General features: G+C 35.7%; 3 protein-coding genes across 3 annotated transcripts; 1 reads left to right on the top strand and 2 right to left on the bottom strand.

The window, feature by feature from the left end:
- Positions 1-59,988: 59,988 nt before the first annotated feature.
- Positions 59,989-136,537, bottom strand: LOC148956820 (uncharacterized). Its single transcript, XM_089096519.1, has 5 exons — positions 136,354-136,537; positions 123,637-124,217; positions 71,547-71,697; positions 62,570-62,828; positions 59,989-60,158 (listed from the first exon to the last, which is right to left on the bottom strand). Exons 1-5 carry the CDS (start codon positions 136,517-136,519, stop codon positions 60,116-60,118), a joined length of 1,200 nt encoding a protein of 399 aa, XP_088952645.1. The 5' UTR covers positions 136,520-136,537; the 3' UTR covers positions 59,989-60,115.
- LOC148956822 (uncharacterized) lies at positions 76,894-78,248 on the bottom strand. Its single transcript, XM_089097794.1, has 2 exons — positions 77,589-78,248; positions 76,894-77,550 (listed from the first exon to the last, which is right to left on the bottom strand). Exons 1-2 carry the CDS (start codon positions 78,246-78,248, stop codon positions 76,894-76,896), a joined length of 1,317 nt encoding a protein of 438 aa, XP_088953920.1.
- LOC148956821 (uncharacterized) lies at positions 85,075-86,430 on the top strand. Its single transcript, XM_089097782.1, has one exon. The coding sequence runs from the start codon at positions 85,075-85,077 to the stop codon at positions 86,428-86,430; it is 1,356 nt and encodes a 451-aa protein (XP_088953908.1).
- Positions 136,538-144,179: the final 7,642 nt, after the last annotated feature.

Genomic DNA, 144,179 nt, shown 5'->3' with positions numbered 1-144,179 from the left:
AATTTGCGCTAATATATTTATGCAAATTAATGAAAGAAGAAAACCACGGTTCTTTATAATAGAAACGTGAGTAGAGATGGGGGTGCCAGTCGTGACATTACCACGTGGTTTATGGTCCTAATATGGGCATTAGAGTCCCTAGGGGAGATGGATTTCTGAGAAATTGATTGCGTAATCGGTCAATGACCTCTTTTTCCAAGGTCGATTTATTTGATGTTTCTATGTGTAATAGCTCCGGGACGAAGGTTGCACCTGCGCATTGAGTTTTAACGGGAGCAATGTTATTGATCTAGGACTCGAGGGGGAAGTGAATTTCCGAGAACTTGATTGCGTAATCGAAGGGGAAGTGAATTTCCGAGAACTTGATTGCGTAATCGAGGGGAAGTGAATTTCCGAGAAATTGATTGCGTAATCGAAGGGGAAGTGGATTTCCGAGAACTTGATTGCGTAATCGAGGGGAAATTGTTGATTCACGAAGGGGAAATTAAGAAACAAACATGGCTTCTTTAATCTGTGATTTACATAATCGCTAGGGGAAATTATTGATTCACGAAGGGGAGAATTATGAAACAAACATGGCTTCATTGTTGTTTGGCTAGCCTGTCCTGAGAAATTGATTTACATAATCGCTAGGGAAATTATTGATTCACGAAGGGGAGAATTAAGAAACATTAAGGCTTCTTTAATCTTTAGGCCTGAGGGATTTATTTATTATTGTTGTTTTTGGACAAGTGCATGCCATAAACCACGTGGTGCTGTCACGAGTCAGAACACCTGTGCTGTCGACCTCAATTCACCTATCGTGAATCAATAATTCCCCTTAGAAACAACAAATTAATTTCCCTTTCTTGACAGATCAATCAATCAATGACATCATCTGTCAGACTTTAAAAATTTTCACCTAGAAACATTTTTCCAGGAATAGATCCAGGTCATTAATGTCTTTGCCTCGGGAACAGTTCTACTGGTCGAACTCCAAAGGATATTAATAACCAAAGGCCATGGAAACAATTAGGCAAGAAACATCTTAGCGATGAATTGTTTTAGCGTGCGAGAAGGTTTCCTATTAATTTGAAATGCGTTAGCACAGAGATGCCAATAACAAAGGAACACGCTGAATTTGCGTTTAGGGATTATTTGGGCGAAACCGTTTTAGACAGGTAATGGAACTATTTCGGCGAAACAGATAGAGACATTTTAAAAGAATATTTTTGAAGAGATTTTAGAAGAGAATTTAATGGTGAAACTCTGTGGTCGTTATAATACACAAGTTTCATTTGAACAGTGTTGTGAGGTCCTCTAACCCAACCCCAAAGGGTTCCAATCCTCATACCCCAACCCCGAAGGAAGCCCCCGGTCCTCAAAGGTCCACCGGGCTCCCAAAGGCCCTCCACCGGTCCCCAAATGTCCCCCAGGCCCCCAACTGCCCCCGGACCTCAAGGTCCCCCAAGCTCCCAAAGGCCACTGGCCCCCAAAGGCCACCCCAGACCCTCAAGGCCATCCCCGGTCCCCAAAGCCCCAGGCCCCAAAGGCCCTCCCTGTGCCCCAAAGGCCCTCCCTGGCCCCAAGGTCCTCCCTGGCCCCACCTCCTCCTCCTCCTCCTCCTCCTCCTCCTCCTCCTCCTCCTCCTCCTCCTCCTCCTCCTCCTCCTCCTCCCACCTCCTTCCTCCTCCTCCTCCCTCCTCCTCCTCCTCCACCTCCTCCTCCTCCTCCTCCTCCTCCTCCCTCCTCCTCCTCCCCCCTCCCCCCCCCATTCCCTCATCATTTTTTATACTTTTTTTGTGCATTGAGACACAGAACGACCCCCTGCCCCTGGCCCCTCCCCCTCCAAAGGTCTGATTTTTTCAAAGTTCATTTTGAATTTCTTTCATTGAAATGCAAGAGTTGGAATATTTCAGTAGTGTTTGGTTGTGGTTTACCTTGTCACAGTTACATTTTCTTGATTTTTCAAAGTTCATTTTGAATTTCTTTCGTTGAAATGCAAGAGTTGGAATATTTCAGTAGTGTGATGTTGTAGTTTACCATGTCACAGTTACATTCCCTTAATTTTTCAAAGTTCATTTTGAATTTCTTTCGTTGAAATGCAAGAGTTGAAATATTTCACTAGTGTGATGTTGTAGTTTACCCTGTCACAGTTACATTCCCTTGATTCTTCAAAGTTCATTTTGAATTTCTTTCGTTGAAATGCAAGAGTTGGAATATTTCAGTAGCGTTTGGTTGCGGTTTACCTTGTCACAGTTACATTTTCTTGATTTTTCAAAGTTCATTTTGAATTTCTTTCGTTGAAATGCAAGAGTTGGAATATTTCAGTAGTGTGATGTTGTAGTTTACCATGTCACAGTTACATTCCCTTAATTTTTCAAAGTTCATTTTGAATTTCTTTCGTTGAAATGCAAGAGTTGGAATATTTCACTAGTGTGAGGTTGAGGTTTACCATGTCACAGTTACATTCCCTTAATTTTTCAAAGTACATTTTGAATTTCTTTCGTTGAAATGCAAGAGTTGGAATATTTCAGTAGTGTTTGGTTGAGGTTTACCTTGTCACAGTTACATTTTCTTTATTTTTCAAAGTTCATTTTGAATTTCTTTCTTTGAAATGCAAGAGTTGGAATATTTCAGTAGTGTTTGGTTGTTGTTTACCTTTTCACAGTTACATTCCCTTAATTTTTCAAAGTTCATTTTGAATTTCTTTCGTTGAAATGCAAGAGTTGGAATATTTCACTTGTGTGATGTTGTAGTTTACCCTGTCACAGTTACATTCCATTAATTTTTGATAGTTCTTTTCGAATTTCTTTCGTTGAAATGCAAGAGTTGGAATATTTCAGTAGTGTTTGGTTGCGGTTTACCTTGTCACAGTTACATTTTCTTGATTTTTCAAAGTTCATTTTGAATTTCTTTCATTGAAATGCAAGAGTTGGAATATTTCAGTAGTGTTTGGTCGTGGTTTACCTTGTCACAGTTACATTTTCTTGATTTTTCAAAGTTCATTTTGAATTTCTTTCGTTGAAATGCAAGAGTTGGAATATTTCAGTAGTGTTTGGTCGAGGTTTACCATGTCACAGTTACATTCACTTAATTTTTCAAAGTTCATTTTGAATTTCTTTCGTTGAAATTCAAGAGTTGGAATATTTCACTAGTGTTTGGTTGTGGTTTACCTTGTCACAGTTACATTCCCTTAATTTTTCAAAGTTCATTTTGAATTTCTTTCGTTGAAATGCAAGAGTTGGAATATTTCACTAGTGTTTGGTTGCGGTTTACCTTGTCACAGTTACATTTTCTTGATTTTTCAAAGTTCATTTTGAATTTCTTTCATTGAAATGCAAGAGTTGGAATATTTCAGTAGTGTTTGGTTGTTGTTTACCTTGTCACAGTTACATTCTCTTAATTTTTCAAAGTTCATTTTGAATTTCTTTCGTTGAAATGCAAGAGTTGGAATATTTCAGTAGTGTTTGGTTGAGGTTTACCTTGTCACAGTTACATTACCTTAATTTTTCAAAGTTAATTTTGAATTTCTTTCTTTGAAATGAAAGAGTTGGAATATTTCACTAGTGTTTGGTTGTGGTTTACCATGTCACAGTTACATTTTCCTGATTTTTCAAAGTTTATTTTGAATTTCTTTCATTGAAATGCAAGAGTTGGAATATTTCACTAGTGTTTGGTTGTGGTTTACCATGTCACAGTTACATTGTCCTGATTTTTCAAAGTTTATTTTGAATTTCTTTCATTGAAATGCAAGAGTTGGAATATTTCAGTAGTGTTTGGTTGTGGTTTACCTTGTCACAGTTACATTTTCTTGATTTTTCAAAGTTCATTTTGAATTTCTTTCATTGAAATGCAAGAGTTGGAATATTTCAGTAGTGTTGTGTTGTGGTTTACATTGTCACAGTTACATTTTCTTGATTTTTCAAATTTAATTTTGAATTTCTTTCGTTGAAATGCAAGAGTTGGAATATTTCAGTAGTGTTTGGTTGTGGTTTACCTTGTCACAGTTACATTTTCTTGATTCTTCAAAGTTCTTTTTGAATTTCATTCGTTGAAATGCAAGAGTTGGAATATTTCAGTAGTGTTTGGTTGTGGTTTAGCTTGTCATAGCTACAGTTTCTTGATTTTTCAATTTTAATATTTAATTTATTACGTTGAAATGCAATAGTTGAAATATTAGAGTAGTGTTTGATTGTGATTTACCTTGTCATAGTTACATTTTCTTGATTATTCAAAGTTCATTTTGAATTTCTTTCGTTGAAATGCAAGAGTTGGTATATTTCAGTAGTGTTTGTTTGTGGTTTACCTTATCATAGTTACATTTTCTTGATTTTTCAAAGTTCATTTTGAATTTCTTCCGTTGAAATGCAAGAGATGGAATATTTCACTAGTGTTTGGTTGTGGTTTAACTTGTCACAGTTACATTTTCCTGATTTTTCAAAGTTTATTTTGAATTTCTTTCGTCGAAATGCAAGAGTTGGAATATTTCAGTAGTGTTTGGTTCTGGTTTACCTTGTCAAAGATACATTTTCTTGATTTTTCAAAGTTCATTTTGAATTTCTTACATTGAAATGCAAGAGTTGGAATATTTCAGTAGTGTTTGGTTGTGGTTTACCTTGTCACAGTTACATTTTCTTGATTTTTCAAAGTTCAATTTGAATTTCTTTCGTTGAAAAGCAAGAGCTGGAATATTTCAGTAGTGTTTGCTTGTGGGTTACCTTGTCACAGTTACATTTTCTTGATTTTTCAAAGTTCATTTTAATTTCTTTCGTTGAAATGCAAGAGTTTGAATATTTCAGTAGTGTTTGGTTGTGGGTTACCTTGTCACAGTTACATTTTCTTGATTTTTCAAATTTCATTTTGAATTTCTTTCATTGAAATACAAGAGTTGGAATATTTCAGAAGTGTTTTGGTGTTGTTTACATTGTCACATTTACATTTTCTTGATTTTTCAAAGTTCATTTTGAATTTCTTTCGTTGAAATACAAGAGTTGGAATATTTCAGTAGTGTGTTATTGTAGCTTACCTTGTCAGAGTTACATTTTCTTGATTTTTCATTGTTCTTTTTGAATTTCTTTCGTTGAAATGCAATAGTTGGTTTATTTCAGTTGTTTTTGGTCGTGGTTGACATTTTCAAAGTTACATTTTCTTGTTTTTTTAAAGTTCATTTTGAATTTTTGTCGTTGAAATGCACGAGTTGGAATCTTTCAGTAGTGTTTGGTCGTGGTTTAACTTGTCACACTTACATTTTCGTGATTTTTCAAAGTTCATTTTGAATTTCTTTCTTTGAAATGCAAGAGTTGGAATATTTCAGTAGTGTTTGGTCGTGGTTTACCTTGTCACAGTTACATTTTCGTGATTTTTTAAAGTTAATTTGAATTTCTTTCGTTGAAATTCAAGAGTTGGAATATTTAAGTAGTGTTTGGTTGTGGTTTACCTTGTCACACTTACATTTTCTTGATTTTTCAAAGTTCATTTTGAATTTATTTCGTTGAAATGCAAGAGTTGGAATATTTCAGTAGTGTTTGATTGTGGTTTACCTTGTCACAGTTACATTTTCTTGATTTTTCAAAGTTCATTTTGAATTTCTTTCATTGAAATGCAAGAGTTGGAATATTTCAGTAGTGTTTGGTTGTGGTTTAACTTGTCAAAGTTACATTTTCTCGATTTTTCAAAGTTCATTTTGAATTTCTTTCGTTGAAATGCAAGAGTTGGAATATTACAATAGTGTATGGTTGTGGTATACCTTGTCACAGTTACATTTTCTAGATTTTTCAATGTTCATTTTGAATTTCTTTAATTGAAATGCAAGAGTTGGAATATTTCAGTAGTGTTTGGTTGTGGTTTACCTTGTCACAGTTACATTTTCTTGATTTTTCAAAGTTTATTTTGAATTTCTTACATTGAAATGCAAGAGTTGGAATATTTCAGTAGTGTGTGGTTTTTGTTTACCATGTCACAGTTACATTTTCTTGATTTTTCAAAGTTCATTTTGAATTTCTTTCATTGAAATGCAAGAGTTGGAATATTTCAGTAATGTTTGGTTGTGGTTTAACTTGTCACAGTTACATTTTAATGATTTTTCAAAGTTCATTTTGAATTTCTTTCGTTGAAATGCAAGAGTTGGACTATTTCAGTAGTGTATGGTTATGGTATACCTTGTCAAAGTTACATTTTCATGATTTTCAAAAGTTCATTTTGAATTTCTTTCATTGAAATGCAGGAGTTGGAATATTTCAGTAGTGTTTGGTCGTGGTTTAACTTGTCACAGTTACATTTTCTTGATTTTTCAAAGTTCATTTTGAATTTCTTTCGTTGAAATGCAAGAGTTGGAATATTTCAGTAGCGTTTGGTTGTGGTTTAAATTGTCACAGTTATATTTTCTTTATTTTTCAAAGTTCATTTTTAATTTCTTTCGTTGAAATGCAAGAGTTGGAATATTTCAGTAGTGTTTGGTTGTGGTTTAACTTGTCAAAGCTACATTTTCTTGATTTTTAAAAGTTAATTTTGAATTTCTTTAGTTGAAATGCAAGAGTTGGAATATTTCAGTAGTGTTTGGTTGTGGTTTAACTTGTCAAAGTTACATTTTCTTGATTTTTCAAATTTCATTTTGAATTTCTTTCGTTGAAAAGCAAGAGTTTGACTATTTCAGTAGTGTTTACTTTTGGTTTACCTTGTCACAGTTACATTTTCTTGATTTTTTAAAAGTTCATTTGAATTTATTTAGTTGAAATGCAAGAGTTGGAATATTTCAGTAGTGTATGGTTATGGTTTAACTTGTCACATTTACATTTTCTTTATTTTTTCAATGTTCATTTTTAATTTCTTTCGTTGAAATGCACGAGTTGTATTATTTCAGTAGTGTATGGGTATGGTTTACCTTGTCACAGTTACATTATCTTGATTTTTAAATGTTCATTTTTAATTTCTTTCGTTGAAATGCAAGAGTTTAAGTATTTCAGTAGTGTTTGTTAGTGATTTACCATGTCACAGTTACATTTTCTTGATTTTTCAAAGTTAATTTTGAATTTCTTTCATTGAAATGCAAGAGTTGAAATATTTAAGGAGTGTTTGGTCGTGATTTACAATGTCACAGTTACAGTTCTTGATTTTTCAAATCTCATTTTGAATTTCTTTCGTTGAAAAGCAAGATTTGGAATATTTCAGTAGTGTTTGCTTATGGTTTACATTGTCAGAGTTACATTTTCTTTATTTTTCAAAGATCATTTGAATTTCTTTCGTTGAAAAGTAGGAGATTGAATATTTCAGTAGTGTTTGGTTATTGTTTACCTTTTCACAGTTACATTTTCTTGATTTTTCAAATTTCATTTTGAATTTCTTTCGTTTAATTGCAAGAGTTGGAATATTTCAGTAGTGTTTGGTTATGGTTTACCTTGTCACAGTTACATTTTCTCGATTTTTAAAATTAATTTTTAAGTTATATCGTTGAAATTCAAGAGGTGGAATATTTCACTAGTGTTTGGTTGTCGTTTACAATGTCACGGTTAAATTTTCTTGATTTTTCAAACTTCATTTTGAATTTCTTTCTTTGAAATGCAAGAGTTGGAATATTTCAGTAGTGTTTGGTTGTGGTTTACCTTGTCACAGTTACATTTTCTTGATTTTTCAAAGTTCATTTTGAATTTCTTTCGTTGAAATGCAAGAGTTGGAATATTTCACTAGTGTTTGGTTGTGGTTTACATTGTCAAATGTAAACACATGTATACAAATGTACACACATGTGCTTATCATGAGTGCTCATGATAAGTTAACCTAACCTTTTCCGGTGAGTATGGTTAGGTTAGACTAGATTCAGTTAGGTTAGATTAGACTAGGTTAGGTTAGCCTACGTACGCTTCTCTTAGGTTAGCTTAGGTTAGGTGAGAGACTTGCGAAAAGTTAGGTGTATGATTTGGTTAGGTTAGGTTAGATTAGGTTTGGTTAGGTTATGTTTGGTTAGGCTAGGTTAGCCTACGGAAGCGCGCGTTCGGAGGCGAACCTAGCCTAACCTAACTTAAACTAACCGAGCCTAATCTAACCTAACCTAACCTAATCATACCCCTAACATTTCGCATGTCTTTCACCTAATCTAAGCTAACCTAAGTGAAAGCGTACGTAGGCTAACCTAACCTAGCCTAATCTAACCTAACTGAATCTAGTCTAACCTAACCATACTCACCGGAAAAGGTTAGGTTAACTTATCATGAGCACTCATGATATGCACATGTGTGTACATGTGTATACATGTGTGTACATGTGACAAGGTAAACCACAACCTTACACTCGCGAAATATTCCAACTCTTGCATTTCAACGAAAGAAATTCAAAATGAACTTTGAAAAATCAAGAAAATGTAACTGTGACAAGGTAAACCAAAAACAAACACTACTGAAATATTCCAACTCTTGCAATTCAAAGAAAGAAATTCAAAATGAACTTTGAAAAATCAAGAAAATGTAACTGTGACATGGTAAATGACAACCAAACACTACTTAAATATTCCAACTCTTGCATTTCAACGATAGAAATTCAAAATGAATTTGAAAAATCGATAAAATGTAACTGTGACAAGGTAAACCATAACCAAACACTACTGAAATATTCCAACTCTTGCACTTCAACTAAAGAAATTCAAAATGAACTTTGAAAAATCAAGAAAATGTAACTGTGACAAGGTAAACCATAACCAAACACTACTGAAATAATCCACCTCCTGCTTTTCAACGAAAGAAATTCAAATGATCTTTGAAAAATCAAGAAAATGTAACTTTGACAAGGTAAACCATAATCAAACACTACTTAAATATTCAAAATCTTGCTTTTCAACGAAATAAATTCAAAAATGATCTTTGAAAAATCAAGAAAATGTAACTCTGACAAGGTAAACTACGACCAAACAATACTTAATTATTAAAACTATTTAATTTCAATTTTATTAATTAAAAATTATCTTTGAAAAATCAAGAAAATGTAACTGTGACATGGTAAATCACCACCAAACACTTCTGAAATAAACCAACTCTAGCATTTCAACGAAAGAAATTCAAAATGAACTTTGAAAAATCAATATAATGTAAATGTGACAAGGTAAACCAAAACAATATACTTCTGAAATAATCCAACTCTTGCATTTCAAAGAAAGAAATTAAAAATGAACTTTGAAAAAATCAATAAAATGTAAATGTGACAAGTTAAACAATAACCATACACTACTTAAATATTCCAACTCTTGCATTTCAACTAAATAAATTAAAATGAACTTTGAAAAAATCAAGAAAATGTAACTGTGACAAGGTAAACCACAAGCAAACACTACTGAAATATTCCAACTCTTGCTTTTCAACGAAAGAAATTCAAAATTAACTTTGAAAAATCAAGAAAATGTAACTTTGACAAGTTAAACCACAACAAAACACTACTGAAATATTCCAGCTCTTGCATTTCAACGAAGGAAATTCAAAATGAACTTTTAAAAATCAAGAAAATTTAACTTTGACAAGTTAAACCACAACCAACCACTACTGAAATAGTCCAACTCTTGCATTTCAAAGAAAGAAATTCAAAATGAAATTTTAAAAATCAAAAAAATATAACTGTGACAAGTTAAACAACAACCAAACTCTACTGAATTATTCCAACTCTTGCATTTCAACGAAGGAAATTCAAAATGAAGTTTGAAAAATCAAGAATATGTAACTGTGACAAGGTAAACCACGACCAAACACTACTGAAATATTCCAACTCTTGCATTTCAATGAAATAAATTCAAAATGAACTTTGTAAAATCAAGAAAATGTAACTGAGACAGTGTAAACCATAACCAAACTCCAATGAAATATTCCAACTCTTGCATTTCAATGAAAGAAATTCAAAATTAAATTTTAAAAATAATGAAAATGTAAATTTGAAAAGGTAAACCACAAAAAAACACTATTTAAATATTCAAACTCTTGCATTTAAATGAAAGAAATTCAAAATGAACTTTGAAAAATCAAGAAAATGTAACTGTGACATGGTAAACCACAACCAAACACTAGTGAAATATTCCAACTCTTGCATTTCAATGTAAGAAATTCAAAATAAACTTTGAAAAATCAAGAAAATGTAACTGTGACAAGGTAAACCACAACCAAACACTACTTAAATATTCCAACTCTTGAATTTCAACGAACGAAATTCAAAATGAACTTTGAAGAATCAAGAAAATGTAACTGTGACAAGGTATACAAAAACCAAACACTACTGAAATATTCCAACTCTTGCATTTCAACGAAAGAAATTCAAAATGAACTTTGAAAAATCAAGAAAATGTAACTGTGACAAGGTAAACCACAACCAAACACTACTGAAATATTCCATCTCTTGCATTTCAATGAAAGAAATTCAAAATGAACTTTGAAAAATCAAGAAAATGTAACTGTGACAAGGTAAACCACAATCAAACACTACTGAAATATTCCAACTCTTGCATTTCAACGATAGAAATACAAAATGAACTTTGAAAATTCAATAAAATGTAAGTGTGACAAGGTAAACAACAGCCAAACACTACTTAAATATTCCAACACTTGCATTTCAGTTAAATAAATACAAATGAACTTTAAAAAATCACGAAACTTGATCTTTGACAATGTAAACAAAGAAAAACCCCTACTTAAAGACTAAAACTATTGAAATGAAATGAAATAAATTCAATATTAGATAAGACAATAAAAGTAACAGTAAATGTGAGCCTTTAATACACGACCAAACACTACTTAAAAATTAAAACAAGTGAAGTAAAACTAAACAAAATAAAAATGAACATTGAAAAATCACTAAACTGTAACTGTTAAAAGGTAAACCACAACCAAACACTTCTGAAATATTCCAACTATTGCATTTCAACGAAAGAAATTCAAAATGAACTATGAAAAATCAAGAAAATGTAAATGTGACATTGTAAACTACTATAAAACACTTCTGAAATATTCAAGCTCTTGTTTTTCAATGAAAGAAATTCAAATTGAACTTTGAAAAATCAAGAAAATGTAACTGTGACAATGGAAACCACACCCAAACACTTCTGAAATATTCCAACTCTTGTATTTCAATGAAAGAAATTCAAAATGAACTTTTAAAAATCAAGAAAATGTAACTGTGACAAGGTAACCCACAACCAACCACTACTGAAATATTCCAACTCTTGCATTACAACTAAATAAATTCAAATTAACTTTGAAAAATCAATAAAATGTAACTGTGAAAAGGTAAACCACAAGCAAACACTACTGACATATTACAGCTCTTGCTTTTCAAAGAAAGAAATTCAATTGAACTTTGAAAAATCAAGAAAATGTAACTGTGACAAGGTAACCCATAACAAAACACTACTGAAATATTCCAACTCTTGCATTTCAACGAATGAAATTCAAAATGAACTTTGAAAAATCAAGAAAATGTAACTTTGACAAGGTAAACCACAACCAAACACTACTGAAATATTACAACTCTTGCATTTCGACTAAATAAATTCAAAATGAACTTTGAACAATCAAGAAAATGTAACTGTGACAAGTTAAACAACAACCAAACTCTACTGAAATATTCCATCTCTTGCATTTCAACGAAAGAAATTCAAAATGAACTTTAAAAAATCAAGAAAATGTAACTATTACAAGGTAAACCACAATCAAACACTATTGAAATATTACATCTATATCATTTCATCGAAAGAAATACAAATATAACTTTGAAGAATCAAGAAACTGTAACTTTTACAAGGTAAACCACAACCAAACACTACTTAAATATTCCAACTCTTGCATTTCAACGAAAGAAATTCAAAATGAACTTTGAAAAATCATGAAAATGTGGCTGTGAGAAGGTAAATCACAACCAAACACTACTGAAATATTCCAACTCTTGCATTTCAACGAATGAAATTCAAAAAGAACTTTGAAGAATCAAGAAAATGTAACTGTGACAAGGTAAACCGCAACCAAACACTACTGAAATATTCCAACTCTTGCATTTCAAAGAAAGAAATTCAAAATCAACTTTGAGATATCAAGACAATGTAAATGTGACAAGGTAAACAACAACAACTCACTCCTGAAATATTCCTACTCTTGCATTTCAATGAAAGATATTCAAAATGAACTTTGAATAATCAAGAAAATGTAACTGTGACAAGGTAAACCACAACCAAACACTACTGAAATATTCCAACTCTTGCATTTCAACGAAAGAAATTCTAAATTAACTTTGAAAAATCAGGATATTGTAACTGTGACATGGTAAACCACTACCAAACACTAGTGAAATATTCCAACTCTTGCATTTCAATGAAAGAAATTCAAAATTAACTTTGAAAAATCAAGAAAATGTAACTGTGACAATGTGAACCGCAACCAAACACTAGTGAAATATTCCAACTCTTGCATTTCAATGAAAGAAATTCAAAATGAACTTTGGAAAATCATGAAAATGTAACTGTGACATGGTAACCCGCGATCAAACACTACTGAAATATTCCAACTCTTGCATTTCAATGAAAGAAATTCAAAATGAACTTTGAAAAATCAGGAAAATGTAACTGTGACAGGGTAAACCACAAGCAAACACTACTGAAATATTCCAACTCTTTCATTTCAATGAAATAAATTCAAAATGAACTTTGAAAAATCAAGAAAATGTAACTGTGACAAGGTAAACCGCAACCAAACACTACTGAAATATTCCAACTCTTGCATTTCAACGAAAGAAATTCAAAATGAACTTTTAAAAATTAAGTGAATGTAACTGTGACATGGTAACCCACTACAAAACACTACTGAAATATTCCAACTCTTGCATTTCAACGAAAGAAATTCAAAATGAACTTTGAAAAATCAAGAGAATGTAACTTTGACAAGGTAAACCACAACCAAACACTACTGAAATAATCCAACTCTTGCATTTCAACGAAAGAAATTCAAAATGAACTTTAAAAAATCAAGAGAATGTAACTGTGACAAGGTAAACCACAACCAAACACTACTGAAATATTCCAACTCTTGCATTTCAACGAAGGAAATTCAAAATGAACTTTGAAAAATCAAGGAAATGTAACTGTGACAAGGTAAACCACAATCAAACACTACTGAAATATTCCAACTCTTGAATTTCAACGAAAAAAATTCAAATGAACTTTGAAAAATCATGAGAATGTAACTGTGACAAGGTAAACCACAGCCAAACACTAGTGAAATATTCCAACTCTTGCATTTCAATGAAAGAAATTCAAAATGAACTTTGAAAAATCAAGAAAATGTAACTGTGACAAGGTAAACCACAACCAAACACTACTGAAATATTCCAACTCTTGCATTTCAACGAAAGAAATTCAAAATGAACTTTGAAAAATCAAGAAAATGTAACTGTGACAAGGTAAACCACAACCAAACACTACTGAAATATTCCAACTCTTGCATTTCAACGAAAGAAATTCAAAATGAACTTTGAAAAATCAAGAAAATGTAACTGTGACATTGGAAAATATACGAAAACACTTCTTAAATATTACAACTATTTCACTTAAATGAAATAAATTCAAAATGAACATTGAAAAATCAAGAAAATGTAACTGTGACATGGTAAATCACGACCAAACACTTCTGAAATAATTCAACTCTTTCATTTCAATGAAAGAAATTCAAAATTAAATTTGAAAAATCTAGATAATGTAACTGTGACAAGGTAAACCAAAACCAGACACTTCTGAAATACTCCAACTCGTGCATTTCAAAGAAAGAAAATAAAAATGAACTTTGAAAAAATCAAGAAAATGTAACTGTGACAAGGTAAACAATAACCATACACTACTGAAATATTCCAACTCTTTAATTTCAACTAAAGAAATTAAAATTTACATTTAAAAAATCAATATTATGTAACTTTTACAATGTAAAACCCTTTTAAAACACTAATTACAACTACAACCAAGTGCTTTTAAACAAAAGAAATACAAAATGGACTTTGAAAATCATGAAACTATAAGTGTTACACGTTACAAAATCAAAATTCAGACCTGAAATATACAATATAGATAATGAACTCGAAAGAAATTATCAAATAAATGTTAATAAACAATACAATTAAACTGTGAAAAGGGATAACACACGCACACCCTAATGAAATATTCCAACTATTTAATTTCGTTTAAAAAAATTCAAAATGCACTATGAAAAATCAAGAAAATATAACTGTGACAAGGTAAACCATAACCAAACACTAATGAAATATTAAAAATCTTGCATGTAAACTAAAGACATTAAAAATTAACTTTTAAAAATCAAGAAAATGTAACTGTGACAAGTTAAACCACTACCAAACACTACTGAAATATTCCAACTCTTGCATTTCAACGAAAGAAATTCAAAATTAACTTTGGAAAATCATGAAAATTTAAATGTGACAATGTATACCATAAACATACACTACTTAAATATTCCAACTCTTGCATTTCAACGAAAGAAATTCAAAATGAACTTTGAAAAATCAAGAAAATGTAACTGTGACAAGGTAAACCACAACCAAACACTACTGAAATATTCCAACTCTTGCATTTCAATGAAAGAAATTCAAAATGAACTTTGAAAAATCATGAAAATGTAACTGTGACATGGTAAACCAAAACCAAACACTACTGAAATATTCCAACTCTTGCATTTCAATGTAAGAAATTCACAATAAACTTTGAAAAATCAGGAAAATGTAACTGTGACAAGGTAAACCACAACCAAACACTACTGAAATATTCCAACTCTTGCATTTCAACGAAAGAAATTCAAAATGAACATTGAAAAATCAAGAAAATGTAACTGTGACAAGGTATACCATAACCATACACTACTGAAATATTCCAACTCTTGCATTTCAACGAAAGAAATTCAAAATGTACTTTGAAAAATCAAGAAAATGTAACTGTGACAAGGTAAACCACAACCAAACACTACTGAAATATTCCAACTCTTGCATTTCAATGAAAGAAATTCAAAATGAACTTTGAAAAATCAATAAAATGTAACTGTGACAAGGTAAACCACAATCAAACAATACTGAAATATTCCAACTCTTGCATTTCAACGAAACAAATTCAAAATGAACTTTGAAAAATCAAGAAAATGTAAGTGTGACAAGGTAAACCACAACCAAACACTACTGAAATATTCCAACTCTTGAATTTCAACGAAAGAAATTCAAATGAACTTTAAAAAATCACTAAAATTTAACTGTGACAAGGTAAACCACCACCAAACACTACTGAAATATTCCAACTCTTGCTTTTAAAAGAAATAAATTCTAAATGAGCTTTGAAAAATCAAGAAAATGTAACTGTGACAAGGTAAACCACGACCAAACACTACTGACATAGTCCAACTCTTGCATTTCAACGAAAGAAATTCAAAATGAACTTTTAAAAATCAAGAAACTGTAACTGTGACAAGGTAAACCACGACCAAACACTACTGAAATATTCCAACTCTTGCATTTCAACGAAAGAAATTCAAAATGAACTATGAAAAAATCAAGAAAATGTAACTGTGACAGGGTAAACTACAATAACACACTACTGAAATATTCCAACTCTTGCATTTCAAAGAAAGAAATTAAAAATTAACTTTGAAAAATCAAGAAAATGTAACTGTGACAATGGAAACAACACACACACACTTCTGAAATATTCCAACTCTTGTATTTCAATGAAAGAAATTCAAAATGAACTTTGAAAAATCAAGAAAATGTAACTGTGACAAGGTAAACCACAATAAAACACTACTTAAATATTCCAACTCTTGCATTTCAACTAAATAAATTCAAATGAACTTTGAAAAATCAATAAAATGTAACTGTGACAAGGTAAACCACAAGCAAACACTACTGAAATATTCCAACTCTTGCTTTTCAACGAAAGAAATTCAAATTGAACTTTGAAAAATCAAGAAAATGTAACTGTGACAAGGTAAACCACAACCAAACACTACTGAAATATTCCAACTCTTGCATTTCGACGAAAGAAATTCAAAATGAACTTTGAAAAATCAAGAAAATGTAGCTTTGACAAGGTAAACCAGAACCAAACACTACTGAAATATTCCAACTCTTGCATTTCGACGAAAGAAAATCACAATTAACTTTGAAAAATCAAGAAAATGTAACTGTGACAAGTTAAACAACAACAAAACTCTAATGTAATATTCCATCTCTTGCATTTCAACGAAAGAAATTCAAAATGAACTTTGAAAAATCAAGAAAATGTAACTATGAGAAGGTAAACCACAATCAAACACTACTGAAATATTCCAACTCTTGCATTTCAACGAAAGAAATTTAAAATGAACTTTGAAGAATCATGAAAATTTAACTATGACAAGGTAAACCACAACCAAACACTACTGAAATATTTCAACTCTTGCATTTCAACGAAAGAAATTCAAAATGAACTTTGAAAAATCATGAAAATGTATCTATGACAAGGTAAACCACAACCAAACACTACTGAAATATTCCAACTCTTGCATTTCAATGAAAGAAATTCAAAAAGAACTTTGAAGAATCAAGAAAATGTAACTGTGACAAGGTAAACCACAACCAAACACTAGTGAAATATTCCAACTCTTGCATTTCAAAGAAAGAAATTCAAAATGAACTTTGATAAATAACGAAAATGAAACTGTGACAAGGTAAACCAAAACAACACTCTAATGAAATATTCAAACTCTTGCATTTAAATGAAAGAAATACAAAATGAACTTTGAAAAATCAAGAAAATGTAACTGTGACAAGGTAAACCACAACCAAACACTACTGAAATATTCCAACTCTTGCATTTCAATGAAAGAAATTCAAAATAAACTTTGAAAAATCAGGAAAATGTAACTGTGACATGGTAAACCACAACCAAACACTAGTGAAATATTCCAACTCTTGCATTTCAAGGAAAGAAATTCAAAATGAACTTTGAACAATCAGGAAAATGTAACTGTGACATGGTAAACCACAACCAAACACTAGTGAAATATTCCAACTCTTGCATTTCAACGAAAGAAATTCAAAATGAACTTTGAAAAATTAAGGGAATGTAACTGTGACAAGGTAAACCTCTACCAAACACTACTGAAATATTCCAACTCTTGCATTTCAACGAAAGAAATTCAAAATGAACTTTGAAAAATTAAGAGAATGTAACTGTGACAATGTAAACCCCCACCAAACACTACTGAAATATTCCAACTCTTGCATTTCAACGAAAGAAATTCAAAATGAACTTTGAAAAATCAAGAAAATGTAACTGTGACAAGGTAAACCGCAACCAAACACTAGTGAAATATTCCAACTCTTGCATTTCAAAGAAAGAAATTTAAAATGAACTTTGAAAAATTAAGTGAATGTAACTGTGACATGGTAAACCACAACCAAACACTACTGAAATATTCCAACTCTTGAATTTCAACGAAAGAAATTCAAAATGAACTTTGAAAAATTAAGGGAATGTAACTGTGACAAGGTAAACCGCAACCAAACACTACTGAAATATTCCAACTCTTGCATTTCAACGAAAGAAATTCAAAATGAACTTTGAAAAATGAAGAAAATGTAACTGTGACAAGGTAAACCTCGACAAAACACTAGTTACATATTCCAACTCTTTAATTTCATTGAAAGAAATTCAAAATTAACTTTGAAAAATTAAGTTAATGTATCTGTGACAAGGTAAACCGCAACCAAAGACTAGTGAAATATTCCAACTCTTGCATTTCAACGAAAGAAATTCAAAATGGACTATCAAAAATTAAGGGAATGTAACTGTGACAGGGTAAACTACAACATCATCACACTACTGAAATATTCCAACTCTTGCATTTCAACGAAAGAAATTCAAAATGAACTTTGAAAAATCAAGGGAATGTAACTGTGACATGGTAAACTACAACCACACACTACTGAAATATTCCAACTCTTGCATTTCAATGAAAGAAATTCAAAATGAACTTTGAAAAATCAAGAAAATGTAACTGTGACAAGGTAAACCGCAACCAAACACTACTGAAATATTCCAACTCTTGCATTTCAACGAAAGAAATTCGAAATGGACTATAAAAAATAAATGTAATGTAACTGTTACATTTTAAACTTAAACATCACAATAGTGAAATATTCCAACTCTTGCATTTCAACGAAAGAAATTCAAAATTAACTTTGAAAAATTAAGGGAATGTAACTGTGACATGGTAAACTACAACATCACACTACTGAAATATTCCAACTCTTGCATTTCAACAAAAAAATTCAAAATGAACTTTGAAAAATCAAGAAAATGTAACTGTGACAAGGTAAACCGCAACCAAACACAACTGAAATATTCCGACTCCTGCATTTCAACGAAAGAAATTCAAAATGGACTATCAAAAATTAAGGGAATGTAACTGTGACAGGGTAAACTACAACATCACACTAGTGAAATATTCCAACTCTTGCATTTCAACGAAAGAAATTCAAAATGAACTTTGAAAAATTTAGGGAATGTAACTGTGACATGGTAAACTACAACATCACACTACTGAAATATTCCAACTCTTGCATTTCAACTAAATAAATTCAAAATGTAATTATAAAAATCAATAAAATTGAACTGTGACAAGTTAAACCACAACCAAACACTACTGAAATATTCCAACTCTTGCATTTCAATGAAAGAAATTCAAAATGAACTTTGAAAAAATCAGACCTTTGGAGGGGGGAGGGGCCAGGGGCAGGGGGTCGTTCTGTGTCTCAATGCACAAAAAAAGTATAAAAAATGATGAGGGAATGGGGGGGAGGGGGGGGGAGGAGGAGGAGGAAGGAGGAGGTGGGAGGAGGAGGTAGAAGGAGGAGGGAGGAGGAAGGAGGAAGGAGGTGGGAGGAGGAGGAGGAGGAGTAGGGAGGAGGGAGGAGGAGGAGGAGGAGGAGGAGGAGGAGGGTGGGAGGAGGAGGAGGGGGACCGGGGGAGGGCCTTTGGGGCACAGGGAGGGCCTTTGGGGCACAGGGAGGGCCTTTGGGTGTCAGGGTGGCCTTTGGGGACCGGTGGATGGCCTTTGGGAGCCCGGTGGACCTTTGAGGACCTGGGGCTTCCTTCGGGGTTGGGGTATGAGGATTGGAACCCTTTGGGGTTGGGTTAGAGGACCTCACAACACTGTTCAAATGAAACTTGTGTATTATAACGACCACAGAGTTTCACCATTAAATTCTCTTCTAAAATCTCTTCAAAAATATTCTTTTAAAATGTCTCTATCTGTTTCGCCGAAATAGTTCCATTACCTGTCTAAAACGGTTTCGCCCAAATAATCCCTAAACGCAAATTCAGCGTGTTCCTTTGTTATTGGCATCTCTGTGCTAACGCATTTCAAATTAATAGGAAACCTTCTCGCACGCTAAAACAATTCATCGCTAAGATGTTTCTTGCCTAATTGTTTCCATGGCCTTTGGTTATTAATATCCTTTGGAGTTCGACCAGTAGAACTGTTCCCGAGGCAAAGACATTAATGACCTGGATCTATTCCTGGAGAAATGTTTCTAGGCGAAAATTTTTAAAGTCTGACAGATGATGTCATTGATTGATTGATCTGTCAAGAAAGGGAAATTAATTTGTTGTTTCTAAGGGGAATTATTGATTCACGATAGGTGAATTGAGGTCGACAGCACAGGTGTTCTGACTCGTGACAGCACCACGCGGTTTATGGCATGCACTTGTCCAAAAACAACAATAATAAATAAATCCCTCAGGCCTAAAGATTAAAGAAGCCATGTTTGTTTCTTAATTCTCCCCTTCGTGAATCAATAATTTCCCCTAGCGATTATGTAAATCAAGTTCTCAGGCCAGGCTAGCCAAACAACAATGAAGCCATGTTTGTTTCATAATTCCCCCCTTCGTGAATCAATAATTTCCCCTAGCGATTATGTAAATCACAGATTAAAGAAGCCATGTTTGTTTCTTAATTTCCCCTTCGTGAACCAATAATTTCCCCTTCGATTACGCAATCAAGTTCTCTGAAATTCACTTCTCCTTCGATCACGCAATCAATTTCTCGGAATTTCACTTCCCCTTCGATTACGCAATCAAGTTCTCGGAAATTCACTCCCCCTTCGATTACGCAATCAAGTTCTCGGAAATTCACTTCCCCCTCGAGTCCTAGATCAATAACATTGTTCCCGTTAGAACTCAATGCGCATGTGCAACCTTCGCCCCGGAGCTATTACACATAGAAACATCAAATAAATCGACCTTGGAAAAAGAGGTCATTGACCGATTACGCAATCAATTTCTCAGAAATCCAACTCCCCTAGGGACTCTATGCCCATATTAGGACCATAAACCACGTGGTAATGTCACGACTGGCACCCCCATCTCTACTAACGTGTGACCACGCTTCTTCACGATTTAAAACATTATTTTGTAAGTCAGAAATTCCCGAATGTCTCATTCTCGTAGCACAAAAATAAAATTGGAAACAGAAGAAAGACAGGTCGAAAAAAACAGAAACAGGACAAAATAGCTATTATTAAAATACAAAATAAACAGATCAGGAAAATAAAAAACAGGTCATCTGTTTCTGTTCCGTTTCTATTTTTTTTTTTTTTTGCATCATCAGAACAGAGACAGATACTTTTAAAACAAAACAGAAACAGTGCCCATGCTTAATCGTAAGTTGGGAACACTGGTTGTTAGTTTTGATGCAAAAGAAATTAATAAAGTAATTTAGATTATATTATAGTGCGCATAATAGTTACTAATGGAATCTTTAATTTTCTAGGATGATATTATTCAATAGCACGAATGAAATAGAACAAAAAAAATTTATCAATTACATAGTAGCCCCCCCCCCCCCATAAGAGCTACAAATAGCATAAAAACGCAACATTTTCGTCTGCTGAAAAAGTATCCGTCGTTGCTCTAGAATAGAAAAATTGCAGGAAGCAAAACTTCCCAGAGACCCTACCCCTTGGAATATCCAAGCTAATGGGAGGAGGGGATGGTTTGTAATTGCATGTACTATATTTTGGAAAAAACAAAATTGTTTCTTCATTTTTTTTTACCAAGTTTCCAGCCTAGATTTTGGAAAATAAGTTTCTTGTTAGTTTCCTTAAATAAGGAGAAAATTTAAAATAATCTTTCTAATGACTTAGTCTCATGAAAGGGTAGTACCGCTTGTAATCAAATCAAAAAAAAAAAAAAATTGGTAGAGCTGAAATACAATTTAACGAATTTGGCCTTTTGAAACTTTTGATTCCGCACCATAGACCCCAGAGCCCTATTAACAAGAAAGTAAATGAGCCTAATTAATTGCAAAGTTGTAAAATATTCTATATTTCCTGTTTCTCAACGGTTGCACCATGTCAGTCCCCCCCCATCATATTTAAGATTATAAGACGGTAGATATACAGTGGATATAATTTTCTGAATAAAAACAGGGGTGTTCCCATTTGAGCGCTTTCCCATTTGAGCGCCACGGAATTTTGTTCCATTTGAGCGCCACGGAATTTTGTTCCCATTTGAGCGCCACGGAGTACCATTTGAGCGCCAAACCCAAAATTGTGATTTTGCGGTGGATGAAGCGTGGTTTGCTGCCACATTGACCTGTACAAATATTTATTGCCACGAAGACAACGAACAAAACTGAGGATTTTATTGGGTCAATGGTTGTGAAATAACTCTGTACTGAGAGTTAAGAAGCTAAACGTTTGTTAAGCTTGTGAAGAATATAAGTGAAGATTTTACGCACGTTCATAGGGTAAGAACTGATTGCCGCTGAAGAAGGCTTGCTCGTCAAGTCGAAATATTCGGCTCTTTTTTTAGAGTTATTTCACAACGATCGTTTAGAAATGGAACGAAATCACCCAAAAATCGTGCCAAAAACGGATAATTCAAATTAATATATTGGTAAAAATACAAACAAAAACTGCTAATATCACACATCCGGCGAAATGTTATGTGCGACACCCAAGAGAAGCTCGTCTGCTGTTCGAGTTCCAGCCCTGTACTCCGTCGACAGCTTTTCGAGTCGTTCGTTCAGCCTTTCATACATCTTGTTCGTCCGATGGATGACATGACCCAGGAGTAGCTGTGTCCTTGCAGAATCGACGACTGCTTGTTCTTCCTTCAGGAAAGAGATAAACTGCCACAAGTTCGGGTGGTAGCGACCGACTCTTCGGTTAAACCGCATGTGCCATGATTCGAGGTCGTTGTTTGTCCTTCGCTGGATGCCGTAGACTGACCAGAAATGAGGAGGACATTGGTCGAACCACTGACGGCTGAAGTAAGTGACAAACGGACGAGCCGAAGGCCAGGTACGAACGATGTGAGAAATGATTGGACCAGAATTGATTCTGACGATCGCTGGAGGTAGGAACGCCAGAGCCAGAAGCTTTCGAACGTAGAGGTTGAAGTCTGCTTCGGTCATGTACAGCTCACGGACTGAGTGACGCCCCAAGTTTCTGATTACTGCTTGGCAAAAGTGGAAGTAACACCCACGGTGCTTGGCGGCCGGAAAAACTTGCTTCACGGATGTCAGCAGACCGGTCTCAAAATCAGAGACGACGGTCGTCGGGCGAAGTGTCACTCCTTTCATCGCAGCCTGTAGGATCAGCTCGCTGAAGACGTCGTTGTAAAGCTGCGCAGACTTGCTCTCCATGAGCACGAAGACAGCGGGAAGTTGCTTGTCGCCGAAGAAAACGTGAACGGTGAACAACTGGCCGAATGGGGAAGGAGCTGAGTCGAAGGTGCCGTCCATATACCATTCCGCGCTTCGTTCAAGCAGACTTAACGACTCGTCGGTTGCAAAGCAAATCGCAGCGTTATTTTGAAGCTGAAAGAGGAGGAATCTCTGGTTTGCAGACGTCTCACTGAAAGCCTGGGGCAAGGGCGTCGGTACGAATATAGTATCAGCGGGCAGTGGTGGTATCAGCTTGTTTCGTGATCTGTACATGGACGACTTCACGTGCTTATAGGGTAACTGAGGCAAAGCACTCAGCCCACTGGCAGCAGCACTTGCGACCTGGCCGTCGTAGATAGCGGGAATCGGACGAGTAGTACGGGCTGACTCGCTTCGAAGGTCTGACCGGAATTTGTACTGCTGGGTCTGCAGAGGATCAGCGCTGTGGTCGTGCGTACCAACTGAAACTGGTGAGCCGTCGCTGGAATCAGTGTGTAACCGCCCGAGACATCCCTTCTTCATGCATCTCCAGCTCTTCTTTCTTCCTCCAGAAATCGGCTTATCGAATCTGTAGACGAAACCGTCGTGTTCTAGCAGTTGTTTATTCTTGGAGCTCTTCATTGTCAAACTGACTTATTAATACTAACCAGAAATATTGTTCCTGGCATCATTAAATACTTGTTATAAGAGGGTAAAAAAATATGCTCCCACACTAAATCCTATTGCATTTTGTGGGTAAACGGTTGTGCAATCGCTTACGCAATTAGGTCACCTGACCTAATTATCTGGCGCTCAAATGGGACACAACTGAACTAATTAAAATACGGCGCGCAAATAGGAAATTCCCATTTGCGCGCCATGGCGCTCAAATGGGAAAGCGCTCAAATGGGATACACCCTAAAAACAAACTATTGAAAAAGAAAGTAAGGTTTAGTGCTCGTTAGTGTAACATTCGTAATCTGACACGATAGGTCAAATCGGTTTTAGTTTGATGACGGAAGTCGGTAGAGAGTAGAGGGTCTGCATCAGGAATCATTTGATTGTTTTAATTTTTACTACCAGTATCTAATCGAAACTACGATATTGCTCCAAATTCTTTTATTTGTAATTAAACGTCTAATAAGTGCTGACAATGTCCAACTCCTTATGATTTGGATTCCTATGCTAACCTTTAAATGTAGAATTGTCTTTATTTATGATATGATGCTGACTTCTCGTTATTTTCCTTTTTTTATGTTTCTTTTAATCACCTCCAAAAAAAGAAATTAACATAAATGTACTAAGGGTTATTTTGGAATTAGTCACATTTCACGCAATGCCAGCGCTAGTTGTGTGCATTTACCTCTGTTTCAGCATGCTACGTGAAATGTGTGCTGCAAGCAAGACAAAATAAATTTGAAAAGTATATGTATATTTTTCTAACATTTTGAATTTTTTCATGCAAATATAAGCTGTATCAACCTATATTGACCCTTTCGGATATGTATATGTTACTATGAATGTCTGAAAATGGTGATTGTCAACTTTTAACAGTGAATGTCAACTAACACCAAATACATTGATGAAAAATCAAATATTTCATTAAACTCATGTGCATTCGGACCCTCACCGATGTGTGTTGACAATCATAGATATGCTCTGGTGAATTTCCAAAAGAGAGAAAAAAAAACTAAAAAATTCTTGCCTCTCTAAAGGAGAGATAAGATAGGAAAAAACCAAATCCTTATCTCTGCATAAATAAAATTAAAATAATTGAAACTGAAATTGAATATGCAAATCAAGCTTGAAACGAACAAATATGCTGCATACAAGAGTTTGGGTGTCGTCTCCTTCTGTCACTGTAAAAAGTCTAAAACCTACTAAGTCATTAGCGCTTTACTGAAAACGAATTATAATACAAATATTTTCTTTTGTACTTACATTAAAATTACAGTAAATTTTTGAATTAATGAGCCTTAAGAAATTAATATCATTACACATCAGATATTCAGCTTACTTTATTAGTTTTTCTTAAGATTGTTCAAGAAGAATATAGTTTCACTACAAACAAGATTTTGGATACTGCCCCTTTCCTTAACCCTTTGATGGCTGAATTATTAGAAAAATTCGGTTTTGCTTTTTAATAGTTTCCTAGGGGCCATAACATAGGGGCAACTGAGGAAAATCATTTATTTCAAATATTCATTTCAACGGATCTTATAAGGCACATCAGCTAAATAGTGCAACAGTCTACTTAAACACTTGAGTGGCATGCTTTGAAACAATTATATATACGCATTACACATTACCCACAATTAATAGCACATTACGCTTCAGGCACTTGACAAACGTGTGGGCGTGTTTTGCCCAAGACTTGCATCCTTATCTTTCGTCCACCATCTCAGGCCAGTGGGCCGTGTTGTCAAAGCGAACACTGGAACTGGGGATGCCGTCACTCCTAGTTTTCTTTTGCGCTCTGGAAGTAACTGGAGACTCGCTTGGTCGTCTACCTTTCTTTGTTGAAGGGATGACTGCACCTCCGAGCAGCCAGTCAGCAATATCCGCACGAAAGCGAACAAGGGATAGGACTTCACTCTGACGCTTTTCAGCGTCAGAGTGATGATTGCGCCTGTACAGTAACCAAGTATTGGCTACGCTTTCGTAAAGGAATAGATTAGACGCATGAACCACTTTTTCCCCTTGATGTCAGTACGATATAACTCGGTCAACATGTCGCTCAATTCCACCCCATCCATGAACTTGTTATTCTCTTTGACGACTTGAGGTCTGGCTACATCGATTCGAGCCTTTTTGTCCCACCGTTTGAATTGATCAACTGGATCAGGCCCAACATATGAAGAAATAAGATGGACCGGCTTATTGTCGTACCATTTAGTCACGACTATTCCAGAATGTTGCTCAATCTACCAATCAAACGATACTCTTCCTGAGCTTTTCAGATTGTCTTTAGCTTCCAAGGGCGGAAGTTTCACTTTCCGCATTTTATCTATTTGGACTGTGCCTACTGACTGGATTTCCATTTCTTGCAGCTTTTCTACTAGATGAAAACTGCTGTAAAAAATGTCAAAGAACAATTTGAAGTTCTGGGTTTTCAGGAGATATTTAACTAGGCAGAGCACGATATCAGCACCGATACTAAGGTCTGAACCGACAGTGGTTCCTTTACCACTGAAAATTTCAAAGTCATAAGCTATTCCACTGGCTCCAGCTCTTGTAAATACTTTAATCTTCCACTTGTGTGGCTTGTATTTGATGTACTGCTTGAAACCATAATGTACGGCCCTTGAACGGGATCATTTGTTCATCATCAGATTGTCGTTCTTTGTTTGGGACTTCTCGCATATTCTTCCGAAGCCTATCGTACAAGGGCTGAACCTTGAAGAGGGGGTCGTATCCCGGATTCCCCTTTTTAATTGCTTTGAAACCATCATTTGCGTGGAAGAACTGTCTTATTCTTTTGAAGCTGTCACGTGCCATAGCGTTAGCCACTGGAGGATAACGTATAGCCGTATCCCAGTACACAAACATGTGGAGAATTTTCACAATTCACATAAGCAAAAGGATTCCAAGGAATTGTTCCATTTCTTTGATAGTACATTTCAGCTCCAAGCCTTTCTCCTGCCGAGCATACCGATTCGTTTCTTCTACAAAGGATGCTTATAATTTCGAAGAACGTTTGGAGTCGAAGAACTTTTGGAAGCATGCAATTTGAGTAACCAGAGACGAGTTGGGACTTCAAATTTGCCCTTTCCAGCCTACATCATTCTCTGGCGAAGGGGTTTTCTTCCAGATTAGTCTCTTTTCAGCCAAAGATTTAGGAACCACGTCTACTTTGGCTTCATTGCGGAGAAATTTTGCAGACTTTAGGTGGGACTTTGCTCTTCAACTGAGTGGTAGATCGTATTCGTTGTCGCTGTCATCCCAACTACAATCGTGCTCGTCTTCAGCTGATTCGCAAAAGAAAGGGTCATCTTCGTCTTCAGAATCCTCCAAATTCAGGTCAGAGATATCACCGTCCAGCTCTAAGACATAGGAAACAGCAGTGCTGAGGTCCACTCTTCTTAGTCGTCCTTCATAACGTCTCCTCAGTGCTCCCTGCAGACTTTCTTCACTCCTTGCTATTGCCTCATCAACCAATGAGGAAGTTGAGGGCTCCATAATCTCAATGGCTCTGCAGCTGCATATATTAGATAGTAAACTGGCGAACTGGGCAGATAATGCATGGGTTATGTATAGATGGCCTTACGGTTTTAAACAAATTCATTCATTTAAACTGTTCTTTATATCCGCAAATTAGCTGTTTATAGGTCAACCAGGATCAAAATTGGGTACGTTATTTAAGAGTTCAACGGATTCCCTTTTTGCTGCTCCTGACAAAGATTCCACCAAACCAAAATACTCGGCCGGCACGAAAACTTAAGCCTCCAAAAATAAGTAGAAAGTAAGTAGTGGCTATATTACTGAAAAATATTCCTGTTGAATGAGAAAGCTAATAGATAGTGGAAATACTTCCACTTTTTTCAACCTGGAAATACTTCAACGTGTGGAAATACTTCAACACGTGTAAACTATACTGAATTTTTCGGCGTGTCGGTATTGCACTCCCTCCCTTAGCCTAATAATAGGCCTATTCTAATAATAGGCAGCTTACATAAGTTAAAATCCTTACTCCGGGGGTATGGAGGATTTCTCAACCTCTAAGTTATAGCAATTCGTACTGTGGACTATTTTGGACAAAATAGCTATTTCAAAATTTTGATAGGATAAATTTGGGAGAGGGGGGGGGTGAATATTAAGGGGTGGGTGAGTTTGGCTGTGCACAACCTTTCTGTGGTAGCCCTGTTTTCCCTAATCTTAATGCACAAAAAATAAAAAAATAAATAAAACATCGAAACGTTATTGCCTTTATGACCTTTAGTTTTCTATTGTCAAAAACTTAGTAATAGAAAAAAAAAATTATTTAAAAAATTAAAATAACTTTACACAAGAGATAACCATTCATAAGCAGTACATAGAATTACCCTTTTGTTTGCACTGCAAATGGAAGTATATGAGGGGGTTTGGTTTATTGCTAAGGAGTGGGCGGGGCTGCTAGCTCCCAACCTCTCCTTGGTGACCCTGTTTCCACCGATCTTAACGCAGAGCTGAAATAAACAGCAAAATATCGAACCATCATTGCCTTCGTGACCTTTAGTTTTCTGTTCTAAGACCGAGTAACAGAAGAAAATTATTTACAAAAAACTACAAAATAACATTACATAAGAGATAACCACTCGCAAACAGTAGGCTATATAGAGCTATCCTCCCATTTGTACTGCAAATGCGAGGATATTAGGAGGTCGGATTTAATTCTAGGGGGTGTGTCATTTGAGTTCCCTGTAAAGTTTATACAACCACCTCTTCCATAAAAACCTTATATGTGACCGCAGCATGAGTTACAGCCCACCCACCCACCCCCCGGGTTTTGGGGAATGGGGGGGGTAATGTTTACCCCCAATTTTTTGTTATCTGATCTTTGAACTATTCCAAACAAACTAGCAGTCTCAGAATTTTGATCGGATTCATTTGGAAAAAAGGATGTGTGCGTGTGGAGGGAGGGGGGCTATTTGCCCTCCGATACCCTGTGGCTCATAAAAAGGTAACTAGAACTTTCAATTTCAAATCAAATGAGCCACTTCCGAAATCTATACGACCTCTCCTTACATAAAAAAAAACTTATATGCCCCGGGGCATAACCTAAAACACTTGCCCCCGGAATCTGGGGGTTTGTGTCAACCTCGGAGTTTTTATTATCCGATACTTGAGCTATTTTTAACAAAATGGCTATCTCAAAATTTTTATTGGATACGTTTGGGAAAAAAAGGCGTGGAAGGGGGGGGGGTGCTAACTGCCCTTCGATCTCTTTTGACTCTTTAAAAGTGAGCCAGAACTTTCAATTTTCAATCAAATGAGCCCTCTCTGAAGTTTGTACGAGTATCCCTTCTATAAGAACGATATATATCCCCAGGGTATAGCTTACAACGCCTATCACCGGGCCCTGGGCGGTTGCGCAGACCTCTGAGTTTTAATATCTGATGTTTGAACTATTTTTAACAAAATGGTCATTTCAAAATTTTTATGGAATGGGTTTGGGAAAAAAGTTGCGGCGCGGGGGGGGGGGGCTAGTTGCCCTCCGATCTCTTTTGACTCAGAAAAAATGAACTAGAACTTTTAATTTCCAATCAAATGAGCCCTCTCTGGAGTTTATACGAGCATCCCTTCTATAAGAACCATAGTTGCGCCCAGGGCATAACTTACAACGCGTGCCCCCGGGCCTTGGGTGGATGTGTCCCCGAAGTTTTTGTTATATGATCTTTGAACTATTTTTAACAAAATAACTACCTAAAAATTACATCTGTTGTATTTGGGGTAAAGTGGCATGGAACGGGGGGGATGCTAGCTGCACCCCCTTTTGGAAACTTTTAATTACCAAACAAATGAGCCATCTATGAAGTTTATACACACACCCTATCTATAGAAACGATATTTGTCCCCAGGGCAAAACTTACAACGCCTACCCCCGGGCCCTAGGGGTTTTGACGAAACCGTATTTTTTGTTATCTGACCTTTGAAATATTTTTAACAAAATAATCATCTCAAAAATTCTATCGGATGGGTTTGGGGAAAAAAGTGGAGAGAGGAGGGGCTATTTGCCCTAAGATCACTTTACACTCTTAAAAAGTGAACTAGAACTTTCAATTTCGAATCAATTAAGCCCTCTCTGAAGTTTATACGAGCATCCCTTCCATAAGAACCATATATGCCTCCAAGGCATAACTTAATACGCCTGCCCCCGGAACCTGGGGGTGGTGTCGACACGTGAGTTTTTTTTCCGATTTTTCAACTGTTTTTTAAAAACATAGCGATTTAAAGATTTATTCGGATGGGGTTGGGGAAAAGGGCATGGGGGGGGGCTATTTGTCCCTTGGATCTCTTTTGACTCTTAAAAACCCAACTAAAACTTTCAAATTCCAATCAAATGAGCCCTCTTAATGCTCCTAGGTCATAACTTACACCGCCTGCCCCCGGGCCCTGGGGGCTATGTCGGCACAGGAAATTTTGTTATCTGACCCTTGAACTATTTTTAATAAGAAAACTATCTTAAAAATTTTTATCTGATGAATATGGGGGTAAAAGGGCGTTGGGGGAAGGCTAGATGCCCTCCGATCATGTTTGACTCTTAAAAAGGGAACTACAACTTTCAATTTCCAATCAAATGAACCCTGTTTGAAGTCTACACGAGAATCTCTTCCATAAGAACCATATTACAAAGACTGCCCCCGGGCCCTGGGAGTTGTGTTGACACCAGAGTTTTTGTTATCAGACTTGAAATATTTTTAAAAAGATGTCTATCTTAAAATTTTTATGTGACACATTTGGGGGAGTAAAAGGGCTGGGAGGCTATCTGCCCTCTGATCGCTTTTGACTCTTAAAAAATGAACTAGAAATTTCAAATCGCAATGAAATAAGCCCTATCTGAAGTTTATACGAGAATTCCTTCCATAGGAACCATATATGCCCCCATCAATACCGGAGTTTCTGTTATGAGACTTGAAATATTTTAAAAAATGACTATCTCAAAATTTTATCTAATGAATTGGCGGAAAGACGACATGGGGAGTGGGGGGGGTAATTGCCCTCCGATCTCTTTTGACTCTGAAAGAGTGAACTAGAACTTTTAATTTCCAATCAAATGAGCCCTCTCTGAAGTTTATACGAGCATCCCTTCTATAAGAACCATAGCTGGCCCCAGGGCATAATTTACAACACCTGCCGTCGGGCCCTGGGGGGTTGTGTCGACCCGGAGTTTTTTATATGATTACAACTATTTTTAACACAATGGCTACCTCAAGATTTTTATTGGATTTATTTAGGGAAAATAAGGGGGACTTGGGAGGGGTGCAAGTTGCCCTCCGATCACTTTTGACTCTTAAAAAGTGAACTACAACTTTCAATTTCCAATCACATGAGCCTTCTTTAAAGTTTATACGAGTATTCCTTCCATAGGAACCATATATACCCCTAGGGCATAAATTACAACTGTCCCTTGTCCCTGGGAGCTGTGTCGACATCAGAATTTTTGTTATCAGGCTTGAACTATTTTTTAATAAATGTCTGTCTAAAAATTTTTATATTATACATTTAGGGAAAAAGGGCGGGGGGGGGCTATCTAGCCTTCGATCACGTTTGACTCTTAAAAAGTGAACTAGAACTTTCAATTCCCAATGAAATGAGCCATCTGTGAAGTTTATACGAGCATCTCTTCCATAACAACCTTATATTCCCCCTGGGCATAACTTATAGTGCCTACGGGCCCTAGTTGGTTGTGTTAACATCGGGGTTTTGCTATATTACCTTTGGACTATTTATAACAAAATTGATATCTCAAAATTTTTATTTCATGTATTTGGGAAAAAAGAGCGTGGGGTGGGCTAGTTGCCCTCCAATATCTTTTGACTTTGAAAATGTGAACTAGAACTTTTAACTTTCAATCAAATGAGCCCTCTCTGAATTTTATACGAGCATTTTTTCTATAAAAACCATATTTGCCAACCAGGGCATAACTTAAAACACTTGCCCCCGGATCCTGGGAGGTTGTGTAGATCCTGGAGTTTTTCTTATATGATCTTTAACAAAATGTATATCTCAAAATTTTATCTGATGCATTTGGGGAAAAGAGGAAGGGGGGGGGGGTTGCTGCCCTCCGATCTCTTTTGAATCTGAAGTAATGAACAAGAACTTTTAATTTACAATTAAAAGAGCCATGTCTGCAGTTAATACGAGCACCCTTTCTATGAGAACCATAGTTACCTTCGGGGCATAACTTACAAAGCCTGCCCCCGGGCCCTGAGGGGTGTGTTGAGCCTGGACTCTCAAAGAGTGAAATAGAACTTTCAATTTGCAATCAAATGAGCCCTCTCTAAGTTTATACGAGCATCCCTTCCGTAAGAGCCTTATATGCCCCGAGGGCATAACTTACAACGCTTAACCCAGGGCTCTAGGCAGTTGTGTCGTTATCAGAGTTTCGTTATCTGACCTTTGAACTATTTTTAAAAACATGTCTGTCTCAAAATTTTTATCTGATGCATTTGAGGAAAAGAGGGTGTGTTGGAGGGGAGAGGGTAGTAGCCCTCCGATCCCTTTTGGCTCTTAAATAGTGAACTGGAACTTATAATTCCCAATCAATTGACCCCTCTTTGACGTTTATACGAGCAGCCCTTCAATAAAAACCTTATATGTCCCCAGGGCATAACTTCCAACGCCTGCCCCTGGGCCCTAGTTGTCTGTGTTGACACCGTAGTTTTTTTTAAACGATCTTTGAGCTATTTTTAACAAAATGGGTATTTCAAAATTTTTATTTGATGTATTTGGGTAAAAAAAAGGGCGTGGGGGGGCTAGTTGCCCTCCAATATCTTTTGACTCTGAAAAAGTGAACTAGAACATTTAATTTCCAATCAAATGAGCCCTCTCTGAAGTTTACACGAACATCCCTTCTATAAGAACCATATTTACTCCCAGGGTATAACTTACAACGCCTGCTCCCTGGCCCTGAGATGTTGTGCGGACACCGGAGTTTTTGTTATATGATCTTTGAACTATTTTTAACAAAATGGCTATCTCAAAATTTTTATCGGATGTATTTGGGAAAAAAGTGCTTGGGGGGGACTGGCTGCTCTCTGATCATTTTTGACTGTTATAATGGGCACTAAAACTCCCGGTTCCCAATCGAATAAGCCCCCTCCGAAGTTAATGCGACGACCCCTTCCATGTGAAGTACCTCTAGGAAAAAATAATAATAAATAAATAAATGATAAGACATTGAAGCTGCATGGCCTTTATTCAAGGAAACGCTATAGCGTTGCTTCTGATAAATCCTGTTCCATCGTGTTCCACCTTATCTGAACTGTCGATTAATGGGCAACAGGCCAAAGTAGCGTTCATTGAGAGTTGCTTTGCTGACGGCGAAGTTTAGCAGTTTTATTTTTTTTCAAAAAAAGTAAGAAGTAAGGTTTTTTATTTGTGATAGCAGATTACAGCGTAGTGAGGTCAGAGTAGAAACTGCAACATTCTTTTTCTCAACACTCTGTTCGTGAGAGACAAAACAGAGGGGAAGGTTGTGGCAATAGGCCAGTGCATGCTACAGACCTGTCGGCTAAAGGCAATCAGACCATTTCCTGAGATTGGATTAGCTGTCTAGTTGCATCATCGGTTAAGCAGCCACTTTCTAATTGACAAGCTCAGTGCTTTGGTTTTCAGCTCATCATATTACGAGACGAAGCTCTTCGAGCATAACGCTGCGGTGTCTAACAGCACAAACATAGAAGGACTGGAAGGAACTTTTTGCATGTAGTATATAGCTGATAATGTCGACCACAACGTCCGAGTCATTGATGGTAGCGACAGTTTTTACGGCAGGGGCATAATTGTTTCTGTGACGCCACTGTTGAGGTCTTTGAAAGCACTAGAGAGGAGAAAGTTTGTTATGTCTCGGCAGATAACTGAACTGAACCGAATTGCCATAAAGTATCTCAGACAGACACTAGGACAACCGAACCTTTTTTACGATCCGCTACCACGAGTTTTGATTCTGGAACCCTCAAAATATTGCGGCTTGCTGTGGAAGATGTCCAGACTTTTTCCTGTACCCTTGCCTAGCTGGAAAGGAGCTATGAGTGAGCTGTATGCAGACAGACAGTCAGACTCTTATACGGGGAAAGCATCCATTTTCTTCATGCCCACAATAGATATGAGACCAAGTGATACCGTTTAAATCTACTCCACACTTAGCTTTGTTTGCCAACAGTGTTCCAGATACGGTGTGACTCAACTACTGACCTTTGATCAGCCACTTTATTTTGAATCCAGCGGAGTGATTTTCATTAAGATTACTCGATTTCTTAGGGGTGTTTCCCCCCTTTTTCAAAAACTGGGCAAATTTTCTCAGGCTATTAACTTTTGGTGGGTACTATTAAATTTAGTGAATTTTACATATTTGAAAAGAGCATCAAAATTCACTTCTTTTGATGCATCTATTGTTATCGAAACGCTATTTCTTAGTTTCGGTTACTATTAAGCCACATCGCTCCTTACTTACAGTTCGTTACCACGAACTTTTTGAGGGTAGTTTGTAGCCATAAAATGGAAGAAAGCACTGCTTCCCCTTGTCAAAATCTTTTTAGTCCAAAAAAGCTAGAACTTTCAGTTTCCGCTCGAGTGAGCTCTCTCCCGATTTCTAGGACTATCAGTTTTATACGATTGACCCTGGGGATAGCACTTTTTTGGGAAAAGTGCTATGTTTTACAATTCTGTAGATAGGTGCTTGAAGCCTCTACACTAGGGTTTTATGGGACCCTTGCCTGGTTGAGGTTGTTTCACCTTTTTTTCGGAAATCAGGTAAATTTTCTTAAGTTTATATCTTTTGATGTATACAATTAAACTTAATGAATTTTTTGTATTTGGAATCAGCATAAAAAGCTAATTCTTTTGATGCTTTCATTGTTATCAAAATACGCTATTTAGAGTTTTGGTTACTATTGGATTGCATCGCTCCTTACTTACAGTTCATTACCACGAGCTGTTTGAAAAGCAATCATAAGAATTTTACCTGCATTTAAGACATAAGAGAAAAGCATGAGGAACAGTTATGGGGAAAGAATTCACGTCTGACAGAAGCACGAATTGGGTGATTCTTGCACCAGAGATGACCAATTATGAGTTTAGTTTCAAATGGGGTTGACTTTTTTGTCAAAATATTTCCATAATTTCCGCATTCCTGGTTACACATTGCTCATGCACTAAACTCTAGCGATTATAGTGAAGATACCCGAAGAGTGATCCTGTAATTAGTTCCACTTTGCGACAAGTTAATGTTTATTCAAGCTAGGTTCAAAAACTTTATTAGTATGAATGCAATAATTGCACACAGAGACGGCGACGATATATTACTGTCCAACCGCAGGTCTTCGCTTCGGTGCAAGGTGAAATTAAAATCACACAATTGTCGCGTGTCTTAACATTCACAGATGCTTAAATCCTAGTCAATCTTTGGCGTAAATATATTTTTTCTTTATCCTTGATAAATTCTACCGATCAAATGGTTTACTGTACTGTAAACTAGACTGGATAATTACGGTGGTTTTTATTCTGTAACGCTAGTTAAACTGACTCAAGAATATTCTTAAATCTTCAAAACATGCGATAAAATGGAACGAATCGTGCAATTAAGTTTTCTGTCGAACATTATGTAAATTAGAGTTTGTCTTTACCTTTAATTAATTTAAAAAACTTTTACCACAAAATAAGTTTTTCAACGAAAAGTAAAGAACTCCATTAAACAAAAAATGAGAAAAGTAAAATCAAATAATCTACCAAGCGTGAAACTACCACAAATCAGCATCGATAAATAAATGAAATACAAAACGAACAGAAATTACAATAAATAACCGAGTCAAACTCAAAACAAGCAGAAATTAACATAAGTTGGGTGCAAAACCCCTATGCCTTCCCAAGGCCAGAACTAAATTTGCACTTTACTGAAAAAATATAAATGTTTTTACTTTTATAACTTTAATAAATCAATTAATATTAACATTTTGATTACTAAAAATCAGTATATGTATATTAAACTGACAATGCAAATTCATTTGTATTTTTTACTACAAAACGTCAAGCCTTCCAATCAATTTCGACTATAAAAAAGGGCACTAAGTCTTTCGATTTTCAATCGAATGAGCCCTGTTGAAACGACAACGCTTTCTATAAGCAACTTATATGCCCCCAGGGCATACATTACAACCCTTACCCTAAGGTCTGTTAGGGTGGTTATCATCATCTAAGACCGAATTTCCAGAACTTTCAACTACGTTAAACAACATGGCTATCTGAAAATTTTGACTGGATGTGTTTGGGGAAATCGTGGGCTTGAGAGGGGTGTTAGTCGCCTTCCAATCCCTCTCGACTATTAAAAAGGGCACAAGCCACTCCAATTTCCAATTGAATCAACGCTGTTCGAAGTTTCTACAACAACTTCTTCGATACGATGTGCCCTGTTCTAAAGGAAAAAAATTAATAAATAATATGTTGTGAACATTGTTCTTATATGCCCCCAGGACATAAACTAAAACCCTTGCCCTGAGGGTTGTGGGGGAGTGTCCCCCTCTTAACTTAGTCCCCGTTTCTTTTCTCGTTCTCGAGTGTCCCCGTTCTTTAATTAGGCAGTGCGATCGTGCTGTCTATGATTTATACAACACTTTCTATGTACACCTTATATGTCCTCAGGGTATAACTTATAACCTTTGCATTGAGGGCTCTGAGAGGGTTATCATCCTAAAAGACCTAATTTCCAGAACGTTTAACTACGTTGAACAAAATTAATATCTCAGAATTTTGATTGGATGTGTTTTGTAAAATGGTGGGCGTGAGAAGGGCGTTAGTCGCTATCCAATCACTTTTAACTATTAAAAAAGGCACTAGCCCTTTCAATTTCCAATTCAATGAGCCCTTTTGAAGTTGAGGGCTGTGGGGGGATGAGTTTTCATCCTCAAAAATCTAGTTACCAAAATTTTCAGTCTTTTAAAACATAACCATCTCAAAATTTTTATTTAACAGGTTTGGGAAAAAGGTGGGCGTGAGAGGAGGGTTATTTGCCCACCAATCACTGTCGACTATTAAAAATAGGTACTATCCCTTTGAATTTCAAATCGAATGAGCCCTTTTTAAAGTTTCTACGACAAAGATTTCAATAAAAATCTTATAGGCCCCCAGGGCATAACTTATAATCCTTGCCCTGAGGGTTGTGGGGGAGTGTCCTCCTCAAAAATATGTTTTCTCTCTGGAAATCAACTTAAAACCCTTGCCCTGAGGAATATGGGGGAGTGTCCTCCTCAAAACATATTTTACATCTTGAAATCAACTACCCTGAACAAAATGGCTATCTCAAAATTTTGATTGGATGTGTTTGGGGTAATGCAGGGAGGGGGGGGGGGGCGAGTTGCCCTCCAATCACTTTCGACTATCAAAAAGAGTACTAGCCCTTTGAATTTCCAATCGAATGAACCTGTTTTGAAGTTTTTACGATAACGCTTTCTATAAAAACCTTATATGCCCCCAGGGCATAACTTAAAACCCTGGCCCTATTGGTTGTGGGGGAAGGTCCTCCTCAAAAACATATTTTCTATCTGGAAATCAAGTACGCTGAACAAAATGGCTATCTCAAATTTGTGTTTGGTTTTTTTGGGGGTATTGTTGGGCTTGGGGGGGGGGGCTAGTTGCCCTCCAATCACTTTCGACTATTAAGAAGGGTACTGTCCCTTTGAATTTCCAATCGAATGAGCCTGTTTTGAAGTTTCTACGACAATGCCTTCTATAAGAACCTTAAATGCCCCCAGGCCATAACCTAAGACCCTTGCCCTGAGGGTTGTTGGGGTGTGTCCTCCTCAAAAACATATTTGCTATCTGAAAATCAACTACGCTGAACAAAATGGATATCTCAAAATTTTGATTGGAAGTGTGTTGGGGAAGTGGTGGGTGGGGGGGGGGGGCTAGTTAACCACAAATAAATTTTCACAAAAAAAAAGGGTACTAGCCCTTGGAATTTACAAACGAATGAGCCTGTTTTGAAGTTTCTACGACAACGCCTTCTATAAAAACCTTATATACCCCCAGGGCATAACTTAAAACCCTTGACCTGAGGGTTGTGGGGGAGTGTCCTCCTCAAAAACATATTTTCTATCCGGAAATCATCTACGCTGAACAAAATGGCTATCTCAAAATTTTGATTGGATGTGTTTGGGAGAATGATGGGCGTGGGGGGCTAGTTGCCCTCCAATCACTTTCGACTATTAAAAAGGGCACTAGCCACTCCAATGTCCAATCGAATGAGCCCTTTTTGAACTTTCTACGACAACTCCTTCGATACGAAGTGCCTGGGTATGGAGAAAAAAAAACACAACACATTGTGCCCGCATCGTTCTTTACTTATGATACTTGATAGGCAAATATAGGAAGTAGTTACAGCATGGATACTTGGAGCTTTTTTATGCATATAATGAACAAGTACCGGGAGACCGGCGGCTTCATCACCGGGTCCCGGCACGGCTACGCGGCAGGCTTATATGTGTTGATTCTCATTGTCGCTAGTGTTCTAATCGTAGACAATATGAACTTTTTTGCCAAAGCATCTTCGAAATGTTCAGTAAAGTAGCGTGCTGGTCTAATTAATGATGACAGTAGTATTACCTTTTCGCTTACGACTTTTCGTTTACGATTTCAAGCTAAGTTGTGTAAGACCTTCGTAGTTTTCGACCATAATACTTCTCTGGTTCAGTTTTACCCATTGGATGCGATCAAGCTAATCACAAATATCTGTGTCGACAAGGATATTGTTGAAAATTCTTCCAGCGAATGCAAAGCATTAAAACCAATTCGACGCACTGTTTCCACTGTTAAAGCTTGTAGAAAAAAGATTTTGGCATGTTAAGATTGAAAAGGGATGCATGGCAAATCCACATTGTCTACGTTGGCAAATCATGGCAAACCTGGCATTGTCTACATTGTCTGACGTTCCAGCTGGATAAAACAACGGGTAGGTAAAGAGCTCCACAGGATGGTCAGTATTTTTTTAAATGACAACATTCTGCCACGTTCTGTTACAACCCTTTCATTTGACAGGAAACCATGGTTAGCATTAAGACTAACCACAATTCATAATTCATTACATCCAGGAGGGTTGAGCCGTCTATGATCGACACCCTTATGCACAGTGAAAACAAGCTGCGCGTTTGGAAGCTGTTGTCTCAATAAAGCAGCACGTTGATTTACATCATCCTCCACTTCTCGAATTGTAATTTAATATCTGCCAGAGTTGTTTGTGTCTTGCAATATTGCATCCAAGCGATTCATTAGGTTACCAGAGATCCATAATTTAAAAGATGTGCGAGGTGTTCTCAAACAGCTTCATCAGGGTCTATAAACTACATTTGGCCATAAAAAGGTGGTTCAAAATCACCATCAGTGGTTTGTGATGGATGTGACACTGAACTATTTTGTGATAAATTTATCCCGCTGCTTTACAGTTTTTTCAACTAATAGTAAAGGAGCAACATCAAAGCTTAAAACAAACAGAAATTATTACGTATCTAAGGAGGGTTGCCCCCTCCTCAATACCTCACTCTTGACACTAAAGTTCATTAGCATTTTTCAAAAAACTTCTTAGTTTTCTAATTAAACCGTCCTTGTGTTTCAGGAATCGTTCTTAAAGAATTGGGATACAAAGTAAAACTTTAGCGTAAAGAGTGAGGTATTGAGGAGAAGGCACCCCCCCTCATCTACGCAATAATTTTGTTCGTTCTAAGTTTTGATGTTTATCCTTACTTTCAGTTGAAAAAAACTTGTGTTTTTATTTAATTTTAGATCGTTTTTGAATAATGCTAGGATATCTGACTCTCCCTCCATGAAAAATTCATTTACCCTACCGAAACTTACTCCATGGAAAGATCTTCCCATGTAGAATACCCCAATCCCCACCAGGAAAAACTCTCGGGGACAATCCATTCTAGCCAAAAATTCCCCCAAAAAAATTTTTTGAAGATGATTCCGGGTGAAACTTTTTTCAGCGGACCTTTATTTGGAAAAAAAAATTAATTCCTGAATTTGTACCGATATATTTAAAATACAAGATTCCTTCCTTCTAAAGATGATTCGGGCAGAAATTAAACGTCCCCTAATTGAGTTCAAATACCGCTTCCTAGAGTCTAAAAATTTTAATCAGCAAAAAGATAAATTGCATTCTATCTTCCGTCAAACAATGACGCTAGTCGTTCGAATTTCGCTAAGATAATTGTAGCAAAAAAAATGCAATGCACAACATTTCTAAGGAAGTTTAAATGGCAAAAAAATCGTGTGAACGCCTGAGTCATCTGAAAAATCTTAAAGAATTCATTGGACGAAAGATTTACATCCTTGGTCCTCTTGGGCCAATGGCGGGCAGTCCTTACAGCGCAGGACGAAAGAACTGCGTTTGGGAGTGGGGTAAATGTGCCTTTTAATTTTAATCTCAAGTTAAAAAAAAGAAAGGTAAAGGATGCGGCACTAGACCCTTAAGGTCCAAACCGGCGGTGCTGATCTCCGTTTCGTGGCCCTTCAGCCAGGAAGTGCAATGGGGGCTGGGGGCCAGCCAACCTATGCTATCGCAAACCCTTCCTGTTTTACCTTCCCCAGATTTCTCCAGGTACCCATTTAGAGCTGGGTTGACTCTGGCTAAGCTTACAGGGTCACACCACTGACCCGCGTCCCAAACTAAGAAACTGACCACACCAGGGATCGAACCCGAATTCACGGATTCTCAGCCCAGCGCGCGTCCACTTAGCCAGAACGGCTCTCAGATCTCAAGTTAGATCTGAAACGACTAGTACATCAGAACTAGAGAGATTCAGACGAATTTATTGTATTTTGGTCACCGTTATTGTCATTGAAGTGACCCGTTCTTGTGCAACTAAACATGTAAGTTCAATAAATCTATTGTCTTTTTATCTGTGTTTATTTCATTTATATGTCTGCGTATAGGTAATTAGTTCGTAAGTCTCCAAGGTAAATGCTCCCAAAGGAATCTGATCTCCAGATAGCCCGAGAAGAAGAGGCCACGCTTTTTCATCCCTACAAGCACCAAAAGTTGTCATCGCCACAGCTTAGAAAGAGTTTCTAACCCCTGCTAGCCTATATGAGTTCGTATCTGTTAAGTAAGATCTAATTGCACCGCGGAAATAAAGCTCTGAGACGTCAGTATTACTAGTTCAATGGCTCTTAGTTCATCGTTACTTTTAATGGACTAAACTAAATGAAATGATTCAATGATATTCAATATCGGCATTAAAATACAATTCGATTAATATGTATATTAAAGAAATTACGGCATCCGGTTCAAATGTAAGAAATAAGAAATAGGGAAATAAACCTATGCCATTCATATCTGATTTATTGAGAAAGCCGGGTTTTGTTTTTGATTAATAAGAATACGTTTGATTCAAATACTAATTTTTCTACCACAAACAACAAACAATTATCAGTACATCGGGCGGGCGTTAGAAATTGGATGAAAACTGCGAACTAGTTAGTCTATTTGAACTTTGTAATTTGAACTTAATTGCGGGAGGGATACAGACATGTCAGAATATTAATTAGACCTATAACCAATAGGCTAAGACAGGAAACTCCCTTTATATCATAGGAGATAATAGCCTACCCCAAAATAGTTTAAGTAAAATTTTAAGTTGATATAGACGCAAAAAAAATGGACGAACTAAACGAATTATTAATAGTGCAAAAGTTAGTCGCAAAAAATATAGAGATTGCAAAATCTATCCCTGAATACAATGGTCAGTCAGATATTGACAAATTTAATATCCAATTGACCCAGTTTGTACAATTAACAAAAACAGACGTTGGAGCATTAAAAGACATGCTGCTTCTACGATTAAGAGGCCAGGCCTTAACCTTTCTAAAACAGGTCGAACATACCATAGGCAATAACGCCAACTTGCCAATAAATACGGTTGATGACTTGTTAAAAGCATTCAAAGAGAGATTTATAGAAACCAGTTCTATAAATAAATTAAAACACGGAGTAGTGAGCTTTGATTTTTCACAAAATATAAGGGAATACCTTGATAACATACGTATTTCTGTAGAAGCAAAATACGGAAGTGGTTCGGGGCAACTGTATGAAAAAGTCATACTAAATACCTTTTTGCAAGGGGTACCCCCAAAACTATATAGAGCAATAATATCCAAAAATATTCAGACGTTGGATCTTGCAATCCAAGAGGTAGAGCCACTAATCAAAGTTGATAAAATGGTTTTTAATCATGGCAATGAAAAAATAAACAGGCTAAGCGACTCAAACGCGAGCCTAATCTTCAAGGGTAATAAGGCATCCCCCAATTTCCTTTCAAGGGATAATTCCCCTGTAGCATAAAGAAATAAAACGCCAGAACCCGCTAGGCAGAAAACAGTACGTTTTAGCCCATTAAACCTACGATAATAAGGTGCTATAATTGTAATAGTGTTGGCCACATAGCGAGAGAGTGCTACTATGTCCCCAATCCTATACCAAGAAATGCTGTCGGTAATACGCAAAATTACGGCAACAATTTGTTCAGAAGAACAAATTTTAGCACCGGTCGTGCAATAGGCTATAGCCGGGGGGATTGCACCAATCAATACCTTATATTGCGTACCAACCAAATTTTTATAACCCTCCCCCCAATAAACAAATTAATTACCAATTTGAAAACCCAAATACCCGCCAAAGCCAATATAATGCAAGAATGCCATACAAAAATCATGAAAACTTGCCGATGAGAAATGAAAATTTTACAAGCCAACGGCACTGGCAGTCAGCGCCAGCAAACGGCACTGACACGAGACATCCACGTTACCATAATAATACATGGCGAACACAGTCAGACATAAATCATTTAAATATGCCTACGGTACCCAATACGTCTGAATATCTATTACGAGCACCAACACATGAAATAAATCCCCAGGGAAACATTTTGGGCCCCTCAGAAACATAAGTTGGACCCAGAGGGTGCCAGGAATATTTAATAGGTCCAAAACAATACTAGTGCCTTCTTGTAGTGATATTAATAACAAGCTACCTATATTTAATGATTTTTGTGCAGAAAACGTTTACTTTACGGCCTTAGTTGACAGCGGAGCTACTGTAAATATAATTAACTCATGCGTATTTAATAGCTTGCCTCCGCACATTAAACCACAGAGGAACCCTAATAATCCCAATTTAACAAGCGTGACAGGTCATAAGTTAAATGCAAAAGGGTCAATTTGCTTAAACTTAAAAAGAGACAATAGAACCTTCATGACAAATTTTATTATATGCGACAATCTCCCATATGAAGCTACTATAGGGGCAAAATATCTAAGGTCTAATAGAATACTATTAGACGTAGCCAACGAGAAGCTTGTATACCCAGCTAAGGTAGGGGAAGAAATTTCTACCTTAAGAAATCGTAACAGAGGTTACGAAGATAATATAACAGTAAACAAAATTTCTAGTTGTATAATGTCGAAGTATTTTGAACCTCATGTCTCGCAAAGACATGGCATAATTGGAAATTTATTCAATTACCCTAAGAGATATTGCAGAAACGAATTATATTTAAATAATAACAGTATTGAAGCTGCGAAAATAAAAATAGGAAATATGGAGCAGTACAGATCAAATGAAATTAAGAAAATAGCGGAATTATGGAAGAACATAATAAAACCTAACTTGACGCCACAAGATACCTTAATGGCGCAGCATAGCGCCGCCATGAATCTAATAAACAATGAAAATGAAGAAAAATATTACGGATTTGCGATAAGGGAAACAAAAATCCCTCCCAAAACGATGCAAAAAATTCAAATATACCAGTTTATCGAACCAGTAATTAGCAAATCAGAAATATGATTTGTGACACCCTCTGAAATACCCAAAAATCTGTTATTCGAGGAACATATTATATCTTATGACAAAGGTGGAGGTTTTATTTGGGTAACAAATAACAATGAAAACGATACAATTACAATTAAAAAGGGGACTTGTTTAGTCCAAATCGAGGTTTTAACGGAAAATGATTTAAATAAATGGGAAAATTCTAAAATAAACCTAGTTAACGGTATTAAAACTTCAAATAGCGAATATCCCTTGACTAAATCGCATTTTCTAAACAAATTTAAAATGGATCATATTACGGACTTGGAACTTAAGAAAAAATTATGCGATTTATTATGGAAATTTAAGGATGTATTTTCTGCATCTGAATATTATATCGGGCTAATTCATTTTTACTAAAATTAAATTTTAACGACTGGTAATCCCGTAGCGAAACAACCATATCATGTGCCATATAAGCACAAAGAGTGGTTAAAAAATAAAATCCATGAATTGGAAAGAAACAAAATTAGACGCCCAAGTATAAGTCCGTATAGTGCACCAGTGATCTTAGTACCAAAAAAGAATGGAGATCTTAGACTCGTAGCAGATTATAGGGCTCTCAACAAACAAGTAGTTATTGATAAATTTTCTCTACCAAGAATAGACGAAATTCTTGACTCAATTTCAAGCAAAAACACAACTTTTACTTCTTTGAACCTTACCCAAGGCTACCAACAATTGAAAGTACGCAAACAGTATGTCTATATGACTGCTTTTTCAGAATCTGAATATGGTTCTTATGACTACTTAAGAGTGCCCTTTTGGCTTAAAACTAGTTCAAGCACGTTGTGTAGACCCCCATTTCACCTGTTAAGAGGATTAAAGAATAAAATTCATTTTGTTGATGATATTATATGCGTGGGGGAAAACACTGAGCAACACTTAGCAACATTAGCTAAGGTGTTCGAAAAGTTCAGGCAAGGAAATTTAAAATGCCGGCCCAAGAAAGTAACTTTATTTCAACCCAAAATTAAATTTTTAGGAGTAGTAGTAACCTAGGGAGAGATATCCCCAGACCCTGATAAAAAAAAACGTGTTGAAAACCTCAAGCCCCCCAAAACTATGAAACAATTAAGGGGAATTTTAGGCCTGACTGGCTACTTTAGAAAATTCGTACGCAATGATGCCAAAATTGCGAAACCCCTCACGGACTTAACTAATGGAAACTCCCATAATGTTACCTGGTCCCAGGAAGCTCAAACTTCCCTAGACCGTCTTAAAAAGGCACTCACTTCTGAACCAATTTTATCACTCCCTGATTTCAAAAATGAGAAATTTCTGGTTACCACAGATGCTAGTTCAACGGGCATAGGTACAATTCTTTTACAAATAACCTCGGTAAGAGCCACTAACCCTCTACAGAAAATACCTAAACAAAATGAAAAAATTATATGCTATTCTAGTAAAGCCCTATCAAAAGGCGAAAGTAGTTATTCCGCCACAAACTTAGAACTATTATCTATTATCTACCACTTGGACAAATTTAGGCATTATTTAATTGGTAGAAAATTTATATTACGTTCAGACCATAAAAGCTTGCAGTACCTGCGCACATTTAAAAACCCCACGGGCATTCTAGCTAGATGGATTATGAAAATCCAAGACCTAGACTATGAATTTGAACATTTAAAGGGAAAACAAAACGCAGTTTGCGACTTTTTGAGTAGATATCCAGAAAATAGTCCGTCGGAAACTGAAGAAAATGAAGTTAATGCCATAATTGCTAAGAGCAATCATGGATATAAGAAAAACAAAGTCAAAGACGCAGTAAAAGAAAATAAGATTAACTATTGTCCCTTATCTTTGGAAAATATAAAAGAAAGCAAAAAAAGGACGAAGTGTGCGTAGCACTAATTGATTATTTTGTGAATGATGAAGCGTTACCGGATAAATTCAAAACTCTTAGAAAAGAGATAGATAATGTTTACTACGACCTTGATGTAGAAATACTCTTTAGGATTGTGACTTCTGAGACAAACAAACACCAAACCACGATAATACCTGTGTTACAAAAGCAGAGAATAGGGCTCTTGTCTGAATATCTTTATGTGGAAACGGGCGGACATTTAGGAGTTATGAAAGTATTTCAGAAATTAAAACAATACTTTTATATATAATCTGAAATGAAAAAATTTAAGTAATTTGTAAGTACATGAGAAGCATGTAATTTGATAAAAATCCCCCCAGCTTATCCAAATCCTCCAATGGGAAGGGTCCCGGTAGCAAAGTACCCCTTCGATATTATCTCATTTGACCTATACGGGACAAGTGGAGGCTTACCTGTTTCTAGCAGAGGTAATACTTGCATTCTTTCGGTTATAGATCATTTTTCCGGATTTACTTTTGCAAAAGCTTTAAAAAATCAAGGTGCTTATGCCACAAGTAAGGCATTAGCAAAATTATTTTTAAGAATAAAAAGAGCCAAAGGTTCAGAGAGATGGGTGCCCCAGCCCGTCTGTGTTTAATCAATAGAATCGGACTACGAGTCCTCAAGGCCGCTACTGATGGGTAAAGAAACCACCAACATTAATCCAGATTATTTCGAAGATGAATGGGATTAACAACTTATCTAAGAGCTTCTGGTTATGCAACATTTAGTTATTAAAAAAAAAAAATCCCTAACATCAGGAAGAATAAGAACGCCAAAAACCCCAAAAATTTATTCGTCGGCGAGCGTGGGAGATTTAGATTATACAATATCTCCAAAAACCCAGTTTTTCCCCGATAGAATTTCGACCCCATGTCCCCCCAAAAGATTTTCAGACGATATGGTTTCCCCTGCAACACCGATAGAAAGGCCCCTGTCTTTACAGGAAGAATTAAACAGAGCTGTAGAAACCCCCGGTATTACTGTGAAGAAAACTCCTCCCAAAAATTTAAGTAAAACAAACCTACGAGAGGCTAAGGATTTAATAAATTTTCCCATAAAAACGAGTCAAAGTACATTGCCCAGGAATAAAACTCCAACGGATGACCAGCAAGGTCAATATCATGATATAACTGTATCCAAGGCCAAATCTAAACAGTGGACTTCATGGCGAGAAACTCTAGTGCAAAAAATGCCCCATCCCCCTGAGGACATGGCATTCAAACAATGGAGGAACCCAGCAAAAACTATTGATTCCTCCCAAAGCTCTCAAGAATCTGTCAAATCTTCCGAGCTGAAAACTCAAGGCGAGGACTTAGGGAATAAACCTTCTACTTCCAGGTGAGTAGAAATTTACGAAGGAATGGCAGGTGATACCACAAAAAGTGCCACCTCTAAAAGTTCCAATTCGGATTCGTCGGCAACCAGTTCTGAAGAGTCTGAAGTCGAATCAGACCAAATAGTAGCTAAAGAAATAAGGAAATCAAGACTGACCTCAGCAGCCGCACACGGGAAACAAACGAAATTAAAAGGGCAAGAATTTTTGAAAAAACAATACAAAAAGATTGACCTTATTTCGCTAGACAAACCTAAAAAGACAAAACCCCAAGAAACAGCGGAGAAAATAACGACACAGTCAGGTAGAACGGTTAAAAAACCTGACAGATGGAAATATCTCTAATTAATTTAAATAAAAATTTAAAAAATTTTAAATTTAACACCGTAAAAAATTTAACAGTATGCAAGTAAAGTTAACCAAGTCAATATTAATGAAAAAAAAAATAATACGAGTGATGTCTAAACACTGATGAACAGAGAGAGAGGTTGGAAAAGAAAATAACCAAAGGTAGGAAGATCCTGGACGACTGATAACGACAAGTGGTGTTGGACCATGTCTTGTGGGAAGCCTGGGGAGGAACTCGAGGCCCATGATTGTTTTTTTAAATTTTTTTGTGTAAACGATCGTAGGAAGGGATATTTCTCAGTCCTTCAAGTGTAAGAGATTAGAATTTTTACGCCAATTAGGGCCAGTCAAAACAACACTTAAAGTTTTAATAAAAATCTCAGTGAGCTAAGTTTTCTTTTTTTGGATCAGAATGCTTTGAAAGAGAAACAGAGAGTTTACTTTCTTATAGCTCCGAGGTGAAAAAACAAAAACAAAAAACTTTTAAATTTCATTATATTATATCATTGACGTATGCTATCCTATAGCTCTGTGTTAAACATTACTTCCAAAGAGAAACAAAGACATTAACGCCCTTAGCTCCTTGGCGAAAAAATTTAATTTCATTGGTTTATATCTATGGCGCATACAACAACAAATAGATCACTGTTCTCTAGTTTTGTGACAAAAATATTCTATAGTTTCATTGTTTTATCCATGACATATCCTCTGCTCTAATTTTTGTGACATATTTTCGCAAGTCAGTCACGTTATATCTTACCTATACTGACTCAGGTCCCCTTGAATTTTCTATGAAAAATCGACCCAGGTCCAAACAAAAATTGATGTCATCAAAAATCAAAAAAAAAATTTACTTATCGTTTAATTTCTACCAATAAGAAGACTGCAAGGTGATGACGGTGATATCTTTACTAATGGTCTTATACATGGATTAAGTCGAGGCGAAATCTCCTCTCTACAATGGGCATAAAAGTTCTCTAAGATGTAGAATCCCTACTGAAATTGCCTTCCACGTGAAGATTGAAAAAAAAAATTTAATCAAAAATAAATCAAATATGCCTAACTTGACTTAAAAATTCGATAATCCGACACTATTCATAGCTACAACTTGATCTGAATCGCGTTTTGCTCTATTTTTAGGTTTTTAGTGTTTAGTCATCCTTTTTACTTGCCGTTTTGTTCATTTTTCTTGCTTAAAATATCAGTCAAATTCTTATTTAATTATTCTAATAATCAATTCATACTAAATTTTTACTTTAATTATTTATTAAAATATAATCTCTCAATAAGTTATTAATTAAAATTCAATCATCTCAATTAAACTAATTGGAACCTGATAGTTTATTTAAGTTAGACTAAGGTTTATGTTTAACTTAAAAAGACTGTGCGTCATTTAGTGAAAAACGTTTATTTTTGTCAATTTTTTCCTGTTTCTCCCCTTTTTTAGTTTATGCGAAATTCATTTGAGCAACATGTATATTAAATTATCCAATTCTGATATAGTGACTACGAAAAAGGTTCCTTCTTAACTATATATCTTCACCCCCATTATACCCGTACAAATTTCCGCCGGTTTTCAGTATATTTTGACAGAGCAAATTTGTTTTTATCAGCTGAAGTAAACACGAATAATTCGAAGCGTCGGGTATTTTGAGAAGAAGTTTAGTTTTTAAACTACGCTATTCAGTAGGCAATACCATTATGGCTGACATCTATATAAAATCAAAAAAAACTACCAGTACAGAAGCGTCTAATCATATGAAATATTTTGTGTTAGTGCAGATTATAATTATTTTAGGCCTACACATAACAAATATGATACCAGAGTAATTACGTGCTGCACGCTCGCTTATTCATGTATTTCTTACTCAAGAAATATAATGTTTCTTACTCGAGTAATATATGTACCAATAGCAAACTATTGTTAACTATAACCAAACAACCTATTGGTACGTTTATATGTAGAATTTCACGGTGGATGTGGAATTATGTCTCAATAATAATATGTAAAATTTTAAAACCTTTTTATCAGTTAACATACATGGACTGAAACCCTGTGTATGTCCAATGGCGACTAAGTAAAACCAACAAGGAATTCCCCATTAATGTGAAGGTGTTTCTCGCTTAACGGATTCTAATAAGACTTTAATATAATATTTATTTATTTAGTGCTGAAGGATTTGCTCAAACAATAGCCTTCTAAAAAGATATTGATGTCAGTTCTTCATTACACTTATATTCTTTGCCAAGCATCAACTGGAACCTACGCGGGCAAGCTTGGAACCCTGCATCTAATGACCTTATTCGAAAGGCGAATATGAGGCACCAATATTGACTTTTAATTATGGAAAAATCCTAAGAATAAGAAGACGAAAACCAAGGGAAGAACACGGGGAAACAGCTGAAATGCCGAGGTTAAACCCGGAACCCCATGAAAACGTCGAAGCCTAGAAATAGGGAAGACATTAGAAGACGAGCGGAAAGAGAGGTCTCCATTCGTCCTTGTTATGTCTTGTTCCCTCATTGTAGTATCGTTTGCGTAAAACCGTGTGGTTACGACGCTGCAACATGCATTTCTTATACAGCGAGGACTTGCGTGAACAATGCAGGCATGAAAAATATTGTAAAAGTAGACCTAAAACTTAATAATGTAGGGTAAATTATGTTTATTTAATATCGATATTTCCGTCCTCAAAACAAATTTGAAGAAATTTCTGTTTTAGATTTTCTTTGTAAGTGCCAATATTAGTGTTTTTATCTAATTCTGTCCCATCGCTTAGAAATTATTGTGCCAAATTATTACGTGACTTATTTTTACTATGAGTGTTTACTTTAAATAAAGTTTGATTCTGCTTGACTATTTCTGTTACAGGAAGTAAACGAAAAATTGTCTGTTGAGGATTACAATGAGCTTCCAAGTACAGATACGACCCAGTAGCATCTATTTTCATCATATCTCAACCAACGAAGAGTACTCACCATAACTCCAGGCAGTTTTCATCCCAACTTCGTCTACGAGAACAACAGTTACCCTCGATCGTCGTTTCTTCGACTATGAACCATACTACGTATCAGGTAACACTATATTTGAACCTCAGTATCAAGTACTTTAACGAACTATATAATCACATAAACCCATCGGTCAGTACAAGATATAAATACGTAGATATCGCCTTTGATACTCACTATGGACACCAGAATAATTTGACAGTATAGTGAAGATATTTGAAGCTAAACGATATTTAACGATATTTGAAGTTAAATGAATTTTAAATTTGAAGATATTTGAAGCCGAAATTAAAGACAATTTGAAGTTCAATTCTGAGAACCCCATCGATCAGCACACGATAAACAATATTTGAAGTTAAATGAAATTTAAAGACATTTGAAGGTTTGAAGCCGATATTAAAGACAATTTGAAGTTTAATTCTGAGAACACCATCGATCAATACAAGATGAACGATATTTAACAACATTTGAAGTTGAACGATATTTGAAGATGTTTTAAGTTGAACTTAAATACAATATATTAAAAGAGTCACCATAGTATGACGACAACCCGTTTCAAAAGGCACAAATTAACAATTTTACACGGGAATGCATGTGCCTAAAAAAATCATAAAAATGATATGCTGAGAAGAAAAACACCAACACCTGAAGTGGGAAGCATCATTTCCCAGTTGACTATTAGAAGGATATTTAACGGTCATTTCCCAGTTGACTATTAGGGAAAACTAGACTCGAACTGTTCCACGAAGAAACCATAACGTAAGTGCTTCGAAATTTTTGCCAGGACAAAAGGAGTGAAGGAAAGTAATTTACAACAGAAGGGTGTAGTACACTAAGGACATGAAAGGTGATGAATAGATGTGAAGTTACACGTGTTACTTCCTAATAACTTTGACAATTCAAAAATACCAATAGTGAAAGTGTTATAATGTTATCAGTGAATATGATGAACCCAATATTGTATGTTATAAATCATTCATGTATGTACCACAAGTAGTATTAGGTGTAATATTATCATATTATTCATTTAACGTAGTGTAGATAGTATGTAGTACGTCATATAGACAGCAAAAAAAATGTAAAAATAGAATAGCCCCAACTTTTTTGGAAATGTAAAAGTAATCAGTGCTAGATATAGAAAAAAATCCTTAGTATAGTAGCTAACCTAGAACCATAAATAATCTTAGTCCGGTAGATGAATTTTAGATAGGGATGTAGAATAAAATAAATAATAAAAAAATTTTAAGCACTTCTAATGAGCAGTTACTAATGACGGGACGTCATTAATTAATGGGGAGGGTGATGTGTACCGATATATTTAAAATAAAAGATTCCTTCCTTCTAAAGATGATTCGGGCAGAAATTAAACGTCCCCTAATTGAGTTCAAATACCACTTCCTAGAGTCTAAAAATTTTAATCAGCAAAAAGATAAATTGCATTCTAGCTTCAGTCGAACAACGACGCTAGTCGTTCGAATTTCGCTAAGATAATTGTAGCAAAAAAAATGCTATGCACAACATTTCTAAGGAAGTTTAAATGGCAAAAAAATCGTGTGAACGCCTGAGTCATCTGAAAAATCTTAAAGAATTCATTGGACGAAAGATTTACATCCTTGGTTCTCTTGGGCCAATGGCGGGCAGTCCTTACAGCGCAGGACGAAAGAACTGCGTTTGGGAGTGGGGTAAATGTGCCTTTTAATTTTAATCTCAAGTCAGATCTGAAACAACTAGTACATCAGAACTAGAGAGATTCAGACGAATTTATTGTATTTTGGTCACCGTTATTGTCATTGAAGTGACCCGTTCCTGTGCAACTAAACATGTAAGTTCAATAAATCTATTGTCTTTTTATCTGTGTTTATTTCATTTATATGTCTGCGTATAGGTAATTAGTTCGTAAGTCTCCAAGGTAAATGCTCCCAAAGGAATCTGATCTCCAGATAGTCCGAGAAGAAGAGGCCACGCTTTTTTCATCCCTACAAGCACCAACAGTTGTCATCGCCCCAGCTTAGACAGAGTTTCTAACCTCTGCTAGCCTATATGAGTTCGTATCTGTTAAGTAAGATCTAATTGCACCGCGGAAATAAAGTTCTGAGACTTCAGTATTAATAGTTCAATGGCTCTTAGTTCCTCGTAACTTTTAATAGACTAAACTAAAAGAAATGATTCAATGATATTCAATATCGGCATTAAAATACAATTCGATTAATATGTATATTAAAGAAATTACGGCATCTGGTTCGAATGCAATAAATATTAAATAGGGAAATAAGCCTTTGTCATTCATATCTGACTTATTGAGAAACACAGGTTTTGTTTTTGATTAATAAGAATACGTTTGATTCAAATACTAATTTTTCTATCACAACCCATAACAAATATTATCTTCAATATTGCTTCCATCGCTAAAAATTTTTTTAAAGCAGTCCAGAAATCCCCTCCTCCATGAAAAAGTTTCCGCACTAATACCCTTCCCTTCACCCCCAGTAGAGTGTTACTCCTGCAGGAAATTTCCCCCGAAGAATTTATCCCGCGGAAATTCCCCCATGGAAGACTTTCCACCGTGTAAAATCCTCCCCCTATGTAAAGATACTCTAGACAATTCCAACCAGATAAAAATTATCCCTTGATAATTTCCCTCAACATCTCTACTTGTAAAATTGAGTCGGCGAAGGGAAAATCAGACAAATAAAAAAAAATCGTACAGAAATTATGACAAATTCCCCTGGAAATTTCACCCCCCTCCCCACCAAAAACCTCCCTCCCAACGGAAGATTTTCACCGTGCAAAATCCCCCCAGACAAAAATGTGCCCCCCTCTCTTCAAAAAATGTCTGTATACTTCCCAATAACAATACTATATGTAAACAATGGGCAAATACGAGTATGTTATCCCCAAAGGTATAGTTACTGGACCTTTCAACTATGTTGAACAAAATGGATATCTCAAAATGTCGATCGGACGTCTTTGGGGAAAAGGGGATGTAGGAGAAGGGCTAGTTGCCCACCAATCTTTTTGGTCACTTAAAAAGAGTACTAGAACTTTTATTTTTCGTTTGAATGAGCCCAATCCCGACATTCTAGGAATATTGGTTCGTTGCAATTACCCTTGGGATATAAACAAACAAATAAACACGCATCCGCGATCTTTCTTCTGGCAAAAATACAAAATTCGATATTTTTGCAGATGGGATTTTAAAACATCTATGAACGTTCTCTGATACGCTTATTCTGATGGTGTCATTTTCATTAAGAATTCTTCATTTTTTGGGATGTTTTCCCCTTTTTCGAAAATCCTGCAAATTTTCTCAGGCTCGTAGCTTTTGATGGGTAATACTAAACTTGGTGAATCTTATGTATTTGAAATCAGAATAATAAGACAATTCTTTTAATGTATCTATTTGATATCAAGATTTTGTTTTTTAGAGTTTCGGATACTATTGAGCTGCATCGCTCCTTACTTACAGTTCGCTGCCTCTAACTGTAAGATGAAGTTAGAGAGAAACATGACTTGCAGTTTCGAGTTCGTTTGTGGAACTCTTTAGAGAGCGAGCAAATCAATTCATTTTGAAAATGCGGAGGTGGCAATATTATTCGACCATGCAAGCAGCAACCTCTAAATGGATAAATTCGTTTGCCAATCTGCCCTTGGTAAAATGAAAGGTTTCACAGTGAATATATACAATGTTGAAGGGTCCCAATCACTTTTAATCAGCATTTGCGTGGCTTACGGTACCTTTGTAAGCTTGTGCTAGTAGTACAGGCTATTATAGTACAGGTACAGGCTAATATGGGTCAAATCCCAAACACATTGCAACAAAAATGATTTTTATACCATATTGTAGAGAAAATATTAACAATATATCCAAAGTTACACATTCAAGATAGACGCAAAACTAGTTTTTTTTGCTTTTTGTGTCAATTTTTTCTAAAAAAATGAACTATCAAGAAATGTTCATTTTTCTGTATATGAAGTATCGTCCTGTTGTAAAATGAAGACCTGAGCCCAAAAATGAAAGCAAATTTGATGTACAATGTACCAGAAAAAAGTTTCATAATGATCACTATGTGATTTTTCTCATCTCGATGTTTCTCTTCTCATCGTTGTGACCTCTTTTTCAACATACTATCAGAAAAAAACTATTATGACATAAAATGATGAGCTGAGCCCAAAAATCAAATTAACCTGATGTAAAGTCTACTAAAAAACCCCGTTTCATATTCATCAACATTCACTTTTTAATTTTTATTTGACATGTTTCTTTTAGCACTTATTGTCCACCAATTCGTCATCATTTTTGATCATTTTTGTTTGTGTCATCATTTCAAACAAAGACCTACAGTCTGAAATGGTAAACTAATGTATCTAACTGTACATAGTAAAATTCTTTGAAATTTATATCAAAGAATTGTTTTATAAAAAAAAGTGGGATTCATCGATAGCAAGAGACCGGAACTACTCCAGTGCAGAACCTTGAAACTGTGGTTCCAATACTCCGATATGGTGTCCGTACTGCGAAATTTCTTAAGAGCCGAACGATCTGGGTCATGGGATCTCCACTTGAAATCCACATTTGACATGCTACATTATCTGGCTGCATCTAGGCACAACAAATACACAAAATCCTGCCAGCTTTACATTCAGTGAATAGTCAAGCTCCAAGAAACCCATCCTGCCGTTTATCAAGCCATGCAGGATCGGATGCATGTGATCAGAAGTTCTGATAGGTTCTGGGCTGGGCTCTCCACGGATCTTGTCATTGAGCAGGAAGTCATGCGTTGTCTCAAAACGACTGGTGGCCTTACCAATGGAAGTGGTATGACAGTGTTTCAAATGTCTTTATGGGTTGTGTCTCGACCAGTCTGCTCTGCACTAATCTTCTGATGGAGGGTATGTCACAAGTTTTCTATGTATCTAGTGAACAACATAAGGAAACGTCCGAGCCGAGGTAGCTAAGAGACTGTAAAGACACCCAGATCGTTATCGATTTCCTAGAAAAATTATCATTATTTAATGGGGATCTTTAAATAAGAAACATCACCAACGGTCTGACAGCCTACGAATATGTCAACGTTGATTCTGCTATAGATTTGGGCCTAGAAATCATTGACTCTATGTCTGGAAAGCTGGTCTCTGATTTTGTGTTTTGAAAAACACAACAAGCAGTTCAAATGACTACAAACTAGAATCCAGGTGGAGATTGCAAAAGACTCTACCCCACTCTCCTTTTTCAGAGGTTCCCACGCTAGCAAAGAGGATCAATCTCACGGAATCTGAGTACTTTCAACAAGAACTGTCTTCCTACCCTGCATCACTTTTTGACAGTTTTTCGTCGGGCTTCGGGCTTCGTCGTAGTCCAGGCACCAAGTGATGCAGATGTCCCAGTTGTGCATGCTGCTGTTGATTTTTCCCAGTATTACGACACTGTCATTGGAGATGATACTGATCTTTTGGTTCTATTGTGTTATCATGGTGACCTATTAAGCAAGAAACTATTCTTTACACTTGAGGCAAAGTCAAACAAAGCTCCCCGAATATGGGATATTCATAAATTGAAAGAGAAGCTAGGCTAAGAGACATACCATCTGGTTCTTTTTGCTCACACCATCGTAGGCTGTGACTCTACTTCACGGATTCTCAGTGTGTGGGAAAAGACCTTGCTAACAGATGCCGATTTTCGTATATCAGCTGCAGTTTTCATGCTGAAGTCAGCTTCGAAGGAGGAAGCAAGGGTTGCTGGAGAAGACGCTCTGATCATGATATATGGCTCACCAAATGGGGAAAATCTGAATGAACTCCACAGGGAAGTTTTTAAAAACAAGGTGACTACTGCTAGCACGTTTTTCCATCCAGAACAGTTACCACCAGCTTCTGATGCGACTAAATTCCACAGTTATAGGGTTTTCTACTAAGCTCAGGTGTGGAGTGGAGATCCTGATTCTGAACTTAAAGCCGAGGAATGGGGCTGGAAAAATAAAGATGACTTCTTGTATTCATTGACTACTGACGTCCTACAAGCCCCTAGTCTGCTTCTGGAAATCTTGAAGTGCTCCTGTCAACTGGAATGCAGCTCAACGAGATGTAGCTGCTTTAAAAACGGCTTAGCTTGCACTACAGTGTGTAAAACGTGCAAAGGAACAGTATGATTAAACTCTCCAGGAATCGAAAGCTATAACGATGAGACGAACGTCGAATTTTAGATATCTGAATTAAAAGAATAAGTTGTGAATACTAGTCGGAGTTTAATTCTGTCTTTCAAATGTTCACGAAGTTGATTCGATAATTTTATCAGTTGTGAAGACTAGTCAGTGTGTTGATAATAGTTTATTCTAAGAGAGATTTTAAATGTCGGCCGCTAAAAACTAGTTTTATAGATTATTTCCCTTTTTAATATTTTTAATGTTTTAATAAACATCTAGCAATCACTTTTTAAGGCTGACTGATCAGGTGATGGAGCCAGCGACGACCAGATTCAGGCTTACTAATTATTAGATCTGAAAACCAACAATTTAGCCAGCGAAAGATGGTCTGGTAAAAAAAATGTGGGTCACGATAACAAGAAGCGTAAAAATCTTACGTTGATGATAATGAAACTTTTTATATACCGTACACCAAATTTGACTCGGTTTTCGCACTGATCTCCTCTTTTTGCATCGGAATAATAATTCAGTTCAAGAAAAACAAACAGTTACCGGAACTTAATTTTTTTATTAGGAAAGTTAGAAAACTGATACGATACCCTAAAATCGACCTAGAATTTGCAATTTTGGATATGTTGTTCAGCTTTTTTTTGCTCTACAACATGGTGTAACAGTCATTTCTGTTGCAATTTGTTTTTACCAACAATATGGACAATAAGTGCTAAAAGAAACTTGTCCAAAGAAAATAAAAAGTACATATTGATGAATATGGTACGGGTTTTCTAGTAGACATTACATCAGGTTAATTTGATGTATACAGAAAAGCGAACATTTACCCACAGTCCATTTTTTTTTTTAAATGAAAAAATTGACGCGAAAAGCAACAACAAACTAGCTTTGCGTCGACCTAAAAAGTGCAACTTCGGATATGTTGTTCAGCTTTTTTTTTCTACAAAATTTTCTATTGCAATTTGTTTGTTGTCAAACTCTTGTTTACCTGTACTATAGGTTTTACGCTACAGCTTGTTGATGTCGAAGATTGCGACGATGTTTTTCCTCTAACCTAATATTTCTTTCTTCTTTACTCTCTTTTTTGACTTGTTCTGATTCTTGCTGTCGATATATCATCATGGTTGCAGCAGTAGATGCAACCGAGTAAAGAGCAAGCTGCGGCCGGTAGAAAAGTTGTTTTTAAGGAATCTCTCAAAGGAGAAATATTTCTTGGGCAATAACATTTTGAAAACGCTAATTTTAACTTAGACACAATAGTGCAGAAATTTGTGCCTGCGATTTGTTTTTCTGTCAAGAATTAAAAAAAAGTAGCCTGAAACCCGTCAGAAATGAAAATAGGATTTATTAATCAAACAAAAACATAATAAGGTCAAATTTGGGACTATTTTCAACGATTCCTAAACTAAAAAAGCAATGTTAGGAAACACTATTTAACACGAAATATTCATAGACATTTTATCGATCAAAATTTTCATAAACATATTCTATGGGAGGCATTTTCAAATATCAAACAGTTCCTGGTAACGTAACTGTAACGTGGTAACGTAACGTGGTAACTGTAAGTAAGGAGCGACCTGGCTCAATATTAGCCGAAATTTTCAAACACAGAATTTTGATACCAATAGATACTTCAAAAGAATCAAATTTTTATGTTGATTTCAAATATATAAGTTTCACCAAGTTTAATATTACCCATCAAAAAGTTACGTGCCTGAGAAAATTTGCCTTATTTTCGAAAAAGGAGTAAACACCCCCTAAAGTTCCTAGAACCTTAATGAAAATCACACCATCAGATTCAGCGTATCAGAGAACCCTACTTTAGCAGTTTTAAGCTCCTATCTGCAAGAATGTGGAATTTTGTTGTTTTTTTTTGCCAGAAGAAAGATCACGGATGCGTATTTATTTGTTTATTTTTTTCCAGGGGTGATCGTATCGACCCAGTGGTCCAATAATATTGCAGGAGGGATCAATCAAACTGAAATTAAAAGTTCTAGTGCCCTTTTAAGTGACCAAAAAATGGAGGGCAACTAGACCTCCTCCCACACTCATTTTTTCCCAAAGTCACCTGGTCAAAATTTTGAGATAGCCATTTTGTTCAGCATTATCGAAAAATACAATAACTATGTCTTTGATGATTACTTAATCCCCCACAGTCCCCGGGAGAAGGTCAGCATGTTATGAACTTTGCCCAATGTTTACATACAGTATTTGTTATTGAGAGGTATACAAAAGTTTTCAAGGGGGATTTTTCTGGTAGTTTGGAGGGTCGTGGGTTACGTTGGAGGATCTTTCCGCGGAGGAAGTTTTCATGGAGGAAGGGATATTGCTATGAATGGGGTGTTGGATTTCCCAGCATTATTTAAAAAAAGACCAAAAATTAAATAAAAAAAAGAATTTTTTCAACTGAAAATAAGGAGCAACATCAAAACTTAAAACGAACAGAAATTATTACGTATATGATTTGGTTTGCCCCCTAGTCATTACCTCTCTCTTTAAGCTAAAGTTTTTTTGTTGTACTTTCATAAGAACTATTTATTCTGATTAATGGCCTTTGTGATTAAGGGGCCATTCTTAAAGAGCTGGAACAAAATTTGAAATTTAGCGTAAAGAGCGAGGTATTTACTAGTGGGCTGAACCCCTAATATACGTAATAAAAATATACGAATATAGAAGTTCGTTACGTAAGTTAATTCGTAAGTTACGTCAGATCAAAATTTCAAGAAAGCCATTTAGCCGAAAAAAAAGTAAAATTAATATGCAAATTTTGTTTTAATTATTCCTGTACGGTGAGCCAAAATCAAAGCTGTATTAATTCAAAAATGTTCAGAAATTAAATAAACAAAACAATTTTTTTAACTGAGAGTAAGGAGCGACATTAAAAATTAAAACGAACAAAAATTATTGTATATATGAAAGGGGATGTCCCCTCCTTAACGCCCCGCTCCTTACGCTATAGTTTGACTTTTTTCCACAACTCTACTCTTTAAAACAATAAAAAACTTTAGCGTAAAGAGCTTGGTGTTGAGGAAGGGACAGACCCTTTTATATACGGAATAATTTCTGTTCGTTTCAATTTTTAATGTCGCTCCTTACTTTCAGTTAAAAAAATTTATTTCTCTTATCTAATGGCTGAAAGGAATGATGTGATTATGTCTTAAAAATTTATTCAGGTGTATAGTTTAAAGCATAATCTTCATAATGTTTATTATGTTCATATTGTTCATAATGAATGGAAGGTAGAATCGGTAGCTTGGAAGAAGGTGTTATGACTTAAGTTTTCTTGTGAGCATTCTGGGGTAATTTTTTTCTGTCAGACTATTGCTGGAATAAAATACATTTAGAAATGAATCTTCACTATGGAAATTTTTGATCTATTATGCCGACACAAAGGTTTACTCCCACTGAATAATGATGAATTGTAGTCGCGGTCTTCAGTCAAAGAGGCATCCTATCGTACATATGGAGCAGTTTTTCAAATCAGTTCCCACTTCCCAGTCAGTTCAAAGGCAGTCAACAGCTTCAAATGATGTGAATACCGAAAATTTTCCAAAAGTACCTAAATACTGGAATGGGTCTTTAATGATTTATCAGTCACTTTACTTTCAAAGTAAATAGAAATCCCGGAAAAGCTAGAGAAAAAGCAACAAACGACAAAAGTACGAAGAACAATAGGGAAATCTTTTTGCATGACAGTGGAGATAATTTGAATGAATATTTTGGCCCTGTGTCCAAGGGGCGTCCTCAGCAAGACAAACATATATAAAAGAAAAAAGACTCACAACAACATGCGACCAATAAAACCAAAAATTAATCTTTTTTAAAGCAGTCCCAGCATCCTTACTTCAGCGAAGTTCAACCAGGACACTTTTTTATTTATTTTTTAAATTATCAACCAGGAAAATTGGAATATTCATTCAAATTATCTCCACTGTCTTGCAAAAAGATTTCCCTATTGTTCTTCGTACTTATGTTGTTTGATATGGAAAGGCAGTGTGGTCTTCGTCGCCATTTTAGAAAAGGCAACAGTATATGCATAAAACGAACCGACTAGAATAGGTTTATTTACAATGTAGGAACAAAAAAGGCACAATTAAAAATAAAATGAACGTAAAAGGTTGCAACTTGGTTGCTAAATTCAAATAAAGGGAAGTAAATTGTCTTTTTTTCCGATTAGTAGCTGCTACTGACCGAATATACTCCTCGACTAGAAATCCTGAAAATGGAGAGATGTGATTATATCTATTTAGTATAACTTTTAAAAAAAGAAAGATAAATACATAAAGATGTGCAAGGAAGCTAGACCTAGAATTTTAAGTAGGCTAACATTTGTTATAAAAAAAAAGAAAACGTAAGTATTTTGGCCAAGACCTCTATTCTGCTATCTTCACTGCAAAAAGAAGAATGTAAAATCAATGTAAGTTCACGTGGCAAATTAACACAACAAAACTTAAAAAAAAAAACAAGACAAGCCCTTTTTCAAACGCGGTGAAAAGATCAGTGAATATAATGATTTTTCTAACTTTTTTTTAGAAACTACAAGACATTGAAAGTGAATACACTTAAGTTAGTGTACGGGAAGTATAGGAAGTTTAAGACGTAGTAAGAAGAAGGTTTAGAAAGGTAAGTACCTTCCTACACGAAGAAATTCAACTTCACAAACTACTAAACAAAATAATCCAAATTAGGATCCGAAAATACCAAAGTTTTAACGTCAAGATACGACAATTAGATAAACGACCTGAGTAACTCCCTTCAAAACTGTGAGTCAACTTTTCTGACTAAATATGCGGTTAAAATGTTTTAGTTACAGTATTTGATTCCCATGCATCTCAACCCCACATACCTCAACCCTATTATAGTCAACCCCATGTTATTTGACCCTGTTTAACTCATTCCCATTCAACTTGACCTTCATTTAACTAAACCCGTCAAAACAACTCTCATTTAACTCAATTCCACTTAGCTCAACCCTCACGCAGTTCAGCTCCATGTCACTCAGCCCCCATTATGTTTTTAGTGGTAGCTGCAGCCTAGTAAGGACCGAATCTTACCCCATAGTACCCAAAAATTAAAAGGAAAATAGTTTAAAAACTGGCAAATGAGAAAAAATTGACATTTCTAGTTCATTCAAGAATGGTAACTATTATTTGTATTAATTTTAATAGTAAAATATTATTTGAAAACAAACTTAAAGGAATTTTGAAAAATAGCCTTAAGCTCCTAAGAACGGTGTCAGATCAAAGCAAAAAGTACACAATTGAAATTGCCTTTACCGAAGACCCTGTTCAGAAAAAAATTGACATTTCTAGTTCATTCAAGAATGGTAACTATTATTTGTATTAATTTTAATAGTAAAATGTTATTTGAAAACAAACTTAAAGGAATTTTGAAAAATAGCCTTAAGCTCTTAAGAACGGTGTCAGATAAAAGCAAAAAGTACACAATTGAAATTGCCATTACCGAAGACCCTGTTCAGAAAATTGTCCTTTACAAGAGGCATAGAAAGCTGTTTAGCGGCCAATTTTCAATTAAAATTTATAAGTACGTGCTTTTGTAAGCACCAAAACAAGTGAGTCACTTTGAATGGAAATCTTTGATTGACCTAACCCTCATTCAAATCAACCCGAAGCAAGCTTTTGGCTCGTAGTTAAAGGCTCATAGTCTGAAATAATACCAAACACCTTTCGGCTGCTGATCTTGGCGATGGATTCATTCCTAAAAGTTTCTTTCAGTTTGCAAAAGTTCTGGATAGCCAAATGGGTGAATTTGTTGAGTTTACTATTAATTCATTAACTGAAAGATAACAATTCTATTCTTGATTCAACGCTGCTTCTGGATATGATAACTGTTACCTTTAAAATTGCAGTACAGCCCAATCCCCCTAATGCCCGGATATAGCCTAAGACAGTAGACAAAAGTTTGAGGATTTTGTATATTTGTATTATTTCTTTTGTGCTTATTGCTTCTGAGCATTTGGCTCATGTTACCAAATAATTGTAATAAATAAATAAAAATATAATAGCAGTATTTTATGAATAGCCTAGGACTTCATCTAGTCATTAGGGGAGCTGGGACACAATAACGCGGACACAATAAACACAATTATTGTATGTGAAAAGAGCGTCCGATGGTAAATTGAATTGCATATTTATCTTTCAGCAATAAAATTTATTGAAACTTTAAGAAATTACCCCCAAATGTCCCTAAACTGAAAATTAGAATACTCAAAATGCACTTTCACGTGATCAAATGTGAGTCAAAATATTATGTGTACTCCCTTGGTTTGCCCCTAAATATAAATATTGTGCAATGGAATATGCAGGCACAAAAGCATGTTAAAAATTACAGTAGCCGAATAAAGAAAAAATATACTATGAAATGTTAAAAATATTTTTAAATTATCCGCATGTGAAATATTTCATTTTAGGTTAAATAAATGTTTGACACCAATAGCGTCAATTCACGGAAGGGCAGTTGAAAAATAGTTTTCAACCGGCATTTTGTCTTTACTACTTGTGTCATTTTTGTTTTTACTACTTCTTCTACTTTTTAAAGCTTTTTTTACGTCGTCTCCCATATGTTCTAAGCTAAATGAAGTGCTAAAGACAGATATTGTAAATTTACATTTTATTTGCATCCAATAAAGCAGTTGTTCTGCTCAGTGGCTGTTGATGAAATTGCAAAGGTGTTGGGAAAGGTAAATGGGCTAAATCTGGATGCTGACTTTCTCTGTGCCTTCGTAGATCAACTTTCCTCTGAAAGGCTTTGTCACAAAGTCCGCAACCAAAGGGTTTATATCCAGTATGTTTTCTCATGTGTGTGATTAAGTTGGACGATTGAGAAAACGCTTTGAGGCACACAACACACTTGTGGGGCTTCTCACCTGAAACGATTGTATATAAGAAAAGAAAATTTAGAATAGCTGTGTGCAACAACTTTAGCTGAAATGCCTCAATATTTCAAAAGTTTAATAACTAACTTACCGATTCTTGGGTAGGAGGAGAGGAGTAAAATAAAAATTTAGAAGGAATTTGCATTGTATGGTAAACCCAAAGTGCATCTTCGCCAACAAATAATCTATCTCAAATTTCTTACAAGCAAGGTTTACCTATGGTTTTGTGACTCAGGATACTACTAATACTAACAACTTACTAGAATATTCAAACATTCATTCTTCACTCCGTCCTATGGAGTTCTGATTTCCATCCAAGCCTTTCATATGACCTATTTGCACTCTATTTGCAAACGACCTTCTTTTGGTTTTGCACCAGATAGATGGCAAAAAAGCACTGTGTTGGGCAATCTGTCATCTTTTATCCGTGAAACGTAAACCAGCCATCTCAATCTTTCTTTCATTATATCTCAAGAGTGTGGGATTGAACATAATTACTGGCGCAGGCTGTTGTTTTACAATCTGATCAGTTAAACCTGTACCTAAACCGTCCTTAGAAAACTCCGATGAAAAACGTTTAATAAATTTTCTGCTGCCTGTCAAGCACCCATGTTGCAAAACCATACTCGACCACTATCATTACCGTAGCTTTCAATACTCTAATCTCGGTTTGTACATTTACTATTCTTCCAAATTTTTTCCAATTTTTTTCACTGTGAAAAAAAATCTTGGCTATTCTACTTTTTACATCTTCACTGCATCCATAATTTTTACTAATTACACTACCCAATCAAGTGAAGTTATTCACTTGATAGATCTTCTCGTTACCCAGCGTCAACTTCACGAATTCTCAAACGTGTTCTTTTAGCCTGAACTATTAAAAACGTCAAAGATTCATTTGGTTGGGCAACATCTGTATCTAGGGCACTCAATTTAACTACATAACTTAAGTCTACGACAGTTTTACGCTCCCATATAGTTCGGTGCTCTCTCACAAACTGTGTTGTGCTGCATATGACAAAGTCTTTCAACATAATCATAGACAGCACAATAGCACTCCTGATGTAAACAACGAATTTGGCAGAATGAATTAATTTTTTTCACCAAGGCACTTCGTATGGAAGAAGTTGTCGTAGATACTTCATAAGGAACTTATTCGATTGGAAAATGAAAGTTGTAGGTGCCCTTTTTAAGAGTTAAAAGTGACTGGAAGGCTACCAGCCCCCTTCGCACTCGACAACCAAAATTTTGATCGCCATTTTATTCAGCATAAAGTCCAATAGTCATGCCTCTGGAGATGACAACCCCCCCCCCTCCCACTGCCCTTTGGGTAAGGGCTTTACGTTATGCAATTCGCTTATTGTTTCCATTTAGATTTTGTTATCGGGTAGGGAGGCATGTTTGACATTTGGTGTCCAACAGGCCAAAGGCATTCAGGTGAAGCTCTCAGGGAAAGTTGAGGGGAAGTTCGAACTAAATCAAAGCAAACTATGTCCATGCAGGTTGGCAAAAGGGCGCATTTCTGGAATGGATTTGAGTATTAAGATGAACCTTTCAGGGAATGGTGACGGGAATGGCTAATTGACTATAATGAAACACGAGCACGCTACTATTTCTGCTACCATTACTACTACCATTACTACTACAACTGCTGTTACTACTACTACTACTACTACTACAACTACTACTACTACTACTACTACAACTACTACTATTACTACTACTACTACTACCACCACTACCATTACTACTACTGCTGCTACTGCTACTACCATTACTACTACTGCTACTATTACTACTACTACTACTAATACTGCTACTACTGCTACCATTGCTACTGCTACTACCAGCACTACTGCCACTAATTCTATTGCGATTGCTTCTAAAGCTAAAAGTATCTAGCATAATACTCCAAAAAATGTTGAGGAAGAAGTTGAACTAAATCAAAATACGTTACATACAAAGTTTGCAAAAAGGATGTATTACCAATACATTAAGAACAGCTTAGAGTATCAAGTTCAGAGTTTGAGCGCATGATGAGTGAAATGTTCAACTTGCTTATTACTATTGAGGCTGAGGGTAAAAAGTTAAAAGTTTCAGGGAGTTTTTAGGGAAATATTGGACTAAATCAAAGCCCACTATATTCACTTTGTGAATGTAGCTTGTCAAAAGAGTGGATCAACAATATTTTAGCAACGGTTTAGAGCATTAAGTTGAAAATTTCAGCGATGTTGAGGGGGATGTCGAACTAACCAAAGGGCATTATGTGCATACTACTACAACTGCTACTGCTACTACGATTACTGCTTCTAATGAGGCTAATGGTATTAAGTTGAAAATCTGAGCGATTGTTGAGGGGTATGTTTAACTAAATCAAAGCAAACTGTGTGGATGCAGCTTGTCAAAAGAGCGTATAAGCGTTATCTTAGCGACAACTTAGAGTATAAGATTAGTAAAGCTGAGGATATGAAGGTGAAAGTTGTAGGGAATATTGAGGGAAAATTGAATTAAATCAAAACATACTACACGCATGCAGGTTGTTAAAAGGGTGTAACATCAGTATTTTAGGAATGCATTGGAACGTTAAGGTTTTTTTTTGGGGGGGGGGGGGATTATCAACTAATCCAAAGGCATTATTTGCATGCTACTGCAACTACTTTTTACTGCTACTACTATTATTACTGCTACTACTTCTACTACTACTGTTACTGTTGCGACTACTATAAGTACTACTGCTTTTGGGTATTAAGGTGAGATTTTCGGAGAATTTTGAGAGGATGTTTGAACTGAATAATAAAAACTCTTTGCATGCTGGCTGTCAAAAGGACATATCAGTAATGTCCCAAGAAGTGCTTAGGGTATTAAGTTGAAATTTTCAGGATATGTTGAGTGGGGATGTCGAAAAAGAAACAAAAAGGCACGATGTGCATACTGATACAAATCCTACTACTACTACTACTACTGCACTACTACTACTACTACTACTACTACTACTACTACTACAACTAAGACAATTACCACTACTGTGGCTAAGAGTGGGAAGGTAAAACTTTCAGGAAATATTTAGAGGAATGTTGAACTAAATATAAACGCGCTATGTGCATATGGGTTGTCAAAAGGGTGTGTCAGGAATATCTCAGCAACGACATAGAGCAATAAGCTTAAACTTTCTGGGTATGTTGAAGGGGTGATGAACTAACAAAAAGGCACTACATACATAGCGCTATTACTACTAATGCTGCTACTTCTATTACTTTTACTACTACAGCTACTACTACCACTGAGACTAAAGCGACTAAAGTGAAACTTCCAGGGAATGTTGAGGGGAATGTTTAACTAGATAAAAATAGTAAAAAAAAACATTATGTGCATACAGATTGTCAAATGAGCGTGTCAGAAATATGTTAGGAATGTCTTAGGGTATTAAGTTGAAAGTTTCAGGGTATATGAAGGGGAACGCTGAACAAACCCAAAGGCAATATATGCATACAATTATTACTGCTACTATAACTGGCCCTATTACTACCAATGCAACTGCTACTAAAACTACTACCATTACTGCTACCACGACTTCTACTGCTACAACTGAAATGAAGGGTATAAAGGTGAAACTTTCAGGGAATGTTGAACAGGATGTTGGACTATATCGAAACAGAATATGTGAATGCACGCTATCAAAAGGATGTAACAGGTCTATGCCAGGAGCAGTTTAGAGTATTAAGTTGAAACTTTCAGTATTTACTGAGGATGATATTCGACCAACAGAAAGGTACTATATACACAGAACTACTATCACTTCAACTACTACTAATAATACTGCTACCAGGACTAAGGTTATTAAGGAGAAATGTTCAGGTAATTTGGAGAGAATGCTGAACGAAATCAGAAGACACTGTGTGCTTGCACGCTTTCAAACGGGCGTATCAGCAATATCATAAGAACGGCTTAGAATATTAATGGGAAAGATTAAGGACATGTTGAGGGGATGTCGAGCTAGTAGAAAGGTGCTATAGGAATACTTCTATTACTAATGTCATTATCAGTGGTACTTCTACTGTTGTTGCTGTTAATACTACTATTACTAAGGCTATTAGTGTTAAGGTGAAAGTTCCAGGGATTATAAAATACAGCGATAATAAATGAAAATTATCAAGATATGTTGAATGGGAAATTGAACTAAATGAAAATAAACTATGTGCATTCTGGTTTGTCAAAAGAGTTTGTCTGCAATACCTCAGGAAAGGCTACGGGAATTAAGTGGAAACTTGCAAGACATATCAAGGGGGGAGTCTATACTCAAGTTTGTTAAGTGACGAGGTAAGAAATTCTTCGGTCCAATAGACCCCAACGATTATGCAGATTTTCAAGAAATGTATTTGAATTTTCTTTCCCGTAACCATCGATCCAAAGCATTATAGTACAACTATTATTGGGAATTGCTGCAAAATTTTGTGTAACATAAGAATAGTAAGTCAAAATCTGAATTCTTATAGAAAAATGTTTAAATAGTTTATAGTATTCTTCTCTTGCCAATGGAAAAAAACTATGTCAATTAAACACAAACAAAATTGATTTTAAGAAGCATCTAAAAGTGTTTCAAAGAAAAGTAAAGAGCTACATTAACAGAAAAATGAGCGAAAACAAATCCAAATAATTTTACAGCATAAAACTGCAATAAATCACCGTCAATAAATACATCAAACACTTTCAGTAATATATATCAGTATATATATAAAACTGTCAATCCACAATCATTTGTCTTTCAATAGTCTCGGATAAGATGGTTATGTTTTTCTTCTTTTTGTCATGCTTTGAGAAAGAAAAACACATAGTTCGAAATAAAAACTATTTTCAGAGAAGCACAAACAATGTTCTGGGTTTTCGTAGGCATGGGGAGGAGGCGTTATCCCGACTCCTCTTTGTCGCAGTTTCTGCTAGTTTTGAGTTTGTCTTGGTGACTTGTTGGGATTTGTGTTTGTTTTGATTTTCATTTATTAATTGATGGTGATTTTCTGTTTTTGTAAGCTTAAGAAATAATCTCTATAAACGGGGATAGGATAGAACCTAGCTTAAATCTTGATCCAACACCAAACAGGCTATCAACCTCCTTTTGGCCATATTGTTCTCGTACACTGCACTAATTTATTTAATGCACTTATATGGGACACTACAGAAGGATAGGGATTTCACTCAAGTTTTAGGACCCCCATAGGCCCTGGGGCAATGGCCATAAATAATGCAAATTGGCAATTGTCTAACCGTATATATAACAATTGAAAAGGAGGGTTCGTAAAATATCTCAGGAGCAGGCATGAAGTTGGAAAACGTAACTAGTAGTTAGGGAGATGTTAAACTAAATCTAAGGAAATTATTTAGATTCATGTTGCCAAAAGGGAGTATCTGCAATGTCTTTTGAATGATTTAGGGTGATAAGTAGAAACTCTGAAAGAATGTACACCTGGGTGGTTAACAACGACGAAGACCACACTTCCTTTCCATAATAAAAATAACCAAAAAATGGTACAACTATTTTAAAACAGTTAATTTTTTTGTTTGGATATTTGGGCTCTATATCTAAGAGGCGTCATGAAAAAATCACAGACACGCATAAAATAAGGCTCTAATTAAACTACGTTATTATTGAAACAAAATCAAAAACAAAATTAAAACAGACCTTGCAACAAAACTTAAAGAAGCCTATGTTCAATCACTTCTCTTTTCTTTTTTATTTTAAAGGTCACATAATTATTGTCAGTCGTATATCATATTTATCTGAGGTTTACTGATGACAGATTTTAGATTCAAAAGTTGAAATATTCTTATAGAAAAAACTTCACCGTCTCAAAATAATTCCTCATTTTTATACCTTTTGTTATAATAGAACGTTTCTAAGTGTCGACTATCAATGTGAAGATGAAATTTTCGGTGTTCGTTAAACGGGATGTTGAACTAAATCAAAGGATACTACTTGTATCTAGGTAGTCAAAAAGGTGTATCTACAGTATCTCAGGAACAGTTATGGAAGTTAAGTCGAGGTTTTCAAAGAATGTCGAGGGGGTATATTGAACTGAACTGAAAGATATTATATCCGCTCAGGATGCCAAAAGGGCGTATCTATGATATCTGGGGAAAAGCTTAGCGTATGAATTTAAAACTTTCATGGAATGTTGAGGGGGATAATGATATAAATAAATAAAAAAACACTTTGCCTATCCAAATTGTCCAAAAAGTGCATATACAATGGAATGAAGGAATGTGGGAGGGGGATGTTAAACTAAATTTAACGACACTATTCGCATCGAGGTTGTGTGCACACATGGGCATATCTATAATGTCTCAAGAACGGCTATCGGAGGAAAATTGAAACTTATATGTAATGCATGGGGAATGTTGAACCAAATCAAAAGAAACTATGCTTTTATAGTTTACCAAATAAGTAGTTTAAGCAATATCTCGGTAAAGACTCAGGGTGCTAAGCTGGAGCTTTCAGGGAATATTCAAGGAAATTCATTAAGGTTCTCTAAAGTGTTTATCTGAATACCTCAGAACTGGCTAAGGATATTAAGTTGCAGGTATTCTAGAAGGATTGCCTTGGCAAAGGACTAGGATTTCGGTGTTCAAACCTATAACAAACATAAATAAAGTACCCCAGTAATACAATCTTAGAACGGACATTAATCATTATCAAAGGAGAGATGAAAGCTAATATGAACAGGCATTAAAATAACTATTTAGACTAACAGTTGACTGATTAATGGACAAATTGTTGAATATATAATGATATTAATTCCTTGTATTCTCATTATCTTGATTTGCAAAGTTGCAATTACAAAAGAGAAAAAGTTGAAATATTTTTTTTCATTAAAGTGCTAAGTACTTAAAGACCTTTAGAAGATTGAGGAGGTGGTAGTCCAATTCTTGTTTATGATAACTTCTATACGCTCCAAGTTTGCTTGAAAATTCATTTTAATGACTGTTTGTTTTAGCATTCAGTTATTTATCTATAGTGGTATATTTGATGTTCATACTGGAGGCACATGAGGTCTAGGCATTAATAACAATTAACTGTTTATAAAGCTGACACGTCAAGCATAATCATTGGAAACATGTATTTTTTAAAAACTCAATATTTTTTCTTTAATTCATGTTTAAAAAAATCAATCTTTTAAATTTTGTCATTGAATGGTTTGAGAGATAAGCATTAAAATTAAAATATTGAATTTTCAAACGATATATGTTTCCAATGAAAATTTTTGACGAATTGAGTGAATAAGCATTCAAATGGTAGACCTCGATGTTTAGTTTCAAGTCGACACAAAGTCAACACCTAATACCAGCAAGGTTTTACTAAAAATAAGTAGAATATATTTAGCCTTTAAACTAAATTCGTAAAATGTGAAAATTCAAGAAGTGTCTTTTTTAAAGACTTCAAAAAAATGACTTTTTTAAGACTTTATATTTTTTGTTTTTCTTTTTGGAGACTTATATGATGGATTCAAAGCATTAAACCCAAGACAGAAGGGACAGTATATGTTCTATAATTTATCAAATCAGTCGTAAAAAGTTCATACTTAGAAAAACAGGTATTGTTTTATATTGATTTTTAGAAAAACAGGTAAGGTTTTCAATACAACGAAAATAATAGCAATTTTTTCCAAATCAATTTCCTAAATCTCCATTCCACGAATCTCCTTCCCAATATTAAGTTTCAATTCATTTATTTGTAGTATTTTAATTTCATTTATTTGAGTTACTTCACTTCTTCAAATAACTGAAATGAAAAGTTGCAATAGATTAATCTAGCAGTAATACCCCTCGGGTTAGCCTAACCAACGGACAAAGCCTAATCCACCTCAAAACCTATAGATTCTAACCTATTGTCTCTTAATTTACATGTTTTTCCATACATTTACCCTGTGTTATTTCTTTTAATTTCTGCACCTTCCCTGAAGCTTCAGAACTCCATTCACCCGAAAAATTCCTGGTCTACACCCATTCTCATATAGGCTCATGCAAAATTGAAGTGATTTGGACCTATTTAGTTCTATAAGAGAATATCCAGTCTACTTAGAACAAGAGTACCAGGCACTTACACAGGATGTTTCTACGGGTAGGAAAAAATAAAATGTAAATCACATGAGAATTATGAAGGGGTATGAAAAAACTAGTAAATAAGGAAAATTTGGGTTAATGTTGATTAACCCAAAGGACATCTTTTGGGTAAGGCCCCAAAAGACGTCTTAAAGTGATATTTTAAACATATGGGCTCCCTTTAGTGTCATCCTATCTAACACTTGCTCCGCCATTGTCGTTAACTATGGGAAGCGGGAGTTAGTTTGTTGGAAAGACTAAAGAATTGCCCCTCCCTCGGATTTTGAAAGAAATAGGCTATTCCCTCCCTTCTAATTTTCGTGAATTAATGGCAATAAAAATTGCTGATAAAAAGAGCACTCTCTATCCTGGATCAAACGCTCCGATATTACGACTCAGATTTAAAATTTGCCAGCACCACTTTACTGCTTGCCAGCACCGTTTTACTGCTTACCGGCACCGATTTGCCAGCGCCAACTCCGATACCACGCCTCAGATATAAAATTTACCAGCACCGCTTTACTGCTTTGAAGAACTTTAATACATTAATTCAGATAAAAGATTTCAACAATAAAATTCGGTGAAATCGAACCAAAACCAAATAAACCTATACTATACCAGTGTGTATGTAGGTATGCTTCTTCATGTCAGATTTTTGATGAAATCTTTTCCCACAAAATTGGCAGGGGTACGGTCTTGTATCTGAGTGTATTAATAAGTGGGTTGATAAAGTTGATGATCGCTTGAAACACTTGCCACACTGTTTGCACTAAAAAGGGAAAGTAGTCATTTATCAGTTACGACGAAGGTTAGACCGAGGGAAGCAGGTCATCAAATAAAAAGACAAATTGAGCAGGGAGCAATGGGGTTTGATTTTTCATTTTCAGATGCCATGGGAATTCAATGATTGAAGCTAATCAAATCTTATTAATAGTGATTTTTTGCATCATGGAAATCCTAGGAATTAATATATTTTCGTTAACAGTAATTTATGTTTGAAAGTCCTCCTCTCAGAAAAGGATGAAATTGAGTCCTAGACCTGAAATCTGAATCAAGGAAAATCATCCTTTTATTCGGCCTCTAAATCAGCCTCTGCAGGGCCGCGCTCGTGGTCCACAGGTCTCAGTTGCTTAATATCCCAGTCTCACTATTTCTGATTAGTGTGCTTGCGCGCTCTGTTGGGAATGTGCAAGCATAGCGCGGTTTTTAAAACAGTACCAAACGTGCCAAATCTGAACCAAGGGGCTTATAGAATTCTTAATTTTTCTTTTTTTTAATAATTACACCTTTCTTGTTTCTCTCTTCAGTAATTTATAGCTTTCAATGAGGGTCAGACTTCAGATCGAATGAAAGAATGTATATTCATAGATCTACCAGTTTTTACCGTAGGCTTAGCATTTATACATTATTAACCTTTAAATAAAAAGGCATATACATATGTTAGTTAAATAAACATATTTTTTAGCGCATAGATTTACCATTCTTTTGACGGAAGGATTAGTCATTTCTCTGTTATGAAGGATAAGATTAAACAAGTGCATTCAAATATAATGTAAATAAACGTATTTTATTTTAGTTTTCTCTTGATTTACAATATACTTTTCAAAATGTGTCATGTTTCCAATAGAATAAAACCATGACTTTTCACAGATATTTTATTTTTGACTATAGCTTTAGACTTTTGCTTAGTATTGCTCTTTGAATAAATTAAATATAAAAAAAACAAGTTTTTTAAACTGAAAGTAAGGAGCGACATTAAAACTTAAAACGAACAGAAATTCGTCCGTATTTGAAAGCGGCTGTCCCCTCCTCAACGCCTCTCTATTTGCTCTAATGTTTTTTTTTTTTTTAAAAATTAGTGTTTTTAGAAAGTGTAAGTATTTAGCTTAAAGAGCGAGGCGGTGAGGAGGGGACAGGCCCTTTCATATAAGGAATAATTTCTGGTCGTTTTAAGTTTTAATGTCGCTCCTTACTTTCAGTTTAAAAAACTTGTTTTTTTTATTTAATTTCTGATCGTTTTTTAGTTAATGCAGCTTTTATTTTGGTTAACCGTCATTGAATAAGTAAACAAAATTTGCATGAAAATTTTACTTTTCTTTTGCTAAATGGATGTCTTTACAAATTAACTTACGTAACTAACTTCTATATTCGTATATTTTTCTTCTGGCAAAAGATACAAAGTTGCAGATTTTTGCAGATATGAGCTTGAAACCTATGTAATAGGGTTTTCTGATATGCTGAATCTGACGGTGTGGTTTTCATTAAAATTCTTTCACTTGTAGGGGATGTTTCCCCCCTCTTTAAAAAATCCACTAAATTTTCTCAGGCTCGTAGCCTTTGATGAGTAATACTAAACTTAATAAAATTTATATATTTAGAATCAGCATTATAAACCCATTCTTTTGATACATTTATTGACATCAAAATTCCGTTTTTAAAAGTTTCGATTACTATTGAGCCGTATCGCTTGTTTTTTTATAGTTTTTTTTTATTACGTATATGTTATTACGTATATGAGGGGGGTCTCCCCTTAGTCAATACGACGCTCTTTACTTTAAAAGTTAAAAAAATATCTGTCTCACAAACCCCTGAATAACAAAGGCCTATTAAATAGAATAGATAGCTCTTTTGAAAGCCCTAAAAAAACTGTAGCGTAAAGAGCGAGGTATTGACTTGGGGGAGAACCCCCTCACATACGTTAAAATTTCTGTTCGTTTTAAGTTCTAATATTCCTTCTTACATTTCAGTTGAAAAAACTTGGTTTTTTTTAATTTAATTTCTGATCGTTTTTTAAATAATGCTTGGAAATCCGGCGCCCCCTTCATAGAAATGTCCCTTACCCCAAAAACACATCCTCCACGGAAATATTCTCCAGAGTCACTCCCTCCTCTAGCCCCCCCTCCAGAAAAAATCCGTCCTGTAAATGGTTGTATACTTCCCAATAACCAATAAATAATGCTGGCAAGTCCGGTGCCCCCGTCATGGCAATTTCCCTTCCCCCATGAAAACTTCCTTCATGAACCGATCCTACAACATAACCCCCTACCCACCCCTCCCTCCCACTACCAGAAAAAAAACTTCTGAAAACTTCTGTATACTTCCGAATAACCAATACTATATGTTAACATTGGGTAAAGTTCATAACTTTTAGCCCTCCCTCTGGGTACTTCGGGGGATTAAGTCATCCTAAAAGACATATTTATCATATTTTCGACCATGCTGAACAAAATGGCGATCTCAAAATTTTTATCGGGTGACTTTGGGAAAAAAATAAGTGTGGGAGGGGGCCTAGTTGCCCTACATTTTTTTGGTCACTTAAAAAGGGCACTATAACTTTTAATTTCAGTTCCAAAGAGTCCTCCCACGATATTCTAGGACCATTGGGTCGATACGATCACCCCTGGGGAAAAAAAAACAAACAAACAAACAAATAAACACGTATCCGTGATCTTTCTTCTGGCAAAAAATGTAAAATTCCACATTTTTGTAGATAGGAGCTTGAAACCTCTTAAGTAGGGCTCTCTGATACGCTGAATATGATGGTGTGATTTTCATTAAGGTTCTATAGCTTTTAGGGGTGTTTCCCCCTTTTTTGAAAATCAGCCAAATTTTCTCAGGCATGTAACTTTTGATGGGTAGCACTAAACTTGATGAAAATTATATATTTGAAATCAGCATTGAAATCTGATTCTTTTGATGTATCTATTGGCATCAAAGACCCGTTTTATAGAGTTTCGGTTACCATTGAGCCGGGTCGCTCCTTACTTACACTTCGTTACCATGAACTGTTTGATTAAATGAAAAAAACACGTTTTTTTTAACTGAAAGCAAGGAGCGACATTAAAACTTAAAACGAACAGAATTATTCCGTATATGAAAGGGGCTGTCCCTTCCTCAACGCCTCGATCTTTACGCTAAAGTTTGACTCTTTATCAAAAATTTATTTTTTTAAAAAATAAAAAATTTTCGCGTAATGAGCGAGGCGTTGTGGAGGGCACAGCCCCTTTCATATACGGAATAATTTCTGTTCGTTTTAAGTTTTAATGTCGCTCCTTACTTTCAGTTTAAAAAACTTGTTTTTTTTATTTATATCTCCTAAGAGTGGTAGCAGGTGCTAGTGTCGACACAAACAAAAATATTAACGCCACCTAGAGTTTGGTGACTCTTGTCATTTTTTAAGCTTTGTGATTGTTTCTTTTTTGTCATAAACTGATATCACACACTTATTATTACCCTAATTTTCAAAATTGAACTAATTATTATTATTGCTACACTGGACAAAATTGCCAAGTGTCACCAAATACTAGATGGCATTAATGGTTTTTTCTATTGTTGACACTAGTGCCAGTTCCCACTCTTATAAGTTACTCATATTCGTCGGTGTCATGCTGAAAGCATTTATTTATGAGTGCAATGAGTATAAATATTGGGTGTTTTAATTACTGATACCCCTTAAAACACAAGAACTGAAAATTTTATAGTTTAAAGCAATTGCACATCAATGAGCTCTTCCACTATCGAGATGTTGAGAAAAGCTCCTTTTACCCCCCTTCAATTGCCTTTGTGCTTGAGAAGTCGCTCTTAAAGCATATGGGTGAAAAAGTCAAACTTTAGCATAAAGAGTGGATGGTCAAGAAAGAGAAAGCCCTCCACATATACAGTAAAATTCTGTTCGTTTTAAGTTTGAATGTCACTCTTTAATTTCATCTGAAACTTTTTTGTATATTTGATATCTCTTTGGTATTTACCGTCATATCCTGATAGGGCCGTATTCAGCATTTTTTTTGGGGGGGGAGGGAGGGGGGTAGAACAAAGGCATTAAAATATGTTTTAGGGCTTTTTTATTACATTTTTACGAGCCAGAAATTTTTTTTAGACGTTGGGGGTGGGGGGGGCTCAAAAACCCATACTCTTCCTCTGAATAAGGCTTTGTATCCAGGGATTGCCTAAATATAAGGAGGTACCCTCAAACCCACCTAAAGGAACCTCGAATTTGACTCTTTAAATAAAAGTGCAGATTTTGCAGAATGATGCTTTGAGGAAATAAGGGTCATTTAATGTAACTACTTTCCGAAATAAGCTTGTAATTGTAAAAAAGAAACTTTCATAGGAAAAATTCAAAGAAATAAACCTCAAAAGCTTTTTATGACTTAGATAACCCCTCCCCCTCCATATATGAGAATCCATTGGCCAACATATTACTAGATACAAATGATACGAATTGGAATTACAAACGAATAACCAAATAAAGCTTCAAACATAAAAAAATAATAACATATTACTGTCCGTGAATTAACCCTTTTTGGAAAAGAAAATCTCAAAAATAGCGACGTTGCCATTTCGTAAAAAAGGATAATAAAAGTGCAAGCTTAGCTGCTTGTGCGGCTCACTTCATTCCTAAGATGCATTCTTCAATAACATATTTTCATCCCTCTCAACTCTTGTTAGTCAAAAAGATTAAGACATCATCTAGAAGAAAGGAGAGTACAATGAATACAATCATGGGCGTAGACAGCATTAGGCAGCATATTGTCTAGGGGGAGGGGGGCAGTCGATAGTGTGATGGAGTTTTATCAACTACTTTTTCCAAACCATCTGCTTTTCAGCCATATCTAATGTAAATTTGAAGGTCTAGGGGGGGGGGGCCGCGGCCCCCCCCCTGCCCCCCCCCCTCCCTACGCCCATGAATACAATTAAAATACATTTTTCATGAAATGAGACATAAGCCATCTACCATTACGCTATAAGAAATACTCATCGTGACTCCTATCATTACAACTGAAAAAAAAAGAATTAAGGATAAAAAATTTTCGGGAAAAAACACAAAAAAAATTCAGTATATTTTTCCTGTTCTCTAGTTTAATCTATCCTTTTCTCTAGAAAGAATATTGAACCTATCAAGTAAATCAATAATAAATAAAATTGAGAAACATCAATTGAATGTTTTAAAAGGTACAAAACAGTTTTAATATAGCTTTAAATGGCCACATACAGCATCAACACTACTAATAGAATTAGGCCCAATACCAAGGACAGTTAAAGAACCTGGGGCGATTTGAGTTCTTCCAGCATCTTTAATTAAAGCAGTCACTAATCCAGCCTTCTTTGCTCTTTTATATAAAGTAAGAAGCTGTGCTTCAGAATCCACTTTTAACGTAATCTTTGGCATCTCAGACATCATCCATTCCACAACTGCATCATGATTACTTTCCTCAGCATTTATATAACAATCAACAGCTGCATGAGCAACTTGAGCTGCCACCTTCCCTTTCCCCATCCCTAAATCAGTTCTAACTAAGAACACCATCTTAGCATCTTCCACCTTTTTCTTCTTTTCATCTTGCTTCTTTTTGGCTGCTGTGGTGTCTTTAATAGTTCTAGCTACCTTCTCCATAGTAAGAGAATCAACAATTTCCTCGGGTTCTTTCTGTGGCTTTTCAATAACAATTTCTTCTTTCCCTTTTTTGTTCTTCTTTTTATCCTTCTTTTTACCTGCTTTTGCAGTGTCCCAACTTCCCAATTCTTCTATTTTCTCATTTTTGGACTTCTTTTTTCCTGCATTTTCTAAATCTAGTTTTGCGTGCAGGTTCTCAAGTTCTTCATCCTTTTTTGCCTCTGGCTTCTTCTCTTTCCCTCTTTTGCATCAGGCTTCTTTGGAGCTTCTTTCTTATGAGGTTCTATTTTGGGAAGAGGGGTTTGAAAGGGTTTATCTTTGCTCTGTTTACTTTTCAACTTTTTATCACTTGATTTGCCTGTATTCTTAACACTAGAATGAGAAACGGATTCTTCTCTGGTTCGGTCATTGATTGACGCTGTTTTGGAATTAGATTGCTTTTGGTCTTGAAGAACTTCTTTGTTTTCAACATTTGCTAATGAAGGTCCTAAGTCACTTTGGTTTTCTTTGTCATTGCTTATTTCTTCAACATGTGATCCTTTTTCTTCAACATTTTCTCTTTCTTCTAAAGCTCGGACTCCCTCCTCATCTAAAACTCCTTCTACTGGAGTTTTGGTTCGCTCATTGATCGATGCTGTTGGTGCATTAGATTGCTGACCTTGGTCTTGAAGAACTATTTCATTTTCAACATTTGCTGATGAAGGTCTTAAGTCACTCGGGTTTTCTTTGTCCTTGTTGATTTCTTCAACAGGTATACTTACACAGTTCTTACTGCGTATGTCTTTGTCAATCATAATGAGATTGTCCAATGTAGCATCTTGTCTTGAGCATGCCTCTGTTTCAGATTCTCTATATTTTTTAATAGCCCACCAAACTGATATTGTAGCACATGCGGCTGGTATGGCAAGAAATGTATATATGGACATTGCACGCTTTATAGATTTTACACCGTATAACGTTCACTGAATTAATGATTTAAGAGCCTGAGGAATGCGATATTTATTGATCAGATGACGTCATAATTGCCACACTGCTTTCATACTATACAATGACGTGCTTTAAAATATAAAAGTCTGGATACAGGTTTTAAACTCGATGACGTCATATCACAAATTATATCATAAAATTGCAATGACGTCATGTAAAGAGTGATTTGGGTATAACGTTTCTTTTTTTTTCCAAAGAACTTTAAAAAAAATACATGAATAAACATGAAAAAATACAATTCGAAGCTGATTCAGGAATGGTAACTTGTTACTTCGATTAATCTTAACTACTACTGCAAAAAGGAGTATACATACATTTTTCGGTCGAGGGAGTGGGAATTTTCTGCTAGAGGAATTTTCTGTTGGGAGAATATTCCATGGGGAGGGGATTTCCCGGGGGGCTAAATTTTTCATGGGAAATTTTACACTGGGGAACTTTCGGGAATTCCTCTGCGAAATTTTTGTATTTGTCTTACTCAATTTTACATGTTGAGATGTTAAAGGTAATTGTCCGGGGTAAATTTTCAACGGATAGAATTTTAAAGAGGGTTTTTCCATGGGGGGATTTTTTCGTAGAGGAGGAGGCAGATTTTACGGCATTATTTAAATGCGATCAGAAGTTAAATAAAAAAAAAACTAAGAAACAACATTTAACCATAAGACTAGCAGAAATTATTACGTATATGACGGGGGTTCCATCCTCCTCAATACCTCAATCTTTGCGCAAAAGTTTGACTTTTTGTCCCAATTTTTTAAGAACAAGTATCATTTAATTAGAGTAATAAGTAGCAATTTTAAAACTACTAAAACCTTTAGCTTGAAGAGTGAGGTACTGAGGAGGGGGCAATATCCTCATGTATATAAAAATTTCTGTTCATATATGGCAATCTCAACAGATTTAAAAAAAACCTCTTTTCCATTCCATCCAAGAGTTAAAGATCTTGGTACTTTTTGTAGACGTTTTATCAGTTTCTTTCTCTGGTTAAGATTAGTCAAATATTTCTTGTAAATTATACAAGCAAGTCAGAAATTAGTAGCCAACTTACCAGTTGTCTACTGTACTAATCTTCTCCTTGACTCCTATCAATTATATTTAAATTTTCCAGAGCCCGAGTTTTCCCATATGAAGTAGCTGCAAGGGGAATTTTTATTTTTTAATATAATTTAAATAAAACACGTTACAGTCAGCAAAACTAAAATAAAAAATTGCAGTGGTCGAACCTTTTTAATAGTCAAAAGTGATTGGAGGGGAGCTAACGCCCCTTCTATGCCCACCATTTTCCCAAACACATCCAAACAAAATTTTGAGATTAACATTTTGTTTAACGTAGTTGAAAGTTCTAGAAATTAGGTCTTTGCCAGCGTTGTCGCACAAACTTCAAAAAGGAATCATTCAGTTGGAAATTGACCTAGTGCTCTTATTAATAGTCAAAAGAGATCGCAGGGTGAACCCCCCCGCCCCACGCCCATCATTTCCCCAAACACATCCGATCAACATTTTGATAGAGTCTTGTTGAACGTAGTTGAAGGGTCCGTAGTTGAAAGGTATGTTTCTGATTATGAAAACCCCCTCACAGCCCTCAGGGCTAAGGTTGTAAGTTACGCCCTGGGGGCATATAATGTTTGACCTAATTTAATTTCTGTTTGTTTTGGGTTTCATTTATTTATTGATACTGATTTGTGGTAGTTGTATACTTGGTAGATTATTTAATTTTTTGTTCATTTTTGGTTTAATGGAGTTCTTTACTTTTTTTTGAAAAACATATTTTGTGCAAAAAGTTTTTTTGATTAATTACATAAAAGAGAAACATTAAGTCCTAAAACAAACATAATTTACTCCGTATTTACGGAATAAATACGGAATAAGTTCTATGATTCTGCTCATTTTAGGATTTAATGTTGCTCTTTACTTTCATGCGATAACACTAGTTACTCTTTATCTAATGGCAGGAAAATATAGTCCTGTTAGGTCTAAATCGTTGCATCAGCTAGGATCTTTTAGGGATCGTTCGCCAAGCCAGGCTATCAAAATTCTACTCACGGTATTTTCTGGAACGTCGTCCGCCATTTCCCACGAACTGTTTCGGAGATGCTGGGTAATAACAAGGGTAATGTCAGCTACTAAGATAGTTGATTGGTTGGGTAGCTATATTCATCCAGGTGGAATTTTCAGTTAGGAGGATATAATGAAGATGATGTAAATAAAAACGAAGATGTAGATGAAGAACAATGAACATTTAAAAAGCATCTTAGGCAAGCCCTAGTAGAGTGGGATGGGTTAATGCAAGTATGTGGTAAAGAAATATGTCACAATTAAAATTTGTCTTGCCATGTGTTTTTTAAATAGGTATCCCTCAATGAGTCTTATAGCACTAAAACATATAAATTTAATGCAGTTATATCAGAGACTTAGCCATATTTTGACCAAAAAGTCCTCTTTCAACCATTTAAAAAAATGAAACACCGTAGATTGTTCAATTTGGCCAACAGTGGTAAAAAATAAATATAATTAAACTAATTTTTTGAATTCATTTTTCTAGTTGATTTTTTTTAACATTTTGTTTTTCAGTTAGAATATATGGTACCTTGTTATGTCAGCTAAAACCCTAATCAAAGAAGTTGCTTAAAAATAAACTAAATACTAAGCTACCTTAATGAAAAAATCTTAGCTCTTTTTGAAATTTTGTGCTGATCTCCGCAACATCAGCTTTTTCAAGACAACCGAGCATATGCGATCTGCTACAATTTTTCAGCTTTTTTTAAAAACCATGCTTTCCCTGAATGTCCATAAAAATCCATACTTTACCCCATATTCCCCTGAGTCCTTAGATTCAAAATAAACATTACTAAAAGAAAGGATTCCCTACTAAATAGGGTAACCTACCTAAAAGTAGAGGTCCAGGCTACTTAGCAAACAAAGACGGTTAACATTTTGATGGTAATTTTTAGCCACCTTCTATCCCACTGTGCTTGTGTTTTTTTTTGTGTTTTTTTTTAATTTGAAAGAAGTTTTGAAGAGCAGAAAGATATGTCTTTGAACTAAGATTGTGATACTAGAGACATTGGAAAATAAAGTTCTTAAGCATTCTATTGATAAGTGGATGCTTCGAAAGGATGAGAAAGATATGTTTTTTCAGAGGAATTGTCTATAGACAGTTTAAAATTCTGTTTTAAATGGCTGAATATCAAACAATAAGCTATGTGGAGAATGTAGCTTGATGCCATTTTTTAGGGATATATGAACGAAAAGTTAGGAGGACTAGGTCACGTGTTACGGGGGAAAGATGATGGGATTTTGAAAATTGGGCTTTTGTAACGATTCAGTGGGACGATTGAAAGATGGATGTCTTTGAAGGGACTAGACAGAGTTTGTAAGAAAACATTTAGAGAAAAAGAGAATTCCATGTGAGAGAGTAAAGAGTGAAGCTCTGAATAATTTGGAGTGGAGCAAGAGGGTACTAGGCTTATTCCTCTTGGAGATTCCCCCCAGAAAACTCAACCTGGAAAATTTCCCCTGCGAAAGATTCCCCATCGTAGAAAATTGTCGATCAAAATGTCGATCAGATGTCCTAAGATGTTACAAAAGGACCAGGTATGAAAAAAAGATTCTAGGACAGGGGTTGGTTGATCTCCAATCACTTTAAAAAAAAAGGACCTGATTTATCAATTTCAGGACGAATGCGGAGTCTCCGAATTTTTTGTGACCACGAGGGGGGTTGGGGATGGGAAGGGGACATTCCCTTTTCTATCCGGAATAAGTTCAACTCGTTTGGGAGTTTGACATTACTCTTTTATTCAATTCAATTCAATTTAATTCGAATAAAAACATAACACAAACATCAATAACAATAAAGATCCTAGAAGATAACTTGTTAAGGACCAAAAGAAAAAAAATTAAAGTAACACTGAAAATAAAAAAATATAGAAGAATAAAACATGGCTAATTAGAGCAGATTTGTTAAAAATACTTTCATAATAAAGACGTAGACCAGAAATATTCCAGGATATCAATAGGGATTCAATATCAATTTAATCCCCCCCCATTCCTTAGAACTTAATAATGATTTATCTGCAGGCTCTTTGAGAGTTTGGATGTTTTGGCATTCAATTGCACCTTTTGAGGCATCTACTCCCCTCCCTACCTTCGCAGGAGGGGATTAAGCCAATTGACAAATTATCGCATTGAGCCAAGAGTCCTAAAAGATCGGGAGAGGGCTCATTCGGACGAACATTAAAATTTTCGAGTTCCCTTTTAAGTGACAAATTAGGTTGAAGGGCTACAAGCCCCCGTTCTTCTATAGCGCCGAAGAAAGGAAGTGGTTGTCCTACCGAAATATTCATCTTTTTCTCCCGTTATTTTCGTTGGCCTTTTAAAAACCTCTTTCTCGATATTCCTTTCCTCGGGTTTTTTAATCTTTGTTTACTTGAACTATAACTTGCTTATGTGGAATTAGTAGTTCAATTTTAAATTTACTTGGAACTGTATCAGAGTTTGACTCCAGGTCAATTAATTAAATTATAAAAATATCACAAGACTGGTCAAATTTTATAAAGAAGAGTGATTACATTCTCATTTCGATGATCTCCGAAACAGTTCGTGGGAAATGGCGGACGTCGTTCCAGAAAATACCGTGAGTAGAATTTTGATAGCCTGGCTTGGCGAACGATCCCTAAAACATCCTAGCTGATGCGACGATGTAGACCTAACAGGACTATATTTTCCTGCCATTAGATAAAGAATAACTAGTGTTATCGCATGAAAGTAAAGAGCAACATTAAATCCTAAAATGAGCAGAATCATAGAACTTATTCCGTATTTATTCCGTAAATACGGGGTAAATTATGTTTGTTTTAGGCCTTAATGTTTCTCTTTTATGTAATTAATCAAAAAAAAAAACTTTTTGCACAAAATAAGTTCTTCAAAAAAAAGTAAAGAACTCCATTAAACCCAAAATGAACAAAAAAAAATCAAATAATCTACCAAATATACAACTACTACAAATCAGTATCAATAAATAAATGGAACCCAAAACAAACAGAAATTAAATTAAGTAAAACATTATATGCCCCCAAGGCATAACTTACAACCGTAGCCTTGAGGGCTGTGAGGGGGTTGTCATACTCAAAAACAGGCCTTTCAACTACGGACCCTTCAACTACGTTCAACAAGACTCTATCAAAATGTTGATCGGAAATGTTTGGGGAAATGATGGGCGTGGGGCGGGGGGACTCACCCTGCGATCACTTTTGACTATTAATAAGAGCACTAGGTTAATTTCCAATTGAATTATTCCTTTTTGAAGTTTATACGACAAAGCTGGCAAAGACCTAATTTCTAGAACTTTCAACTACGTTAAACAAAATGTCAATCTCAAAATTTTGTTTGGATGTGTTTGGGAAAATGGTGTGCATAGAAGGGGCGTTAGATCCCCTCCAATCACTTTTGACTATTAAAAAGGTTCGAACACTGCAATTTTTTGTTTTAGTTTTGTTGACTGTAACGTGTTTTATTTAAATTATATTAAAAATAAAAATGCCCCTTGCAGCTACTTCATTTGGAAAAACTCAGGTTCTGGAATATTTCAATATAATTGATAGGAGTCAAGGAGAGGATTAGTGGCTACAGTAGACAACTGGTAAGTTGGCTACTAGTTTCTGACTTGCTTGTATAATTTACAAGAAACATTTGACTAATCTTAACCAGAGAAAGAAGCTGCCAAAACCTCTAAAAAAAAGTACCAAGATCTTTACCTCTTGGATGGTATGGAAAAGAGTTTTTTTAAACCTCTTGAGATAGCCATAAATGAACAGAAATTTTTATATACATGAGGGGGTGGCCCCCTCCTCAGTACCTCACTCTTCAAGCTAAAGGTTTTAGTAGTTTTAAAATTGCTACTTATTACTCTAATTAAATGATCCTTGTTCTTAATAAATTGGGACAAAAAGTCAAAATTTTGCGCAAAGATTGAGGTAGTGAGGAGGGTGCAACCCCCGTCATATACGTAATAATTTCTGCTAGTCTTATGGTTAAATGTTGCTTCTTAGTTTTTTTTTATTTAACTTCTGATCGCATTTAAATAATGCCGTAAATAATGCCGTAAAATCTGTCTCCCCCTCTACGAAAACATCCCCCCATGAAAAAATCCTCTTTAAAATTCCATCCGTTGAAAATTTACCCCGGACAATTACCTTTAGCATCTCCACATGTAAAATTGAGTCGGCAAAGAGAGAGTAAGACAAATAAAAGAATTTTGCAGAGGAATTCCCGAAAGTTCCCCAGTGTAAAATTTCCCATGAAAAATTTAACCCCCCGTGAAATCCTCTCCCCATGGAATATTTTCCCAACAGAAAGTTCCTCTAGCAGAAAATTCCCACTCCCTCGGCCGAAAAACGTAGGCATACTCCTTTTTGCAGTAGTAGTTAATATTAATCGAAGTAACAAGTTACCATTCCTGAATCAGCTTCGAATTGTATTTTTTCATGTTTTTTCATGAATTTTTTCAAGTTCTTTGGTAAAAAAAAAGAAATGTTATACCCAAATCACTCTTTACATGACGTCATTGCGATTTTATGATATAACTTGTGATATGACGTCATCAAGTTTAAAACCTGTATCCAGACTTTTATATTTAAAAGGACGTCATTGTATAGTATGAAAGCAGTTTGGCAATTATGACGTCATCTGATCAATAAATATCGCATTCCTCAGGCTCTTAAATCATTAATTCAGTGGACGTTATACAGTGTAAAATCTATAAAGCGTGCAATGTCCATATATACATTTCTTGCCATACCAGCCGCATGTGCTACAATATCAGTTTGGTGGGCTATTAAAAAATATAGAGAATCTGAAACAGAGGCATGCTCAAGACAAGATGCTACATTGGACAATCTCATTATGATTGACAAAGGCGTACGCAGTAAGAACTGTGTAAGTATACCTGTTGAAGAAATCAACAAGGACAAAGAAAACCCGAGTGACTTAAGACCTTCATCAGCAAATGTTGAAAGTGAAGTAGTTCTTCAAGACCAAGGTCAACAATCTAATGCACCAACAGCATCGATCAATGAGCGAACCAAGACTCCAGTAGAAGGAGTTTTAGATGAGGAGGGAGTCCGAGCTTTAGAAGAAAGAGAAAATGTTGAAGAAAAAGGATCACATGTTGAAGAAATAAGCAATGACAAAGAAAACCAAAGTGACTTAGGACCTTCATTAGCAAATGTTGAAAACAAAGAAGTTCTTCAAGACCAAAAGCTATCTAATTTCCCGACAGCGTCAATCAATGACCGAACCACAGAAGAATCAGTTTCTCATTCTAGTGTTAAGAATACAGGCAAATCAAGTGATAAAAAGTTGAAAAGTAAACAGAGCAAAGATAAACCCTTTCAAACCCCTCTTCCCAAAATAGAACCTCCTAAGAAAGAAGCTCCAAAGAAGCCTGATGCAAAAGAGGGAAAGAGAAGAAGCCAGAGGCAAAAAAGTGATGAAGAACTTGAGAACCTGCACGCAGAACTAGATTTAGAAAATGCAGGAAAAAAGAAGTCCGAAAATGAGAAAATAGAAGAATTGGGAAGTTGGGACACTGCAAAAGCAGGTAAAAAGAAGGATAAAAAGAAGAACAAAAAAGGGAAAGAAGAAATTGTTATTGAAAAGCCACAGAAAGAACCCGAGGAAATTGTTGATTCTCTTACTATGGAGAAGGTAGCTAGAACTATTAAAGACACCACAGCAGCCAAAAAGAAGCAAGATGAAAAGAAGAAAAAGGTGGAAGATGCTAAGATGGTGTTCTTAGTTAGAACTGATTTAGGGATGGGGAAAGGGAAGGTGGCAGCTCAAGTTGCTCATGCAGCTGTTGATTGTTATATAAATGCTGAGGAAAGTAATCCTGATACAGTTGTGGAATGGATGATGTCTGAGATGCCAAAGATTACGTTAAAAGTGGATTCTGAAGCACAGCTTCTTACTTTATATAAAAGAGCAAAGAAGGCTGGATTAGTGACTGCTTTAATTAAAGATGCTGGAAGAACTCAAATCGCCCCAGGTTCTTTAACTGTCCTTGGTATTGGGCCTAATTCTATTAGTAGTGTTGATGCTGTATGTGGCCATTTAAAGCTTTATTAAAACTGTTTTGTACCTTTTAAAACATTCAATTGATGTTTCTCAATTTTATTTATTACTGATTTACTTGATAGGTTCAATATTCTTTCTAGAGAAAAGGATAGATTAAACTAGAGAACAGGAAAAATATACTGAATTTTTTTTGTGTTTTTTCCCGAAAATTTTTTATCCTTAATTCTTTTTTTTCAGTTTTAATGATAGGAGTCACGATGAGTATTTCTTATAGCGTAATGGTAGATGGCTTATGTCTCATTTCATTAAAAATGTATTTTAATTGTATTCATGGGCGTAGGGAAGGGGTCAGAGGGGGCAGCTGCCCCCCCCAAGACCTTCAAATTTACATTAGATATGGCTGAAAAAGCAGATGGTTTGGAAAAAGCAGTTGATAAAACTCCATCACTATATCGACTGCACCCCCTTAGCCTTAATGCAGGAAAAAAGAAGTCCGAAAATGAGAAAATAGAAGAATTGGGAAGTTGGGACACTGCAAAAGCAGGTAAAAAGAAGGATAAAAAGAAGAACAAAAAAGGGAAAGAAGAAATTGTTATTGAAAAGCCACAGAAAGAACCCGAGCAAATTGTTGATTCTCTTACTATGGAGGAGGTAGCTATGGAGAAGGTAGAAGGTATCCCCCCATGGAAAAATCCTCTTTAAAATTCCATCCATTGAAAATTTACCCCGGACAATTACTTTCATGCAAAATCTGCACTTTTATTTAAAGAGTCAAATTTGAGGGTCCTTTAGGTGGGTTTGAGGGTACCTCCTTATATTTAGGCAATCCCTGGATTCAGAGCCTTATTCAGAGGAAGAGCATGGGTTTTTGAGCCCCCACCCACCCCCAACGTCTAAAAAAAAATCTGGCTCGTAAAAATGTAATAAAAAAGCCCCAAAACCCATTTTAATCTCACTAGTTTTTGTTCTACCCCCCCCTACAAAAATCCTGAATACGGCCCTATCAGGATATAACGGTATATACCAAAGAGATATCAAATATACAAAAAAGTTTCAGATGAAATTAAAGAGTGACATTCAAACTTAAAACGAACAGAATTTTACTGTATATGTGGAGGGCTTTCTCTTTCTTGACCATCCACTCTTTATGCTAAAGTTTGACTTTTTCACCCATATGCTTTAAGAGCGACTTCTCAAGCACAAAGGCAATTGAAGGGGGGTAAAAGGAGCTTTTCTCAACATCTCGATAGTGGACGAGCTCATTGATGTGCAATTGCTTTAAACTATAAAATTTTCAGTTCTTGTGTTTTAAGGGGTATCAGTAATTAAAACACCCAATATTTATACTCATTGCACTCATAAAGGCTTTCAGCATGACACCGACGAAAATGAGTGACTTATAAGAGTGGGAACTGGCACTATTATCAACAATAGAAAAAACCATTAATGCCATCTAGTATTTGGTGACATTTGGCATTTTTGTCCAGTGTAGCAATAATAATAATTAGTTCAATTTTGAAAATTAAGGTAGTAATAAGTGTGAGATATCAGTTTATGACAAAAAAAAAAAAAAAACAATCACAAAGCTAAAGAAAATGACGAGTGTCACCAAACGCTAGGTGGCGTTAATATTTTTGTTTGTGTCGACACTAGCACCTGCTACCACTCTTAGGAGTTACTCATACTCTTTGCATAGCACTGTAAGACCTGATTCCAAGGAACTGGTACTAAGGAAGCATGTGTTAATAGAAGAAAACGATTACAAAGCTTAAGAAAATGCAAAGTGTCACCAAACACTGTATGGCATTAATAGTTTTTTTTTGTGTCGATGCTAGCACCAGTTACCCCTCTTATAAGTTACTTATATGTTTCCCATAGAACAGTAAAACTTCAGTGCGAAGAGCGGGAGTTAAAGGAGAGGCTGCTCCCTATAAATACAACTTATTTCTGTTTGTTTGAACGATTGGTGTTCATGTTCGTCTAAGAAGCAATAGAACAGCTTATTGGTGTTAACATAAAAAAAACAAGTTTTTTAAACTGAAAGTAAGGAGCGACATTAAAACTTAAAACGAACAGAAATTATTCCGTATATGAAAGGGGAAGTGTCCCCTCCTCAACGCCTCGCTCTTTACGCTAAAGTTTTTTATTGTTTTAAAAAATAAAGTTGTGAGACAGAGTCAAACTTTAGCGTAATGTGTGAGGCGTTGAGGAGGGGACAACCCCTTTCATATACGGAATAATTTCTGTTCGTTTTAAGTTTTAATGTCGCTCCTTACTTTCAGTTTAAAAAACTTGTTTTTTTTAATTTAATTTCTGATCGTTTTTTAGTTCATGCAGCTTTTATTTGCATAAAAATTTTACTTTTCTTTTGCTAAATGGATGTCTTTACAAATTAACTTACGTAACTAACTTCTATATTCGTATATTTTTCTTCTGGCAAAAAATACAAAGTTGCAGATTTTTGCAGATATGAGCTTAAAACCTATGTAATGGGGTTTTCTGATACGCTGAATCTGACGGTGTGATTTTCATTAAAATTCTTTCACTTGTAGGGGATGTTTCCCCCCTCTTTAAAAAATCGGGTAAATTTTCTCAGGCTTGTAGCCTTTGATGAGTAATACTAAACTTAATAAAATTTAGATATTTAGGATCAGCATTATAAACACATTCTTTTGATACATTTATTGACATCAAAATTCCGTTTTTAAAAGTTTCGATTACTATTGAGCCTTATCGCTTGTTTTTTTATTGTTTTTTTATTACGTATATGTTATTACGTATATTAGGGGGTTCTCCCCTTAGTCAATACCACGCTCTTTAAGTTAAAAGTTAAAAAAAAATTTGATTAACAAACCCCTGAATCACAAAGACCGTTTAATTAGAATAGATAAGTAGAGGTGACCCTATAACTCCCATTGCTCACCCCTGCTGCCACCTATAACTTTTTTTACATAGTTTATGGATGGTTATGTGTATTGGTCAATTTATGGATGTTTTTATGGATTTTGTCAGTGAGAATGAAAAAACTGGAACTTTGTCACATTTATGTCTGTTTTCATGGAGGGTTATGTGTGTTGGTCGATTTATTTGATGTTTTTCATGGATGGTTATGTGTGTTGGTCAATTTATTTGATGGTTTTATGGATTTTGTCAGTGAGAATGGAAAAACAGGAAATTTGTCACTTTCATTGATTATAGATTCATTAGGGAGAACACGTGGTCATTGGGGTGAATGTTATTGTTGTTGTTTTGTGCACGAAATAGAGTCATAAGAGAGAGCACGTGGTTAATGGGGTCAATGTTATCGTTTTTTTATTGGGACACTAGTTGTAATCACTATGGGGAACACGTGGTTAATTGAGTCAATGCTATTCTTGTTGTTTTGGGCACGCTTTCAGAGAATGCCAAGGTCAATGTTGTTATTGTTGTTGTTTTGGGCACGCTCGAGCCAAATTTTATGAGTTTCCGGGGAACACCTGTGCTGTCAGTCATTAATCAAATTGTTTCCAGGGAATGTCTGACAGATAACGTCAAGTTAATTAATGTCTTTGATGCATTTCCAAAGAGAATTGTCTCCGCGACAAAGTTTAGATCACACGTGACAGATGATGTCATGATTGATTGATTGACACGAAAGGGGAATTAATTTGTTGTTCTAAAGAGAATGGATTCATGAAAGGGGAATTAATTTGGAGTTCTAACAAGAGAATCGTTTCCGAGGCAAAGTTTAGATCTTAGCGATGAATTGTTTTAGCGCGGGAATCAGGTTTCCAAATAATTGAAATGTGCCAGCGCAGGGATGCCAAACAAAAGGAACACGCTGAATTACGTCTAGGGATTATTTGAGCGAAACCCTTTTAGCCATTTTATGGAATTATTTTGACGAAACAGTTAGAGACATTATAAAATATGATTTTTGAAGAGATTTTAGAAGAGAATTTAATGGTGAAACTCTGTGGTCGTTATAATACACAAGTTCCATTTGAACAGTGTTGCGAGATCCTCTACCACAACCCCAAAGGGCTCCGATCCCCCTACCACAACCCCAAAGGGCTCCCATCCCCCTACCCCAACCCCCAAGGGTTCCAATCCCTCTACCCCAACCCCAAAGGGTTCCAATCCTCCTACCACAACCCCGAAGGAAGCGCCCGGTCCTCAAGGCCCCCCCCCAAGCTCCCAAAGAGCCCTCAGACCCCAAAGACTCTCCGGGCTCCCAAAGGCCCTCCCCAGGCTCCCAAAGGTCCACCGGGCTCCCAAAGGACCAATTGGCGCTCAAGGACCTCCCCAGACCCCAAAAGCCCCTACCCGAGCCCCCAAAGGCCCTCCCCGGTCCACAAGGGTCCCCCCAAGCTCCCCAAGGGCCACCGACCCCCAAAAGCTCTTCCCGGGCCCCCAAAGGTCCTCCCCCGGTCCCTAAAGGTTCACTGGGCTCCCAAACCATCAGCTAATCCTCAAGGGCCCCGGATCCCTAAATGCTCTCTCTGGGCCCAAAAGGCCCTCCCCCGGTCCCAATACATTCACACAAAAACTTACACTCACACAAAAACTTACACACACGCGCAAAAACTTACACACACACACAAAAACTTACACACACACACGAAAACTTACACACACACACACACAAACTTACACACACACACACACACACACACACACACAAAAACTTACACAAGCACACGAAAACAAACATGCACACAAAAACTAACATGCACACAAAAAAAAACACACACACACACACAAAAAAAACTTATCCACACACACAAACAAACGAAAACTCTCACACCACTTCAAAAACTGACACACACACAAAAACTTACACACATACACACACAAAAACTTACACATGGACACAAAAAAACTCACACACACACGCACAAAAACTTGCACACACACACACACACACACAAAAACTAAAACACACACACACACAAAAAAAACTTACACACACAAAAACTTACACACACGCACAAAAACTTACACACAAACACACAAAAACTTACAACCACACACAAAAGCTTAGACACACAAAAACTTACACCCACACACAAAAACATACATGCACACAAAAACTTACATGCACACAAAAACTTACACCCACACAAAAACTTACACACACGCACAAAAACTGACACACACACACAATATCTTACACACTCACTCGATAACTTACACACACACTCCAAATATTACACACCCAAAAAAACTTACACACACACACACACAAAAACTTACACATGCAGACAAAAACTTACATGCACACAAAAACTTACACACACACACACACACGAAAACTTACACACACACACACAAAACTTACACACACACACACACGAAAACTTACACACACACGCAAAAACTTACACACACAAAAACTTACACACACACACACACGAAAACTTACACACACACAAAAAACTTACACACAAAAAAACTTACACACACACACACACACAAACTTACACACACACACAAAAAACGAACACCCACACACAAAAGCTTAGAAACACAAAAACTTACACACACACACACAAAAACTTATACCAACACGCAAAAACTTACATGCACACAAAAACTTACATGCACACAAAAACTTACACACACACAAAAACTTACACACACGCACAAAAACAAACACACACACACAAAAAATAACACACACACACACTAAAAAATAAACACACACGCAAAAAATTACACACACAAAAAAACTTACACACACAAACACAAAACTAAAACACAAACGCAAAAAATAACACACACACACAAAAACTTACACACACGCACACTAAAACATAATCACACACAAAAACTAACCACACTCACAAAAACTTACACACACACACAAAAACTTACACACACACACACACACAAAAACTTACGCACACACACGAAAACTTACACACACACACACACGCCAAAACTTACACACACACAAAATCTTACACACACACACACACACAAAAACTTACATTCACACAAAAACTTACACACACCCACAAAAACTTACACACACACACAAAAACTTACACACACACACGAAAACTTACACACACACGCAAAAACTCACACACACACAAAAACTCACACACACACACACAAACACACACACAAATATAAAAACACACATACACAAACACACACACACACACAAAAACCCACGAACAAACACACACATTCACACCCCCACCCACACACACGAAACAAAACAAAACAAACCGCAAAAACACACAAAAACACACAAAAACACACACCCCAACACACAAACACACACAAACATACAAAAACACACACACAAACACACAAACAAACACACACAAACACACACAAAAAACTTACACACACACAAAAACTTACATGTACATAAAAACTTACACACACAGTTAGACAAAAAATTAAGATGTTTATGCACAGTTATGTTTAAGCAATAAATCCTTCTGCCAATCAACCCATCACCCCCAAATCACTTTTCAGCCATTTCATGTTAATATTTTTTATTGCAACTCATCCAGACTGGTTTGTCACTAGCAACTCGGCCTCCACTATAACTATCCTAATAGATCCTTCTACCAATCAACCCATCTCCCCCCAAAACACTTTTCAGTCATTTCTTGTTAAAAAAATCTTTAGTCATTAAGAAATTTCAACGACCATCCTGTTGCAGAATTCCTATCAAGTCAAACAATAAAGCAAAAACGAAAAACCTAAAAAAAACCCTAATTTAAACAGTTTTTGGGAAACAAGGTGAAAGTAAAGTGCAATTGGTCCGAAAGTAACCATAACTCTAAAAAACAGAATTTTAGTAATTATAGATACACGAAAATGATTGGCTTTATACGCTGATTCCAAATACATAAATTTCCTTAGGTTTAATGTTATCCGTCAAAAGCTAAAACCTTGAGAATGTTAAGCCTCGACATGTGATTGGTTGAAATTCCTTTTTTCTGCCAAGTATTGTCACTCACAAATAAACAAAGTGAATTAGAGCCATGGGAATGTATTTTCGTTGAAGTTTGAGTATTTTCATTAGAAAAAACACTGAAAAGCAATCTTAAGTGATCTAGTTTTGAGTCTCTCTCTGACATTTCCTTTTTTTTGCCAAGCCTTGACCTCCATAATTAAAGGATATGAATTAGAACCTTGAGAGAGTAATTTCGTCGTATTTTGCGTATTTTTGTTGGAAAAAACACTGAAGAGCTATATTAAGAGCTATCTCTTTGAGTTTTTCAATGACAATTCCTTTTTCATTCCAAGCCTTGACCTCCCTAATTGAAGGATATGAAGAAGAACCATGGGAACGTAATTTCATCGTATATTGCTTATTTTCGTCGGAAATAACACTGAAAAGCCAAATTAAGATCTATATTTGTGAGTTTTTCACTGAACATTCCTTTTTTCTTGCCAATCCTAGACCTCCCTAATTGAAGGATATGAATTAGAGCCATGGGAACGTATTTTCATCTTATTTTGAGAATTTTATTAGGAAAATACATTTAAAAGCCATATTAAGTGCTATATTTGTGAGTTTTTCACTGAAAATTCCGTTTTTTTTGCCAATCATTGACCTACCTTATTGACAGTTAGGAAATATAACCCTGCTAACTTATTTTCAATTTTTTTTGCGTATTTTCGTTGGAAAAAAACACTGAAAAGCAATATTAAGAGCTATATTTGTCATTTTTTCACTGAAAATTCCTTTTTTTTGCCAAGCCTTGACCCCCCTAATTAAAGGATATGAATTAGAATCAAGGGAACGTAATTTTATCGTATTTTGCTTATTTTCGTTAGAAAAAACACTGAAAAGCCATATTAAGAGCTATATTTTTGAGTTTTTCACTGAAAATTCCTTTTTTTTGCCAAGCCATGACCTCTCTAATTAAGGGATATGAATATTGTTGGTTCAAAAAAGATTTATAGACCCTTAATTTACGCTTCCGCCAATCTCGTAATGGCTATAAACTACTAAAAATCTCTATATTGCAATAGCTCCTTAAATTGAAATATCTGAACCTTGTTTGACAATTTACTTCATTTTAGGATTTTCTTTAGTTTCAAATGTTATTGATTTTATGTTAACCTTTGGATAGTTATTAGTTATAATTACAAAGGAAGCATATAAAAAGCATTAAGCCCTTTAAAATACTTTTCTGTAAGAAGCAAATGAACGGAAAGCATAGAGACATCACTTACAGCGTGCAAATTGGCCGTTCCCCAGTGATCAAAAGGTCTCTTCCTAATTGGAGCATGACGGTTAGCATACCTGTCCCATGACCCATGTAAATTATAGGTCACGTACTAGCTACTACAGGCCCAGAAGGGCTGAATTCACATTTTAGAGACAAAAAGCACACAAAAAGCAAATACAATAGCAATTTAAAATCTCCCTGCCCCCCAAACTCAAATTTCTGGGGGGGGGAGGGGGGGGAGGGGGGCATATTTTCTTTGTATTTTGAATATTTCCTTTGGAAAACACACCGAAAAGCCATATTAAGGGCTAAATTTGGGGGCTTTTTTACTGACAATTCCTTTTTAGCCAAACATTTATAATCAATGGAGCATAGTTCATTGTATTTTACATATTTTTGGTTGGAAAACACACCGAAAGGTCATATTATTTGAACTTACATCAAACATTGGAGGACTTACATTTGAAGAACTATCCATTATTTGTATATATTGTCCCATATTTAAGACTATACTGACTTTTAAACCTCTCAAAGCCCCCAAATATACTAACCTAACGGTTATTTATTTACGAAATCGTGCAAACTGATGATTTTTAGAACAATAATTACCTTTCTATCCATCACTTATTACTCGCAGGAATTACCATACCACTCACGATGAACAGATTCAAAACAATACTTCTCATATCATATAGTCTATTTACAACAAACTTGGCATGTTCAAAGCAAATTAAAACCAGAAAATCATACTAGGTCACGTTCTTAGAACAATAATTACCATTCCAGCAACTAATACCCAAAAGCTCGTTTACTTTCGTCATGCAACATTTCGAAAAATGCTTCCTAATTACTATAGTAAATTAACGTTGAATCAACTTAACCATTATTCCAAACAGCATTCGGATATTAAAATCTTGATGTTAATGTTAGGATTTTAATGTTTGAATGGTATGTTAATTTTAATATTTGTGATAGTTTTAATTTTGAACTAAAATAATTTTTAATATTAAAGAAATTTTATGATGAATTTTTGAAAGGGATGCAGCCATGTGTTATATTTGTTTAATTATGCTTGCAAAAATGAAAATTATATAGAAAACACAAAAAGACCTATATATTGAAACAACTATACATACATGTGAATGGAGCAGGATGCCCCATTCCATTTCATTGGCAAACAGAAAATATGTCATATGTTAAAATACAAAAATTAGCGATAAGTCTGATACTTTTCTGCTTCAAGGATTCTTTCTCACAAACATTCGCATCCATTACCCAGAGGAACTTCTGCAATTTCAACTTCATGGAAAACCGTCCGTGACCACCTTTGGACTCACATTATGATCCCAATTTGCATACGACCGTTTTTTATTTCACATTATTTATCACACCAAGTCCAACTGGGGGGGGGGGGGTACTCGATTTAATAAATGGAGGAGAAATTAGTAGTTTGGTTGGCTCATTTTAGTTTCAAAAAAAGCAAATTATTGCTGGAATTAAGTGCAAGGTCATTGACCACTCCTTATTTTATGAAGCAACACTGTCTCTATAGGATTGTTGACTATCATAAGGGCTCTCAATATTAGAGGACAATATGAAAGGTCAATTGGGTCTGGTTTAACGTAACATGATCTTTCCTCTTATGATAGCGGAGGATTTCGGTAATTGAAACTAGTCTAGTTTATAAATAGCCTAATAGTTTTATCAATTGCTAAAACTCTTTCGGTAATGATATCTACTAATGTGCTTCTAGTCCTGCTGATAAGACAAAGCAAGCAACGACTAATAGCGTAAATTCGTGAAAATTAATTTGATTGTAAATTAAACTGGTTAGTGACCAATTCACAGGAGGGGGGGGTGAAAAATATGGTTTTTAACCATGCAATAATATAAATAAAAGTCCATAGGAGTGGGCCTGCCCATACCCTCAACCCTCGCTCTTGAAATCCCCCCCCCCTAAAGTTGAAGTCTAGTCTAAACTAGCATAACCACAAAATTACAAGATACTGCATAGAAATACCAAAACCATAGGTTAGGCTATGTCAGGTTAGGTTAGAAGTTAGGTTTCTCCACGTGTAAGTTAGGCTAGATTAGGTTAGCTTATCCTGAGTGCTCATGATAAGCTAACCTAATCTAACCTAACTTACACGTGGAGAAACTAACTTACCTAACTTACCCGCGGCCGGCCGGCCTTCGGCCCCGCGGCCCCCGGGGGGGGATCCCACCTTTAAATTTACTGTAATGTTCAACCGTGCTAGTTCCGTGATTTTCAAGTGTTTTCTGTTTTGTTGTTGTTGTTGTATAGAAAAGTGTTTTTTTTTTGTTTTTTTTGTACAGAAATGTGTTTAAAGACAATAAGTGCGATGTTGTTGTTTTACAGAAAAGTGTTGATGATGGACGAAAACTGTTTTTAAAGACAATAAGTGCAGATGAGGGATAAAAGGGTTTTTTTTTATTGTACATAGAGTGTTATCATTGCCGAGTTCATGATGAACAAATAGAGTTTTTATGTTGACCATGAAATTTTGTCAATTCTTCTTGTTGAACAAGTGTTATTTTTATCGGTGCAATTCATGTTGAACAAATATTTGTTTTCATGCAGTGCCGAAATGAATGCTGCCGTGAAATATTGTTGTTTTTTTGTTGTTGTTGTTCTTGAATAGATAGATCTATGGGGAAAATTACTACTTATTCATTGGACACATATGATTTACAATTAGTTATAGTCCGACTGTTGTCAACAGCAGTAACAGCAACATGTATCAATTCAAAACACCCTTCAGATCGTTTCTGTGTGGTCCCTCAATGTCGGGGAAAACAACACTTTTAGCTAAAATAATTCAAAATTGCGATAAAATGTTTTTGGAAAAGCCGAAAAAAATCTACTATTGCTATAGTATTTGGCAGGAGTCCTATGATAAAATAAAAGCTATTGCCACAAACATACCAATACAATTCATACGGGGACTTGATGTTTTCAATAGTATTGAATCGAACTCGTGGTTGATTATTGATGATTTGGCTGAATCCATTGAACAGTTCTCACAGGAAATGCTACAACTGTTCACTGTTCGCTCCCACCATGAACACATTTCCGTTACTCTGGTTCTACACAATCTGTTTCATCAGAGCAAATGTATGCGAACCCTTGCTTTGAATTGCACCGTCTATATTATCTATCGAGTTGTTTGTGATTCTAGCTCACTCATAACTCTCAATAAGCAGATATATCCCGGCGCCCCAAAATTTCTATTGTCAGCGTACACTCAGGTGACTAGCAAGCCCTACGGTTACATTTTTCTGGATCTTAATCAGAGCACACCCGAGGATCTACGTGTAGTCACCGACATTTTCAACAATGAAATTACAGTATATTTTCCGGTGGACAGTAGAAAAGACTATTAGTTACCATTATGACACTGAAGAAACTACACGAAAAATGGCATTTATTTTTCGTTTTAAGCACTTCAAAACCATTGCTTAGGAAGGTCATAATGAAACATGAGGTTGACAGTGATTTCATTAATATAATACCTGAACTTTGTTTAAATTTAACTGAGGGCAATTTTCAACTGCCAGAAGGTGTTAGACAACAGACAAAGCAACATTGTTCAACTGTACGCGCCTTGGATTTTAAAAACAAGGGAAAAAAATTTAAAAGAACACGGCTCCTTCAAGCAAGCGGTAGTTTTTTCACACTTTTACTCCCAATAATTGCAGGATATATAAACAGTTTTCTCTAGAGAATGACTAAAACCTATAAATTGACACCATTTGAACTTGTACTCTTGCCCGTCGAACTTTTTGAAGACAATCTAAGCAAATTCATTAACGATGAGAATATTGCCGATGACAAAAAACTGCTTTTACTTCAAGATGCATTGCGACGTGTGGACAAACATACACCTTATCGTGAGAGACCCACCGTCGCCGCCACCGCCGCCACTGATCCCTATAAACTTGAAACATCTCCTCAAGATTCTGCAGCAGCATCAAAGGAGAAGGAATTGAATTCAATTGTATCAAAAATTAGAAACCTAGTGCCACTCACCTATCGAGAACAGAGTTAAAGAGCAGTATCAGTGCATGGTCTGTAAACCTAAGGGGGACATAGAGTCAAAGCTGATGACACAGGAGAACAAGTCTTTTGTCAAGGAAAAAGATACCATATTATTAATTTAGTTCGTGACGGTGTGTCGACTCGAAAATGGACTCCTTCAATTGCAGTTAATCTATACACCTTTCTATGTGTATCAAACTTTCTCAAAAGTCTTATTGGCAATAAGCGAATTATAAAGAAACTAAGAGAATATAGTCCTCCTCCAACACCAACAACACCATTTAAAAAAGAAGAAGAAGATTCAGTATTTGAAAATACTATCGGCGTCACTGATTCTCCAACACCTTGGGCTGCTAGTCAAAAGCAATGACGAATTTATTCCCCCTCCAGTATGCGAAAAGGGAGTGGAGATTACACTAAGTGTTTACGCTCAAAATGGATGAAGTTCTGAAAGGTGTCTATAGAAATATTGGCGATGCGGGAAGTTTAATTGCTCACGACACGCTTTCCAAAGTTGTCTCCGGTACAGAATTGAAAAATGAGAAAGAGTCTTTTGGAAAGAAACTGTGTTACGCACTAAACCAAACTCACAGACTACGAGGTAAAAAATATCGTGTAACTCAAGCCTTTTTCCCTCTGCATATAATGCAAACGGATTTTTTAACTCGAGACACTATTCAGCGGTGTAACAATAAACAATAAAACTAGAGTTTAACATAAATCAGTACTTCCATTCACTTTGCAAACGCAATTCCATTATAGTCAAAGAGAGGTATTGGGGTGGCACGAAGCATTGAAATGATTTTTGACCATGATTTGAATAAAAAAATTTAATCGGATCGTGGCAGCGAATTTGTTAATCCCCTTGTGCAAAAGGTTCTTTTGATATATAATACAATACTTTATCATAGTCACAGCCCGATAAAGGCTGCATTGGCTGAACGATTAATAAGAACGATTCGTCTATTAATTTCAAGGTATTGTACCCTGAAAAATACATTGGCTTTTATTCATGATTTAGATAAAATCATGCAGATATACAACCATCGACCCCATCGATCTCTGTCCAACTCAAGCCCTCTGGATGTTCACTACAATGAAAATACATTTGATGCTTTTCTAAAGCAATACTCCAATGGTGAAAAAGAGAAAAAAAAAATGTGAAGAAGAAACTCAATGTTGGTGATACTGTTCGAATTAATAGAACCACCACTATTTTTGAAAAGGGGAATTATTTATAGAGTACAGAACTTTTTAAAGTGTCAAAAATCCTGGACACCGAGCCCACGACATATCGACTGCGAGACACCAAAGATGATGAGATTCTTGGCGGTTTTTATGAATATGAACTGCAAAAAGTTAGAAACACTAGCGAAATTTATCAAATTGAAAAGATATTAAAGAGTCGTACACGCCATGGCAAGAGACAGTTGCTTGTTCGCTGGCTAGGATACAACTCAGATTTTGATTCTTGGGTCAGTGCTGAAGATATTGACATTGCCCAGTGATTTCTATGTGACTTTCATGTCCAATGTTTCCGATCCTCTCTACAATGACTTGAATAGAACAAGTGATTTTTGGACGAAACTCTCCTCCACCATCAAATTCGACGGAAAGTATGAAGTGGCTCTTGTCGACTGTATTCTCAAAAATACCTACGACATCCTGAGAAAGGATCGTAAATATGAAATAAAAATTAGACCCTATGATTGTCCGCCGCCACCAACAAGTGATCAAGAACAAATTAAAAAAACCAATTGGATGGATTATTCGTACATTGAATTACCCTACGATGAACTCACCTGCATGAACGGTTGATTTCGTTCCATTTATAAAAGAAATTTCACCCGTAAAAAAGGAGCTTTTGATTTCAACTATTCAAAGGAGGAGGGTAAGATCTACATTAGTTCACCTATTGCCAGTGAAAAGGTTATTCTCAATGATAATCTAAAGGATGTTCTTGGCTTTAAGCTCAATATAATCAATAGTAAAAGTGCCGGAAACACTAATTTCATTTTTGCTGACTATCCGCCTGCCTTCTCCACGGACACCTGCATATTTCTCTATGCTTCATTTGCGCAAACATCTCTGGACCGCAATTCAAACGGCCCCCTCCTACGAGGTCTTTAACAAAGAAACAATCGAGAACATATTCACCACTACAAGATAAAACACCTTCAATATATTACCGTAAACACTTGCTTTTTTGAACTCAGTCAGTTAACGCTAAAAACCAAATTGGGTGATCCCATAGCAATTTCAAAAGGTTTGGCTGTGATTACATGCCATTTTCGACCCATCGTTCAAAAGCAAGATTTCTAATAAAAAAGTGGTATTCACTTGTCCTGATATTGACTGCTATGTTAACACTCTTGGCCCAAGACAACAGGGCAATGGAATGGACTACTACAAAGGTCGCTGGTCAATGTCTGGTTACGGTCTTGGCAGTTGGTTTGCGAAGCTCTTTCGCTATTTACTACCACTGGCCAGACAATATCTTATACCAGCTGCCAGTGTTTTTGTATCCTCTACGTTATATGATTGGGGCTCTGGTAAGTATATTTAAAAAAGCGATTCGGAAAATCTTATGTCAAGTGCACGAACCTTTGGCGAGAGATTAAAACAGAATGGTAAAGGCTTAAAAAGGTCAAGAAACAGTGCATCCCTCATCAGTCTCCACTCAGGTCGGAAACGAAAGACATCATCACTCTTGTCAAAGAAAAGAAGGAAAAAGCCGACACGTGCTGTAAACAGAAGTAGAAGATTTCAGGAAGAAAATTGTTAGATCGAAACTAGATTTCTTCTCCTAAAATGTCCTACCTACCGCATAAGGATTCTCAACCTTCAATCACCGCCTCATTGAATCTACTCAATGCTGAAAATGTTGATGTGAGTGTCAAGCATGGATACTATGAACAATTTTATCCTCAACAACCCCTCTCCGATAATATCAACTTTAAAATTTATTCCAATAAAGACTACTTTATAGACTTGTCTTCAACAATTATATATTTACAAATGAAAGTCCGGAAATCCGATAATGCAATGCCGATTCGAAGCGATGGGATATCCAATGAAAATTGTATACTACATAATTTATTTCGTCAAATTAGTGTCAACATGAATGGCACGCTGGTGAGCACAAGCAACAATCTCTCAAATTATACAAGCTATATGCAATTCATGCTGATGACACCCAAGTCATACAAGGAATTGAGAGGCACCTCCAATGGATATGAATATATTACTAATACTGATAGTACAGATGCACTTAAAAATGCTACAACTAGTGAATTACATCTAGTTGGAAAAATATATCATGAAATATTTAATATACCCCAAGTGTTGCCGCCCAATGTTAAAGTGGTTATAAAACTAACGCTTGCACCCTTCAATTTCATATTGAGAAAGTAACTTGCTGCCAATCCTGATTTAAGTCTCTCCCTCACCTCGGCAATACTTCATGTACGCAAACAACAGGTCATGAGTTCTGTTGCTTTGGCCGTGGAAAAACTGAGAGCCAATGGAAATAATATTAAACTACTTGTTCCTCATACAATCACCAATCAGCGTTCTATTGCAAGGGGCTCACGCACCTTCAGTGAATCATCCTTTATCAATGGTGAAATTCCGTCAAAACTCGCTTTGGCATATGTAAAAAGCGCCAGTGTAGTAGGATCATGGAATGAATGCCCACATAAATTCGAGATGTTTGGACTTTCATCTCTTGTGTGCAAAGTAAACGGCATCCCACTCTACAATCTATCTTTTGATAAATCCTATAGAACATTGTACGAGTTGACCATGCAAACCCTAGATCATGACTCTCAACTATTTGAAAATGGTATAACCGAAGATATGTTTGATAAAACACATGGTATCATTGTACTGGATTTGTCAGGTACACAGGATATGAGTATAGTACGTACGGGGGGTGTGCGTTTAGAGTGTACATTTGCCGACCCATTGGCTGAGAGTATTGCACTAATCTCACTAAATCAATATGAAACCTATTGGGAAATCACTCCCGAAGGCAGTGTTCTACTAGACTTAGCACCATGAACACCGGTCAAATAATCAATGTATTTAATATGGACCCCTACATGTCCCAGTACAAATCCTATTGTCTGCCCTCGGACTATCTTGGAAAAATTCAAAGTGTCAACAATACCTTGATTATTGTTAATAGCAGTCCATCGACTGTGCTGACGGGTCATTGGCTGTGCATCTTTCAAACAAAGAATACGATTGAATTTTTGATCCTTTTTGCCTACAATACGCATTCTACACGCCTAATATAAGCATTTATATAGATAGAAGTTGGACAATTGTCCTTCACAATTGGACGAGGAAACATGATCTAGCAACTAAAAGTTGTTATTTCCACGCACTAACATATTTTGTGTTCCAATGCCGTAGCTATACTTACAGGCATTTTCTCCACATTTATGTTGACAATCAACGTCTGAATGACTTTCTAGTGGAAAATATCATCTCAGACCTATATAGTATTGATTTCAGTGCCCTAAGAGTAAAGTGCTTAAAAAATGTTTGTGAATTTGTTTATTAATAAAATGCATATATATACTACAATGTCTTTGAATCTTCACTTTAGATTTCTTCATCTTCGATGTATAGGCAACTGTCGTGAACCACTAATGCTGGTAAATCATTTGTATTCAATGTATATTGATCTTGATTGACTGCAAAGTCAGGGTCACATTTTCTACAGTACAATGTAACTTCACTCTTGTCATATCTCTTTGTATAGTCAATGATACTATTTGCATTCATATTATGAAATTCACGAGTTTCAATCTGTCTATTTGAAGCAATATTACAAACAATGTTTTCAAATGGTGAATCACATTCGGTAACTGCCAAATAAAAATCACTTGGTTTATAGTCATAGTAGGTAGTGGCATCACAACTATGACGTAGAAACCAAATTGTCTTGTTACCCCAATAGTTGAATCGTAGACCAGATTCCTCTTCCCAGAATAATTTAAATCCACGACGATACCAATCTCGATATTAACTAAAATCACGTTTGGGATTCTTTCCAATCATAGCGGGGTAAGTATTCTCCCACTGATCACATTTATCATAGTGACAATTGGAGCACAGGTGCCTTCAAGGATGAGAGTCCCACACCTCCTCAAGACATGAATTACATCCTTTAATTTGTACTGCATAGCCTCTATGTAATTTACAAGGATTACATAATTTACACTTTTCACTATAGTCATCTATAACTGTACAATTCTCACATTGAGTCCAACTGCCAAGAGTGTACATGCACAATGGACATATATAGAACATTTTTCGGTTTCCGATGTCAACTCACTCACAGCTAAAACGAAACTGATCATCCTCGCTCCATAAATTCAATGAGAGGGAAATGGGGGGGAGAGGAGTAGCTCTGTAACGTTACCTCGTTCAAAGGATGGGAGGAGCCATCTACATGTAATCCATTCGCAATGTTTTCAAAAGTATATCCACAATATAATTCTGCTTTGTTCCAATTAATAAATCAATAAATTGACTATAAGCATTTGAATCACATTTTAAAAGTTTCATACAATAGTCCAATGGGGGAGAATCACTCCTCATTATATTGTCAAGTGTTCCCTGACAAGAGAATATCCTGCGTTTAAGAGATAACTTGAGAAAATCATCATCCAAAATCAAATGTTTTTCCATAAACACTAGATTTGATCTAATTCTCTCTTTCTCAAATTTATTCATTTTTCAATCCTTTCACTCCGACTGCTGACTCTAGACTGACCCTGATTCGTTAGCCCAATAGCATAACCAGAAAAGAAAGAAAACATTTTCGATTTCGAAACAATTTTATTGAATAATTACAACAACAACATCAATAATACAGAGCATGAACAATTAGCGATACTGTTTATTGTCTTCAATATGTTTCACCAATGCACTTAAAGCACATTGAAGTCTATTCACATGTGCTATATCAACTTGAGTGGCGAAACATAATTGATCTCCAATTTTGAATTTGCTCAAAGATATTACGTATCTTGCATATACTACATCCCTTTCCAGATAAATATGTTATCCTATCGTAATTTTCACCGCAATGTTTGGTGATCTTGTAATCTTATCATCAACTCCACTCTCAACTTCTAATAGGGTAAAAATTCCACTCATCGCCATCACAAATATATATCCAAATGAGTAAAGTCAAACTGTTCTTCTTCTTCTCACTCCTTTGAATTATGTTCACCGACTAATAAAACTTTTGCAAAAAGCCCTTTCCTTATAGTCATTCCGACGCTAATATGTAGCCAGCCCTCTGATTTGCCGAGAAGCGGGATGTAACCGACTCGCTGATTGGCTGAGAAGGAAACACGTGATCTAACTGTTTCCTGGAATTTCATAACATTCGCGTCGAGCATGTACATTCTCACTGACAATGAATCATAAAACAGACATAAATTGCTGTTGACATCCATAAATGTGTTCAAAGTTCCTGTTTTTTCATTCTCACTGACAAAAACCATAGAACAGACATGAAAAACATCAACTAAATCGACCAACACACATAACCATCCATGAAAACAGACATAAATGTGAGAAAGTTTCTGTTTTTCAAATTCACACTGACAACGAACCATAAAACATCCATAATTTGATGTTGACATCCGAGAAAAACATCAAATAAATCGACCAACACACATAACCGTCCATGAAAACAACCATAAATGTGAGAAAATTCCTGTTTTTCCAAGTGAGAAAATTCCTGTTTTTTCATTCTCAGTGAGAAAACCATAAACCACGTGGTCATGTTCGGAGTAGCACCCCCCTTTATACTTTTCGTTACCACGATTTGTTTGACAGGTATATGTTCATATAAGGCAAATAAGCGTAGTTTTTTCTAACTTGTTTCTAAAGTTCCTTACATTTTGTACGGGTTACAGATAGAATGAAAAATTGGCATTTCAGAGACATACTGACGTTTTACGCAGGTTTAGGTAATTGTGCGCTGTATAGCTTATAAAAAGCAAGCATGTGCAGTTATGAAAATTTGTGCTAAAAATCCTACATAGGGTATCTTAGCACTTTCTGAACTTTTGTTGTCTTTAATATCTCAGTATAAGTACCGAACCTAGATGCCCAAAGGCATAAAATCAGGGGCGTAATTTGCTATGGGGCAGCGGAGGGGGAAACTGGCCCTATCAGACCTCGATTTGTCCCCCAGAGCCCAATTTACCTTTCCCCCACTTGAAACTTAGCTTATTCAAAAATCTTGTCTAAACAATGATAGTCCTTTATAATTCAAGTATCAACAGAAACAGAACAGTTCTTGATTTGGGAAAATTGGCTCCCTCTCCCCCCCCCCCCTAGTAATTTCACGAAATTATGCAGCTACATAAAAGAGGGCCGGTCAGAAGTTTACACTTGAGCTTATTTTTGAAAAAATTGGCCCTTTTGGCTGTATGTTATAAACAAAAGGTAGTGAATTTTACTGATTTTTTATTATTTTTCGGCTGATTTCTCTTTAAATGTTGGTTAATAATGCCTCATAAAGTCAGAATAAAAAAAAGTCAACTTTTGTAGATAGTCTAGGACCACATCTGGCTCATTATCCCTCCTCCTCCCTCTTTATTTTATTTTTTTTATTTTTTTTTTTCGCCTCCCTCTAAATGAGGTAAATATGGTCATAGACTGTGTGCAAATGACGAAGATAGTCTAAAAGTTCTGAAGATTGACCGAGAAAAATATCTGCACGTAACTACCTAGCAGGGTTGATGGTAAGGCGCCCATAGTTAAAAAAAAAAATAGAACAACATAAATCAAATACCAAAAAAGTAGGTAATGTGCCATTTGATTCCATGAATACATCATTTAGCAGCATATCATTTTCTATGAATCAACAGCCTCTACCTAAAAGCAAACATCAATTGCCATAGCTCTGCTTAAATAATTCACAAAGTGACCAAACAATCATCCATGTATATGATGGCGTGGAAATGCCCCATAAACGCCTTAATCCTTTCCAATTTAGTACTTACCATGCAAATATATTCTGGTAAATTTTTTAATTATATTCTGGCACGCCAAGGTAAATTTTATTTACACAACAGAAATCAAATTAAAAAACAAAATAAAAAACAAACAGTTAATATATCATTTGAATTCTCATATCATGTTCTTCAATTTTGCTGATGAAAATCTTGTTCAATTTTGTTGATGAAATTCTTTTTATCATTTTTATTTTAATTTGTCAAAAAAATTCTATCATTTTATCTGAAGGCTCACAACCATTGAAAAATTAAAAGTAATCAAATTAAACAAGAATTGCTGCTTCGTAGATTATGCAACATGTATCTGCAATATCGGCACAAATAAAGCCATTCACAACACTTCCCTAAATTTAAGAAAATTCTGAGAAAACTAGCTCAAAACTAAAAACTGATCTTACATGACGTTCTAATAGAACTAAAATTGTATACTAAAATTTACTGATTTCTTGGCCGGTGAAAGACAGTTGAGAGCCTTATAGACTAGTCTTTTATTTTCTGGAGGTTTTTTTACAATCTGCTCCTAATCGTGTTTTGTTGCGTTAATTTTGTGTTTTCAGTAATTCCCTAGTTTTTCATAATTCTACAAATTTGTTGAAATGTTCCAAGTCAATAAATTTATACCAATATTGTTACATTTTAGTAATATATATATATATATATATATATATATATATATATATATATATATATATATATATATATATATATATATATATATATATATATATATATATATATATATATATATATATATATATATATATATATATACATTTTAGATATATTTTAGATATAAACCTCAAAGAAATAATTTTTGTTCGTTTTAAGTTCCATCTTCGCCCTTTACTTTCATCAGGGAAACTTCATTTATTAACTAATTTTTGTCTATTTTAGGTTTTAAAAATAACACAGTAAACCTTACACACACATTTGTTTCGAGGTGATGAAATTAAAGGAGTCTCTTAAAATAGGGCATTACACATAAATGGCCTTTACTTCACATTCCTCTTCAGCTTTCCCCGCAAAAATCTGAAGTTTTTTTCAAACAAACAGTGCAAGAGTATCCTCGGTATCTTCGAAAATTCGAAGACAAAAATTCTATTGTTAATGAAATACCTTCGTATATGAAATATATAGAGATTTTACAAAACTGAAGAACATTAAACGAATTTTTTATGTGTAGTTAATGTAATTTATAAATATTTATGGGACTACTCATGTAATTTTTCAGCTGTATTATTTGGACAAAATTTGGAGTTTCTCGTAAGAAAGTATACTGTCGTTATTTTTGCTTCTCGGACTTCAACATTTTAGAGTACCTGAACTCATTCCACAAAGAAGTGCAAAACAACAAATCACAGAAGTGAGCAAAAAAAAAGAAACTGCGCATGCTACAACGCACCCTTGATTCGCGAGCCGGGAAGTAAAGTTCAGTGAAGATATAAAGCTTTCTCATCTTTGCCCTATAGAATCAATTTCAATTTTCACCTTAACAGAATCTATGGGTGTGTTGAACCATAAATAAATAAGAGGAGACAATTACAAAAATTGGAGGAAAAACCATTATCGGGGGGTTTCAGGCTCTTTTCTAAAATCCTTATAAATGTATTTACTACAAAGCTTTTGCTATTAAGATCAATCAAAATAATATTTACCATTTCGGAATCAGCTTTAAACCGCATATATTTTTGTTTTTGAAACACATTTTTCAACTTTCGGTTTATATGGGCTGTGGTTTGCTCTTTGCTAAGTTGCTAAAGGGGCAACAAGGGTAACACTAATAAAGGAGAAATTATAAACTTCGGTTTTTTGGTTTTAAGCCATGTAGATTTATGTGGCACCCTTTTCATGTATCTCAGCATTTCTAATCCGGAAATTACTCCACAAAATGTCATTTTAGGCGTTATATGGCACTTTATGATGGATTAATGGGGAAAATCTACAAAAAGTACAAAGGCACAATCGAGGGCTTTAAATCAACCTTGACACATCTCTCTAAGAATCTTCAGTAGACTGTTAATTCTGCCAGTCCACCCATGATTCAAATAACTTACTAAGGGATGGGGGAGGGGTGAATATACAAGAGGGAGAGCTTGTAAAACTCAAGTTTAAGGTCTTCGGCAATGGAAATTATGACAGTACCCCTTCCAAATTTACTAGACTTAAAACTACAGATAGGACACCAAAAACTACGATTCTTGGTGCGCTATGGCACTTTATGATGGTCTTATCTAGATGAACTTATAAAAAAAATATCGCTTAAATGTAAAAGCTGATTTTAAATGAGATCCTAAACACCTCACAATGATATTCTAGTGGCCTGATAGTTCTGCTAGTCAGTTGATGACTTATAAAAAATAATAAGGGGACCGGGAGGGGGAATTATAAAAGAGGAGTATTTCAAACCTTAGGCTAGGGGGTTTCAACCGTTAAGATCACAATAACAGGCTACCTTTTTCGCTCTTTTCAGCCTTTCCATTCCGAAAATAGCACCTGGAGTACACCTTTTGGGTGCAATATGTTACTTTATGATGAAGTTATCAGTTGAATTTATAAAAAAAGGCAATTAGACATAAAAAATAGCTTTTAATTTTGAGCCCTTAAATAGTGCTCTATGATGTGCTCTATGAGCCCCCACCAGCCTTTCCATTTTAGAAATTACACACAAATTGCAATTTTAGGGTTTCATGTGGAATTTTATGAATGCGTTATCGAGTCTAATATATAAATTAGATAAAAGAAAAACAAGTTTTTTAAACTGAAAGTAAGGAGCGACATTAAAACTTAAAACGAACAGAAATTGTTCCGAAGATAAAAGGGGCTGTCCCCTCCTCAACGCCTTGCTCTTTACGCTAAAGTTTTTTATTGTTTAAAAAAACAAAGTTGTGAGACAGTCACACTTAAGCGTAAAGAGCAAGGCGTTGAGGAGGGGACAGCCCCTTTCATATATGGAATAATTTCTGTTCGTTTTAAGTTTTAATGTCACTCCTTACTTTCAGTTTAAAAAACTTGTTTTTTTTTATTCAATTTCTGATCGTTTTTTAGTTAATACAGCTTTTATTTTGGTTCACCGTCATTGAATAAGTAAACAAAATTTTGTTCCAATTCTTTAAAAATGACCCCTTAATCACAAAGGCCGTTAATTAGAATAAATAGCTCTTATGAAAGTACTAAAAAATCTTTGGCTTAAAGAGCGAGGCATTGACTAGAAGGTGAACCCAATTATATAGTTAATATTTTTTTGTTCGTTTTAAGTTTTGATGTTGCTCCTTACTTTCAGTTGAAAAATTTGTTTTTTTTTATATTTAATTTCTGATTTTTTTTAAAATAATGCTGGGGAGTCCAGCACACCTTTCATAGCAATTTCCCTTCCCCCATGAAAACTTCATTCATGATAAGATCCTCCCATATAATCCCCTACCTACCCCCAACCTACCGGAGAAAATCCCCCCTGAAAACGTCTGTATACTTCCCAATAACCAATACTAGGCCTATATGTTAACATTGGGTAAAGTTCATAACTTTCAGCCCTCCCCCGGGGGCTTCGAGGGATTAAGTCATCCTAAAAGACATAGTTATAATATTTTCGACCATGCTGAACAAAATGGCTATCTCAAAATTTGGTCGGGTGACTTTGGGAAAAAAATGAGCGTGGGAGGGGGCCTAGTTGCCCTCCATTTTTTTGTCACTTAAAAAGGGCACAAGAGCTTTTAATTTCTATTCGAATGAGCCCTCCCACGATATTCTAGAACCACTGGGTCGATACGATCACCCCTTGAAAAAAAACCAAAAAACAAATAAACACGCATCCGTGATCTTTCTTCTGGCAAAAAATGGAAAATTCCACATTTTGTAGATAGGAGCTTGAAACCTCCGCAGTAGGATTCTCCGATACGCTGAATATGATGGTGTGATTTTCATTAAGGTTCTATAGCTTTTAGGGGGTCTTTCCCCCTTTTTTCAAAAATCAGCCAAATTTTCTTAGGTGCGTAAGTTTTGATAGGTAAGATCAAACTTGATGAAACTCATATATTTGAAATCAGAATTAAAATTTGATTCTTTTGAATTATCTATTTGTATCAAAATTCCGTTTTTTAGAGTTTCGGTTACCATTGAGCCGGGTCGCTCCTTACTTACAGTTCGTTACCACGAACTGTTTGAAAAAAGAGATTATACACAAAAATTACCTGTTAAATGAATCCTCATTATGCTTTCCATGATGTTCTAGTGCCCGACTAGTGACGAAGAGAAAAAAGAAGATAAGAGGAGTGTTAACCAAGCCAAAAAGTATTCAACCTGAAAGTAGTTTAACCTAAGGGTATGTAAGCTTCCAGGATAGGATTTTCGATAATGGGAACCCCAACGGTGTACTTTTTACTTTGATCCGACACAGTTCTCGAGGAGTTTTAGGCTCTTTTACAAAATTTGCTTTCAAATTAGCATTTTCTGATAAGATTAATCAAAATACTAACTACCATTCCTGAATCAGTTATAAATTTTTATCCCTAAACTGTGAAAAAAAAGAAGGTATTTCAAACTATCGGTTAATATGGGCTGCAGTTTACTCTTTAATAGGTTGAAAATATCACTGCCATCGTGATGACCGTGAAATGTGTGGAACACATTCGCCACCCTGACTGGATGTCAGATGACTTCACTGGTATCAGGTATTGGAATTGAACCTACCGAGGATAGGCGACCGGGAACGGTCAAACAGATAGCTATCAGTTGTTTTACAGAGATATCGATCTTGCAATTGGTAAGTATTTTATTGAGCAAGCATTGATGCCGTACTCTGTAAAAGGTCTTAGGAACGAGCGTTTCCCCCAAAAAAGTCGATTGGAAGCACTTTCCAAGACTTTTCTAAAACAAGGTGGTAGGATAATATGAGGCAGGAGTGAAATCATTGAATTACTCAAAGGCAGTTTCAATTCAATAAGGGGAATTGGGAAATCGTTATTACTATTGTCTTTATCCGAAAATCAGACAAATACCTTTACAGGAACTCTGTTTTTTGCTTGTGGGCCTCACTCCGCTTTCCTATTGAACGAATTCCTCGTACAAGATTGCCAATGTTCTTGACAATTCTCCATTCTTTCTTAAAACTGTAGATTTTCATTGCCAAAGCCCTATGACATATGTAAATCAATTTCTCAGGTTAAGCTAGCCAAACAACACTGAAGCCATGTTTGTTTCCTAAGTCCCCACTTCGTGTATCAATAATTTTTCCTAGCGATTATGTAAATCAATTTCTCAGGACATGCTAGCCAAACAACACTGAAGCCATGTTTTGTTTCTTAATTCCCCCTTCGTGGATCAATAATTCCCCCTAGCGATTATGTAATTCCAAGTGAGAAAGTTCCTGTTTTTTCATTCTCACTGAGAAAACCATAAAACAGACATGAATTGCTGTTGACATCCATAACTGTGACAAAGTCCATGTTTTTCAAATTCTCACTGACAAAAACCATTAAACATCCATGAAAACAGACATAAATGTGAGAAAATTCATGGTTTTCAAATTCTCACTGACAAAAACCATAAAACATCCATAATTTGATGTTGGCATCCGAGAAATACATCAAATAAATCGAACAACACACATATCCATCCATGAAAACAACCATAAATGTAACAAAATTCATGGTTTTTCAAGTGAGAATTTCATCTGTTTTTTCATTCTCACTGAGAAAACCATAAACCACGTGGTTCTCGTGGGACTGGCACCCCCTCCTCTACTTAAATCTGGCTTTTAATCACATTGTTCTAGTGTTAGTTCCTTTATTCTTGAAGCACTTATACAGAAAGAAAACTATGATATAACGATTGTTGGGCTGAGGGGGCCCTCATATATAGAAAAATATTCCTTGGTTTTACGTTTTAACAGTTTATTTTTACGCTCATATAAATAAACTGGATTTTTTTTTTTTGTATAAGGATTATTCTTTACAAAAGCAAAAAGTATCTGGAATGGGTAGGCTATATATTATGACGACAGTGACTAAAATACAACATCAGCCAATATTTCGGCTAAATTACCAGTATCCATTCTGTTCGAAATAGAAGGGAGTATAAAAAAAGAAACAGCTACAGGATTATTTACAGCTTAGTAAAGAGCAAACCACAACCCATAGTAAACGTAAAGTTTAAAAATGTATTTTTTTAAAACCGTGTAGTGAGAAAAAATCACCAATCAACTAATTCAGAAACAATAACTATTATTCCGTTTAATCTTAATAGAAAAATTTTATTTAAAAACAAATTATAGGAATTTTGAAAATAGCCTGAAACCCCTCAAAACAGGAGTCTGATCAAAACGAAGAGTAAACCACTAGAGTCAGGATTTCAAAAGACCCATACAAATGAAAATCACTTTTTTGGATGAAAAGCACTGATGTGTCCTCTATTTTTTTTTTTCTTTTGTCACTACCTGGGTACTTGAACATTATAGAGCTGCTTAAGGGTTCTTTTAAGAGCTAATTTTAATATCTAATCGCTTTTATAAGTTTAACTTGATAACGCCATCATAAACTGACATAAGGTACACAAAAAAGCTGTGCACAGGGTGCCATTTCTGGAATAGATAGGCTAGAAAGAATGAAAAGAGTCCTATCATCATCGTCATCATCATAATTTTATGATAATTGCTGGTATCTACAAATATGGTTTTCACTTTAATTAAAGATACCCTGTCGTAGTGTCTACTAAAATCCATAGAACATATAGCATTGGGAATTATATTTTTATTATTTTAAACTTATATTAGAAATATAAGTTTATATTTTTTTGTGTGTAAAAAATACTGGCATGTAAATTTTGATTGCCCCAAAGTAAAACAACCACCGACAAGGAACCATTAAAAATCCCAAAACTACCAATAACTCAAAATGATTTATCAATCGTGACAATAAATAAAAGCTAACCAAAACTTGAATAAGATACTTCTGATAAAATGGTAATCCGCTGGTAACAGGTATGTTACATAAGCCAGTGAAGTTCTCAGCGTTCTGCGGCACAAGAGGCAACTGGGACCTCAAACTTAACAGAGTAAAAATCAAGAAAAACAAAAAGAGAAAACAGAAAGAAAACGAGACAAACAGAAACGGGGTTTACCAGTCGACACTTCTTCTGCAAAAAAGAGCTGATTGTCCATGTCGACAGTCCCGTCAAATACTTTGCGAATTTGAAATAAAGGTGATGAACTTGTTTTCTCTTCCCACAGTTAAAAAAAGACCAAACATGAGCAAAAGCAAGTAAGTGAAGAACTTTTAGACTACTATATAACTGAGAGCGATTAACTCTATTCAGATAAGAAACGTTTTAAGCTGGGAATGCATACGCAGCCCGATTTTACAAGCATAATTTTTGCAGTGCTAGGTTTGCTTTTTCTTTCAGATTTGCTCCAATAGGCTTACTCAGGTAATTAAGGCTGCCACCAAAAGGACCTTTACAACCAGATAAACTTACTGAACTTCTATTTCCTTTATATTTAAATGGTAAAACAACTGTTTTATTAATGTTAACAATCAAATCAATGTGCTCATAATCTTTTTCGAGAAGCTCAAAAGTTGAAGCTCACGACACGGTAATGGGGCGGTAAGAGCTGCACACGGAAGCGTCTTTTAGTTCCTTTTTAAGGGTAGGAGTTATTTTTCCAACACAAAATTGCATAGGGACTACACCGGTCACACAGTAAGAAACAGTAGAGCTAGATTTTGCTCGATTATAGGACTTGCATTTTTTCTTTAATTTCGGATTAAAGAGTGAACAACAGTTGGCAACAGAAATAAGTAAGATTTTGTCTTGTTTGAGAAAGAAAGCTCTAGCTGTTTTTCATAAAACCCCTCTGTGCTTTTATTGTGTGCACTGAACTCGCTCTCAAAATATTCAAACCTCTTTTTTTCTGACGCACCAGCATTCTGGGCTTTAGTAGACTTGCTATATTTCTTGAGCTTGATACTCTCCATTGTTGGAATCCCTTAGCCTGAGGTCTACGATCCCCTCTCTTCTAAATTTTCCCTCCCAGCCTCCTTAAAATTCTTCGTAAACCGTGGACTAACTAACAAAACTGTCAGCCTGCTACAAGTGAGATCAGTTTTCAGTAAAGCGCTAGTTCTTCAGAATTCTACAGATATATACAAATATTACGAGTCAATTTGTGTGTACCAATTTTGCAGATATATGTTCTTTAAACTGATTAAATTAAAAAAACAAGTTTTTTGAACTGAAAGTAAGGTGCGACAAAAAAACATAAAACTAAAACATGTTATTACGTATATAAAAGGGGTTTCCACCTCCTCAACACCTCGCTCTTTACGCCATAATATACGGAATAATATCTGTTCGTTTTAAGTTTTAATGTCACTCCTTACTTTCAGTTGAAAAAACTTGTTTTTTTTCACTTTTAATTTCTGATCTTTTTTAAATAATGCCGGGAAGTAGGGCCCACATTAATGGAGGATCCCCCTGCCCGCTAAAATATCCTCTAGACAATTCAATCCCGGTGAAAATTTGCCTTGTACAATTAGCCTACTCTTAACCACTCCACGTGTAAAATTGTAACGGAAAAGAGAAAGCAAGACATATAAACAAAATTTGTAGAAGAATTCTGGCAAATTCCCCCAGTGTATAATTTCCCCTGAAAAGTTCATTTCCTGGAAACTTACCTCCCCAAGGGAAATCCCCGCTATGGAAAAACCCCAAGCAGAAAATTTATCCCCCCAACACCCAAAAGTGTATGCCTACATCTGAATAACAAATACTATGCGCGAAAAGGGGCAAATTTTATATCTTAAACACCTTTCTCCTGGGTCTGTGGGGGCGTCGTGTTATACCCAAAGGCATAGTTATTAGGTCTTTCAACTATGATGAACAAAATGATGAACAGGGGTGGGGGACAATGTTTATTGTAACCCCCATCCCCAATAAAACATCCCCAATGTTTTATTGACAATGTTAAACATTGGACATTAAGAACAATAAACATTGAAGGACATTAAGGGACATTAAGAAAGTAACTTGCTCTGAAATGGTCTTTGAAAAGTATTTCTTGGTGTTGAGGTATCCAAAAAAGCTGTAAAGTATAGTTGTGGGTGAAAAAGATAAGTACTTCAAGTTGAAAAATGGGTTTAGGAGAGACATTAAAGAAGTAACTTGCTCTGAAATGGTCTTTGAAAAGAATTACTTGGTGATGAGGTATCCAAAAAGCTGTAAAGTATAGTTGTGGGTGAAAAAGATAAGTACTTCAAGTTGGAAAAAGAGGTTAGGAGGGACATTAAGAAAGTAACTTGCTCTGAAATAGTCTATGCAAAGTATTTCTTGGTGTTGAGGTATCCAAAAAGCTGCATACTTTAAATGTTGGTTAAATAGATAAGTATTTCAAGTTTGAAAAAGGCTTTAAGAGGGACAGTAGCATATTAACTTGGTCTGAAATGGTCTTTGAAATGTTTTTCTTGTTGTTGTGTTCTAAGAAAAGCTGTCAAGTCTAGGTGTTTGTGAAAATTATACGTAATACAAGTTTAAAAATGGGTTTAGAAGGGACATTAAGAAAGTAACTGGCTCTGAAATGGTCTTTGAAAAGTATTTCTTGGTGTTGAGGTATCCAAAAAGCAGTAAAGTATAGTTGTGGGTGAAAACGATAAGTACTTCAAGTTGGAAAGTGGGTTTAGGAGGGACATTAAGAAAGTAACTTGCTCTGAAATGGTCTTTGGAATGTGTTTCTTGGTGTTGAGGTATCCAAAAATCTTCTGAGTATAGTTGGGGGTGAACAAGATATGGTTTCCTATTTTTAATTTTTAATTAGTATTTACATTAAGTAATTTTCTTTCTCTGAATTTTTATTTGAAAAGTATTTCTTGGTGTTGAAGTATTCTAAAATTTGTAATGTATTTTTGTGGGTTAAAAAGATAAGTACTTCAAGTTGGAAAATGGGTTTAGGAGGGACATTAAGACAGTAACTTGCTCTGAAATGGTCTTTGAAAAGTATTTCTTGATGTTGAGGTATCCAAAAAAGCTGTAGAGTATAGTTGTGGGTGAAAAAGATATGCACTTCAAGTTGGAAAATGGGTTTAGGAGGGTCATTAAGAAAGTAACTTTCTCTGAAATGGTCTTTGAAAGGTATTTCTTGGTGTTGAAGTATCCAAAAAGCTGTAAAGTATAGTTGTGAGTGAAAAAGATAAGTAATTCAAGTTGGAAAAAGGGTTTGGGAGGGACAATAAGAAAGTAAATTTCTCTAAACTGGTCTTTGAAAAGTAATAAATTTATTTGATGATTCAGAAATGCGGAAATTCAACTTTTGCTCTGAAAAAGTAAAAGTACTGAAATTGGGACAATGATTTAGTGGTGAGATTAGGAGACGAAATTTCTCAGCCATTTTTTTTTAATATTATTTATTTGTGTTTAAGTATCCAAAAATCTTTAATGTTGAGGTGGTGGTGAAAATTATCATTAATTAAATTTGTAAAATGGGGTCTTTGCGGGAAAGTATTAAATTAAATTGATATGACATATTTATTTAAAAGTATTTCTTGGTGCTGGGTATCGAAAAAGATGTAATGTAAAGTTGTGGGTGAAAAAGATAAGTACTTTAAGTTGGAAAATGGTTTTAGGATGGTCTTTAAGAAAGTAACTTACTCTGAATTGTTTTTTTAAAATTATTTTTTGGTGAGGATGTATTCAAAAAGCTGTCAAGTATTGTTGGGGTTGAAATAGATAAGTACTCTAAGTTGGAAAATTGGCGTAGTAGGGACAGAAATAAAGTAACTTTATCTGAAATTGTCTTTGAAAATTATATAGTGGGTTTGAGGTATCAATAAATCTGTAAAGTATATTTGTGGGTGAAAAGATATGTACTTCAAGTTGGAAAATGGGCTTAGGATGTTCATTAATAAAGTAACTTGCTCTGAAATGGTCTTTTAAAAGTATTTTTTGGTGTAGAGTTATTCAAAAAGCTGAATAGTATAGTTGATGGTGTCATTTTTGAGTACTTCAAGATGTAAATGTAATTTTGTACGGACATTATGTAAATATCATGCTATATAAGTGTATTTGAAAATTATTTCTTGGTGTTGAGGTATAAAAAAGCTGTAAAGTATAGTTGTGGGTGAAAAAGATAAGTACTTCAAGTTGAAAAATGGGTTTAGGAGGGACATTAAGAAAATAACTTGCTCTGAAATGGTCTTTCAAAAGTATTTCTTGGTGTTGAGGTATCCAAAAAGCTGTAAAGTATAGTTGTGGGTGAAAAAGATAAGTACTTCAAGTTGGAAAATGGGTTTAGGAGGAACATTAAGAAAGTAACTTGCTCTGAAATGGTCTTTGAAAATTATTTCTTGGTGTTGAGGTATCCAAAAAGATGTAAAGTATAGTTGTGGGTGAAAAAGATAAGTAATTCAAGTTGGAAAATGTTGTTTAGGAGGGACATTAAGAAAATAACTTGCTCTGAAATGGTCTTTGAAAAGTATTTCTTGGTGTTGGGGTATCCAAAGAGCTGTAAAGTATAATTGAGGGTTAAAAAGATAAGTACTTCAAGTTGGAAAATGGGTTTAGGAGGGACATTAAGAAAATAACTTGCTCTGAAATGGTCTTCGAAATGTATTTCTTGGTGTTGAGGTATCCAAAAAGCTTTAAAGTATAGTTGTGTGTTAAAAATATAAGTACTTCAAGTTGGAAAATGGGTTTAGGAGGGACATTAAGAAAGTAACTTGCTCTGAAATGGTCCTTGAAAAGTATTTCTTGGTTTTGAGGCATCCAAAAAGCTGTAAAAAATAGTTGAGGGTGAAAAAGATAAGTACTTCAAGTTGGAAAATGGGTTTAGGAAGGACATTAAGAAAGTAACTTGCTCTGAAATGGTCTTTCAAAACTATTTCTTGGTGTTGAGGTATCCAAAAAGCTGTAAAGTAGACTTGTGGGTGATAAAGATAAGTACTTCAAGTTGGAAAATAGGTTTAGGAGGGACATTAAGAAAGTATCTCGCACTGAAAAGGTCTTTGAAAAGTATTTCATGGTTTTTAGGTATAAAAAAAGCTGTCAACTATAGTTTTGGGTGAAAACTATAATTACTTAAATTTGGAAAATGGGTTTAGGAGGGACATTATGAAAGTAACTTACTCTGAATTGGACCTTGAAAAGTATTTCTTGGTGTTGTGGTATCCAAAAGCTGTTAAGTATAGTTGAGGGTGAAAAAGAAAAGTACTTCAAGTTGGAAAATGGGCTTAGGAGGTAGATTAAGATAGTAACTTGCTCTGAAATGGTCTTTGAAAAGTATTTATTGGTTTTGAGGCACCCAAAAATCAGTACAGTATATTTGTGAGTGAAAAACATATGTACTTAAAGTTGGAAAATGGGTTTAGAAGGTATAGTCTGAATTTTATTTGCTCTGTAATGGTATTTGAAATGTATTTCTTTGTGTTGAGTTTTCCAAAAAGATGAAAATTTTTGTTTTGGTTTAAAATGATGAGTACTTCTAGTTGCAAAATGAGTTTTGGATGGACATTGAGAAAGTAACTTTATCTCTAAGTGTGTTTGAAATGTTTTTCTTGGTGTTGAGGTATCCAAAAAACTGTAAAGTAAAGTTGTGGGGTAAAAGATAAGTACTTCAAGTTGGAAAATGGGTTTAGGATGGTCATTAAGAAAGCAACTTGCTCTGAAATGGTCTTTGAAAAGTATTTCTTGGTGTTGAGGTATCCAAAAAGCTGTAAAGTATAGTTGTGGGTGAAAAATATAAGTGCCTCAAGTTGTAAAATGGGTTTAGGAGGCATATTAGATCATTAACGTATTCTGAAATTTTCATTGAAAATTATTTGTTTGTTTTGAGCTATCCAAATCGCATTGAAGCATAGTTTTGGATAAAATATAAAAATATTTCAAGTTGTAATATGGGTTTAGGATGCTTATTAAGAACGCAACGTGTTCTGAAATGGACTTTGATTTGTATTTATTGGCTATTAGGTATCCTAAAAGCTGTAAAGTATAGTTGTGGATGAAAAACATAAGAACTTCAAGTTTGAAAATGGCTGTATGAGGGACCTTAAGTATGGAACTTGCTCTGAAATGGTCTTTGAAAAGTATTTCTTGGTGTTGAGGTGTCGAAAAAGCAGTAAAGTATAGTTGTTGGTGAAAAAGATAGGTACTTCAAGTTTGAAAATGGGTTTAGGAGGGAAAGTAAGAAACTAACTTGCACAGAAAGGGTCTTTTAAAATTAGTTAAGTTTGAAGATTGTTAATAAAATCAGTATAGTTTTTCTGTTGGGTAATAGTATTATTTCTCCAAGTTGTAAAATGACTTTAGTAATTACAATATGCAAAGAACTTACTCGTACAGTTTGTTTGAAAGTTATTTATTTTTTTTGAGATATCTAAAAAACTCTAAAGTAAAGTTGTGGGTGTAAAGGATAGAAGCTTCAACTTGTAAAATGGGTTTAGGAGGGACATTAAGAATGTAACTTGCTCTGAAATGGTCTTTGAAAAGTATTTCTTGATGTTGAGGTATCCAAAAAGCTGTAAAGTATAGTTCTGGGTGAAAAAGATAAGTACTTCAAGTAGTAAAATGAGTTTAGGAGTGACATTAAGAACATAACTTGTTCTGAAAAGATATAATAAAGCCATAAAAAAGTATTAAAAAATGGAGAGGGGACTCTTCGGGGGCCCGTTGAGGGCCTTTGGGGGTCTGGGGGACCCTTGGGGAACCCTTGGGGGCCGGGTGGTCCTTTAGGAGCCCGGGGGACCTTGGGGGACCGGGGGAGGACCTTTGGGGGTCTGGGGGCCCTTGAGGGCTGGGTGGTCCTTTGGGTGCCTGGTGGACCTTTGGGACCGGGAGAGGGCCTTTGGGGTTGGGGTAGAGGACCTCACAACACTGTTCAATTGAAACTTGTGTATTATAACGACCACAGAGTTTCACCCTCAAATTCTCTTCTAAAACCTTTTCTAAAATCATCTTTTAAAATGTCTCTAACTGTTTCGCCGAAATAATTCCCTAAAATGTCTAAAACGGTTTCGCCCAAATAACCCCTAAACGTAATTTCAGCATTATGCTCTATTCTGCTGAGACTTGGTCGCTGACTCAGACACAGACGCTGAAGGTAGATGCCATCCAGACGAAACACCTCCGAAAAATAGAACGCTCCCGATGGCCCGACAGGGTACGAAATTCAGAAATCCTCAGGTCCTTCAAACTCCCACCCCTGTCCGAGCAGCTTGAGTCTCGCTCACTGCGTTGGTATGGTCATCTACTCCGTCTGCCTGCCCAAACACCCACCCGGCTCATCTTCGATTTCGACCCAGCTGCAAACGGCTGGAGGTGTCCTAGGGGAAGACCAAGCACCAGATGGGTGGACGTCATCCGTGATCGGCTCGCCTCCAGAAACATCAACCCGGCTGAAGTGACAACCCTCGCCCTGAACCAACCACTCTGGAGAAGACTGACGGCGCTGATGACTGGTTCCCTCTACGCTGGCGATGCTGCCGAGCAAGTGCTTTAAGTCAAGTAAGTCAAGTCAAGTAATTTCAGCGTGTTCCTTTTGTTTTTGGCATCTCTGCCCTGTCACATTTCAAATTACTAAGAAACCCTTTCCCGTGTTAATCTATTCATCTCTAAGATGTTTCTTGGAGAATTGTTTCCATGACGAAGTTTTAGTCGGACCCCCCTTTCTACTAACCCTTCATATACGGAATAATTTCTGTTTGATTCGAGTCTTGATGTTGCTCCATACTTTAAGTTGATTTTTTTAATAAAAAATAAAACGACAAAATTGCTATAATCGTCTTTCACTGTCACGAAAGCATTAAATTTTAGTATATAATTTTAATTCTCTCAAAAACTTTGACAAAGATAAGTTTTAAGAAAAGTGCTGGGTTTTTGGAATTCTAAAAATTCATTGGCAAATGCTGCCGCATAAAAGTATATTATTTAAAATCAAGGGACTTCGAGTGTAATACATTAAAAACTATGATATGGATCCTGAATAAAAGTGTTTTTCTTTCCTGTTATAGATCTGTCTACAATTTTAAATGCCGAAGTGTCCCCATAGCGTAACTTCATATATCTCAGACTATTACACCAATCTGTTCATTGAAATCATACCTGGAAGCAAAAACAGAAAAAAAATTAAATATTTCAGGAAGCTTTTGAAGGAAACCAAAAATTTCTGAGTATCTATAAGATAACAAGAAATAGACGTTTATCATCAAACAGTTCGTGGTAGCGAACTGTAAGTAAGGAGCGACCCGGCTCAATGGTAACCAAAACTGTAGAAAACAGAATTTTGATACTAATAGATACATCAAAAGAATCAGATTTTAGTGCTGATTTCAAATATATAAATTTCATCAAGTTTAGTCCTACCTATCAAAAGTTACTTGCCTGAGAAAATTTGGCTGATTTTCGAATAAAGTGTAAAAACCCCCCTAAAAGTTATAGAACCTTAATGAAAATCACACCATCATATTCAGCGTATCAGCAAACCCTACTGTAGAGGTTTCAAGCACCTATCTACAAAAATGTGGAATTTTGCATTTTTTGCCAAAAGAAAGATCACGGATGCGTGTTTATTTGTTTTTTTTTTCCCATGGGTGATTCTATTGACCCAATGGTTCTAGAATATCGTGGGTGGGCTCATTGGAACGGAAATTAAAAGTTCTAGTGCCCTTTTTAAGTGACCAAAAAAATGGAGGGCAACTAGGCCCCCTCCCACGCTTATTTTTTTCCCACAGTCACCCCATCAAAACTTTGAGATAGCCATTTTGTTCAGCATGGTCGAAAATATTACAACTATGTCTTTTAGGATGACTTAATCCCCCAACATCCCCGGGGGGTGGGGCTGAAAGCTATGAACTTTACCAAAAGTTAACATATAGTATTGGTTATTGGTAAGTATACAGACGTTTTCAGGAGGGATTTTTCTGGTAGGTGGGGGGGGGTGGGTCGGGGGTTATATGGAAGTATCTTTCTATGAAAGACTTTTTCATGGGGGAGGGGTTATTGCTATGAAGGGGACGCCGGATTTCCCAGCATTATTAAAGAAAAAGATCAGAAATTAAATTAAAAAAAAACAAGTTTTTCAGCTGAAAGTAAGGAGTAACATCAAAACTTAAGACGAACAGAAAATATTATGTATATGATTGGGTTCACCCCCTAGTCAATACCTCGCTCTTTAAGCCAAAGATTTCTTAGTACTTTCATATGAGCTATTTATTCTAATTAACGGCCTTTGTCATTTAGGGGTCATTTTTAAAGAATTGGAACAAAATTCGAACTTTAGCCCCCAAGTACTGACTTGGGGGCAAACCCTCTAATATACCTATTAAAAATCTATGAATATAGAAGCTCGTTACGTAAGTTACGTATATTTATTACTAATAAAAACGCTCGTATAACGTTCGTAAAAATCAATTCATGCCTAAGACTCTAGGCAGGCATGCCTTTCCAAAAACTAACCTGACAAGTATGTGTCCAATAAGAGAGTCATTCATACTCCTGCCATTTACCCGTGCCCCAGCTATTTAAACATTTGCCTCTCAATTACTTGGACTATCTGTCTTGGTTTTTTTTTTCTACAATTACCCAGCCCAGTCTTGATGCAACCTATTGCCCAAAATACTTGATAACTTCAACGCAAAATCAACTCGTAATTAAACAAGTTTCGAGAAAGCCATTCAACCAAATAAAAGTAAAATTAATATGCAAATTTTGTTTAATTATTCATGTATGGTGAGTGAAAATCAAAACCTGCATTAATTCAAAAACGTTCAAAAATTAAAATAATTTTTTTTTAACTGAAAGTAAGGAACGACGTTAAAACTTAAAACGAACAGAAATTATTCCGTATATGAAAGGGGCTGTCCCCTCCTCAACGCCTCGCTCTTTACACTAAAGTTTGACTTTCTCACAACTCTGTTTTTTAAACAATCAATAACATCATAACAACTTCAATTACAATCAATAACATCAAACACAATAAACAACTTACAGAGAATGTTCGTTCAGTGGATGAAGATCCTATTGGATTGTCATTTGATATGCTATCTGAAAAAGATCTGGCAAAAGTTGCTAGCACATCTTCATGGGATTTTTTCATATGCCCTTCAAAGTCTGCCCCCGATGGAAGTACTAGATCACAAACATTGCATCGTAAATCACTTTGTGAGTTGTCTGGAAGCCTTGAAGTAAATGTCACATGATTTCCAGCAGCACTTAGTTGTATTCTTAATCTCGAAAATGGGTCAAATGGACGAAATAACATAGGGTATAAAAGCTGTTGAGATAGTCGGTAAAACTCAGATGAAAATGGGCTATAAAGTGAAGCAAAAGGGCCTAGTTGTGGCAACTGATAGCTGGAACTTGTTGTCAGTCTGCCCGTTTCTCCTAGCTCTAAATCATCATGACACTCTTTGATGCTTATGGAGTCTTCTTCACACATTGAGGCAGGTGACCAAATTGAAACCCTTTTACTAGGCGTCTTAGTGCTGAGATTTAAAGGGAAATTATTTTCTATGTCTTGTTGAGTAAATTTTTTGTCGGTGCTTGAGGGTGAACGATGCCTTGAGTGGCCTGAAATAGAAACGTGTTTTAACTAATTGGATTTTATTCAAGTAGAAGGGTAACATTTCATGTTGTACTTCAAAGGAATTTAAGCTCTTCAGGCATCATGTACACATCCTAAAAGAAATAAGCTATGTACTGAACCTGAATTTTATATTTGAATATGCCTTCAGAAGGCCAGAACATAAATTGAAATTTACTGAAAAAAATACAAATAAATGTGCATTGTCTGTTTAGTATAAATATACTGATATTTAGTAATCGAAATGTTAATATTATCTGATTTATTAAAATTATAAAAGTAAAAAACATTTATATTTTTTCAGTAAAGTGCAAATTATGTTCTGGCCTTGGCAAATTATGTTTTACTTTTCTTTGAAAAACTTTTGTGGAAAAAGTTTTTTTATTGAATTTCTGTTCGCTTTATATTGACATAGTCTTTTCAGGGAAAAAGAAAATAATACTTTAAAACTTTTCGTTTTTTAACAACTTTATAGTTTGGCTTACTATTAGTATGCTGGAGAAACATTTTTCAGCAATTTTTAACAATATATACCGTTTTAAAAATCTGGATACAAATATTAGTGTTTAATTTAGTTTCATACCTCCTCTAGTTGATCTGAAATAGAATACTTGATACCATTCGCAAAAAAATCTGTTTACTTTCTTTGATAGCTTGGATACACTTACACTATTTTGATTTGGTTAAATTATAAGAGCAGAAGTAGACCCGAAAATTTGAACATAATACCCTCAGTCGTTTTTTAGATACTGCTGAGATGCCTTATTGGGAATTAGCATTACCACAGTGCATTTTGATTTGATCTTAAGGCAGCATTTAGTTTTTAAACATAATTGGGAAATGAGAGGGGGACTAGTTGCCCTCCAATCACTTTTGACTATTAAAAAGGGCATTAGCTCTTTCTATTTTCAATCGAATGAGCCCTTTTTGAAGTTCCTAAGACAACTTCTTCGATCCAAAGTACCCTGGTCTAAACAAATAAAAAAAGAAAAAAATAATAATGCATTGTACATTTGTACCTACATCGATCTTTACTATAAAAATCTCAAACCTTCCAATTACTTTCGAATACTAAAAAGGCCACTAGCCCTTTCAATTTCCAATCGATTGAGCCCTTTTTGAGTTTCTACGACAACGCTTCCTATAAAAACCTTGTATGCCTCCAGGGCATAAATTACAGTCCTTGCCCTGAGGGATATGAGGGGGCTGTCATCCTCAAAGAACTAATTTCCAGAACTTTCAACTACGTTAAACAAAATGGTTATCTAAAAATTTTGATTGGATGTGTTTGGGTAAATGGTGGGCATGAGATTTAAAAAAGGCACTAGTCCTTTGAATTTGCAATCGAATGAGCCTTTTTGAAATTTCTACAACAACGCTTTCAATAAAATCCTTATATGCCCCCAGGGCATAACTTACAACCCTTGCCGTGAGGGCTGGATGGAGGGCGGGATGGTCAACCTTAAAGATCTAATTTCCAGAACTTTCAAGTACATTGAAGAAAATTGCTATCTCAAAATTTTGATTGGATGTGTTTGGGGAAATGGTGGGTGTGAGAGGGGTGTTAGTTATACTCCAATCACTTTCGACTATTAAAAAAGGCACAAGCCCTTCTAATTTCCAATCGAATGAGCACTTTTTGAAGTTTCTACAACATCACTATCTTTAAAAACCTTATATGCCCCCAGGACATAACTTACGACCCTTGCCCTGAGAGCTCTGAGGGGTTATCAGCCTCAAAGACCTTATTTCTGAAACTTTTAGCTACGTCAAACAAAATGGCTATTTAAAAATTTCGATTGGATGTGTTTGGGGAAATGGTTGGTGTAAGAGTGGGGCTAGTTGCCCTCCAATCACTTTCGACTATTTAAAAGGGCACTAGCCCATTGAATTTCCAATCGAATGAGCCTTTTCAAGTTTCTACGACAAAGCTTTCAATAAAAACCTTATATGCTCCCAGGGCATAACTTACAACCCTAACCTTGGGGGCTGTGGGGGGAGTGTCATCCTCTTATAAATAATTTCTGGACCTTTCAACTACTTTGAACAAAATGGCTTTCTCAAAATTTTGATTGGATGTGTTTGGATAAATGGTGGAAGGGGTGTTAGTTATCTTTCAATCACTTTCGGCTGTTAAAAAGGGCATTAGCCATTTCAATTTCCAATCAAATGAGCCATTTTGAAGTTTCTGCGACAACGCTTTCTATAAAAAACCTTATATGCCCCAAGTGCATAACTTACAACCCTTGCCCTGAGGGTTGTGGGGGGTGTCAGCCTCAAATACCAAATTTCCGGAACTTTCAACTACGTTCAACACAACGGCTATCTCAAATTTTTGATTGGATGTTTTTCGGGAAAAGGTGGGCGAGAGAGGGGGGTTAGTTGCCCTCCAATTACTTCCGACTATTAAAAAGGGCACTAGCCCTTTTAATTTCCAATCAAATGAGCATTTTTTGAAGTTTCTACGACAATACTTTCTATAAGTATCTTGTGTGCGCCCAGGGCATAACTCACAACCTTTGCCATGAGGACTGTGGGGGAGTGTTCTCCTCAAAATCATAATTTTTATGTGGAAAGCCACTACGCTGAACAAAATGGCTATCTAAAAATTTTAATTGGATGTGTTTGGGGAAATGCTGGACGTGGAAGGGTTTTTGGTTGCCTTCCGATCACTTTTGACTATTAAAAAGGGCACAAGCCAAACCAAGTTCCAATCGAATGAGTCCTTTTCGAAGTTTCTATGACAACTGCTTCGATACGAAGTGACCTGGTATGGAAACCAAAAAAAATAATAAATAAATAATGCATTGCACCAACATCGTTCTTTACTTTGGCAGCGCTATTGCTCTGCCTATGATATGGAAATTTAAACGCTCAGAAGTGTGAAAATATGAACTTTATTCAAATTCTTGGAATATGATGGCTTCGGGTGGTCAAACTGCAAAAATTAGGCCTGAGTATTATAGAACTATGTACAAATTTTGAAAACAATTTAATGATTCTTGAAATTTGCAGGGTTTCAGCAGTCAAATTTTCCAGATTAAATCTAAAAGCTATAAAACTCGGGAAAAAGTTGACATTCTTGACAGTGTTTAGGCATTGTTTGGGCCATATACAAAAAGTCTTAGATTTGTGACAACCTGAATATTAAATTCAGGAGCTTTGAATTGTCAACTAGTAAGTTGGTTTGAAAATTTTGGAATTTGGAAAAAAGTGAAGATTCAGTGAAGTGTGAAGACATTTTACTGTTGAAATACAAAAAAAAATAAAGCGTTAGAATTGTGAAAATGTTAAATTTAGTAAACCTCTCAAGATGTAAAGGCTTTGAGTTTTCAAAGTGTAAAAATTATGTCTATCACTTGTTCTATCTTTTAAAAGACCTGAGATTTTAGAATTTTTAAGGGTCTTAGCATAAAGCTTTGAATTGAGTGACATTTGTGTATTGTATCTGTTAAGGATCTAAAGTCGATTGACTGATCTCGCTCGAAGATATCTTTCCCCTGAGAAGCAATTGTTTAAATCGTGTCCAGACAATTTATCATAAAATAATTTGGTTAGGTTTTTTTTTCTGTTATTACCAAGACGGTCAAAGGGCAACGTGTCATTGGGTTTTTCTGCCATCCAACTAACTCTCATTATTCTCCTTTTCATCGGATAAACTCTCGTTGTCTTTTCTACTCATCGAATAAACTATCATTACTTTTTCTTGTTCAAGGATAAACTGTTATTGTGTTTTCTTGTCATCGGATAGAATGTCATCGTTTGTGTTTGGCATTAAACAAATGATCATTGATTTTTATTATCATCGAAAAAGCAACATCGTTTTTAATCGTCATATGACAAAGAACCATTTGTTTTATCTGTCATCGGACAAAAATTTCATTGTTATTCTGCCATTTAACAGATGGTTATTAGTGAGGTTTAAGCAGGTGTTTACCCTCCCCCCTTTCGGCTGAAAGGCTAGCTCATAAGGTATTTCTTATAAACATTGCCCTAAGACTCTATCACCAATGGCTAATTCCAAAACTGAGACTTAAGCTATTCTCGAGAACTTTATCTATTGGTCTTTAGACTTACTCGACTTGCTGACAAGGCATTTCCGTTTGGAGATTCAAAGGCCAAAATCCAAGGGCTCAAATATTGAAAAATACAAAAATAACACCGTTTTAAGCACAGCTCCGTCGAGCTAAAACGCAAATTTTGTTTAATCTTCCATTCGTTCCATTCGTTCATATCTACCTAGGTTTTAATGCAATATTTTTACTCTAGCGTCCAATGAAAAGAAGCAAAATCGAAAGCTGTGGCTCATACTATTCTTGAGGACTTTTTTTGCTAAACTTTAGACTGATTTGACTCGCTTATAAGGCAGTTGGGATGGGTAATTAAAGCCCTAGGTCCAATGGCTCAGAAACAGAAGAAGGATTTGACGATATACCAGGGCCAGCCTGTACCCTTACACAATGGCGATCAAGTTAGTAATCTTGTTCATATGACCTGACATTTAAATTTTATCAAAACCGACGAGCAACTAGAGCATTTCCCTAGTAGAAAAAACTGAATATTAATAGTATCGGACATAAGCATTCTGTTTTTCAGAATTTGAGTCGTATCCAAGGAATAGCTTATAATGATAAAGCAAAAGGACAACAATGGCTGTGTTATTCGCATCAACATATACAATACTGATACCCCTCTTTTAGCAGTCCGTGTTCACCACAACTCTAGTGTCCACCTCTTTCTGGTACAAATCAAACGTTTTTCAAACCCAGTATCAATACTTCCACTTCTGCTGAACATTACTGTTTTCTTCCAGTCTTGAAAGCCTTCAGAAAGGTGGTTTCTTCAGAAGGTGGTTCCTATGTTTCTAAGACTTGAAAGCCTTAGAAACTTAAAGCTGCTTGCAGCACAAGAATTAAGTCTTCAAATTCGTCAAATGAAAGTTTAATCATTTTTCTTTTTCCTTGGAATTTGATAGCATCGAGTTCCAATCATCTAGTTTTGAGTGCCTACCTGGAAATGCTGTAAGGAGATATTTGTGCTCGAGGCAGCCACCCTGTCCGTCAAGCACTTCATATAGCCTTCTGTGTAGCAATATCCAAATATTCCATCATATTTACCTACAAGGACTTGCAGTTTTTTAAAGTTACCGTTAAAAGACACAAGAGTAAAGACGTGTGTTTTGCGTGACTCTCATTGGTTTCTGAGCCCTCAATGGCTTTTGAGGTAAAGCATTAAGTCTACTACCCTTAATTGAGTCAATTCCCTAATAATCTCCATGGTAACATGTCAATCATTCAAATTACCTTTTGTTTCCAGATACTCCAGAAGAGCTGATTTGGTTCTTGACCAAACTACAATCTTCCGAAAAATGGCACTTTTCTCAAATATAGAAGATGCATATAGGAGAAGCTCATGGAACAAAATTTTACAAATGGCAAAGCCCTGCTTCGCTAAAACTGTCAACACTCACCAAAACCTTTTTGACAGCTTGAAGTACAGCACTGATGAAACTGTTCACAGCACTAAAAGTCTTTTTTTTTTTTGTTTCACCGGCTTATTACTCATAACCTTCACTTCGCTAAAGACTGCTTTATCTCTGTAACTCAAGTCCTCTGTTTACAATACCTTGCGAATTGAAAAGACTATCAGCGTTCTCCTTACCTTGTGTGTCAAGAGTAATAATAATGAGCAAATCTGCATTATTATATCGAAAAGGGGTTGAGCCTGGATTCCAGAACAGACTTCACATTAACAAATACTTTGTACTGTTTCAGGAAGGGTGATCTTCGTGATGAGCGGTGTCAAACCCACTTTGAGGCACAATACATAGCATACGCTGAATTTAGATGAGACTGAGGCACAAAAAGGAAGAGTTAAAGTCCACTTTACAAGTCCCAACTCATTCATGGTAATCCCTATCCTTCCACCCTTTGTCTTTGCATCCACAGCAACAGTAGATTCTATCGCATGATCAGCGGATATACAATTGAATTTGGCATCTCGCTTCTTCACTTTAAAAAGTCCATTGCAGAATCTCGGATGTACACTGAGGGTATCTCGTATTTATAGATTTCAAGACTTGTGGGTTTTTGAGCATATACAGGAATTCTCAAACATTTCCAATCAGGGGGATGACGTGGCAAGTTTTTACTTAAGACACTGAATGTTCTCATCAATGGGAGTATCCTTTTTTGGCATTTTCAAGTTCTGTAGTAAGCCTTCAATTTCATCGAAAATAGTCATACACGACAAATCAGTTGATTCGATGCAAAAATCTTCAAAAGCTTCCCAGTATAGAAAAGATATAGCGTCAAGAACTATGGCATGAGCAGCAAGGGCTTTACAACACGGTTTTCCACTCATCACTTTCTTTGTGGCTTCTTCTTGTGGAATTCCAGCCTCGTAAATCAGCTCTTCTAAACCAGAGCACATCATTATATAGTCAATCGCACCCATAAAAATCAAAAACATTGAGACCACCCATTTTGAGGGAAACGTTAGAATATGCTGCCGTTTTTTTTGCTCTCACAGCATGTACAATTTCATATACAGCCTGGTCGCATGTGCCAACGGTGGAAACTCAGTCCTAGATATCTAAGAGTTTTCTTAAGTCTTAATATTTTCTTCCAATACTGCTGGGTTCTTCAACAATTGCCTACTTAGAATCCTTGCGATACATTGCGCCGACAGAGTAACGAATGCCGAGATAAAGGCAGATACCGAACCACCAATGGTGACTGTCAAGATCAGAATGACAAGACGGAAATACTGGGAGCATATGACCCGCATGGGTGAAGGGTGCCTCCCACACGGTGTATTGTGTTGGACCCTAACCGGCATTCGAAGGAGCGGAAGACAACACAACACACTTGGTTGATCCCGGGAGAAAGAGGCGACGAGTCTTCGAACTACGCTGAATGAACTTTGGTCTTTGGCACAAGATCGGCCAAGTTGGAAGTCAACCGGTGCTGCCCTATGCACCCTCAGGCACAGGAGGATCTAACTTTAAGTAAATAAATTGTCATATGCAAGCTGAGAAAGATTTTTCAAACCAAAATATGGTTGTTTTTTTGCTGAGTCATTTTACACATTAGCGGCATTAGCAACGCTCTACAAATAATCCAGATCGCAAAAAAGTCTGAAAGGGGATCCTTATGATTAAATGACGAACAAATGAGATTTCCGAAGTTTGCTGTCACTTGCAAGTTTCGCTTTAGCTAAATCTTACTAAACTTTTCTGGTTGAATAAGATTTGAAGGTGACAGGGAAGGTTTTCTATTTCTTTTTTGGAAATTCCATTTCTGAAAGTTCTATTTTTTTTCATAAGTATCACACGTAAAACTTGCCGTCAGTAATTATATCTCTTGCATCAGGCTCCATTTAAGTAGCAGTAGTATATTTGTGCATAGATTATAATGTTTTGACAGACTTTTTCTATTCAGCTAAGTTACAGAGATCCACCAAGAAAGCGTATTCGTGCTCGATAATTGACTACGGTTACCCAAGCAAAAAATTGTGTCACTCCGCGTCTTCACTAATAGTTAAAAAATGAAACGGGTCATATAGTTTCTAGATCACTCATTTCTTAGGACGATTAATTTCCTACCTAGTCAATTAAGAATAAATACACCTTATGCAAGCAAGTTGTCAAGGTGGATCAAAAATTCTCCCCAAACGCTATAATTAATTTACTTTAATTTGACTAATAATTGAGCAGCTTGCAATTTTTTCTATTAGTTTTGAGGAAATTTGTGTCAATTGAAATCAAATTTCGGGTAATTTGAAGAAATGGGGATGTAGCACGCATTTGTCGACTATATAACATTGATTTTCATATTCAGCATGATTGATTACATCAGATTACATTCTCAAACTTCTGCTGCTTGCTGATCAGCCAAAACATTAAATATCTACATTTCTCTCATGTGGCTCCCTGGCTATAGGCAGCACAATAATTTTGCCAAAATAAAGAGCCTTTTGGCTTTAATGTTTTATTTAGTTGTATACTTTCCCCCCATGACCATTTCACATGGAAGGAGTTGTCGTAGAAACTTCAAAGAGGGTGCATTCCATTAAAAGCTGAAGTTTCTATTGGCCTTTTCAAGGGTAAAAAGTTATAATGGGGCCGACATCCCTCCCCCGCGCCCTTCTGACCTTGAGACTTCCCCTTAACCCCCATAAAAATCCAAGCAATTTTTTATACAAGCATTTAGTTAAACATAGTTTATAGGTGTAATAACTATACCTCTGGATAACAAGACTCTCACCCCCCTCCCAGAGCCGTACGTAATTACAGCTGTGGTGGTAAATTATGCAAGCTGTCATTGTTTACCTATAGGCTTTATAGAAAGTTTTAAAACACTATGTGAATGTCCGTTGTCAAAAGGGTGGACATGCAAATCTCAGAGACTGCCGAGGATTGTATTTTAAAACTTTCAAGGGATCGTAAATTAATCAAAAAACACCGTTTGCATTCAGGATGTGAAAAGAGCGTAACTGCAATATCTCAGGAATGGCTAAAGTACAAGATTTCTTTGGATATAATGGGGGATGTTGAACTAATCAAAAATAATATTTAAATCCAGGTTGACAAAACGGTGTATCTGCAATATCTCAAGAAAGGCTAAAGGTATAAAATTGAAACTCTTTGGATATGCTTGGGGGATGTTGAACTAATCAAAAGACACTATGTGTATCTAAGCTGTCAAAAGAGCGTACTTGTGACACTTGAGGAACGGCTAAGGCTATTAAGTTGTAACTCTCAGGGTATGTTGAAAGGAGTTGTAAAACTAACCAAAAGACACTATGTTCATCCAAGATGTCAAAAAAATCGTATCTGCAGAATTCCTGGAACGGCTAAGGGTATTAAGTTGACACTTCTAGGGCTTTTAGAGGGGGATATTGAGCTAAATCAACAGACATTATGTGTGCCCTTATTTTCAAAATGGTGCATTTGCAATGTCTCAGGAACAGCTAAGGGTATTAAGTTGAAACTTTCGGGGAATTGTAAAGTGTATTTTGAAGCAAATCAAAGTTAAAATTTAAAGTAAATGTAAAGGGGAAGTTGAACTACACAAAATAAGATTATGTGCATCCAGGTCTTCAAAAAGGGTATCAACAATATCTCAGAAACGGCTAGGTATGGTAAGTTGAAACGTTCATACCCTTATGAACTAAAACAAGACATACGATGTGCATCCAGATTGTCATAAGGGGGTATCTGCAACATCTCAAAAACAGCTCAGATTATTCAGGTGGAAATTTCGGGAAATGTTGAGGGACATGTTGAACTAAATCCAAAAACACTATTGGCACCCAGATTGTCGAAACGGCGTATCTACAATATCTACGTAACACCTAAGGGTCCTAAGAAGTCTGAATGCATCCAGGTTGTTTGAATTGGATATCTGCAATATCTTAGGCGAGGCTAATGGTAGCAAGATGAAACTTCCAGAGAATTTTGAATTAATTAAAAAACACTTTACGCATCCAGATTGTTAAAGACTGTATCTGCAATACCTCGGGAGCGTCTAAGGGTATTAAGTTTAAAAATTGCAAGACATGTTGAGAGGGGAAGTAAAACTAAATCAAAACATCATGTTTTTCCAGTTCAGGTTCTCAAAAAAGAGCATTTGAAATATCTCTGGAACTGATAAGCACACACAGTGAGTCAGAAACATGAGGGTCACAGTATTAATTATTTTCATCCCCATGCATCATGGACGTAGTCCAATCATTTGCAGTATTTTAATATTTTTGTAAATAATTGTTGCACTCTCATGTATCATACTACGGGTGGCACCCATTCTAGCTACGCCACTGCTTGTCTTTCTCTTTGGCATACTTCTTTATATAATATAGGATTTTTTGCAAAAAGCCTGCGGGCCATAGCAACACAGAATACAGTCTACAAACAATGGTCAGGAATAAAATACAACTTGGATAGTATAACTTTTATGTAATGTATAAATCTTTATTAAATTTTATCATTTAAGTAAAACATTCATTTGACTAAAATGAAGGTCTGTGGTCTGTAAATAAAATTACAGATTTTTTTAAACTGAAACTAAGAAGTAACATTAAAATTTAATACGAAAAAAATCATTCTGTATATGAGAGGTGTCCTCATTATTCCTTTGCTCTTTACGCTTAAGTTTAAAATACTTACAAATACTTATCATTCCAATTCTCATTCTCATTCCAATTACGTACATGAGCGGGGCCTAAATCATTCCTTTGCTCTTTACGCTTAAGTTTAAAATACTTACAAATACTTCTTATTCCAATTCAACAGTTGTTCTCAATTACTTAGGACGAAAAGTCAAAATTTAGCGTAAAGAGTGAGGGGCTTAGAAGGGGGCAGTCCTCTTCATATACTAAATTATTTCTGTTCGTTTTAAGTTTTAAAGTTGCTCCTGACCTTCAGTTAAAAAACTTGTTTTTTGTTTTGTTTTTTTTCTAATTTAAATTTTGTTCGCTTTTGAATCATACACAGGCCTTACCAGGATTGCCTAACCATGATATGATGACTCTCCAATTTGCAGCTGTTAAATTGTGCACAAGAACAATTGTAAATACAAAAAAAGCTTCTTACGTGGTTGAAGTCATCGCGACCTCAACAATATAGTTTCTTGATGTTTAAGAATATTGCATACATATACTTAAATGCGTCAAAATATTGCATACAAGAGGGATCGTAATTTGAGGCCACTAAAAGGTATGAAACGCCACAAGGGAAAAAATGCAAAATTCCGCATTTTCGTTGAAAGGAGCTTTAAACATTAATAGTATGGTTTTAAGATATTCTGAATCTAATGGTGTGGCCTTCAATAGGACCATTTGAAATTTATCACTTTTTTGGTGGGGGGAGAGGGGGTTCCCTTCTTTTGGAAGCAGGTACACTTTCTCAGGCGCGTAGTTTATGATGGCTAGTATTAAACTTAATGAATCGTATATATATGGAAACAGAATAAAACTGCAGTTCTTTTGACGTCTTAAAGGTTATCAGAGTTCATTTTATAGAGTTTCGGTCACTATTGGCCCCAGTCGCTTCTTACTTAGGCTTTTTTTTCCCCGAAATGTTTGAAAACAGTGTGTTTAAAAGAAACAGAATATTATTTTTTTTATTATTATTTTATATTACAAAGAAACTGTTTCAAATACAAATTATGTTTTGTAAATGAATTTTTTAATTATATTTGGATTTTTTTGGGCCCCATTTCTGTAGTACTCATGCCCAAATTAAAACTGTTTTGTACACTAGAGCTCCCTTAGTAAGAGAATTGGAGTTTTAAGATTTAGTTCAGAAAATATAAATTTTAAACCTTGTGGAACCCATTTGTAGAGAATAAATGTTTCGTCATTTTATTTCTGTATTTGGGCTTCCTTAGTCTCAAAATTTAAGAATATTTGTTTTTAGCCAATCAGAAAAACGTTTCGGCCTGCTTTAGACCCGTTTTTTGGAGTGCCCATGCCCCTTTTTTGTGTAGCATACATTCCTCTTGTTCAAATAATCATCGCTGCATGTTTCATTTAGATTAGACATGGATAAATTTTCCTGTTTTGAGGACCAAAACATCTCCCCTCCTTCTCCACAAAATCTACGGTCCTTCTTGCCCATAAAACCATCCCTGAATTTGTTGAACCGAACGGAAAACCAGGATGGGACTTGAGCCATTTTTTTACCATCTGTGAACAGTTGAATATTCTTATTATTTACAGCCCTTATCCCTGGATTATATTCTTACAGGAAACAAATTTATCTGAGCTTTCGACTATTTTCAAAAAAGTAGCTTCTCAAAATTTTGATCAAATTTATTGGGGGTCACTGGACAGTGATTTCATTTAATTTTTACTTTAAAGTGGAGATTACAATTTTCTAGAACGTCATAGCGTGGTTCTTTGTTTTACAAATGAATGAGTTCACTGGGTGTTTCTTAGCTACACTAAAACAAATAGAATAATTTTTTTTTTTCTTATATGAAGAAGAATTTTGCATAATTTAAACATATATATGGGTATAAAAGCAGGTTCTATGTTTTCATCTGCTTTGTAATTAAAAAGATAGTGTGGTATAAGAAATCAATTTCTATAACTCTAGTGGTGCCAGACGTTTTATCTTACTATTTTTGTTCAATGGTTGAACTGCTTCAAATGCACTATTTTCTGACGAATGAAGGCAAGAACCAATATATCCTGGGCCGCTATTGTCCTCAAAGTCAGCCGACGAAAAATTCTTTGATTCACATTCTATTAAATCCTTATTTTCAGAAGCCTCCAAAGACGACATTTAAAATCACAAATTTGTTTTTATGTTTTCGTTTAAACGGATTCGCACCTTCTAAATTCAAAAGGCATTTTTATAGAAGGTCAATCCAGATTCTCTTCAAATAGTACCGATTGGCTGATTCTATCTCGTTGTTGAAACTGATTGGCTGAAGAAAGTTTAGATTCACCAATCAGAATGAAGCACCAAAATAGGATCCCAGGTGTGCGCCGAGGCAGGAATTTTGGAAACTTGTAATCTCAAACGAGAAATTATTTTAGAAGATTGAATTTCGGTCAATACTTTGAGACTAGGGAACGTATTTGTTCTGAGAGGAAAATATCAGGACTCGGAGCATGAAATACCAAAAAGAACAAACATTCTCTTTACTAAGGATGCGTTGAGCGATGAAGGGATTTTGAAGCAAAATAGAGTCGGCACTAGACCCCGGCGCCGCGCCAATGAGGGAAGACGGCGGGGTAAAAAAAAGCAACAGATGGCAGATGGTGAGATGTCGGCGGCTCGCCGCCGGCGCGATCAATGTTGACCGCAAATATTAATGTTTTCATCAGTCTTTATCAAATCACAGCTCAAACTTACAAATTTACTTTCTCTACTCACTGACAGTACACTTTCATAGGATACTCCACTTAGTAGCTACTGGTAGCAACCAAACTGTCATATTCTCGTAAAAGTCTCTCACCTCCCTTCACATCCCTCACCTCCCTTCACATTCCCTTTTGTATTTTTTTTTGAAAGCAGCCATATATTGTTCTACAAGATCCATCTCTGCTTTAAATTAAAAAAATAATAAACTTTTTGGCATCCATGCTTTCAATAAGAAAATTCAAGATATTATCATTTGAATTTAATACTTCCCTAGCCCCCCCCCCCTCTAGATACTACCTTGATAGGATACAGTCTCTGCCTTTAATTAAAAAAAAATAACGTTTTGGCATCCCTACTTTAAAAAATAAATAAATTTGAGATAAACTCATTTAAATATAATACCTCCCTAACCCCCCCCCCCTCTGGATACCACCTTGATAAAATATCGTCTCTACTTTAAATTAAAAAAAAAAAAAAATTTGGCATCCCTGCTCTCAATAAAAAAAAATTCAAGGTACTATCACTTAAATATAATAACTCCCTATGCCCCCCCCCCCCTCTGGATACCATCTTGATAGAATATCGTCTCTGCTTTAAATTAAAAAAAAACTTAACTTATTGGCATCCCTGCTTTCAAAAAATCGAGGTATTATCATTTAAATATGATAGCTTTCTATCCCCCCCCTCTCTGGATACCCCCATGATAGGATACCGTCTCTGCTCTAAATTAAAACTGATTTACTTAATAATTAACTAAGTTGCTATATGGTTCAAACAAACACGCGAAATAACGTTAAACAGCTTAGTGTTCCTTGAAAAAAAAAATCGAGGGTGTGAGTGAAAGGGTACAATGGCAACAACAAAAATGTCGAAATTATTCAGATATTCCTCAAATTATTGGAAAACTGAGTCAAAGATTAACCTCCATAACTTCCATAAGAACCTTAAATGCCCCAAGGGCATAACTTACAACCCTCGCCCTCAGGCTCTGGTGGTTTGTATCAACCTAAAAAGCCTTGTTATATGATCTTTGGACTATTTTGAATAAAAGAGCTTTCTCAAAAAATCTATTGGATGTATCTCGGTAAAACACCAAGTTTTTTTGTCTTTGGGGGGGGGGGGTAGCTGCATTCTAATCACTTTGACAGTTAAAAAGGGCCCTACAACTTCTGATTATCAATCCAATGAGTCCCCTCCAAAGCAATTACGACCACCTTTTCTATAAGAACTTTATATTCCCCCAGGGCATAACTTACAGCCCTTGCCCTGAGAGCTGTAGGGGGGGGTCGTCTTCTTCACATAAATAATTTCCGTACCCTTCAACTACGATGAAAAAAAACGTTGTTTCCAAATTTTATTGGAGGTGTTAAGGGTAATGATGAAAGTTCTAGGTCCCTTTTAAGAGTCAGTAGTAATGGAGGTCAACTAGCCCCCCCCCCCAACTACCCGTCTTTTAACCAAACGTTATTGATTGAAATTATATGATGACAATTGTGTTTAAAATGGTCCAAAGAAGATATGACAATGCCTCAGGGGCTGGCACAGCCCCCCCCACAGCCTTTGGACAAGGACTTTAAGTTAAGCCCTGGGGGGATATAAGGTTTTATGGTATTAATGGTCGTATTAAATTCATATAGGTCTCATTTGATTTTATTTGGAAATTATAGTGCCCTTTTTAAACGACAAAGTGATTTGAGGGAAACCCAGCCCCCCTCCTACCCACCCATCATTTTCCAAAACAAACATCCAAACAAAGTTTTAAGACATCAATTTTTTTAGCATTGTTGAAAGGTTAAGTAATTATGTGTTTGGGGATGTCCCTCCCCGGGGCCTCAGGGCAAGGGCTGCAAGTTATGCAATTTGTTCATCGTTTATATATACTATATACTATTGAGAAAAGGTATGCATTTTGACTTCTACTTTCCCAAAATGCGAAGGGCATTAAAATGAGTCTTTCAGGGAATGTTGAGGGGATGTGTTGAACTAAATCATAACATATTATGCATATAAGGATTATTAAAAGAGTGTAACTCAGGAATCACTGAGTATATCCATTAGAAATTTTCAGGAAAGGATAAGGGTAAGGGATTTTCAGGAAAGCTGCTTCTACTGCTACCACAGGTACTATTCTAGTACCACTGTACTGTTACTAAAACTACTACTTCTGTAGCGGATACTACTAAGGCTGAGGATATTGAAAAAAAATATCTGAGGAAACGTTGAGGGGAAACGTTGAACTAAATCAAAACATATTATGTGTATACAGATTACTGATACGGGCGTATCAGCGATATTTTTGGAACGGCTTGCCATATCAAGAGGAAACTTCAGGGGTAACATGAGTGGGATGTTCAGTTGACCAAAAGGCAAAACATATCTATTACTACTTTTATTAAAACTGCTACTACTACTGATACTACTAACAATTATACACTATTACTGCTGCTGCTGTTCCTACTACTACCACTACTACTATGATACCATGGGCGTAGGCAGCATATTGTCTAGGGGGGGCAGTCGATAGTGTGATGGAGAGCCTTTTATCAGCTGCTTTTCAAACCATCTGCTTTTTCAGCCATATCTAATGTAAATTTGAATGTCTATGGGGGGGCAGCTGCCCCCTACCCCCCCCTCCATCCCTACGCCCATGTATGATACTAGTACAATTAAGACTACACGTATGAAGGTGAAAACTACCACAAATCAGCATCGATAAATAAATGAAACCCAAAACGAACAGAAATTATAATAAATAACCGAGTCAGACTAAAAATGAGCAAAAATTAACATGAGTAGGGCTATAAATCCCCATGCCTTCCCAAGGCCAGAACATAATTTGCACCTCTATTGCATTTTTTTTTAATGTTTTCACTCTTATAAATTTGATAAATCAAAAATTATCAACGTTTTAAGGAATAAATATCCGCATATGTGTATTAAACTGATAATGCACATTCATTTATATTTTTTCAGTAAAGTGTAAATTGTGTTCTGGCCCTGGGAAGGTATAGGGGTTTCATATTGTAGTCTTAGTCTCATTTTTATAATTACTGACGGAAAAAAACCTTCAATGTCAAAATCAATGAAAATAAAACGCCATTTGTGAAATGTGACTTTCTGTGTATAAATTTTGTATTTAAGTACTGAATTTACATCCATTTGATTAAAAAGCTTTGCAACACATGAACACATACAGTGGTAGAAATAGAATATCATTTTTGGGTAACGCCATTCACACATGGCTTTTGTTTGGCTTTAAGACGCTCAGCGGTACCTAAAAGGGCAAGAGGTAGGGGTCTGGTTGCCCTCTGTTCCTTTTTGAATATCCTTCTTAACATGCCTTTGAAGCTTCAACTTAATACCCTTTGCCGTTCCTTAGATATTTCTCTTTTGCCCTTTCGACAGCCTTTCTGCAAATAATGTGTCACCCAAAACTGCAAATAATGTGTCTGCAAATAATTGTCAGAAACGCAAATGGGATATTTGAAAACAACACAACTTCCATTTTTCTAAGACGTTTTCTTGTCTTGCAGCTGCTAATCTATGGTGTATCCCAAATTCTTACTTCGAAGCCACAAAACATTTGCCACTATACAGCAAATATAATTGTATATATATTTATAAAAAATGTCTAAATCAAGATTTAGGGCTATGGTCGCACTTTTTCATATAGATGAAATCTTGCTTGAGATCCCCTCGACATTTTCTGAAAGTTTTACTTTATTAACCGTAGCCTTCTTGGAAACCCAGGATTTAACATGTCCCCTTTTCCCAATAACCCACCTTATATATAAGCAATGGGCAACTTATATAGCTTACAGCAATTGCCTCTTTGGCTGTGGGGTCATCACTGGAGGTATAATCATTTGACTTTTCTAATATTTTGATCAAGAGAGCTGTTTCAAATTTCGGTCAGGTATTTATGTGGGAAGGGCAGCTAAAAAAGGATGGAGGGGGACTGGTTTCCAATGACCACTTTTCAATATATCCCTCAGTATGCCCTGAATAATATGCTCGATATACTTAGCTGTTCTCCAGATATTTCAGATATGCCTTTTAATAAACTGGATGCGCATAGTATCTTGAATTTAGTTTAGCATAACCCCCAGCATTCTCTGAAGTTTCACCTTAATTCCCTTAGCCTTTTCAAAAATAACAAGAATACAAAATTCTCTGGAGTCAGCATGTAAAAAAGCTAAATTGCATAATTTACAAACCTTTCTCTGGGGCTGTGGGGGAATTGTATTCCCTAGACATGGGTACTAGACATTTTGACTACTTTGAACAAAGTCACTTTTTCAAAATTTTGATCAGTGTTGAAGGAAAAGGGAAACTAAAAAGGACAAGGGAGCTGGTTGTCCTCCTTATTACTCTTCAACATCCTCGTCAACATACCCTGAAAGTTTCAGCTTAATACCCTCAGTCGTTACTTAGATATTGCTGATACGCCTCTTTGACAACCAGCTAGCACACAGTGCGTTTCGATTATGCTGGACAGCCTTCTAAGGTCGTGGGGTTACGTCATTCCCATAAGCAAAGTTATTTGATATTTTGACTATTTTTAAAACGATGGCTATTTGAAAATTTTTATCGAATGCTTTGGAGGTAAGGCAAAGAGCATGGGAGGGGAGCAGGCAGCCCACCAACCACTTTTCAACACCCTCCTGAATATGTTCGAAAAGTTGCAACGTAGCTATTAGCTATTCTTATGATTTTGCACACCCTCCTTTTTAAAAAAAAAACTAAATAAATTGGATGCACTTGTGCTTTTTAGTTTAGTTACCAGTGTTTTTAAGAGGGGGGACCCTAAAAAGGAAAGGAGGGGAGGTGGTAATGGCCTCCCTCCAATCCCTCTTTAACATTATCTCACTAAAATTTGAAAGTTTCAACTCAGTATACTCAGCCGTTCCTTAGACAGTGTTGATATTCCCTTTTGACAACCAGCAAGCACACAGTGCATTTTGATTGTATTTGGCGTCTCTCTCAACATTTCCTTGAAGTTCCCCCTTAATATTCTAAGCCTTTTCAGAGAATCATGATCAAACAAACCCACTTTTTCCAATAAAAAATCTTATACGTTATTAATGGGCAACTTGCATAAGTTTCAGCCCTCGTGCTGGGTTTGGGGGATATTGTCAACCCTGGAGGCATGCTTATTTGACTTTTGGACTATTTTAAACCAAATGGCTATCTCGAAGTTCTGATCAGACGTATTTGGGAAAAAAGGCTTGAAGGGCTGGTTGCCATTCAATCACTCTAACCACCCTTTCAGATGTAGTGCCTCTGGGTGCCCTTTAATAGGCACAACACTAAAGCGTTATCTACTGATTAGTAGCTTCGAAACCTATAAATAAGAGCTTTATTGAAGATAAAGCACGGTTCTCCTTTAGTAGTTACCTTCCCCAAAATGAAACGCAATACAATTAAGAAATCCACTTTAATATCTATTATTTGTGAAACAGCAATGTAAACTGAAAGAGACTATGCGTGCCCTGGATGACAAAATATTGTAAACGCATAAATTCAGGAATGGATTGGGGATTATGTTAGTACTTTTAGAGTCAGTGGATTCCAAATAGGCCTTGAATTAAGACCTGAGGAGAGGGAGCAATGGTAAATCAAAAGAAGCTGTGTGGTCATGTTTTCAAGTTGGCATATGCAACATGCCAAGAAAGATTTGTGGGGCGACTCTAACAATGGCATACTGCGACTACTACTTGTCTACAATTGAATAAAAAAAACAAGTTATTTCAACTGAAAGTAAGGAGCAACATTAAAACTTAAAACGGACAGAAATTATTACGTATATGAGGGGTTTTGCCCCCTAGTCAATACTCGCTCTTTACGCTTAAGTTAGAATTTTGTTACAATTCTTTAAGAATGACCCATGATTCGCAAAGGTAGTTAAATTAGAATAGATAGCTCTTTTGAAAGTACTAAAAAAAACTCTAGCGTAAAGAGCGAGGTACTGGCTAGGGGGCAAACCCTCCAAATACGTAATAATTTCTGTTCGTTTTAAGTTTTAATATTACTCCTTACTTTTAGTTGAAAAAACTTGTTTTTGTTATTTAATTTCTGATTGTTTTTTAAATAATGCTGGGAAAACTGGCACCCCTTCATAGAAATGCCGCTTCCCCCATGAAAACATCCTCTATAGAAATATCCCCCCACGTAACTCCAACTTCCGACCTTCCCCCCACCAGAAAAAATCGCTCCTAAAAAGGTCTGTATACTTCCCAATAATCAATACCATATGTGAACAATGGGCAAAGCTCATAACTTGCAGCCCTTCCACAGATGACTGAGCCCTTATACGATATTCTAGGACCACTGGATCGATACGATCACTCCTGGGGGGGGGGAAATACACACATCGGTGATCATTCTCCTTACAAAAAATACAAATTTCCATATTTTTGCAGATAGGAGCTTGAAACCTCTACAGTAGGGTTTACTGATACGCTGAATATGATGGTTTGATTTTCATTAAGATTGTATCAATTTTAGGGGGTATTCGTTCTTTTTTTGAAAATAAGGCAATTTTTTCCAGGCTCGTAACTTTTGATGGGCCAGATTAAAATTTATTTGAAATCAGCATAAAACTTTGATTCTTTTTATGTATCAACTGGTATCCAAATTCTGTTTTTTAGAGTTTTGGTCACTATTGAGCCGGGTCGCTCCTTACTTACAGTTCATTACCACGAACTGTTTGACTACGATTGCAACTACTAACACTACAATTACTGCTACTACTATCACTAAACACTACTATTACTAAGCTATGATTAACGACTTTTTTCATTCGTGTATTTATAATATAGATCAGTTGGATATCTATCAAACGGTTCGTGGGAATAAACTTTAAGTAAGAAGCAAATGCATTCAATAGTAACCAAAACTCTAAAAAATGAAATTTTGACCACAATATATAATATATAGTTATATACGTTATATATGAATATATAACGGTCACTAAGCTTATTTTTACCAATCAAAGTGTTAAAGCCTGAAAAAAATTGGGCTGATTATTGGAAAAGAGGAAAACACATCTCAAAATATCAAGCCATGTTAATGC

This window comes from Artemia sp. Qi Xiang Cuo, chromosome 1, assembly GCF_049724085.1.
Source record: "Artemia sp. Qi Xiang Cuo chromosome 1, ASM4972408v1, whole genome shotgun sequence".
Taxonomy (NCBI): domain Eukaryota; kingdom Metazoa; phylum Arthropoda; class Branchiopoda; order Anostraca; family Artemiidae; genus Artemia; species Artemia sp. Qi Xiang Cuo.
The sequence above is the reverse complement of the archived record's forward strand: the minus strand, read 5'-3'. Positions and strand labels throughout refer to the sequence as shown.

Bases quoted from the DNA above. Each gene is read 5' to 3' on its own strand.
- LOC148956820 (XM_089096519.1), bottom strand. From the start codon at position 136,519: ATGTCGTCTTTGGAGGCTTCTGAAAATAAGGATTTAATAGAATGTGAA. The intron at 124,218-136,353 runs GTAAGATAAAAC...TTTCTATTTCAG, and splicing joins TCAACCATTGAACAAAAATA to GCCACTCAAGGCATCGTTCA. The intron at 60,159-62,569 runs GTAAATTTACAA...CTCCATTTTCAG, and splicing joins TTATTGGATGCAAATAAAAT to GATTTCTAGTCGAGGAGTAT.
- LOC148956821 (XM_089097782.1), top strand. From the start codon at position 85,075: ATGTCCATATATACATTTCTTGCCATACCAGCCGCATGTGCTACAATA.
- LOC148956822 (XM_089097794.1), bottom strand. From the start codon at position 78,248: ATGTCCATATATACATTTCTTGCCATACCAGCCGCATGTGCTACAATA. The intron at 77,551-77,588 runs GCTCCAAAGAAG...GGGAAAGAGAAG, and splicing joins TAGAACCTCATAAGAAAGAA to AAGCCAGAGGCAAAAAAGGA.